The sequence below is a fragment of the Dendrobates tinctorius genome, unplaced genomic scaffold (genome assembly GCF_039654945.1).
Source record: "Dendrobates tinctorius isolate UK_male_01 unplaced genomic scaffold, ASM3965494v1 ptg000064l, whole genome shotgun sequence".
Taxonomy (NCBI): Eukaryota; Metazoa; Chordata; class Amphibia; order Anura; family Dendrobatidae; genus Dendrobates; species Dendrobates tinctorius.
The window spans coordinates 32,692,373-32,836,551 of NW_027361732.1; the positions used below are offsets into that span (position 1 = coordinate 32,692,373).

At 43.9% G+C, this 144,179-nt stretch overlaps 1 protein-coding gene and 1 long non-coding RNA gene across 2 annotated transcripts; one reads left to right on the forward strand and one right to left on the reverse strand.

Annotated features, from left to right (window-relative positions):
* Nucleotides 1–17,499: 17,499 nt before the first annotated feature.
* Nucleotides 17,500–22,429, reverse strand: PCDH20 (protocadherin 20). Its single transcript, XM_073580359.1, has 2 exons — nucleotides 21,988–22,429; nucleotides 17,500–21,469 (listed from the first exon to the last, which is right to left on the reverse strand). Exons 1-2 carry the CDS (start codon nucleotides 22,129–22,131, stop codon nucleotides 18,833–18,835), a joined length of 2,781 nt encoding a protein of 926 aa, XP_073436460.1. The 5' UTR covers nucleotides 22,132–22,429; the 3' UTR covers nucleotides 17,500–18,832.
* On the forward strand, nucleotides 22,158–112,293 carry LOC141094510 (uncharacterized). Its single transcript, XR_012233086.1, has 4 exons — nucleotides 22,158–22,298; nucleotides 27,168–27,255; nucleotides 109,369–109,422; nucleotides 111,798–112,293. It is a non-coding gene; the product is annotated as an uncharacterized lncRNA (long non-coding RNA).
* Nucleotides 112,294–144,179: the final 31,886 nt, after the last annotated feature.

A 144,179-nucleotide genomic window follows, 5' to 3' on the forward strand; every position in this document is an offset into this window, starting at 1 on the left:
AGCCTACTACCATCCTAGGTGAGGGGGTAGTTCTTTCTGCCATTTTGCCCGATTTGAAACGCGCCATGGAGGAATTTCAGGAGTATAAACCTGAGCGTTGCCCTATGGGAAAATTGTATGTTCCTGACCAGTGGAGAAAGAGAGTGATGTCTGAAATTCATTGCTCCGCATTGGCTAGTCATCCAGGTATTTTTGGTACCAGAGATTTGGTGAGTCGGTCTTTTTGGTTGTCTGCCTTATCTCGTGACATCAGGAATTTTGTACAGTCCTGTGGGACTTGTTCTCGGTCTAAATCCTGTTCTCATTCTAGTGGGTTGCTGATGCCCTTGCCGGTACCCAAGAGGCCATGGTCCCATATCTCAATGGATTTTATTTCTGATCTTCCGGTCTCTCAGAGAATGACTGTTATCTGGGTGATTTGTGATAGATTTTCGAAGATGGCCCATCTTGTACCACTCCCAAAGTTGCCATCTTCCGCTGAATTGGTGCCCTTGTTTTTACAACAGGTGGTTTGGTTACATGGGATTCCTGAGAACACTGTGTCCGACAGAGGAGTCCAGTTTGTTTCCGATTCTGGAAAGCCTTTTGCTCCAATCTAGGAATTCAGTTATCCTTCTCCTCTGCGTTTCATCCCCAGACCAATGGACAGTCTCAGAGAACAAACCAGACCTTGGAGTCTTATTTGAGATGTTTTATATCTGCTGATCAGGATGATTGGGTCTCATTTTTGCCCTTGGGCGAATTCGCACGGAACAATAGAGCTATTTCTGCCACTTTGATGTCACCCTTTTTCTGTAATTTTGGGTTACATCCTCGATTCTCTTCAGGGCAAGTGGAATCTTCATCCTGTCCAGGTGTGGACACTGTGGTTAAGAGAATGCAGCAGATATGGGACCAAGTGGTGGATAAGTTGTCACTCTCTCAGGAAAAGGCCCAGCAATTTTCCAACCGGCATAGGACCATTGGTCCCCGGTTTAAAGTGGGTGATATGGTTTGGTTGTCTTCAAAGAATATTCCTATGAAGGTTACATCTCCTAAATTTAAGCCAAGATTTATTGGACCTTATAAGATTTTGGAGATTCTTAATCCTGCTTTGTTTCGATTGGCTCTTCCAGTTACGTTCAAGATCCATAGCGTATTTCACAAATCTTTGTTGAAGAGGTTTGTTGAGCCAGTAGTTCCTATGGCAGCACCTCCTAACCCTGTGTTGGTTGAAGGCAATGTGGAATATGAGGTAGAGAAAATATTGGATTCTCGTTTGGTTAGACAGAGACTCCAGTATTTGGTCAAATGGAAGGGTTATGGTCAGGAGGATAATTCTTGGGTCTCTGCCTCTGATATTCATGCCAATTGATTGGTTCGTGCTTTTCACCGGGCCCATCGTGATCGGCCTGGTGGCGTGGATGAGGGTTCGGTGACCCCTCTTCAAGGGGGGGGTACTGTTGTGAGTTCATTCTCTGGTCCACCAGTTGTGAGTTCTCCTTCCAGGCTCCCTCTGGTGGTAACAGGAGGTAGTGAGGCTGATTTAATCAGTAGAGATCTGCCACCTGATAATGAGGATGACGATTGGACCTCAGGAATCTCAGACTGGATTTAAGACAGCCGACGCCCTATTCTGGTGCTGGTGATTCCTTCTGGCTTGTCAGGTCTTGGTTTTCAGCTCTGCTCCAGTCATCTAAAGCTAAGTTTTTCTGCTAATGTTCACACATGATTTTGTTGGTCTATTCATTTTTTTGTGTGGTCAGCCAGCCCCGGCTGGGGCTGCGCTGAATTTCCACTCTTATTTATCTGTATTTGCCAATTTGCTTTTTGTCCCTTACTAGATTGGCCTCTTTTTCCTCTGTCTCAGAATATTTCAGAGTGCTGATATAGTGGGAGAAGTCTAGTGACTTCAGGGTTAATTTTGCTATCAGAAGTGTTGGACATTATTTTTGTAGGGTTTTTTGCAGATTACAGACAGTGTCTTTCCTTTCCTTTCCTTTCTAGTTAGTTTGGGCCCCATTGTTTGCTCAGCCTATTTTCCTGCCTGTGCTTGTGCTTTCATCTTGTTTCACCGCCAATACATGTGTGGGGGCTGTCTTTCCTTTGAGGTCTGCTCTGGGGCAGTTAGTTTTCCCCTTTTCATGCTTCAGGTTTATTTAGCCCTCCGGCTGTGATGAAGCGTCTAGGAACATCGTAGGTACGCTCTACGGCTGCTGCTAGTTGTGTGGTTAGGATCAGGGATCTGCAATCTGCATAGTTACCAACCTCTCTGGTTTTCTGTGACTTAGCTTGTTTTGCTTTTTTCTCCTCGGTGACCCATTCATAACAATGGAATGGATGGATCCTCTTGGTCTGGCCTGCCCTGCCGGCCAGAGCTGAGCAGGACTGAGGGACTGGGACTGAGGCGCAGGCATGATTTTGGGGGGCTCCTGGGGTGCGGAAGAACTGAACATGGCAGGCATGATTTTGGGGGGGCTCTGTCCTGGGGGAGAACTGAAGGCATGGCTGCTCATGAATGGGGGGGCCCCTGGCCTGGGGAGAAGGGAAGCATGGCCTTGGCTGCTCATGAATGGGGGGCCCCTGGGGAGAAGCATGGCTGCCCATGAATGGGGGGCCCCTGGGGAGAAGCATGACTGCTCATGAATGGGGGGGCCCTGGGGGAGATGCTTGGCTGCTCATGAATGGGACGGCTCATGAGGGGGAGAAGAAACATGAATCGGGCGGCCCACATAGGGGGAGAAGCAGCATAAACTGGGGGGGCACATGGGGAGAAGCAGCATAAACTGGGGGGCCACATAGGGCATATGGGGGAGAGCATTATGAAACAAAGGGAAACAGGGGTGCCTATTTATATTACCTATCTATATGTTTACATAACTTCATTGCCCTATGAAGGACGGGGGGCTCCGAAAAATTTCTTGCACAGGGGCCCACTACAGTCTGTGTCCGCCCCTGATAAATGTAATGCCCAGCTCAAAGAAAGAGAGGTCACGCTCTTGCATGTATTGTCCTCAAGAGGGTAAAGCAGAGCAAAGCTGCCATACATGCAGTTCATGCCAGGAACTGACTGTCCTCTCACTTGTAGTTCATTTGCATAATAATACAACAGTAAATTTCTCTAAAATGTAAACCAGGATTTCTAAAATAAAAGTATAGATTTAATTACATTACAGTACCTTTAAATAGATGGCATCAGCTTGGTATTTTAAAACCTAATGACATGTTCCTTTTAAAATATTATGAGAATTCTCTTCTGCTTGTTATATACATATATATATATATATATATATATATTCACTTAAGGCTGGATTTACACAGGCAGATTTCTGCCCCATAACAACACAGGAACCATCAAAGATTAGGAAAAAGAAAGCAGAAACCTGAGTAAAATCCTATAAAAAAGGGATTGCATTCAGACCAATGTTATTCAATGAGGCAGTGCAGATCTGTGTTTTATTTGTTCAACTGTGTTCAGCATGAGAAAAAAAAGTCACAGCACAATGCGTTTTCTCTACGAAATCGAATGCATGTGTGGAAAAAATTAGATGCCATACGGACCATCGGAGTGGCATTCGATTTTTACAGTTGTATTTGCATTACATAGGAAACTGGTCCTGTAAAAGATTAATAAGTGCTGAGAAAAAAATCGTCTCACTTTTCTGTATGAAAATCGGACAAATTTTTTGCTATGTTTGTGTGACCTGAGCCTTGATCTGACTGTGAAGTACTACTGGAGCACTAAAAAACATTGAAAATGGGAATGGTAGTCTCACCCTGTAAACAATAATCCAAAGATTAAATTGAAACTGAGGTGTAATACCTGCAGAGTCCGAGTGACTGTGAATTGATTTTTCCATGTTAAACTGCAGTATAGAACCATAATAACTAGGGATGAGCAAATGTGCTTGGTGTTACTTAGATATCACTCTAGTATCTGGGTGCTTTGATGTGCTCAGCACTGGACGAGCATTGTCTGTTGTTTAGATGTTGTTAGGGGCTGGCGGAATGCACCAAATAATAAGAAGATTGTAGTAAGGTGCGTTCGCAGCCAGGGGTCCACCGTGCAGAGATGTTAACTGCTGCTCGGTAATGGCGGACATAAAATGGCAGTATCACACTGGACACATGTGGGTTAAACGCCACCCAGTGTGTAGTAGCAATGGGTTCTGTTGCTTCACAGAGCCACGGAACTGCAGAACACAGATGCCGTACCCTGTTGACTGTCACAGGGCACAGCTGAATCAGCGCTAGTGTACGGTCACAAGACTCTGCCCCAAGGATGCGGGGTAAGAGCCTCTCTAGACCCATTAAGCGCATGGTGTCACGTGTGCAAAAGCCACTAATAGATGCTGGCTACTGTGAAGTGCAGACCAAGTGCCCAGTGGCGTACAGGCAATGCCACTACTTGGCGCTGAAGCCAGTCCCTGACTCTGCTTCCTACCTGAACTATCAGCCTAGGCACTAACTGGCAAGGCTGAACAACACATGCGTAAAAAGTGTAGGGGTTTTATAATGTGTCATTCACTAGAGACATTCATACAGTGCCTTGCGAAGTGTTCGCCCCCTGGAACTTTTCAACCTTTTCCCACATATCATGCTTCAAACAAAAAGATACCAAATGTAAATTTCTGGTGAAGAATCAATAACAAGTGGGACACAATTGTAAAGTTTATTAGTTATTTCAAATTTTTGTGGAAATGCAAAAACTGAAAAGTGGGGCATGCAATATTATTCGGCCCCTTTACTTTCAGAGCAGCAAACTCACTCCAGAAGTTCATTGTGGATCTCTGAATGATCCAATGTTGTCCTAAATGACTAATGATGATAAATATAATCCACTTGTGTGTAATCAAGTCTCCGTATAAATGCACCTGCTCTGTGATAGTCTCAGGGTTCTGTTTGAAGCACAGAGAGCATAAAGACCAAGGTACACAACAGGCAGGTCCGTGATACTGTTGTGGAGAAGTTTAAAGCCGGATTTAGATACAAAATGATTTCCAAAACTTTAAACATCCCAAGGAGCACTGTGCAAGCGATCATATTGAAATGGAAGGAGTATCATACCACTGCAAATATACCAAGACTCAGCCGTCCCTCTAAATTTTCATCTCAAACAAGGAGAAGACAGATCAGAGATGCAGCCAAGAGGCCCATGATCACTCTGGATGAACTGCAGAGATCTACAGATGAGGTGGGACAGTCTGTCCATATGACAACAATCAGTCGTACATTGCACAAATCTGGCCTTTATGGAAGATAGCCATTTCTTAAAAATATCCATAAAAAGTGTCATTTAAAGTTTGCAACAAGCCACCTAGGAGACACACCAAACATGTGGAAGAAGGTGCTCTGGTCAGATGAAACCAAAATCGAACTTTTTGGCAACAATGCCAAACGATATGTTTGGAGTAAAGGCAACACAGCTCATCACCCTGAACACACCATCCCCACTGTCAAACACGGTGGTGGCAGCATCATGGTTTGGGCCTGCTTTCCTTCAGCAAGATGAATCCAAAGGGAGTTTGTAGCTATATTCCGCGCTGCCGCTTTAGACAAATTCCAGGAGAATGCTGTATGATTGCAGTGGTTTTATTCTACGCGTTTCAGGGGTCTCATGCCCCCTTCATCAGGAAATACCACAAATACATACAGGTATCACAGACATAAATAGGTTTGAAAGGATGCTGGATTTCAAAAAAATGAGTGCCAACAAGTCAGATGATGCAGTGTCAAAGTTCAATGACACCACATGAGTAACAGTTAACCTAAGATATATTACAAAAGAATACGTATTTTAAAAGATTTTTTTGATTAAATTTTCGTTTACAAAACAGATAATAAAGTCAAATTTACGATTTAAACAAAAAAAAAAAAAAAAAAGGGGAAGGGGAGAGTTTATTCCTGTTTAGAGGTGGATACCTTACAAGTGGACTATCGTATGGAAACAGCAAACCGCTTTTTTCATTGAAAGCATTGACCTGTTCCAGGACTTTGAAGGGATCTATATAGACAGGCACAAATTTAGTGGACTTAACTCGCAGCCTGATGTTATGGGCGGAGAGCCACACTAAGTCACTAGGAGCATAGGTCAGAGCGGCGTGCATCAGCTGAGGCCCTCATTCTCTCCTTGGAGGCCCGGATGGCATCCTGTGTGTGGTTCAAAATGTCATTTGCCTCCAACGCCTAGTTTGCCACCCTAGAGTCGGTGAACGACACGGCATGGGCACAGGGACACACAGATGCTGGCCGTAGTTAAGGAGGAATGGGGTCTGACCAGTAGAATCGGCTACGGCGTTGTTCAAAGCAAATTTCGCTCATGGTAGCAAGGATGCCCAGTCATTCTGCCTGGCCAAAACAAAATGTCACAGTTATGTGACCAGGGTCTCGTTGGCCAGCTCTACCATCCCATTCGTCTCAGGATGGTAAGCTGAAGAATGCTGAGTAGGCGACAAAGCTCTCTCTTGAACCGAGATGCAAACTGGGGACCTCGGTCACTGAAAATTCTTTCAGGCATACTGTGTAGGCGAAAGTCATGCTTAATGAACAACGCTGCCAAGGCCTGTGCAGAAGGTACCCACGGAAGAGGCACCAAGTGCACAATTTTGTAAAAATGGTTGGTGACTACCCAGATAACGGTGCAGCTACGAGACTTGGGTATACCCACCACAAATTCGATCCTGACCATTTCCCAGGGCCTGTGAGCCACCGACAGGTGGTAAAGTAGCCCAGCAGGCCATTGCCAAGGAGACCAATTCTTGGCGCAGGAGACACACACCCGAATATCGTCTCTGACGTCACGGGCCATATGTGGCCACCAGTATGTCCTCGCCAGAAGCTCAGATGTCCTCTTGGTCACAAAATGTCCACCCATGCACAAATCAGATGAAAAATCACTTTATAATTTTTAAATGGTATTCAAGTGCCTCGATAGCCACATTTTGAGGAATGGATACAGAGCTGTTACATCACAACTTAACCATGAGAAATCTTCGCTCCAGATGATGTCGGTAAATTGATCCAAGACTTCTGTGGAGTCTTTACAGAAACCCAGTGTTCTCAAACATAATAGTTGAAGAAGTGAGTCCAGCCATTCACTCAAGTGTTCAGTAATGGACCCAATCCCAGAGATTATCAGTCTCAATGGTGGTGGTGACACATTTTTGTGGACTTTTGGTAGTGCATGCATATGGGTCGCCCTCCCAGGGCTGTGGGGTACTCGGTACCGGGCCGGTCTCTCAGAGGGGAATGTCACAGCAGCGGTGACCCGGTCCGTGGCCGTGGGCGCCCATGTAAAAGGGGTTAAGTGATGGAATAAAGTTTATGAGTGAATGATTCGTGACGCCACCTGTGGTGTTCGGCAATGAAGATGTTAAGCCGATGCTGCAGACAGATCCTCTGGGACAGATGGTGTAGTGCAGCAATGATGTTGTGGCCCTCCACAGATAGGTCAGTAATCCCAGGGCAGTGAGGATAGGTGTTGAGGAAGAGGGTGTAGTGTCTGTCACAGAGATGTAGCAGTGCTGATGGGGTTGCGGAAGAAGGCAAGGACACAACAGGGTGCAGTTTCTTTAGCTTCTCAATCTCCCAGCTCTTCTCCTCACGTCCACACACATTACCCTCCTCACACGAACTCTCCAATCTTCTTTCCTGACCCCCAGAGAGTAGCTCCTCCCCCAGGTTTGGTTCAGAGCTCCCTCTGCTGACCTGGAATGGAAACTGTGTTGTGTGTTGTAGTTAACTGCCAGAGAGATCCCTTATTGCTTCCAAGCATGACATCACACTCCCTAGGAGGAAGGCAATGCCACTGTGGCGACCATACTCCTGGGGGCACCATACATACTAGGAAGCACCTGGTGATCAACAGGAAATCAACCTGTGCCTTGGAAAACACACCCAAAGAAAATCCCTCATCCACCAATTTATGCATCTCCACCTGAAATTTTTTGGTAGGATTAATAGAAAGTTTTCTATAAGTGGTTTCATCCTGCAAAAGAGAATTGATTTGACCTCTGTATGGGTCAGTGTCCATAACCACAATAAGACCAGCCTTGTCAGCCATTTTAATAGTTAATTCAGATATTTGCTTCAATTCTTGAACTGCTGCAGACTGTTAGGGATTTAAATTGCAATGCTGTCTGGTACTCTTAGTAATCACATCCAAATGTCTTAATTCCCTTTCCAAAATGATCCATACAGTCAACTCTAGAGTGGACAGGGTAAAAAAGGGGTTTTTGGTGGCCAAGTGTGAAGCTGTATTCACAGTCTTCTCCTTTGGTGAACTAATTGTATGTAAATCCTGAAGATCTCTCAGAGTAACTTCTTCTGAAAATTTTAATTTACGAAATTCATTATCAAGAACAGAGAAATTCTGAAATTCTAAACAGTTACCGTGCACTCAGTTGAAAAAAAATGTTTTTTAACTGGAAGATTCCTGATGAACTTACTCATGTGCAATAGTGTTTCAAAAATTAAATAGTTGATGCAGCACAAAATTCAAATCAAGGGATAATACTTTAATTTGTGTCATAGTCAGTGCATGATTAGATAGATTTAAAACATTAAGTGATGTCTCTGGTTTAAAAAATTCTTTCTTCGATGGGTGGCCATTCCTGTTCCATTTGGAATGCTTGCGGCCCTTGTGCCTTTTGCGTTTTTTGACAATATGCGAATTTTGCTTTAAAATAATATGAGACTTCAATTGGAGAGTCTTTAACATGAGCTTCAATAAGCCATAAGCCGCAACGTCTGTACCTGCACCAGTATCCGGCCTTGCCTGGGACTTTGAATCTGTACCAGCATCTCCGACTCTTGTTTCACCAACTACAGCTCCAGACACTAGACTGGGTTGGTACCTGGCACTACTTGCAGCTCAAACCTGACCTCACCATCAGAGGCTCCAGTGACAACCAGGTAGCTTCTTGTTAACGCCCCTACAGGGTAATCCTGGCCAAGGTGCAATGGGTCTACGATCCATGACACATTACCAGCACTGATTAGTATCTTTCTGTGACTGTCATTATACAATGTACACACAGAAAGCAGTTGTGCCAGATCAATCACAAGCGATCCATCTCTTTCATACAGGCCATAAATTCCGGTGCCTAACAGTAGCATAATGTGCACTTCTCATCTTCCTCATCACATCTGCATTGTGCATTACATATAGCCACCTTATCCAATGAACAGTGATGAGGTAATCATGTACATCAAAACTTGAAAAAAAAAAAGAAGACAGGACATTATAATTTAAGTGGCCCCTAAAAGTGATCTCCTGTATTTTTTAATAGATAATATTATTAAGCAAGACATTTAGGGATAGTTGTTCCTTGAGCCATACATACAGAAAGAAAAAGAGAACCTGTCAGCTTGTTGTTGCTGTCCAAAATACGGGCAGCATGAATGAGAGCCTAGCTGCATGATTGCAGCAAGGTAAAGTTTTCTGTTAAACGCTCTGGCATTTCACTATTTTAAGATTAGTCCAGTGGCTGGCTTTTCCCAGAGCCATTTCAGGCAACTGACAGGTCTCTTGCAATGTGAGAGACCTGTCAGACACCTCTAATAGCATGAGGAATGATTATCCTCAAACTATATTTTCTCTGAAACATCAGTGCAATGCAGAATGCACAGTACCTGGCTGCTTCGTGCAGCCATATTCTGATTCATCCCACCAGGAGTCTTGGCTGCCTGAATTAGCTGACAGGTTCCCTTTAAATATTTGAACTCACATCAACTTTGGTGTACAAGTAGGCATATGTTTTCTTTCTCCTTGATATACGTAACTTGCATTTAATTCAATACCAATCATGTACATGTAAAGTGTTTGTATTGGAATTCATAGTGGTCTCTGTCTGTTAGTCAGCTATCTCTTACAGCATATCGCTATACTTTAGTGCCTATTGCGTCCAAACAATTCCCTGCCTGTTTAAAATTGAGCAGCCATTAGCCTTCCCGTCATGTTTCGCCACACCGGTGTCATCAGGAGAAATCAGGCTACAATTTGATGGCTGGCAGATTGTCTGATCTTTTAAGGCCTTGGTTATGACATCACTGAAAAAGGTCATCCAATCCCTCCTTGTTTAACATATTTATCAATCAAAATGAATGAGACCGTGGGCATTGTTAGCGCACAAACAATTCTAAATAGTTTCACATACTACCTTTCAGCGTGCGTCATGGGGATGATGTTCTGACAGGTTTACTGGTAGACAGAGCTTTGTATGCACAAGCAGTTTCATGAATAAGTCCTATACTAGAAATACACTGAGAGAAGGTAAGGACTGTCATTAAGTGAAGCATACCCATACCTACAAATAGGAGTGATATGCTGAATGTTATTCCCTCTTGAGTATTATGTGTTTTTAAAAAAATTGGTCTATTTTCGTTAATAATTAGTTACTTTTTTAGGGTCTATAATAAGGGATCTTTAAATGCCTTAGGCATATTGAGTGGATCAATGGGTGGAATAGGCTGCCACGAGAGGTGGTGAGTTCTCCTTCAATAGAAGTCTTCAAACAGAGGCTGGACAGACATCTGTCTGTCCAGATTTAGTGAATCCTGCTTTGAGAAAGGGGTTGGACCAGATGGCCCAGGAGGTCCCTTCCAACTCTACAATTCTATGATTCTATGATATTGCACCCAATTAACTGTGCACTTTCTTCACTGGATCAGGTGGAAGAGAAGAAACTGGAGCCACTCTCAGCTATCCAATCTAACACCTTTTCAACATCTTGTGACCTTCACCATTTGTGCAGCTGTATTTGGGCCTAAGAAATGGCACATAACGTCCTGTTGCCTGCGTGCACCACATCCTCTCCCTATATCAGCTATACCACTACCTCCAATAGCAGCTATACGAGCACCACCATAGCCACGTCCATGTCCCTTATTTGATGCTCTCATTTTTGGAAATTGATTTTGTAAACAATACTCGCAAAGAGGTGGAGAAAGAGTAGATCAATTTATTTGCAACCATACTAGAAAAGCACAGCGGTCCTGAAAACGTATGTCTTTGGCTTAAAAATGGCAAGTAGATGTCTGATGCCATTTATTTCCAAGACTAATAAAAATCGTAGACACCAGCCCTGAAAAATTAGTTTTGAGGCATAGATATGACAACTAGGAGGCTGATGTTATTTATTGATTTGAAAAGCTACTAGAAAACAGACACCATGTTCGCTAATCTCGTCAGGGCAAAAGTCCAAAGCCCAGCAAGGCTTTGTTATACCACCAGGAAGCGAACACTCAGACGCAGTCTACTGAAAGGGCCTCTGAAAGGGTGCATAGACACACCAATAGTACATATAAATAATTATTGACATCAATGATCACAGGTATAACTAGGATGCAAGTGTGGGTATCTTAGACAAAACATCCTTTGAAATAAATCAACAAGTAATCCAGAGAAACTCACTTTTGTAAACCTTCTTCAATATAACGATTGATGTAATTAACACTGCATACAAAGTTCTTATATAATCATATATTGTTAGTACAATAGTTTTCTGAAGTTTATAGAGAAGACAATTAGGGTATGCATTTTTTTATTCAGATGCCTTAAAAAAGTCGAAATGTTGGCAATTTCTGTATTTTGAGGGTTGGATTGCAATAAATTATTTCATTAAGATTTACGCTTATGTGTGCTGAAGTATCTTTTAATATTGATGATACTGAAATTCTTCTGAGCACCAACTTATAATAGCAGAGAGTGAGTGTATTTATTCATGTATATTGATAAGATGCACCAAAGGATAACTATGCCCCTACAGTATATGTATAAGGAAATAAAGCAAAACTAAAGATGAAAAGTCCTTTTTCTATTTAGATATTTCTTTCAGGATTTTTTTACACCATACAGGAGTCTATTGAGAAATGTTTAAAAAAAAAATCATAGCTAGAACTGTTAACATGCTGCATTAAAAAAAAGAACTGAAAACACTAACGCGCATAAAAGCAGAAAAAAAAATCTAAATAAGGTCCCCCCCAAAAAAAATCAATCTTTGGACTTTCTGAAAAAATGCTGTAAGTCAAAATCACCTTTTATGTACAACTCAAATTTTATATATTTTTATGTAATGCAGCCCTATAAAAAACCTGTAGATGGATGGTGGTCTGGATCCTAAGACACCCACCGATCACCCAAATTAGTAAGCAGAAGTGCAAAGTCTACGGGCCTGTATACCATAGTGTGTGCGCTCCTACCTGAGCGACCAACAGTGATGTAAAGACCAAAAGACTTTATGTACATCAATGTGTATACACTCAAGCAGGACCTGAGCTCCACTGTACTGTGGACTGTTGGTGAACCCTGGCCCCCAGTGCATTTGATGGGTGATTCATGCTGCCAAAGTGACAGTAGCATGAATCGAAGCCAGACTGCATGATTGCAGCCTGATATATTAATCTCTGATATGCCAGTCCTGACTGGCTCTTCCTAACGTTGCTGCAAGCGATTCAAATGTTTCTTCCTATGTACACGTGAGGGAAACACTCATTAATCAGCTGCCACAATACTGGAAAGAGCTTGCAGTGGGTAGTGCAGGACTAGGCTAGTCTTCAGCCTTGGTCTTCGGCTAGATCTGCAAAGTATATAATTTCTCTTGCAAGAGCATTCCAGAAAATAGTATACCTAGGTGCAATTAATGCTGCCTGTAGTTTGGGCAGCATGTATTGCCTGACAGATTCCCTTTAAATGCAAAAATATAACAAATGTAGGAACAACATATTTATGAAGTCCTGTACCATATTTCCCCAATACATGTAAATGTACCACTTTTTCAAAAATAAAACTGGAGATGAGACACTAGCATACAAAGAAGGTGAGGACCACATTCAAAATAGAGTTTCCATTACTCTATATTTGCTTGCAATAGACATTCCATGCCCTTGCTGCAAAAGCCATATTATGAAGAATGCATTTGTGCAATAAAAGATGCAGTGAGCAAATTTACCTTTTGTGTTTCCATGGGTTTGGTTTTTTTCTCGTCTCTATGCTCTTTTCATGAGGTATGGTACAGTAGCTAGACATGCAGTACATTTGGTGAAGGAAACCACTCAGCAGCTGTAAGGGGATTACAGTAGCCATACTAAACCCCTAAGCACGTCCCCCAGTCTAAAGTGTAAATACTGTATATGTATAGTTATATTTCATTCCTCTGTATTGTAATTGTGTTGTAATATATGTATCATAAAGGGAAAGTGTACTATTAGTGTTAGTCCACTAGATGTAGATAGGGAGCATAATGCAGGCTTGATAAGGGTGTAAATAGTTTACTGTAGGAGGGGTCACTGTGGTTAGAGGACGGGAGCTTCCTGAATAGAGAGCAGAAGGGGACGGCACCCATAGAGCTCGGATGGGCTAATAACCCGGGCAACTTAGATATCCCATAACGTTGTGTTCAAGCAAGAGCCCAGACATCCAGAGCGAGTGGGACAGCATAGCCGCAGCTGTAGGAGCTACAAGTGTGGAAGCTACAGGAGAAGACACGGCAGGACAGACGGGCGGGTCACTCACCATGTGGTAAGTCATAGCATGGGCTTATGCCCTCAGATCCAGGGCAAAACAGCTGAGGGAAAACCAGGTGGCAATGAGTCTGGACGGGGAGAACGCCGAGAAAATGTGCAATATGGTAAGATCCGATCTTGAGCCATCTGACAGGGAGAAAAGTGAAGGGAAAGCTGAAGTGATGAGTAATATGGAACCTGCTGTGGATGCTGTATGGAATCTGAATGTGTTGCGAAGACATGAGAGCAAGGTTTTGCGTTTTGAGTTACAACTGGACTATGTCTCTGTTATTTCACAAGCGGCTAAATGTGACCTTAGAGTGCAAAGGAGGAACCCTGAGGGCACAAAGAACAGAGGCAAGTAAGCTGAAATTGAAATGTGACTTTTTTTGTGTAGAGGGAGGTCAGGACATGCAAAGCCCAATAAGCTCAGCCCTGACCAACCACTGCACAGCAATGGGAAAAAGAACAACTACAGATTGGTGTTTGATGGGCACAGGCCTACTTGCATTGTCATAGACTGACCCCAAAAAATGTACACTGCATCCTTGAAGTAACCTATAATAAGTAACATCCTACAAGCCCTCGCTGTGCATCGTGTTCACATGTACTGTGCATGTTCCATAGGAAAATAATACTGGGGCACATAATAAATAAGCCCCTTTTTTAAATAATAGCTTTATACATAGGGCATCCAATTTATGAAGCTTGCACAGTAAAAGTGTTTCTGTACTTCAAAACGCAAAGATTTTTAAAAAATGTTTTTTTAAATGTCAATTTTTCTTTATAAAATAGATCTCATGCATCTGCATGTAGTGCCATTTTTTTTAGTCTATAACACCTTACGACATTTGATGTACTATCCCGTCCATGTGACCCGGGTCTGTATGACCGTGGACAGGATAGTACATCTTCGTGATCAGCTGCGCTCACGAGGGAAGTGCAGATGATCGCGGCCAGGTGTCAGCTGATTAACACAGCTGACACCGGCACAATGTGCCAGGACCGGTCTCCGCACATTAACCGCTGGCAAACTGCGATCAAACATGATCGCAGTGTACCGGAGGCATAGCACAGGAAGGGGTCTCCCTGAGTGCTTCTCTGAGCCCCTCGGAAAAATGCGATGTGCTCGTGCTGTTCTGAGAGCTTCCTTCCTGCAGGCCCCCAGATCCAAGATGGCAGCGGGGGCCTTCCGGATTCTGCAGGAAGGTGGCCTCTCAGTGCCTGCTGAGAGCAGGTGATGAGAAGCCCGCCTGCAGTGCCTGTCAGATTGCTGATCTGACACAGTGCTATGTAAAGTGTCAGATCAGCAATCTGACACAATATAGTAATTTCCCCCCTGGGACAAAGTAATAAAGTAAAAAAAAAAACAAGTGTAAAAATAATTTAAAAAATTCCTAAATAAATTTAAAAAAAAATATTCCCTGATAAATTCTTTTTTAGTAAATAATAAAAAAATAAAAGTACACATAGTTACTATCGTCGCATCCGCAATGACCAGCCCTATAAAAATTTCCCACCAGTTAACCCCTTTAGTGAACCCCTTCAAAAAAAAAAAGAGGCAAAAAGCAATGCTTTATCATCATACTGCCGATCAAAAAGTGCAAAACATGCGAACAAAAAGATGGATATAAACATGGTACCACTGAAAATGTCATCTTGTCCCGCAAAAAAACGAGTCACCATGCAGCATCATCAGCGATAAAATAAAAAGTGCAGAATAAAGCGATGCAAAAGTAATTATTTTTTATATAAAATTGTATATTGTATAAAAACGCCAAACATAAAAAAATATAATTGAGGTATCACTGTAATTGTACTGACATGAAGAATAAAACCGCTTTATCAATTTTACCACACACGGAACGATGTAGACACCCCCCAAAAGAAATTCATAAAATGCTCGTTTTTATTCATTCTGTGTCCTAAAACTTAGAATAAATAGTGATCAAAATATGTCAAGTACCCGAAAATGGTACCAATAAAAACGCCAACTCGTCCCGCAAAAAATAAGATCTCATATGACTCTTTGGGTCAAAATATGGAAAAATTATAGCTCTCAAAATGTGGTGATGCAAAAACTATTTTTTGCAATAAAAAGCATTTTTTAAGCGTGTGACAGCTGCCAAACATAAAACCCAGCTATAAACAGTAAATCAAACCCCCCTTTATCAACCCTTAGTTAGGGAAAAATAATAAAATTTAAAAAAGTATTTATTTCCATTTTCCCATTATGGTTAGGTCTAGGGCTAGGGCTAAGGCTAGGATTGAGGTTAGGATTAGGGGTGTGTTGGGGTTAGGGTTGGAGTTAGAATTGGGGGGTTTCCACTGTTTAGGCACTTCAGGGGCTCTCCAAAACGCGACATGGTGTCCGATCTCAATTACAGCCAATTTGGTGTTGAAAAAGTAAAATGACGCTCCTTCCCTTCCGAGCTCTGCCATGCGCCAAAACAGTGGTTTACCCCCACATATGGGGTATCAGCGTACTCAGGACAAATTGCACAATAAATTTTTTGGTCCGGTTTCCCTTGGGAAAATAAAAACTGGGGGTGAAAAGATCATTTTTGTGGAAAAAATATGATTTTTTAACTGTATGGCTGTACGTTATAAACTTCTGTGAAGCCCTTGGGGGTTCAAAGTTCTCACCACACATCTAGATAGGTTCCTTGTGGGGTATAGTTTCCATAATGGGGTCACTTGTGGGGGGTTGGAGTTAGAATTGGGGGGTTTCCACTGTTTAGGCACATCAAGGGCTCTCCAAACACAACATGGCTTCCGATCTCAATTCCAGTCAATTTTGTGTTGAAAATGTCAAACGGCGCTCCTTCCCTTCCGAGCTCTGCCCTGTGCCGAAACAGTGATTCCCACCCACATGTCAGTTTTCAGCGTACTCAGGACAAATTGCACAATAACATTTGCAGACCAATTTCTCCTGCTGCCCTTGGTAAAATAAAAAAAAATTGGACCTGAAGTAATTTTTTGTGAAAAAAAGTTAAATGTTCATTTGTTTTTTAAATTCAAAAAATTCCTATGAAGCACCTGAAGGGTTAATAAACTTCTTGAATGTGGTTTTGAGCACTATGAGGGGTGCAGCTTTTAGAAAGGTATCACTTTTGGGTATTTTCTGTCATATAGACCCCTCAAATGTGATGTGATCCCTAAAACAAAAAATGGTGTTGTAAAACTGAGAAATCGCTGGTCATCTTTTAACCCTTATAACTTTCTAACAAAAAAATTGTTCCAAAATTGCGCTGATGTAAAGTAAACATGTGGGAAATGTTACGTATTAAGTTTTTTTCTGTGCCATATTTCTGTGATTTAAGGGCATAAAAATTCAAAGTTGGAAAATTGCGAAATTTTCAAAATTTTCACCAAATTTCCATTTTTTTTCCACAAATAAACGCAAATTAGATCAATGAAATTTTACCACTAACACGAAATACAATATGTCATGAGAAAAACAATGTCAGAATCACTGGGATCTATGGAAGCGTTCCAAAGTTATTACCTCATAAAGGGACAGTGGTCAGAATTATAAAAATTAGCCCTGTCATTAACATGCAAACCACCCTTGGGGGTAAAGGGGTTAACAGAAAGGACAAAATTGATTTCAGATTTCTGTCAAACAAGTTGGATTAAGTTTCCACCATCACTGCTTGCTGAGTTACCAGGTAATAATAGGCCACCTTCACATGCTCAGTATTTTTCTCAGCATATGTAAGCCAAAACCAGGAGTGGAATTATCAAAGGAATAGTATAAGGCCACATTCACACTTCAAGTATTTGGTTTGCATTTTACATCAATATTTGCAACCCAAAATGAGGAATGGAAAAGTCTAATGGAAACACGTCACCACTTCTGTATTTTTCACCCAATCCTGGTTTTGGCTTACGAATACTAAGGTAAAATACTGACCAAATACTGACCGTGTGAACGTGACCTTACAGACAATGAAGTATACAGATAGTAAACTCTTATGTGGCTCAACTTTAATATAAAAATACATGAAAATAACATGTTAGGAAAATATAGCTTTAATTTAAAGACATATAAACAGTTTTGGTACAGAACAGATGCTGTAAATCCATAGGTTTTTTTTCTTCTTATATTGTTTTTTTCCAAATAAAACATTAGCATTTTGCTTGCTATATACAATGAAATATCACATGGACATTCAGTGCTTATATTTGACGTCTTGAGAAGCAGACGGAGGCTGGTTATATGTTGTTAACTACAAAACTCAATAATCAGAAATTAAATTGATGAAATATGAGGCTAAAGATCCTAGCACAGCCTAGGGATCGTAATGCTTAATAATGCCGAGCAAAATAAATATTATACCACGCCATAAAGGGTATTGCTAAATCTGCTGCTGTGGAAAATCTGTCACTACGCTTAAAAGTTATGTTTTAATTCCATCCAACGAGGGCCAAGAAAATAAGAGATATATCTAAAGAGAATGAATAAATAAAGAATTTAACACTGTGCTACGTCTCCAACCTAAAACGTATATCAACCTAAACAGTGGGAGACCAATCTGGCTCTTCTAGACACTGAGAATGACATAGAAACCAAGCAATCCTTTGTTAATATAAAAGTGAAAATTCACAGAGACAAGCATTGTGTGTTATGATTGTCAAGTAAGTGCATATATCGTCCATAATAATTAAAAAAAGAAAAAATAATAAAAGATCCAAATACTGTGGATGATATATCACTCACACACACACACTAAATACAGCGAAGAATAAGAAACCTCTCCCAAATGCAACCAGTCATGGTTACATAACACCTTGCATCATGTGTAATGCTAATGAGTCTTTGCTTGTAAATGAATTGCACTTCTTGTTAATTCCTTTTTTAAATCTCTCCCTTACTGCTTGAGGTACGATTACATACATTCAGTGTATCAAATTTGTCTCTTTTTTTTGCATTTCAATAGAAATATAGAAAGGTTACATTTATTTTATGCAAATGGTATATGACAATAAAACATTAAAAATATATAATATATACTATTTTTGACAATAATTCTACCCCCCCCCCTGCTGGGTATCAACTAACCAACTTCTTATTTTGATGCATTTGGTTTTCACAGGTAAGGGACATAAGATGTACATGTGTACCAAACAGATAATGACTTCAGTAAATAGTAGTGCTATATGCAATATGTATAAAAAAAAACTTTACAAGTTTTGTTGCTTTAAGTAAAAAAGCTGTAAAGAGATATTTACATATATATTACTATATGGTATAAATTAGTGGTCCTTCATCATAACCATTACCAACACATTGTGTTATTTGTAATCTTCCATCCTCCAACATGTATTAATCAGGAAAAAGAATGTTTTAAATGTTAGAAATCTCAATTGGCTTTTTGTCAAGTATATGGAAGTCCATTTTGCCATTTAGTGGAATTTGAACTTCCAAGTTTTCATTTATTCTATGATCTTTCTTTCCTTTTCTCAAGCAAATATACATTGCCATCAGAGTGACAAGAATGACAGATCCCAAACAAAATATAGACAGAGTGACGAGCGTAGGGACACAGGAGTCTGCTTCAATCTTTTTATGAGTAGGTTCAATTGCTATTTGTGGTTCCTTCTCTTCTATATTGATATCAGGATCTTTCCTTAACAAGTTCTCAATATAGCTCTCATTGGTTACAGTATCATTGACAAACAAATTGACCATAACTGTGGAAAAAAGTGGTTCAGGATAACCATGGTCAGTTACTTTAACTAATAATCTATATAAGCCATAGTCATCCCTCATTAAGGCCTCCTCTAAGGTTATGTTTCCTGTTTTGGAGTCTATCCTAAAAGATTCAGGTCTAGGCCCCCTTCTTCCTATAATACTGTATGCTATGACTGCATTCATCCCTGTGTCCTTATCAACAGCATAGACTTCAGTAACAGGAGAACCAGGAAGAGTTGAAGGAAGGACCAGGAGATATGACATATTGGACTGTGGGAATAGGACCATTGGGGGGTTGTCATTAACATCCAGAAGTAATATGGTTATTTTAGCCGTAGAAGACAAAGTAGGGTCACCGCCATCAGATGCTTCGACCCAAAGAGTATAAGAACTCTGTTGTTCTCTATCCAGTGATACCTTTGCTCTCATGAGTCCTTTGCCAGTGTCGATGACAAAAATGTCACTTCCATTCACTATAGAAAGGGCTATCCAGCCATTCTGTCCAGAGTCAGCATCTGTGACGCTAATTACTCCAATTTCACCAAAGCCCGGAAAGTTCTCAGGAACAAAAAAACTGAAATCTTTGCTGATGAAACGAGGGCTGTTGTCGTTTTTGTCTAGAACTGTAATATGAACAGTGGCTATGGATTCTCTTGGAGGGTAGCCAGAATCTCTTGCTTTAACAGTGAACCTGTATTTCTCTTTTTCCTCACGATCTAGCATAGTTGTAACTGTAAGAATTCCAGTTTGCTTATCAAGAAGAAAATATGCAGGTGCATCAGGTCCCAAAAAGTAGGAAACTTGACCTCTTTCTCCACTGTCAGAATCAGTAGCATGTAACTTGGCTAAAAAAGCATTAGGTTGGTTGTTTTCTTCAATTGTAACTTCTATGGTGGGCTGTGTAAAAATAGGAGCATTGTCATTCTCATCAAGAATATATACTTGTATCGGTTTCCTAACTTTAGACCCATCCATACTAAGTGCAACGACTGAAATATTATATATTCGCTTTGTTTCATAATCTAAAGTATTTGCAGTCTCAAGCAAATATTCATTTGTATAGGTTTTGTATGCAGAAAGTCGGAATGGTCCTTCTCCTTCTAAATAACAATTTACCTTGTACTTGCCATCAGGATCTTTGATGGTAAAAAATGCAATAGGAAAATTAACAGGTTCTAACTCCTTTAAATAGACAATTCCATTTTCTTCATTTGCAATATAGCGAGGAACAACTTCGGGTGGTCGGAGTGCCACTTTAGTAATGGAAATGAATACGCTCATAACAGCTGGGATGCAGCCTGGACCATTGCCAAGTACAGTTAATTTATGTTGTTGAATGGTGTTGCCATCTACTTTTTTGAAAAGTTTTATTACTCCAGTATTTTCATCCAAATTGAAAAGTTCTTTTGATGACTGCGGAACACGTTCGCTGAAGGCATACGTTATTATTGCATTGCTACCTAGATCAATGTCCACAGCTTGTACCTTGGTTACTTTCATACCAACACTTGAGTTTCCAGGAATAGTCACGTTAATAGTAGATTCGTTGAACTGTGGACAATTATCATTGACATCACTAATGAGAATAGAAAGTGTAGCAGATCCTACAAGAGGCGGGTTGCCGCCATCTTCAGCAATAATTATAGTTTTGTACTCAGACTTGATCTCTCTGTCCAAGGTTCCCATTATTATTAGGTAAGGTGTCCTTTCCCCACTCTCATTCTCTTCCACATCTAATGTAAAAACACCGTAGTAGTCCACTAACCTGTAGGTCTGGACCCCATTCAGTCCTCCATCAGGGTCATAAGCAGGATGCTCTATAACCAGCCTGGTGTTAACAGGAGCATTCTCTGGGACTGTAATATAAATCTGTACTACTGGAAACACAGGAGCGTTATCATTCACATCAATGATGGCAATCTTTACTTTAATAAGCCTAAAATATTCCTGGGGCAAAATGATTATATCAAGAAGGAGGACACAGTCCTGAACGCCAGGGTTCTGTGGGCAAAGAGCTTCTCGGTCCAACTCCTCAGTTGATGTGTACAGCTCCCCTGTGCTGTTATCAAGCATCACATACTTCCCACTTAGACCTTTAGATGCCAGGCTGAATGAAAGAGGGGGGTCAGTTAATAGACCCAGCTGCAGATCACGCACAATGTTTCCAATGAGAATCCCCTTGGGTAATCCTTCCTGTAGCATGTAGAGCAATTCAGAAGCTGTGCTGTAACTTGATGAACTAATTGTGGGACCAGCCAAGGGAGCAATCAGACACAGGAACAAAAAGGGCTGAAATGAAAGACACACATGTATATAAATACAGACCCCCACGATGACGAGAAATAATAATAATAATAATAATAATAATAATAATAATAATAATAATAATAATAATATTACCTAGCATGCCTGATATTATATAGTAATAATACTATTACCTACCATTTTTCTCTGTATGATACCATATAGTAATAATAATAATAATAATAATAATATGCTTGCCTAGCATATTTTCTGTATTAAACCATATAATAATAATAATAATAATAATAATAATATATAAAATACAATCATAAATATTTTCAGTAATTTAAGCTAAAATTGATATCTTAGGTCTACAATAAATGTAATATTAATGTGATCTTTTTGCTATTCTTCTGTCATCACTGTGCTTTGTAAATGCCATTTGTCCCAGTATAACACAACATCCTTCACAATTCACACATCATGGTTAGAAATTAGGCAGAGCTATCCAAACATTGGTAAAACTACTAGTTGCACAGGATCTGTGCTGTCAGGTCACCTACCTGTACATGGCTTAGACTGGTCCTGGTTGGACTGGCTGGCTGCCCCATATCCAGGTTACAAGGCTTTAGAAGCCAGCTCAGTGCTGTGTGCTGTGTGATCCTTTCATTCCCTTGGTAGTTTAATCCCAATGAAACTGCAGTCATTTAGTTCCTGGTGTTAAAGACACAGACACTCCCTCTCTGCTCATGCAAATCTCTGGGCAGCCTTAGCCAATAGCCACAGATGCATCAATTAACAAAGCATTCAAAGGGATGGACGATGTCTGACCGGACCGCGAAAAGCGAGATTTGGCTTAAGAAGAAAGTGTGCTGTGAGTGACTTATAGAAAACTTAGAAATGCTTAGAAATTATAGTTCAAATGCAATACATAGATACAATATATATATATATACCACACAGATGTAGCAAAGGCATAATCATTTAACTGTTCCCATGAATCACCAAGCCTTGCTACATTATATGATAATTTGAAGTAAAATTATAGGTCAGAACAAGTATCAAAGAGCAGCTGTGTCTATCTATATATCAGATCTATATAAAATAGATATAAATCTGCATATATATGTCTATATCTATATATAGATATTCAAAAAAGCACAGAGCAGCGCTATAAAAAGACGATGAGTCCGGGTGGAAGACGAAGCCCCGTAGGCAAGTACCAGACCTTGTATCAAGAGATCCCAAAAAAAATAGGAGCAGCACACCGTATTGAGTGAAGTGGAGCTATTTTATTTTAGCCCATTATGGGTTAAAATAAAATAGCTCCCCTTCACTCAATACGGTGTGCCGCTCCTATTTTTTTTTTGGATCTCTGTATATAGAGATAGATAGATACATGTAAATCTCCATGGAATAAATGGCGCTATAATAATAAATAATATAGCTATATATCTTTGTGTCTGCATATATACATATAAATATAGGTATATAAATATGCAGAATGACACATATGATATTTGATACGTAGCAGACCTGAGTAGGTGATTGCCTTTGATTTTCTATAGTACTGCAGGCAGTCCTAATACAATAACTTAATTTGATAAATTACCACTCTGCAGCAATGAGGTAGGTACAAATTAGGCTCGGCTGGATCCATACGTGAAATCCAAATAGCTAGCTACATATGGATAACTACGTCTCACCTGCTGCTATCTGCTGTGCATCACAACCTGATTACAGAGCTGGAGTTGCTGCACAGCACAGACCTCCCTCCTCCTACTCACAGCATGCTGGCTCCTGTGGTCATTCCATGGTTTAATTCCTTTCTTGCTCTGCAATTGCTTTGGCTTGAAAGAAAGGCTCGCCATCCCCCGGATGCTGTTACTTGAAATGTTCAGTTCAGACATGAGAGCAGATTTATCACATTTTCGACTATGTGTGCTGGCTTGGAAGTGGAATCTGTGCACCAGGCAGCTGCAGCAGCCCAGTTAACTATTCAAATGCTAATGCATGAGGGATATTCCAGTTTGCAAAGCAAGACATATTAATTAAAATGTTAAATATTTATTCTGATGCACAAAATAATAAGAATCACAATCCTAAATATATTAAAAAAAAAGTTTTTTGAGAAAACCATCCCTTCAGGACAGATTTTCCATATGGTATACAGTGGATTTCTTTAAGAATATCACGCAGACCACTTTCTAGCAATTTGAGGTGGTCATCTCAATAAGGATTCACTAGAAGTATAGACATGCTGAATATCTGTGACAAAAATAACCCCTCAGTGCTCCCATAGCACAAGAGCTGAGCCTGCACCGTGCTCACGATGCGAAGATTCAAAAGTCTACAGTCACATAGAGATAACAGCAGGCTTGAGCACCTAGTCTGGGCACCCCTTTAAAGGGTCATGCACACAGTCAAATTTTATGTCCGAGTGCTTTCTCTTAAAAGAACAGATTGCTTTCAAACCAATGTTATTCAATGGGCACTGCAGATGAGCAATTTTCTTCACTGACTGAATACGTGTATGAAAGAAAATAGAAACATGCACAATTTTCCTCTGGAAATCGGATGAGACTCACCTATTCAAATCTGGGAGCGACAAAAAAGAATTGTATGCCATACAGAGCCACAGTATAAGCATATGATTTTTACAGATATATTGCAAATCTATAACATAATAAATTGTAAATGGTAAATGATAACTACTGCTGTAAAAAAACAGACTTCAGAAAGATAGAAAGTGAGAAAAAATGGCCAACTTTTATTAAAGGGAATCTGTCACCTATTTTTTCGACTATCAGCTGCCGGCACCGCCATCAGGGGCTTATCTACAGCATTCTGTAATGCTGTAGATAAGCCCCCAATGTAACCTGAAAGAGAAGAAAAACGAGTTAAATTATACTCACCCAGGGGCGGACCGGGTCCGGTTTTGGTCCGATGGGTGTCGCTGTCCGGTTCGGCGCCTCTTATCGTCTAACGATGATGTCCTCTTCTTTGCTTTCCATCGTGGCTCCTGCGCAGGTGCACTGCTCTGCCCTGTTGAGGGTAGAGCAGAGTCCTGCAGTGCACAGGCGCCAGACCTCTCTGACCTTTCCCGGCACCTGCGCACTGCAGGACTCTGCTCTGCCCTCAACAGGGCAGAGCAGTGTGCCTGCGCAGGAGCCATGATGGGAAGCAAAGAAAAGGACGTCATCGTTAGAAGATGGGAGGCGCCGGACCGGACCGCGACACCGATCGGATCAAATCCGGACCCACCATGCCCCTGAGTGAGTATAATATAACTTGTTTTTCTTCTCTTTCAGGTTATATCAGGGGCTTATCTACAGCATTACAGAATGCTGTAGATAAGCCCCTGATGGCGGTGCTGGCAGCTGACCATTGAAAAAATAGGTGATAGATTCCCTTTAATGAAATTCTGACTGATTTTTAATATGGTAAAGTGAACCTACCTTAATAGTGAGCTACAGGGTAAAGGCCCAGTCACACACAGTGATCTCGCTAGTGAGATTGCTGATTTTGTGACGCCACAGGGATCTCTCCAGCGAGATCGCTGTGTGTGACGGGGATCAGCGACCGGCCCCCCTGCAGGGTATTGCTGATTGTGCTCGATCATCCTGGGCCATTTTTTGATTGCTGGCCTCCGGCTGGCCAGCATGCATCGCTGTGTGTGGCAGCGAGAGACCAGAGATCAGCGACGCTGGTTTCTAATGTAAACATCGGGTATCCAGGAGCCGCGCGACTCTTAGATACCCGATGTTTACCTTGGAAACCAGCGTGTACGCCGGTTTCCAAGGTAAACAGCAGGTATCCAAGAGCCGCGGCTCCTGGATACCCGATCTTTACATTAGAAACCAGCTTGCTCGCTGGTCCTGTTTGCTGGAGGGGCTGTCTATGTGACAGCTTACCAGCGATCAGCCTAATGATGTCCCAGCGATCTCATCCATGTTGGATTGTTGGTGGGATCGCTGGGACATCGTTATGTGTAACGGGGCCTTAAGAGTTCTTGTACAGTAGCCCTCTACAGTTTCTGTCTGACACTGCTCAATTGTGGGTCATTTTGTGGACAGCAGCTCTCAATCAGTAGCACCAGAAAATAATCACTATTGTGAAATTAAACTGTTTTCCAGTGTACACATCAGGCAATAGATATTTGGAAGTTAAAGTATCTGGTTTTGAAAAAATGATTATTTCAAGTGAACCTGACAGCTGGTAGCATGTATCGGGCATGGACTGCATGATATCAGCCAGGTATGTTTGGCACTGAAACATTGTGTAGTGTTGAAGGAAAACATACTTTAAAAGCTGCCAAGGACTGAACTGCGCTTAAAACTAAATGGACAGACAGACCCCCGGCGGCTTCTTCCAGATCACTGCCCTGTATTAACAAGTCCCTACCTACCATGGACCATAGGATTTCTTCACCACTGTGATTTATGCTGCAGATAAACCGGTGACCAGACTTTGCAGTAGTTATTACCTCCCCCCTGAAGAACAAAGCTTCTTTAGGAAATGCATTGGGATATCCTCCGATTAGGGATTTAATCAAGAATCATTATCTCACTAGCATCAGACCATCCTCAGATCTTTCAGTTGGAGCTACTCAAGATGGTCTTCTCACGCATTGGTTAGGGTATGTTTCCACGGTCTGTAACGACAGCGCTTTGGACGCAGCTGCGTCCAAAGCGCTGCCGCCTTTTGTACCCACGGTGATTCCGCCGCACGTGTTCATTGAACCATGCAGAATCACAGCATCCTATACATAGACGGTGATATTTATCTTGCGGAGATTGAGCGTCACATATGCGTATATGCAGGGAAGCCGGAGGCATCCCTACATGCATAGTGGAGATGGGATTTCATCAAATCCCATCCACTACGCTGTACCATCTGGCCGCTACGGATAGGATGCTGCGGCTGTACGCAGCATCCAATCCACAGCGTTGACTGACCGTGGGAGCATACACTTATTGTTCTATGGCATTGTGTTTTTATATTCATAGGGCATTGATTTAAAGTTCAAAAAGTGCTTTTGAAATTGATGGCAGTAATGATTTGATGTTATTATAGCCCTAAATAGGGTGCTTTTAAAGTTATAATAAAAGTTATATTTTATATCTACTTTTTTGCTGGTTATATCTCTTTAAATGTGCCATTAGATTCTAGGTAAATAGATAGAATTGGCTGCCTCAGGGTCTAACCAAGCAGAAAGGTCTTTTTCTTCCAACATATCTGTACGCTACAGTAAATGGACTGAAATAAATGCCATGTAATGCTTCATTTTCCATGATGGTGGCGCTATAAGGGCACTGAATATTGATTTAGTTTTTTCATTCAACTTGCTGGTGCTTACTTTACATTTTTTGCTTTACATTAGTAATTACTTTCATTAGTAAGTTGGAATCCCTTTGTTTATATGTACAAGACCCCATTCGTAACTCTGCAAACCCATGTCATCAAAATGCCATCTGTAAGAACGCCAGACACAAATTGCTAGTAACTTATTTACTTTAAATATTATTTGAAGTTTCTGACATATATTCAAATTTACTGGAAGCATAATCTGTAATATCAGGCTAAATTCCCACAATGGATTTAGTGCGCTTTTTCTGCTGCTTACAGTATTTTTGACTGCTTTATAACATTAAGGAAATTGATCTGTGGTGTCTTGGAAATCCTCAACATGTCAATTTCTCTTGCACTAAATATGTCATTTATTTGTAATTTTCACCCATAGATTTGAAAGAGATGCAGAAAATCCACATATAAAAAATGCATATGCGTCTTCAGTTTGTTTCCGCAGCAGAAACGTAGTAAAAAAACATGTAAGTGCATGAATTATCTATAAAGTTTTATCAAAGCTAGGTGACTCAGCAAGGCAGGTCCAAATCTATGTTGTTATATTTAAATTTTGACATACTAAAAAGTGATAAACACGCATAAAAAGTCACTAAAAATGCAATAAAAAATGTAAATTGTTAATTAGTGTAGGAATGTTACAGAATATCTACAATATCATGAGTATTCATCATGGGAACTTAGCCTCATCATGTCTATGTAGATACACTCATGGCACTTGTAAATGTGTATAATTTTTACCTTTAGGGAGTTTTTTTTATTTTCTACAGGACATTCATTATGAAAACACTCAGTGATATTTACGTATCGCACTGTAAATACATGGTTTAGCAGCACCAGCTGCAGGCACGTTTAAGCTCAATATTTCAAAGCACCATCTAGTGGTAAAAAAAAAGGAGGAATACAGTGCGGAAGGATACCTACCTTCCGTCATTGGATTCCTGCAGCCCGTAGAGAACGGCAGCAACAGCTGATGCTGCAGTTCTCTACCCAAGATCGTCGTGGGACACACTCGTGGACTGCTTCGGATCGTGGGTGAGTATTTTTGTGGTTTGTTATGTTAATATTTATTCCGTAAAAGACAATGGCTTCGGGGAACAATGTGACAAGTATTGGTAAGTATGTTACTCTATGTTATATGTACTGTATGTCTATGTATGTATTGTATGAATGTATTGTATGTAGTATGTATGTAGTATATATGTGGTATGTATGTAGCATGTAGTATGCATGTAGTATGTATGTAGCATGCATGTAGCATGCAGTATGTATGTAGCATGCATGTAGTATATATGTAGTATGTATGTAGCATGTAGTATGTATGTAGCATGCATGTAGTATGTATGTAGTATGTATGTAGTATATATGTAGTATGTATGTAGCATGTAGTATGTATGTAGCATGCATGTAGTATATATGTAGTATGTATGTAGCATGTAGTATGTATGTAGCATGCATGTAGTATGTATGTAGTATGTATGTAGTATATATGTAGTATGTATGTAGCATGTAGTATGTATGTAGCATGCATGTAGTATATATGTAGTATGTATGTAGCATGTAGTATGTATGTAGTATGTATGTAGTATATATGTAGTATGTATGTAGCATGTAGTATGTATGTTGCATGCATGTAGTATATATGTAGTATGTATGTTGCATGTAGTATGTATGTAGTATGTATATTGCATGTAGTATATATGTAGTATGAATGTAGCATGTATGTAATATGCATGTAGTATGTATGTAGTATGTATGTAGTATATATGTAGTATGTATGCAGCATGTAGTATGTATGTAGCATGCATGTAGTATATATGTAGTATGTATGTAGCATGTAGTATGTATGTAGTATGTATGTAGTATATATGTAGTATGTATGTAGCATGTAGTATGTATGTAGCATGCATGTAGTATATATGTAGTATGTATGTAGCATGTAGTATGTATGTAGCATGCATGTAGTATGTATGTAGTATGTATGTAGCATGTAGTATGTATGTAGTATATATGTAGTATGTATGTAGTATGTATGTAGTATGTATGTAGTATATATGTGTTATGTATGTAGTATGTATGTAGTATATATGTGGTATGTATGTAGTATGTATGTAGTATGTATGTAGTATGTATGTAGCATGTAGTATGTATGTAGTATGTATGTAGTATTTTTTTTTTTTTTTTTTTTAACATTTAACACATTAGCCGGATGATGGGACTACTACTGTCCCATCATTGGCTAATGTGTCAATCACTGTCATGGTAGCAGGCATCGCCAGATGGGACTTGTAGTCCCATCGGACGATGCTTGCACAGACCCCCGGACATCAGCACAGCCCCCCGGCAGGCCGGCACAGCCCCCCGGCAGGCCGGTACAGACCCCCACAGGGTGCACAGACCACCAGCAGGCCGGCACAGCCCCCCGGCAGGCCGGTACAGACCCCGGGCAGTCCACACAGCCCCCCGGCAGGCCGGCACAGCCCCCCGGCAGGCCGGCAGAGACCCCCGGAAGGCCCGAAATGACGGCGCATCATGATGCGCACACACCGCGCATCATGATGACGTCAGGCTGTCAATCAACTTTGAACTTCCGATTCTGATGCCGACTTTTCGATATTGAAAAAATATCGGAAGTCGGTATCGGAATTCCGATACAGCAAGTATCGGCCGATACACGATACTTGCGGTATCGGAATGCTCAACACTACATATAAGTTCACTCCAAATTCAGCCATTTGTAGCGAATGTGGAAAATATTGTCCTCCATTTAAAATGGGCAAGTCACATGGCAAGGGATGGGGAACTGGACCTGATGATGATGATGTATGCAAAGGCCGTGGGCAGGCTGAAATTGTACCACAACAAACACCCACATATTCTCCCCCCGACCTTCCTGTCTCAATTACTAGGGGACGGCAGCAGCACACCACTATTGAACCCATAGCAGTGTCAAAGAGTTGTTGGTTGGATAGTGGATAATGTTTCCAGTAACTTTGCCACCATGACAACCTTGTCTTCGACATGGTCAAGTCTCAGTAGCCATGAGTCTGGACTGCATATTCCTCACCCTGATCCTCCTTCCTCCCATCATGCTGAGTGCCTGGAGACAACTGATCCCACACTTGGACACTCCAAAGAGCTGTTCACTTTTCCATTTATAGAATTGGGCCTTTCGCCTGGTCTACTTGAAGCGGGGCAAGAGGAGATCGCATGTAACAATGTCCAAATATTTGAGCAGCCACAGTCACATGAAGGCGATGGTGGGAAAGTGTCACAAGAGGTGGATGATGATGAGACACAATTACCAGTAAGTCAGGAGGAGGACCAGGGTGCGGAAGTGGAAGACGAGGTGGTGCATGAGATAGTAACTGATCCAAGCTGGTAGGAGGACATGCAGAGCAAGGATAGCAGGACACAGGTGTTGGGAGGTGTAGCACCCCAACAGGCAGGAAGAAGCAGTGAGGTAGCTGCAGACAGAAGGTCAACTGTTCCTCGTAACAGCAACATGATGGAAGTTGCCAGTCCAACTGTTAGGTCTTCCAGAGTCTCGTTGTTTTTTAAAGACTCTGCTCATAACCCCAAAAAGGCCATTTGCACCACCTGCCAGGCCAGTATCAGCAGGGGTAGCAAAACTACCAGCCTGACCACCACGAGCTTGATCTGGCACATGGTAGCAAAGCATCCGACTTTGTGGGCCGAAACTCAGGGTCCAGGAACAGTGTCTGTGGGTGAGACCACTGCTTCTTCCTCTGTTGTGTGTGCAAGCCAATCTCTTGTCCATAGTGCATGCAAAGATAACTCCTGCCCTGCACCTGTCGTTGCACACACAGAACTAGCACCATCATAAAGCATGTCCTTGTCCCAGCGCAGCATTCAGTTGTACATTCCCCAGTCCTTGGAATGCAAGCGCAAATGCGCAGCCAATGCCCCACAGGCCACACTACTAAATTCACACATTTCATGACTGTTTTAAACGGAAGCATTCAGCAACCTGATGGTGGCAGCCGTCACTCAGTATTAGAGTTGAGCGATACCGTCCGATACTTCAAAGTATCGGATCGGAATGGATCGGCCGATCTTTAAAAAAAGTATCGGTATCGCCGATTCCGATACCGGAAGTCCCATTCAAGTCTATGGGACTTCCGGTATCGGAATAAGAAAAACCCTGTTTTTGCCTTGTACAGCCTCTCTGGGGTCTGTACAGGCCTTTCGGGGGGCTGTGCCGGCCTGCCAGGGGGTCTGTGCAGGCTCCGGTGGTCTGTGCCGGCCTGCCGGGGGGCTGTGCCGGCCTGCCGGTGGTCTGTGCAGGCTCCGGTAGGCTGTGCCGGCCTGCCGGGGGGCTGTGCCGGCCTGCCGGTGGTCTGTGCAGGCTCCGGGGGGCTGTGCCGGCCTGCCGGGGGGCTGTGCCGGCCTGCCGGTGGTCTGTGCAGGCTTCGGGGGTCTGTGCAGGCATCGTCCGATGGGACTACAAGTCCCATCGGGCGATGCCTGCTACCATGACAGTGATTGACACATTAGCCAATGATGGGACAGTAGTAGTCCCATCATCCGGCTAATGTGTTGAATGTAAAAAAAAAAATAAAAAAAAATTACATGCTACATACATACAACATGCATACTACATACATGCTACATTCATACTACATACTACATACATGCTACATTCATACTACATATATACTACATGCAACATACATACTACATACATACTACATGCAACATACATACTACATATATACTACATGCATGCAACATGCATACTACATATATACTACATGCTACATACATACTACATATATACTACATGCATGCTACATACATACTACATACATACTACATATATGCTACATACATACTACATGCTACATACATACTACATATATACTACATGCATGCTACATACATGCTACATACATACTACATATATACTACATACATACTACATACATACTACATGCATGCTACATACATACTACATGCTACATACATACTACATATATACTACATGCATGCTACATACATACTACATGCTACATACATACTACATATATACTACATACATACTACATACATACTACATGCATGCTACATACATACTACATGCTACATACATACTACATATATACTACATGCATGCTACATACATACTACATGCTACATACATACTACATATATACTACATGCATGCTACATACATACTGCATGCTACATGCATGCTACATACATACTACATACATACTACATGCTACATACATACCACATATATACTACATACATACTACATACAATACATTCATACAATACATACATAGACATACAGTACATATAACATAGAGTAACATACTTACCAATACTTGTCACATTGTTCCCCGAAGCCATTGTCTTTTACGGAATAAATATTAACATAACAAACCACAAAAATACTCACCCACGGTCCGAAGCAGTCCACGAGTGTGTCCCACGACGATCTTGGGTAGAGAACTGCAGCATCAGCTGTTGCTGCCGTTCTCTACGGGCTGCAGGAATCCAATGACGGAAGGTAGGTATCCTTCCGCACTGTATTCCTCCGCCACTTAAAAAAAAAGTCCCTAGTCTCACTTTATGCCATTGCTGTGTGGGAAATTCCCACGCAGCAATGGCATAAAGTGAGACTAGGGACTTTTTTTTTTTATAAGTGGCGGAGGAATACAGTGCGGAAGGATACCTACCTTCCGTCATTGGATTCCTGCAGCCCGTAGAGAACGGCAGCAACAGCTGATGCTGCAGTTCTCTACCCAAGATCGTCGTGGGACACACTCGTGGACTGCTTCGGATCGTGGGTGAGTATTTTTGTGGTTTGTTATGTTAATATTTATTCCGTAAAAGACAATGGCTTCGGGGAACAATGTGACAAGTATTGGTAAGTATGTTACTCTATGTTATATGTACTGTATGTCTATGTATGTATTGTATGAATGTATTGTATGTAGTATGTATGTTGTATATATGTGGTATGTATGTAGCATGTAGTATGTATGTAGTATGTATGTAGCATGCATGTAGCATGCAGTATGTATGTAGCATGCATGTAGTATATATGTAGTATGTATGTAGCATGTAGTATGTATGTAGCATGCATGTAGTATGTATGTAGTATGTATGTAGTATATATGTAGTATGTATGTAGCATGTAGTATGTATGTAGCATGCATGTAGTATATATGTAGTATGTATGTAGCATGTAGTATGTATGTAGCATGCATGTAGTATGTATGTAGTATGTATGTAGTATATATGTAGTATGTATGTAGCATGTAGTATGTATGTAGCATGCATGTAGTATATATGTAGTATGTATGTAGCATGTAGTATGTATGTAGTATGTATGTAGTATATATGTAGTATTATGTAGCATGTAGTATGTATGTTGCATGCATGTAGTATATATGTAGTATGTATGTTGCATGTAGTATGTATGTAGTATGTATATTGCATGTAGTATATATGTAGTATGAATGTAGCATGTATGTAGTATGCATGTAGTATGTATGTAGTATGTATGTAGTATATATGTAGTATGTATGCAGCACGTAGTATGTATGTAGCATGCATGTAGTATATATGTAGTATGTATGTAGCATGTAGTATGTATGTAGTATGTATGTAGTATATATGTAGTATGTATGTAGCATGTAGTATGTATGTAGCATGCATGTAGTATATATGTAGTATGTATGTAGCATGTAGTATGTATGTAGCATGCATGTAGTATGTATGTAGTATGTATGTAGCATGTAGTATGTATGTAGTATATATGTAGTATGTATGTAGTATGTATGTAGTATGTATGTAGTATATATGTGTTATGTATGTAGTATGTATGTAGTATATATGTGGTATGTATGTAGTATGTATGTAGTATGTATGTAGTATGTATGTAGCATGTAGTATGTATGTAGCATGCATGTAGTATGTATGTAGTTTTTTTTTTTTTTTTTTTTTTTAACATTTAACACATTAGCCGGATGATGGGACTACTACTGTCCCATCATTGGCTAATGTGTCAATCACTGTCATGGTAGCAGGCATCGCCAGATGGGACTTGTAGTCCCATCGGACGATGCTTGCACAGACCCCCGGACATCAGCACAGCCCCACGGCAGGCTGGCACAGCCCCCCGGCAGGCCGGTACAGACCCCCACAGGGTGCACAGACCACCAGCAGGCCGGCACAGCCCCCCGGCAGGCCGGTACAGACCCCGGGCAGTCCACACAGCCCCCCGGCAGGCCGGCACAGCCCCCCGGCAGGCCGGCAGAGACCCCCGGAAGGCCCGAAATGACGGCGCATCATGATGCGCACACACCGCGCATCATGATGACGTCAGGCTGTCAATCAACTTTGAACTTCCGATTCTGATGCCGACTTTTCGATATTGAAAAAATATCGGAAGTCGGTATCGGAATTCCGATACAGCAAGTATCGGCCGATACCCGATACTTGCGGTATCGGAATGCTCAACACTACATATAAGTTCACTCCAAATTCAGCCATTTGTAGCGAATGTGGAAAATATTGTCCTCCATTTAAAATGGGCAAGTCACATGGCAAGGGATGGGGAACTGGACCTGATGATGATGATGTATGCAAAGGCCGTGGGCAAGCTGAAATTGTACCACAACAAACACCCACATATTCTCCCCCCGACCTTCCTGTCTCAATTACTAGGGGACGGCAGCAGCACACCACTATTGAACCCAGAGCAGTGTCAAAGAGTTGTTGGTTGGATAGTGGATAATGTTTCCAGTAACTTTGCCACCATGACAACCTTGTCTTCGACATGGTCAAGTCTCAGTAGCCATGAGTCTGGACTGCATATTCCTCACCCTGATCCTCCTTCCTCCCATCATGCTGAGTGCCTTGAGACAACTGATCCCACACTTGGACACTCCAAAGAGCTGTTCACTTTTCCATTTATAGAATTGGGCCTTTCGCCTGGTCTACTTGAAGCGGGGCAAGAGGAGATCGCATGTAACAATGTCCAAATATTTGAGCAGCCACAGTCACATGAAGGCGATGGTGGGAAAGTGTCACAAGAGGTGGATGATGATGAGACACAATTACCAGTAAGTCAGGAGGAGGACCAGGGTGCGGAAGTGGAAGACGAGGTGGTGCATGAGATAGTAACTGATCCAAGCTGGTAGGAGGACATGCAGAGCAAGGATAGCAGGACACAGGTGTTGGGAGGTGTAGCACCCCAACAGGCAGGAAGAAGCAGTGAGGTAGCTGCAGACAGAAGGTCAACTGTTCCTCGTAACAGCAACATGATGGAAGTTGCCAGTCCAACTGTTAGGTCTTCCAGAGTCTCGTTGTTTTTTAAAGACTCTGCTCATAACCCCAAAAAGGCCATTTGCACCACCTGCCAGGCCAGTATCAGCAGGGGTAGCAAAACTACCAGCCTGACCACCACGAGCTTGATCTGGCACATGGTAGCAAAGCATCCGACTTTGTGGGCCAAAACTCAGGGTCCAGGAACAGTGTCTGTGGGTGACACCACTGCTTCTTCCTCTGTTGTGTGTGCAAGCCAATCTCTTGTCCATAGTGCATGCAAAGATAACTCCTGCCCTGCACCTGTCGTTGCACACACAGAACTAGCACCATCATAAAGCATGTCCTTGTCCCAGCGCAGCATTCAGTTGTACATTCCCCAGTCCTTGGAATGCAAGCGCAAATGCGCAGCCAATGCCCCACAGGCCACACTACTAAATTCACACATTTCATGACTGTTTTAAACGGAAGCATTCAGCAACCTGATGGTGGCAGCCGTCACTCAGTATTAGAGTTGAGCGATACCGTCCGATACTTCAAAGTATCGGATCAGAATGGATCGGCCGATCTTTAAAAAAAGTATCGGTATCGCCGATTCCGATACCGGAAGTCCCATTCAAGTCTATGGGACTTCCGGTATCGGAATAAGAAAAACCCTGTTTTTGCCTTGTACAGCCTCTCTGGGGTCTGTACAGGCCTTTCGGGGGGCTGTGCCGGCCTGCCAGGGGGTCTGTGCAGGCTCCGGTGGTCTGTGCCGGCCTGCCGGGGGGCTGTGCCGGCCTGCCGGTGGTCTGTGCAGGCTCCGGTGGGCTGTGCCGGCCTGCCGGGGGGCTGTGCCGGCCTGCCGGTGGTCTGTGCAGGCTCCGGGGGGCTGTGCCGGCCTGCCGGGGGGCTGTGCCGGCCTGCCGGTGGTCTGTGCAGGCTTCGGGGGTCTGTGCAGGCATCGTCCGATGGGACTACAAGTCCCATCGGGCGATGCCTGCTACCATGACAGTGATTGACACATTAGCCAATGATGGGACAGTAGTAGTCCCATCATCCGGCTAATGTGTTAAATGTTAAAAAAAAAAAAAAAAAAAAAAATACTACATACATACTACATACATACTACATGCATGCTACATACATACTACATGCTACATACATACTACATGCATGCTACATACATACTACATGCTACATACATACTACATATATACTACATGCATGCTACATACATACTACATGCTACATACATACTACATATATACTACATACATGCTACATACATACTACATGCTACATACATACTACATATATACTACATACATATTACATACATGCTACATACATGCTACATACATACTGCATGCTACATACATACTACATACATACTACATGCATGCTACATACATACTACATACATACTACATACATACTACATGCATGCTACATGCATGCTACATACATACTACATACATACTACATGCATGCTACATACATACTACATGCATGCTACATGCATGCTACATACATACTACATGCTACATACATACCACATACATACTACATACATACTACATGCATGCTACATACATACTACATGCTACATACATACTACATGCATGCTACATACATACTACATGCTACATACATACTACATATATACTACATGCATGCTACATACATACTACATGCTACATACATACTACATATATACTACATACATACTACATACATGCTACATACATGCTACATACATACTGCATGCTACATACATACTACATACATACTACATGCATGCTACATGCATGCTACATACATACTGCATGCTACATACATACTACATACATACTACATACATACTACATGCATGCTACATGCATGCTACATACATACTACATACATACTACATGCATGCTACATACATACTACATGCATGCATGCTGCAGTTCTCTACCCAAGATCGTCGTGGGACACACTCGTGGACTACTTCGGATCGTGGGTGAGTATTTTTGTGGTTTGTTATGTTAATATTTATTCCGGAAAAGACAATGGCTTCGGGGAACAATGTGACAAGTATTGGTAAGTATGTTACTCTATGTTATATGTACTGTATGTCTATGTATGTATTGTATGAATGTATTGTATGTAGTATGTATGTAGTATATATGTGGTATGTATGTAGCATGTAGTATGTATGTAGTATGTATGTAACATGCATGTAGCATGCAGTATGTATGTAGTATGTATGTAGCATGCAGTATGTATGTAGGATGCATGTAGTATATATGTAGTATGTATGTAGCATGCATGTAGTATATATGTAGTATGTATGTAGCATGTAGCATGTATGTAGTATGTAGCATATATGTAGTATGTATGTAGCATGCATGTAGTATATATGTAGTATGTATGTAGCATGTAGTATGTATGTAGCATGTAGTATATATGTAGTATGTATGTAGCATGCATGTAGTATATATGTAGTATGTATGTAGCATGTAGCATGTATGTAGTATGTATGTGGTATGTATGTAGCATGTAGTATGTATGTAGCATGCATGTAGTATATATGTAGTATGTATGTAGCATGTAGTATGTATGTAGTATGTATGTAGTATGTATGTGGTATGTATGTAGCATGTAGTATGTATGTAGCATGCATGTAGCATGCATGTAGTATGTATGTAGCATGCATGTAGTATATATGTAGTATGTATGTAGCATGTAGTATGCATGTAGCATGCATGTAGTATGTATGTAGCATGCATGTAGTATGTATGTATGTAGTATGTATGTAGCATGCATGTAGTATGTATGTAGTATGTATGTAGTATGTATGTAGCATGCAGTATGTATGTAGCATGTATGTAGCATGTATGTAGTATATATGTAGTATGTATGTAGCATGTAGTATGTATGTAGCATGTAGTATGTATGTAGCATGCATGTAGTATATATGTAGTATGTATGTAGCATGTAGTATGTATGTAGCATGCATGTAGTATATATGTAGTATGTATGTAGCATGTAGTATGTATGTAGCATGCATGTAGTATGTATGTAGCATGCATGTAGTATGTATGTAGTATGTATGTAGTATTTTTTTTTTTTTTTTAACATTTAACACATTAGCCGGATGATGGGACTACTACTGTCCCATCATTGGCTAATGTGTCAATCACTGTCATGGTAGCAGGCATCGCCAGATGGGACTTGTAGTCCCATCAGACGATGCTTGCACAGACCCCCGGACATCAGCACAGCCCCCCGGCAGGCCGGCACAGCCCCCCGGCAGGCCGGTACAGACCCCCACAGGGTGCACAGACCACCGGCAGGCCGGCACAGCCCCCCGGCAGGCCGGTACAGACCCCCACAGGGTGCACAGACCACCGGCAGGCCGGCACAGCCCCCCGGCAGGCCGGTACAGACCCCCACAGGGTGCACAGACCACCGGCAGGCTGGCACAGCCCCCCGGCAGGCCGGTACAGACCCCGGGCAGTCCACACAGCCCCCCGGCAGGCTGGCAGAGACCCCCGGAAGGCCCGAAATGACGGCGCATCATGATGCGCACACACCGCGCATCATGATGACGTCAGGCTGTCAATCAACTTTGAACTTCCGATTCCGATGCCGAATTCCGATATTGAAAAAATATCGGAAGTCGGTATCGGAATTCCGATACAGCAAGTATCGGCCGATACCCGATACTTGCGGTATCGGAATGCTCAACACTACACAGTATCAATCCCCAGCTGCCACTTTTTCTCCCGGTGTGCCGTCCCTGCATTAATCATATGGAAACAAAGAAACAGGGGCACCACGATAAATGGATAATCGAGTGGGATCCAAACCTAGCTTATTTGAAACTGACTATAACATACACAAAAAGAAAACAGAATAAGCTATAGAATGGGGGATCACCACAGACAATGATTGGCATTTAGAAAAGCAGTTTTTATTGACATATAAAGACCACAAAAATGACTATAAAAACATTTAAAAAGTCACACATGTGACATAACAACAACAATCAACGGCTCATAATAGAGCCTACACCCTGTGTTTACACTCCACAAATGGTGGGTGACCAAATACCTACTCATATGAACAGCATACCATCTGATATCTAAATAGATTGTAGTAGATATTTCCAAAGGGATTTGGATGCAGGTAAGATAGAGTAACGACCCCTGTACCTGATAAGGACAACCCAGAAAAGGAATTAATATGAGTCGAAAATAAAACCTGTTATAGCAACTACATAGAAAATGTATGGATTATGCATAGGAACTGGTCACCCAAGCCAACAATGTCTGAAATAGAGATTATGCATAAACATGAAATGATGATGAATAAATACTGAGACCCAGCAACAAAGACATAGGCACACAACCTGAAATGTGAAGAGTCAGTCACCCATGCATTGTGGCCTGAAATGCTGGCGTCAGTTGGCAAAACCCAAATGGAGTGGAAACAGGGAGAAAAAATGCAGGTGGTGACACGCGTCGGGCATTTTTTCTCCCTGTTTCCATGGAAGTCTTCAAACAGAGGCTGGACAGACATCTGGCTTGGATGATTTAGTGCAGGGGTCCTCAAACTACGGCCTGCCTAGGACTTTTATCTGGCCCCCTGGGCCCGGCTGATATTAAATTTTGAATTTCACTGCAGTTCAATGTCAGCGGGCCCTGTAATTGTGGGCGGAACAATGGGGCGCCGAGGAAAGGCGTTGCGCAGCCCTCCGTATGCAGCGAGCACACACAGATAGAGTTGAGCGAAACGGGTCGAAAAAATTCAAAAGTCGCCGACTTTTGGCAAAGTCGGGTTTCATGAAACGAAACCCGACCCTAGGATGAGGTCGGCCACGAGGTCGGCGACTTACGTGCCAAAGTCGCGTTTCAAAAGTTTGTTTTGCGCTCTTTTTCAGCCAATCAGGATCCACGGACACTGTGGGCAACGTGATGACCTAGGCACGGGTCACCACCATCTTTCAGAAGGGCATGCAAGTGATTGGCTTGCTTTGGTGGGCGTCACAGGGGGTATAAAAGGGCGTGCACGCCGACCGCCATCTTACTTCTGCCGATCTTAGTATAGGGAGAGGTTGCTGCTGATTCTGTAGGGAGAGCATTAGGCAGGGAAGAAGACAAAAAAACTGCTTCTGCTGCTAGCGATTTGGCCTGCACAACACACAAGTCACTGTGTGTGTAGTGCAAGGGGAGGCTATATTGTGGTGTATCAGTGGTGTTGGTTGTTGGGCTGCCTTTTAAGGCTTCCTGACACGCTGGCATTGCTGTTTACCCACTGCTCCGCAAACTGCTTTTTTAAAAGCAATCCAATCTCCCTTATCCTCTAGTCACTTTTGTCACAGCTGTGCCATCGAGCCTGTCACATAGCGCTCAGATATCAGTGGGCCTCACACAATCCACAAGTGTCCAGTGTCCAAAAGTGTGCGCAGAGATTCAAAATCTCCATTATCCTCTCGTCACTTTGGTCACAGGCAGCTGTGCCATCGAGCGTGTCACATAGCGCTCAGATATCAGTGGGCCTCACACAATCCACAAGTGTCCAGTGTCCAAAAGTGTGCGCAGAGATTCAAAATCTCCATTATCCTCTCGTCACTTTGGTCACAGGCAGCTGTGCCATCGAGCGTGTCACATAGCGCTCAGATATCAGTGGGCCTCACACAATCCACAAGTGTCCAGTGTCCAAAAGTGTGCGCAGAGATTCAAAATCTCCATTATCCTCTCGTCACTTTGGTCACAGGCAGCTGTGCCATCGAGCGTGTCACATAGCGCTCAGATATCAGTGGGCCTCACACAATCCACAAGTGTCCAGTGTCCAAAAGTGTGCGCAGAGATTCAAAATCTCCATTATCCTCTCGTCACTTTGGTCACAGGCAGCTGTGCCATCGAGCGTGTCACATAGCGCTCAGATATCAGTGGGCCTCACACAATCCACAAGTGTCCAGTGTCCAAAAGTGTGCGCAGAGATTCAAAATCTCCATTATCCTCTCGTCACTTTGGTCACAGGCAGCTGTGCCATTGAGCGTGTCACATAGCGCTCAGATATCAGTGGGCCTCACACAATCCACAAGTGTCCAGTGTCCAAAAGTGTGCGCAGAGATTCAAAATCTCCATTATCCTCTCGTCACTTTGGTCACAGGCAGCTGTGCCATCGAGCGTGTCACATAGCGCTCAGATATCAATGGGCCTCACACAATCCACAAGTGTCCAGTGTCCAAAAGTGTGCGCAGAGATTCAAAATCTCCATTATCCTCTCGTCACTTTGGTCACAGGCAGCTGTGCCATCGAGCGTGTCACATAGCGCTCAGATATCAGTGGGCCTCACACAATCCACAAGTGTCCAGTGTCCAAAAGTGTGCGCAGAGATTCAAAATCTCCATTATCCTCTCGTCACTTTGGTCACAGGCAGCTGAGCCATCGAGCCTGTCACATAGCGCTCAGATATCAATGGGCCTCACACAATCCACAAGTGTCCAGTGTCCAAAAGTGTGCGCAGAGATTCAAAATCTCCATTATCCTCTCGTCACTTTGGTCACAGGCAGCTGTGCCATCGAGCGTGTCACATAGCGCTCAGATATCAGTGGGCCTCACACAATCCACAAGTGTCCAGTGTCCAAAAGTGTGCGCATAGATTCAAAATCTCCATTATTCTCTCGTCACTTTGGTCACAGGCAGCTGTGCCATCGAGCCTGTCACATAGCGCTCAGATATCAGTGGGCCTCACACAATCCACAAGTGTCCAGTGTCCAAAAGTGTGCGCAGAGATTCAAAATCTCCATTATCCTCTCGTCACTTTGGTCACAGGCAGCTGTGCCATCGAGCCTGTCACATAGCGCTCAGATATCAGTGGGCCTCACACAATCCAAAAGTGTCCACTGTCCACAAGTGTGTGCAGAAATTCTAAATCTCCCCTGTCCTATAGACACTTTGTACCTTGTTTTACATTACTATATAGTTTGTTGGATTTTGTCTACATTTCTACCAAAAATGAGGAAGGCTGGTGGAAGAGGCCGTGGAATTGGGCGGGGGTTGGCAGCTGGTAATGATGGTGTTGGTGGTGGATCTGATGGTAGTGGCAAGAGCAAAATAGGACCGAATGCAGGAGGTGCTGACCCTGCGTCATCGTCTGGCTACATAAGGCCTCGAACGCTTAGTTTTCTAGGAGTTGGCAAACCGCTTTTAAAGGCAGAGCATCAGGAAAAAGTTTTGTCTTACATTGCTGACTCAGCCTCCAGCTCTATCGCCTCCTCTTCTTCAGTTGTAAAAAGTAAAAGCACTGAGTTGTCTTTGGAGGCTCATGTTCATGAACCACACCTTTCCTTGTGTCCTTCACCCCAACCAAGATTGAAGGATGACGCAGGCCATACTACTGATTACTCCATGGAGCTGTTTTCACATACCATGCCTGGATTATCAAGTCAAATGGTGAATTACCCAGGCCAAGATGAATCTGACATGGAGTGCACTGATGCACAGCCGCTGATGGATGATTCTGCTGGTACATTCACTCAGAGCACTACATTGTCCTCGCAGTGTACAGAGCCAGATTTTGACCCTGATGAGACTCAGGTTCCCCTTCCCGCACACTATACCACCATACACGGTGACACAGAGAAAGGTGCACATGACATAGAAGAGGAGGTGATGGATGACCCAGTTGTTGACCCAGATTGGCATCCATTGGGGGAAGAGGGTGCTGCTTCCAATAGCTCAGATGAGGAGCATCCACAGCAGACATCGACATCGCAACAGCTGTTATCTGGCAGGCCCGGAGCACTCCAAAGACAGGTTCCAAACATCAAAAGAGTTGCTGGACAGCTTGTCCAGAGGGTCAAAAGATCACAGCGTGCTAGGCCGCAAAATGTCTGCCAAAGTAGGAAGAGTGCAGTGTGGCACTTTTTTGAACAAAATCCTCATGATCAGGCCAAGGTTATCTGTAAGAAGTGCGCAAAGACCTTTAGCCGAGGGAAAAATCTGAAAAATTTGAATACCAGTTGCATGCTTAGACATTTAACCAGCATGCACTTGCAAGCGTGGACACAACACCAAACCTCAAGTGCCACATGTGCAACTGATCACAACGAAGGTAGTCAGCAACGCTACATTGTTTCCCCCACTGTAAGCCCACCGGTTAGCACAGCAGCAAATGTTGAGGTGTCGTTGCAAAACCACAGCAGTCAGGGAATCCCACTGTTATATCAACGAAAGACTGATTCTAGGCCATCAGAAAGAACACCAACTCCATCACCATCATCAACCCTCTCTCAGTCCGCCCTGTCCACCGCTACTTCCACCATATGCAGCTCTCAAGTCCAGCTCACCCTCCCAGACACTATGAGTAGGTCAAGAAAGTACTCAGTCTCTCATCCGCGTACACTGGGTTTGAACGCCCACATTGCCAAACTAATCTCGTTTGAGATGATGCCCTTTCGGTTGGTGGAAAGCACAGCTTTCCGCGAACTCATGGCCTATGCAGTACCACGCTATGACCTACCCAGTCGCCACTTCTTCTCTCGCAAAGCCATCCCAGCCCTCCACCATCATGTGAAAGACCGCATTGTCCATGCACTCAAGCAGTCAGTGAGCGGAAAGGTGCACCTCACAACTGATGCATGGTCCAGTCGGCATGGCCAGGGCCGTTACGTGTCCATCACTGCACACTGGGTTAATGTGGTGGATGCAGGGTCTACAGGGGACAGCGGTGGTGGGACAGTGCTGCCTAGCCCACGGTATAGGAAACAGTTGGCTGTAGGCGTTCGACCCTCCTCCTCCTCCTCCTTCTCCTCCAGAAGCGAAAGCTCGTCCACAGAGCGCAGTCGTACGAGCACTCCATCTGCAGCTGCCACTGTTGCACACGATGTGTCCCCCTATCGAGCAGCTAGTGGAAAGCGTCAGCAGGCTGTGTTGCAGATGATGTGTTTGGGCGACAGACACACCGCTGAGGTGCTGGCCGAGTACTTGAAGCGACAAACTGAGTCATGGCTGGGCAGTGTACATCTTGAAGCAGGCAAGGTAGTTAGTGATAACGGCCGTAATTTTGTGGCAGCCATAGCCCTTTCAAAACTCAGCCACATACCTTGCTTGGCTCACACCTTGAACCTGGTGGTGCAGTGCTTCCTCAAAAATTATCCGGAGTTAACAGCCCTGCTCCAGAAGGTGCGAAGACTGTGCGCGCACATCCGCCGGTCGCCTGTACACTCCGTTCGTATGCAGAAGCTGCAGCGATTGCTCCACCTTCCCAACCACCGCCTCATTATCGACATTGCAACAAGGTGGAACTCCACCCTGCACATGGTGGAGTGGCTGTGCGAGCAGAGGCAGGCCATAATGCATTTGTGGGAGGATACACGGCCAGGCACTTTGAGAGCAGACATGGAGTTGACAGGCGTGCAGTGGTCGAAGCTGAAAGACCTTTGTAAAGTCCTTCAGTGTTTTGAGGAATGCACACGGCTGGTAAGCGCAGACGACGCCATCCTAAGCATGAGCATCCCACTTATGCGTCTGCTCATGCAAACTTTGACGCACCTTAAGGAGCAGGCGTCTGCAGCCAATGTTGATGAGGAGGAAGAGGAGGAGGGAATCCTTGATGACATTCAGCCATTGTCTGCTCAGGGACCTCTCCTGGACGAGGTGGAGGAAGAAGAGGAGGAGGAGCAGGATGATGGGGATGATTACTTAGGGGAGGAGGATGCATCTCGTGGGGCAAGTGAAAATGTTAGCGTGGCAAGGTCTGGTACAGGGTTTGTGCGTGACTGGAGGGATGTGGATTTGCCAGAAAGTGCTCCTCCACCCAGCACTCGCAGTGCATCATTGACACCGGGAACATTGGCCCACATGTCAGATTATGCCTTGCGAATCCTAAAAAGGGACCCCCGCATTGCCAAAATGATGAACGATGACGACTACTGGTTGGCCAGCATCCTGGATCCACGCTATAAAGGCAAATTACAAAACATCATGCCACAGGAGAACCTTGACCTAATATTGGCTAATAAACAAGCAACTCTGGTAAATCGGTTGCTTGAGGCATTCCCAGCACACAGCAGCGGTGATGGTTCTCACACGAGCCGTACGGGCCGGGGGCAGCTTGGCAGAGGTGTTCGTGGTGCACACAGCAGAAGTGGCGTTGGAGACAGGGGTTTCATGACAATGTTGTGGACTGATTTTTCAAATACCGCTCACACAACTGGTAATACTGCATCGATGGAAAGTGACAGGAGACAGCAGTTGTCAACTATGGTTACAAACTACTTTTCCTCCCATATCGATGTTCTCCCACACAGGTCATTCCCCTTTGACTATTGGGCCGCTAAACTGGACACCTGGCCTGAATTGGCCCAATATGCCTTACAGGAGCTCGCTTGCCCAGCTGCAAGTGTGCTATCGGAAAGAGTCTTCAGTGCAGCTGGATCAATCCTGACAGAAAAAAGGACCCGTCTGTCAACCCAAAATGTGGATGATCTAACCTTCATTAAAATGAACCACGCATGGGTTTCCAAGGATTTTGTCCCACCTTCCCCTGATGACACATAGGGTGACAGAAAAATGGCTTGCTTTGGTCCACCTCTTCCTGGTACTTCACCTATTTCGCCTTTTGCATCAGCTGAATGTCCAACATCAACATATGCCACTTTCTAAAACTCCCTAACTGTGCTGCCTCCCCCCCATGGCCGGGGTCACCACCTACCGCACGACACCGTGCGAGTGCTGTTGCCCTGGACAGGTGGGTAGGCCGACTCTTGGGCGCGGGCACTGGCACAGGGTCCCTCATAGTGCAATCAAGTGTCTCTGACGGTGGTGGTGCACACCCACCGTCAGACACACCGCTGTACTATGAGGGGCCCAGTGCCAGTACCGACGCCCACGAGTGGGCCCCCCTTGCTTGGGCAGGGCCCCAGCATTTGCAATCTTTACCTCTCCCTGCTCCTCCGCTGTGTAATCTGGGCCGTCAAATCCATACTGTGCCTGACACCGTCTGAGCCTGCCTCCTGAGACATATATTTTGAATGTGTACGCTATCCATACATGTTATCCGGGGATACGGTACCCTTTCTAACCTTTGTGCAATCACGTGCAATCCATACTGGGCCTAACACCGTCTGAGCCTGCCTCCTGAGACATATATTTTGAATGTGTACGCTATCCATACATGTTATCCGGGGATACGGTACCCTTTCTAACCTTTGTGCAATCACGTGCAATCCATACTGGGCCTAACACCGTCTGAGCCTGCCTCCTGAGACATATATTTTGAATGTGTACGCTATCCATACATGTTATCCGGGGATACGGTACCCTTTCTAACCTTTGTGCAATCACGTGCAATCCATACTGTGCCTGACACTATCTGAGCCTGCCTCCTGAGACATATATTTTGAATGTGTACGCTATCCATACATGTTATCCAGGGATACGGTACCCTTTCTAACCTTTGTGCAATCACGTGCAATCCATACTGGGCCTGACACTGTCTGAGCCTGCCTCCTGAGACATATATTTTGAATGTGTACGCTATCCATACATGTTATCCAGGGATACGGTACCCTTTCTAACCTTTGTGCAATCACGTGCAATCCATACTGGGCCTAACACCGTCTGAGCCTGCCTCCTGAGACATATATTTTGAATGTGTACGCTATCCATACATGTTATCCGGGGATACGGTACCCTTTCTAACCTTTGTGCAATCACGTGCAATCCATACTGGGCCTAACACCATCTGAGCCTGCCTCCTGAGACATATATTTTGAATGTGTACGCTATCCATACATGTTATCCGGGGATACGGTACCCTTTCTAATCTTTGTGCAATCACGTGCAATCCATACTGTGCCTGACACCGTCTGAGCCTGCCTCCTGAGACATATATTTTGAATGTGTACGCTATCCATACATGTTATCCGGGGATACGGTACCCTTTCTAACCTTTGTGCAAACACGTGCAATCCATACTGGGCCTAACACCGTCTGAGCCTGCCTCCTGAGACATATATTTTGAATGTGTACGCTATCCATACATGTTATCCGGGGATACGGTACCCTTTCTAACCTTTGTGCAATCACGTGCAATCCATACTGTGCCTGACACCGTCTGAGCCTGCCTCCTGAGACATATATTTTGAATGTGTACGCTATCCATACATGTTATCCAGGGATACGGTACCCTTTCTAACCTTTGTGCAATCACGTGCAATCCATACTGGGCCTAACACCGTCTGAGCCTGCCTCCTGAGACATATATTTTGAATGTGTACGCTATCCATACATGTTATCCAGGGATACGGTACCCTTTCTAACCTTTGTGCAATCACGTGCAATCCATACTGGGCGTGAGAACGGCTGGCGAGCTGTTAAGCAAGCTACAGCACCTGTCCAGACAAGTACAGGGATTCCATAGCGAGGAGACTTATTTGATTGTTTTCAATGTTGGAACAGCAATTTTTGGGGAGCACTATACTCTGGAGAATGATAGATGGGGCCCACCATACACTGGAGCATTCCAAAGGTGGACATCAGACACTGGAGCAGCATTTACAGGGCCCATTATACACTAGAGCATTAGAAATGGGGCCCATTATGTTTGGAGCATTATTTGGGCCCATAAGACAGTGGAGCTTCATCCATGGGGACCAACATATACTGTAGCATTATGTGGAGCTCATCATATACTGTTTCAAACATTATATGGGACCAATGATTCTGTATGGAGAAATAGATGGGCCTCGTCATGAGATGTAAAAAGTGAGGTATTTTTCATTGTACTATACCACTATTTATCTGCCGTATCGGAGCATGATGAGTTGTGGTATGTGTTAAAGGGGCGCTCTTTCGCCCAGGGCACATGAAAACCTGCAGCCAGCCCTCCCCCCCCACAACTTTAGCCAAATAAGCCCCATTTTTCAGTGCGTAACTTGTATTATGAAGTTAATTAAGGTTGACAAGCTTAAGTAAGAAGAATTGATGCTTTTGGCATTCAAATGGGCACTGTAGGTGTGTTTCCTGTCCTCCTCTCACTGCCGACTTTTATTCCCCATTGACTTACATTGGGTTTCGTGTTTCGGGACGACCCCGACTTTTCCCTATAATCGGACGATCTTGCTCGACCCGACTTTTGGAAAAGTCGGGTTTCACGAAACGAAACGCGACCCTAAAAAACCAAAAGTCGCTCAACTCTACACACAGATGATGTGATTGTCATTATGCCACCTGCACGACCTGAGTACGTCACGCCACCTGTGCCTGTGCTGGAAGAAGACGGAGATGATCAGACTCTTCTTCAGAGCAGGGGGGACATAGGTGAGTACTGTTTTTTTTATGCCGAGTCCTATTGAGGACATTTACCTGCCTATTGGGGACCGGTACTGCCTATTGGGGACATTTACCTGCCTATTGGAGAGCTGTGCTGCCTATTGAAGACATTTACCTGCCTACTGAGGACCTGTGCTGCCTATTGGGGACATTTACCTGCCTATTGGGGGACCTATGCTGCCTAGATAGGACCTATGCTGCCAATTGGGGACATTTACCTGCCTATTGGGAACCTGTGCTGCCTATTGGGGACATTTACCTGGCTATTGGAGATCTGTGCTACCTATTGGGGATTTGTGCTGCCTATTGGGGACATTTACCTGACTATTGGGGACCTCTGCTGCCAATTCAGGTCCTATGCTGCCTATTGAGGACCTATTCTGCATATAGGGAACATTTACCTGCCTATTGGGGACCTATGCTGCCTATTGGGACATTTACCTGACTACTGTGGACCTATGCTGCCTATTTAGGACCTATGTTGCCTATTGGGGACCTATGCTGTCTACTGGGGCCCTATGCTGCCTATTTAGGACCTATACTGCCTATTGGGGACCTATGCTGTCTATTGGGGTCCTATGCTGCTATGCTGCTTATTGAGGACATGTGTTGCCTATTGGAGACATTTACCTGCCTATTAGGAACTATGCTGCATATTGAGGACCAATGCTGCCTATTGGGGACATTTACCTGTCTATTGGGCACCAATGCTGCCTATTAGGACATTTACCTGCTTATTGGGGACCAATGATTGCCCATTGGGGACCTATGCTGCCAATTACGGACCTATGCTTCCTATTGAGGACCTATGCTGCCTATTGGGGACCTATGCTGCCTATTGGGGACATATGCTGCCTATTGGGGATATTTACCTGCCTACCAGGGACCAATGCTGCCTTACGGGGACCTATTTTGCCTATTGGGGACCTATGCTGCCTATTGGGACATTTACCTGCCTTTTGGTGACCAATGCTGCTTGTTAGGACATATACCTGCTTATTGGGGACCAATGCTGCCCATTGGGGAACTATGCTGCCTATTGGGGTCCTATGCTGCCTATTGAGGACCTATGCTGCCAATTGGGGACCTATGCTTCCTATTGAGGACCTACGCTGCCTATTGGGGTCCTATGCTGCATATTGGGGACATATGCTGCCTATTGGGACATTTACCTGCCTACCAGGGACCAATGCTGCCTATTGGGGACGTTTACCTGCCTATTGGGGACTCTCGCACCACACCAGTCTGAGCCTCAAGTTAAAGCTGAGTTCCACCAATATGGGCACTGGTAAGGCTGAAATGATATGGACTGGCAAGGCTGCATTGATGGGCACTGATCAGACTGTATTGATGGGCAGTGCAGTCTGTACGTCTCTGTGTGGGCAATTTTATTGCTGGTATATTGCTTTTTTACCGCTGCATATATATTGGTATTTTACTAATAGTAAATTGGAATTCCTAGGAAACAATGATATCAAGAAAGAGAAAAATTGCTTCACTTGTTACAACTAGTAGTGACAAATATGGAACCAAACATTGACCATCTCATTAGCCAAAAGCAGGCCCATAGTTCCCATTGAAACACCAATAGGTTTGTTGATTTACCTTTACTTGTTCTTTATTTTAAATATTTTGTTTGTTCCTGTTTTGTTTTTTAACTTCAAAAGAAGATATGTGTAGTGTACATAGGAATTTGTTTATCACTTTTTTAAAGCTATATTCCGGCCATCCAGTGGTCTGAGGGACCGTGAACTGGCCCCCTATTTAAAGAGGATCCCTGATTTAGTGAATCCTGCTTTGAGCAGGTGGTTGGACCAGATAACCCAGACGGTCCCTTCCAACTCTACCATACTATGATTCTATACAGCAAACTCACACACGCATCATGCCTTGCCCTTGTGCTTAACCTCGTGGTTCAGCAGTTTCTCAAAACCTACCCGGAGCTGCTGGATCTGCCTGTCAAAGTAGGCTGGCTGTGTGCACATTTTAGAAAGTCAGCTACAGCTTCTGCCTCCTTGCCGTGCTTCAGCAGCGTTTGCAGCTTCTGGCTCAGCGACTGATGTGTGATGTCCCCACTTGTTGGAATTCTACATTGTAGATGTTGGAAAGGACTTGTGAGCAGGAGAGGGCAGTTGTTGACTACCAGCATCAAGGCCGTCAGTATTCAGTACAGACTTCACACATAAGACCACAGAAGTGGATATGGATGTCAGACATATATACCATCTTCCAAAACTTTGAGGACTGTACCAAGATGGTGAGCGTCGATGACACCATAATTACCCTCACCATCCCAATTCTCTGTGTTCTGAAACGCTCTCTGCTCACAATCAAAGAGGATGCATTGCAGGTGGAGTATGATGAGATGGAACAAGGAACCATACGGGGTGATTACACACAGCCCAGCCTCATTTAATCCCAACATGGATTGGGTGACAATGAGGAAGTGGAGGAGGAGAAGGAGGAGGAAAAGGAGATATTTTCATGTGTTATAGACGGTACTATCTGCAAAACTCTCATACCGTCTGTTCAGCGTGGATGGCCGGAGGACAGGGCAGAGGAGGATGAGGAGAAGAAGAGCATGGTCAGTCATCCTCTTTGTGAGGACACTTGAGTCTTGCCTGTTAGCCGTCTGGCACGAATGGCTGAATTTATGTTACACTGCCTCTCCCGTGACCCTCGCGTTCAAATTTTGGGTGACCGTCATTACTGGTTGGTGACATTTCTAGACCCATGCTACAAGGAAAACTTTGTATCTCTTATTACAGAGGTGGACAGGTCTACTAAAAAAGGGCAGTACCAGAGGGCCCTTGTTGCAGATTTGTTAAAAAAATTCCCATCTGAAAACGCTGGTGGCAGAGGTCATAGTTCGTTAGACAACCAAGGAGTACAGGCGAGAGAGACACAACTCCAATCCAGCAGAAGCAGGAGAACACTGGTAAAGTTCTGGGATAGTTTTCTCAGACCATCCCATCGCACAAGCCCTGAGGCGTGGGGTATTTTCACAAAGAGTGCAAAGTTTTGTAAGATGCTGAGGTAGTACCTTACTTACATACCAATGTCCTCCGTGATTCCTCTGTGCCTTATAATTACTGGGTATCCAAGCTAGACACGTAGCATGAACTGGCTCTCTATGCATTTGAGGTCCTGGCCAGTCCTGCCGTTAGCGTTTTGTCAGAGCAGGTTTTTAGTGCTGCTGGTGGATTTATAACTGATAAGCCACATTAAAATGCTGACAGGCTGACTTGAAAATGAACAAGGACTGGATTGGGCCAGAATTCTCAACAACACCGAATGATATCTTCTTAACATAAACTCAAATCCAGTGTCTTTTTTTAGGAGGTCTATTCCCATGCACCTCTTCACACCCACACATGGGTATATGCTTCCTGATTTTGGCTATTTGCTGTTGTCCTCCTCCTTCTCCTCATCCTCAACCTCCTCCACCATATCACCAGGGTGACTGTGGTCCATGTTGCAACACCCACATAATTTTTTAAAACAGTGATTATGATGCCTGTACTTCAAAAAATGTTTATACAGTATGTTCAGGTATATCCCCCAGGAGTAAATGTTTGTCAGCCCATACACTTAGTGCATGGGCGTTACAAGTATAGGAGAACTGCTCCTTTCTAATGGGAACCTTTTTTGTGAGGCCTTCCTCCACATCTCTTCCAAGAGGCATTGGAGTGCCAGCAAATTTTTGGCAGCCCTTGCATTCACTGCTTTGGCAAACAGTATGGGAGACCCACTTCCTAATAATGGGAACATTGTTTTCAGGAGACCCTGCTGTATGTCTCTTCAAAGGGGCATTATGGTGAGTCCAAATTTTTGGTAGCTCTTGTATTCACTGCATAGGTAAATAGTGTAGGATACCCACTTCCTAATAATGTGAACATTGTTTTATGAGGCCCTCCTCCACGTTTCTTCCAAGGGGTATTGGGGTGCATCCAAATTTGTGGCAGCTCTTGCATTCACTGCATATGCAAACAGTATTGGGCGCCCTACCCCCTTTTGGGCCTCCTCATCCTGTTGGCACCTCCAGAATGGAGTGGGCTGCTTTTCCATGGAACCTTCCATCCCCTGTTATCTCTCGACCAGTCCGACCAGGCAATCCAGTGATCTCCCAGTCTGTATGGGTCTTGGCAGGGAGTGCATAAGCCAGTCCATCACCACCCATTCTACCATCTGCGCAGGCATAGAGGACTATGGCTGCATCCACTTTTGGACCAGGTGCAACAGGTCAAACATTTGGGAGCGCGGTGGTTTGACCCGGTGATACACCCAACAGTGAACCCGCTGTGCCCTGAGAGTCATTGTTACCCCCAAGTGTGCAAGAATCTTCATTTTTACCTTGCCATACTCTTTAGCATCCTGAAATGCTAAATCATAGTATGCTTTCTGGGTTTCCCCCATCAAGTATGGTGCCAGTACCTCTGCACATTACTCTGGTGGGAGTTTCTCCCCCTTGGAGACCCTTTCAATCACTGTCAGGAAAGCCTCAACATTGCAATTCTCCATTGTAGGTTCTCCAGCCTCAACAATACAGTGCTCCTCTGCAGGTTCTTCAGCCTCAACACTGCAATTTAATGCAGTTTCTTCAGCTTCATTATTGCAATTCTCTACTGCAGGTTCTTCAGCCTCAACACTGCAATTCTCCACTGCAGGTTCTTTAGCCTCAACACTGCAATTCACTGTAGGTTCTTCAGCTTCAATATTGCAATTCTCTACTGCAGGTTCTTCAGCCTCAACATAATCCCTGGGAGTTATTTTCTGAAAAGCATGTCTTACTGCCTTCCAGTCGATGGCATCATCAGTCGGACCTGGGGTTGGGGCACTCGTCTTGCCCTGGATGGCTGTCGCCAGAAGCTGCATCTGCAGCCACTGCACCTGCTGGCTCTGTTGGATCTGTTGTAACAACAGCCTGTTGGTTTCTTACTGCTGCTGCTGCCATTGGACCAGGTGTTTCAACAGATCCTTCATTTTGTCTGGTGATGCTTACTGGCTTGCGAAAGACTTGACCCAGGACATGCAGTCCTTCCGGTAGCTGTCTCACGTCTCTGCTGGGAACACTACCCGCATTCTCCACCAATTATAGGGGTTGTACTCTCTCAGGTGCGATGGGAGGAAAGTAGGAGGCATGTTCCTTTAAAAGTTCATGTGGATTTAATTCTTCATAAACCCAAGATGCACAAACATAAAATAAATAGACTTTAGCTCAAGTAAAACAAAGTATAAATGTCTATAGCAGGGCTCTGCTCCTCCAGACCTGTGGGCACACAGGCTGGGATAATGTCCAGTACTTCAGGCTCGGTCTGGAGCATCACACACAGGAGGCATTCTCTGTCCCAACACACAGACCATGTGCCAAACAACAGCCTCCATTATATAGGCTGTAAACACACACAGATTTGAGGTATGTGGGTAGACAGACCTGCCTATCTCTTATAGCTACCCATAGTCCACACACAGGTGCAACAAAGAAACCTCTTAGCTTTCATGCACGAGAGAAACACTCCAGGCTACATCACAGAGACAAACCATCTTTGTGACACATACCTCTCATTGACTATGCAACACTTAGCCACGCTGAAGAATATTGTTTTATGAGGCCCTCCTCTAGGTCTCTTCCAGGGGGTATTAGGGTGCGTCCCAATTTTTGGCAGCCTTTGTATTCACTGCATAGGCAAACAGTATGGGAGTACCACTTCTTAATAATGGAAACAATGCTTTCAGGAGGCTCTGCTGTACGTCTCTTTCAAGGGGTATTGGGGTGCAACCCAATTTTTGGCAGCCTTTGCATCCACTGCATATGCAAACAGTATGGGAGAGCCACTTCCTAATAATAGGAAAATTGTTTTCAGGATGCCCTCTTGTAGGTCTCTTCAAAGAGGTTTTGAGGTGAGTCTAAATTTTGGCCAGATTTTGCATTGAGTGATTTGCCAAACGTTATGGGAGAACCAATTCCTAATAATGGGAACATTGTTTTCAGGAGGCCCTGCTGTATGTCTCTTCTAAAGGGTATTGGGGTGTGTCTAAATTTTGACCAGGCCTTGCATTCACTGCTTTGGCAAACAGTATGGGAGAACCATTTCCTAATAATGGGAACATTGTTTTCAGGAGGCCCTCATGTATGTCTCTTCAAAGGGGTATTGTTGTGCGTCCAAATTTTTGGTAGCCCTGCCACTCACTGCATAGGCACTAACAGTATAGGAGACCCACTGTTTTAATAATGGGAACAACAAAGCATAGCCAGCTGAAGGATCTATAAAAATAGTAAAGGTCGCCTGATGGCCCTATAAAAATAGGATTTCTTACTTTCAGAGTCCCTCCTTCATAAATGAAACAGGATATGTATGATGATGCGGCACACACAGCATGGCCAGATAAGGTTGTAAAATGTTAAATAACATTTCCCTGTGAATGCACTTGTCTTGGTTTAAAGCAATGTTAAAGTTGAAAAACGCATATGCTTTACATGTTTCACAGGAAAATCCATTTTGGTTTCATTTTTGTATGTTTTATTGTGAGTCTGTAAAAGTGGCGTAAGACTCTGACATCATTTTTCACAGCAGCAGTGACTTGGGAGTCAGAAATGCTTCCAAGGGTCTTCCCCATGCTGTTCCCATGTCATTTGAGCACTGTTCCCCTCGATTTTTGCAATTTCTAGTCCCTCTAAAGACCGCTGGGGGGCCGCAATAAAAATGCTCGAGTTTCCCATAGACTTACATTGGGCTCGTTGCTAGGGTCGAGCACCAGAGCATTCCAATTTGCTCAACCCGAGCAATGAGCACCCAAGCATTTTAGTGCTCGTCCGTCACTATTACATTATTATTTTTTACAAAAAAAGTTTTACATAATCATATTTTGAGAGCTATCAATTTTTTATTTTTCTGTCGAAAAAATAATGCGAGGGTTCTTTTTTCAAAGGACGACTTGAAGTTTTTATTGATACTATTTTAGGATACATAAAATGTTTTAATCACTTTCTATTTTGATTTTTAGGAAGCAGAATGAACAAGAATTAGCAGATCAGATGTTGTTTTTTTTAACTGTTCATTTTTAAATGCTCTCAATAGAAGGATGTGCCCAAACTAAGTTTTGATATGGAGGCCTTATGATTTCTATATTAGTTTTATCTATTTGACATCCATTTCACACAGTGTATATCTTAAATGTTAAGCCATTGTATATGAATGTAAAGCCATATCTAAATATTTCTCTTATGGTTTTGCACTTTTACAAAATATTGCTTACGAAATATTGTCTCAACAAAAATAATTGCAAGATGTTTAAATGTAGCTTAGTTGGCTTACCCATTCACCTTATTTAGTGAATAAACATAATATACATCCAAAGATGTTCTGTACACATATATAAAATGATGGGAAATGTTTGGTAAATTCATTTAACCTTGCCTGCCACCTACAGGGAAATAGAGAAATGTATCTGCCTACTGATTTTACAGAATTTCATATCATCTTAGCGGTAGCTTTTTTTTCCCCAAGATTAAAATTGTTAGTGACCTTTTCTATTGCATGTATAACAACATTATGAATGGCATTAAATGTCCCAGAATATATGTCATTACTCATTATATTCTATGAGTCTTATTAAGATGAAAAGCACTTAAAGCTGCAGACAGAATAAAACAATAAAATGCTATTACCCTGCTCAGGAGGCCAAGTTTTGCTCTTTTTCAATGCAGATAGAAGACAAATATTAGGTATATAATTTACATTATTCTCTATACTGTACAGACGGAACTTTCAAAATCCTCTATCCACATAAAGATTGTAAACTTGTTGCCAAAAAGTCAACACAATTTTTCACCCCTTATAACACAAACAATTTTTTTCCCAAAATGATATATGTTATTTTATATGCAATATTAAGAAAGTATCAGCACTGGAATGTGAACTAATCCACTGCATGATTTACTCACAATGCCCCCTGCTTTGCAAAACAACTACTTTGACATCACAACTACAGTCAATTACAACCAAACATTGTGCTGCCAAGGTAGCCGACAACAAACTACAACATTCAAACAAAGACAGGGCAGTAGCAGAGATACAGTGCTGGAGCAGTGGTGGGAGAGTATAGCTGAGTTTCCTATTTTTAACCTCTGCAAGCTTAAAGAATTAAAAAAAACTATATATACTATATAAGTAGCTGCAGCATTTACTCTAATCATTGACACCAATCATTGGACTGATGATGGCTGGCAGCATTTTCATTAGACTGTTGACAGGCTGCAGCATTTCCACTAGATGGTGGATTTACCAATGGGAGCATTTGCACTACACTAACCATGAAGCAAATGCAACAGCTAAAGAAGATTATGAACTAACTGCTGCTTATATTAGACTATGTAATACACAACTGCAGAATTTATACTAGACTGAGTGACTTCATTGTATACATTATACTGTGGACTGATCTTATGTAGACATTAGAGATAGTTCGCTAGGCTCAAGACTAAACAACTGCATAGTTTACACTAGACTGTGAAGAAGAGACAACAATGTTTAGAATAGTCTGTGGAATGCCCAACTGCAGCATTTACACCAGACTGTGAACTAATTGAATGAAAAAACACTTTTAGGCCTGCTTCACAGATCGTGTCAGTTTTTATGAATGTGCCCTCCGTGGGGCATCTGTATGCCATCCATGGGCACCATCCATGTGACCCGTGATGGAGTAGAATGCAGAATAGAAATGACAGATGTTTAGATGTTAAAGATATTCAAAGATATAGATAGATAGTGTGGTAGCTTGACTCACTTGGCTGCACAAAGAAGTTGTCACCTGAAAACTTTCCGTTCAACTTTTCAACTGGTTTATTAAAAAGGTGTTGCATAAACCAGTCCAAAATTAGATAAACAAACACGGCCCTATGGGAAAAACAAAATAGCATATAATACAGTTTGTGTAGCTGCGGGAATCCACTGTCATGATCTCAGTGTGGGTTTGACTCGCACACGTGGGGTTAATGTCTGGAACCAGTGCTGATGACTGGCATTTCTGGGGTTAAAGGTTGTGATCCCGGTGCAGGCATACCTGTACACCTGGGGCTATGATTGTGGCCTCTCCCTGGTTCTGGGAGAGGTTTCTTATAGCCTCAGGATGCTCCCATACCTGTCAGTTATACTCTTGCCCTTGGCATAGTGTGGTGACCCCTGAGTGTGTTTTTGCTGTGTTCTGGTTGCTTGATAATCTGTGTATGACTCGGTCTGTTCTCTGGATATTGCTTTGGATTCTGCTTGGTACCTTCTATGTCTGTTGGGTTTTGACTGCTGCTTGGCCCTGACTATCCGCTCTGTCTCATTCTTGGTACGTTACGGCTATCTCTGTGTATGAACCCTGTTTTGCCTGACTCTGAGTAATTCTGTATAGTGTCTTTCCATCTCACTAAGCAGGACGCTAAGTCCCGCCCCCTTGCAGTCACATGACCATAGGTCCCGTGTCTGTTTGCTAAACTTCAGCATCCACAGGTCCTGTGCATCGGTACTTTCTGGCTGTACCTGACCCTGGTACCCCTACATTGCGGGTGATTCCCTGCTCAGCAGAGGCTGCACGCCGGCGCTGACAGGATCCTGACACTCAGGACACGCGATACAAGCTGAGTGCTCACCCTGGTATTTCAGCCATATGTCTGGTGGTGGCTAGGATCTTTTGGTGGCCTACCCTTGGTTCGGACATAAAAAAATTAATTACTGGTTGTGGGGTCTGCGCTCGTTCTAAAAGCTCTCATAGCCGGCCAGCAGGGGAGCTGATGCCCTTGGCAGTGCCCGAAAGACCATGGACTCACTTATCCATGGATTTTGTTACCAATCTCCCTCCATCTAAGGGTAATACAGTGGTATGGGTAGTGGTGGACAGGTTTTCTAAGCAGGCTCATTTTGTACCCCTGTCCGCACTATCGTCAGCTGAGACGTTGTCCAGGTTGTTTGTGCAGCATGTGATTCGGTTGCATGGGGTACCCCTGAATGTGGTGTCTGATCATGGTGTGCAGTTTGTGGCTAAGTTTTGGCGTGCTTTCTGCAAAAAATGAGGGATGTCTCTGTCCTTTTTGTCTGCATACCATCCTGAGAGCAATGGTCAGACGGAGCGCACTAACCAGTCCCTGGAACAGATCCTCAGGTGTCTAACCTCTGCTAGACAGAATGACTGGTGCGATGCACTGCCATTGGCTGAATTTGCCTTCAATAGTGGGGTGAGTCAATCCACAGGTATGACTCCTTTTTTGATCAATTATGGATTCAGTCCTCATTTTGGTGAGTTTTCTCGTCTGGACTCGGGGTGTCCCGGGGCTGAGGGCTCTGTTCAGCGATTACAGAATATGTGGGCAGAAGTTCAGCGGAGTATATCTAGGTCTCAGGGCAGGTATAAGTTTTTCGCGGACAGGAAACGAACACTAGGGCCCACGTTTCAGGTTGGAGACAAGGTTTGGCTCTCCACGCGAAACATTACGTTGAAGGTTCCTTCAGCCAAGTTGGGGCCCAAATTCATTGGCCCATACAAGATTGTGGAAAAAATCAATCCAGTGGCGTATAGGCTGTGCCTTCCACCCTCTTTCAAGATCCCTAACATCTTCCACAAATCTCTACTGAAACCTTTTGAAGCAGTCCGGGGAGACTCCGAGTCTGCTGCTTCTCCTGTTTTGGTCGAGGGGCAGGTGGAGTATGAGGTTGGTCATATCGTAGATTCCAGGTTGGTATGGTGGTCGGTACAGTACCTGGTTCATTGGAAGGGGTATGGACAGGAAGACAGGTCTTGGGTACCGGCCCGGTTGATGCATGCTGATCACCTGGTGTGGGCTTTCATGCTAAGTTCCTGGGCAAGCCTGGTGGTCCAGAGGCCCCCCGTTGAGAGGGGGGTACTGTCATGATCTCAGTGCGGGTTTGACTCGCACACGTGGGGTTAATGTCTGGAACCAGTGCTGATGACTGGCATTTCTGGAGTTAAAGGTTGTGATCCCAGTGCAGGCTTACCTGCACACCTGGGGCTATGATTGTGGCCTCTCCCTGGTTCTGGGAGAGGCTTCTTATAGAATCAGGATGCTCCCATCCTAGTCAGCTATACTCTTGCCCTTGGCATAGTGTGGTGACCCCTGAGTGTGTTTTTGTTGTGTTCTGGTTGCTTGATAATCTGTGTATGACTCGGTCTGTTCTCTGGATATTGCTTTGGATTCTGCTTGGTACCATCTATGTCTGTTTGGTTTTGACTGCTGCTTGGCCCTGACTATCCGCTCTGTCTCATCCTTGGTACGTTACGGCTATCTCTGTGTATGAACCCCGTTTTGCCCGACTCTGAGTAATTCTGTATAGTGTCTTTCCATCTCACTAAGCAGGATGCTAAGCCCCGCCCCCTTGCAGTCACAAGACCGTAGGTCCCGTGTCTGCTTGCTAAACTTCAGCATCCACAGGTCCTGTGCATCGGTACTTTCTGGCTGTACTTGACCCGGTACCCCTACAGTGCGGGTGAGTCCCTGCTCTGCAGAGGCTGCACGCCGGCACTGACAAGATCCTGACACTCAGGACACGCGCACTGGCTCAGTGAGCAAGTACAGTGCGGTGTTCCTGACATCCACCTGTTCAAAAAACAAAACAAAACAAGATTTAGCTCTCTTTAATATGAGTACAGCTCTGGAGATCTCATCTCCAGACACACCGAACACTGAATGAGTCCAAAGACTCCATATTTACCTTCTGGACCACACCCAAGGGTGGAGATATGGTGAAAAATATATCACCCACTCTTCACGTGTCCACAAAAACCCAGCTTTTAATATGGCTGATTAATCCCTCTCAGCACAAACTGTACTGCAGTATTTTTCCAGGTTGATATCACTGAGGCTAACATACTCAGTGACACATATATCCCCTACAGTATATTACCAATATACCCCTCTCATATATCCCCTTCCCCTGCACAATGCCGGGTGTTCTGGCACCTGCAGACACTAAACAGGGAAGCCTAGACAGGGCATCTGCTGTGTAGTTTCTTGGGCCACTGCTCCACATGTAAGATGAAGTCCTGGAGCGCTAGAAAAAAACTATATGCAAATTGCCTCTTCAGAGAAAAAGAGGACTTGAACTCTATAGCGCCACCTGTTGGTAGTAGCGATCCTACAAGTCACAATCAACCCTTTAATGAGTCTTGTAATAAAACATAGGATAAAAGCCAAATCAGAATCTCCATTTGCAGACACGGTGCTTCGAGCTATTAGCTCTCGTCAGTGCAAAGTATGAGAACTGATTTGGCTAGGTGAGAGGCTCTGGACTGAGGTCTAAGGGGTAAGGTTTCTCCTTGTGGAGAGTGACATGCCAGCTCAGGTGTTATGAATGGGTCACCGAGGAGAAAAAAACAAAACAAGCTAAGTCACAGAAAACCAGAGAGGTTGGTAACTATGCAAATTGCAGATCCCTGATCCTAACCACACGACTAGCAGCAGCCGTGGAGCGTACCTGGTCCTAGACGCTTCATCACAGCCGGAGGACTAAATAAGCCTGAAGCAAGAAAAGGGGAAAACTAACTGCCCCAGAGCAGACCCCAAAGGAAAGACAGCCCCCACACATGTATTGACAGTGAAACAAGATAAAAGCACAAACACAGGCAGGAAAATAGGCTGAGCAAATGATGGAGCCCAAACTAACTAGAAAGGATAGGAAAGGAAAGACACTGTCTGCAATCTGCAAAAAACCCTGCAAAAATAAAGTCCAACACTTCTGATAGCAAAATTAACCCTAAAGTCACTAGACTTCTCCCACTATATCAGCACTCTGAAATATTCTGAGACAGAGCAAAAAGAGGCCAATATAATAAGGGACAAAAAGCAAATTGGCAAATACAGATAAATAAGAGTGGAAATTTAGTGCAGCCCCAGCCGGGGCTGGCTGACCACACAAAAGACTGAATAGACCAACAAAATCAAGTGTGAACATTAGCAGAAAAAACTTAGCTTTAGATGACTGGAACAGAGCTGAAATCAAAGACCTGACAAGCCAGAAGGAATCATCAGCACCAGACTAGGGCGTCGGCTGTCTTAAATCCAGTCTGAGACTCCTGAGGCCCAATCGTCATCCTCATTAACAGGTGAGAGATTTCTACTGATTAAATCAGCCTCACTACCTCCAGTTACCACCAGAGGGAGCCTGGAAGGAGAACTCACAACTGGTGGACCGGAAAATGAACTCACAACATCTGGCTTGTCAAGGTAAGGAGGCTTATACGCCGTGCAGTGCTCCTCTGGGAAAATAATATGCAAATTGCCTCTTCAGAGAAAAAGAGGACTTGAACTCTATAGCGCCACCTGTTGGTAGTAGCGATCCTACAAGTCACAATCAACCCTTTAACAAGTCTTGTAATATGACTTAGGATAAAAGCCAAATCAGAATCTCAATTTGCAGACACAGTGTTTTATTATTTTCCCAGAGGAGCATTGCTCTGCAAATAAGCCTCCTTACCTTGACAAGCCAGAGCTGGCATGTCACTCTCCACAAGGAGAAACCTTACCCCTTAGACCTCAGTCCAGAGCCTCTCACCTAGCCAAATCAGTTCTCATACTTTGCACTGACGAGAGCCAATAGCTCGAAACACCGTGTCTGCAAATTGAGATTCTGATTTGGCTTTTATCCTAAGTCATATTACAAGACTTGTTTAAGGGTTGATTGTGACTTGCAGGATCGCTACTACAAACAGGTGGCGCTATAGAGTTCAAGTCCTCTTTTTCTCTGAATAGTCAATTTGCATATTATTTTCCCAGAGGAGCATTGCACGGCAAATAAGCCTCCTTACCTTGACAAGCCAGAGCTGGCATGTCACTCTCCACAAAGAGAAACCTTACTCCTTAGACCTCAGAAAAAAACTAGTCATCTGGGCATCCTTCCCCCTCCTTTCCCTCATCCATCTCAGGGGTGTATGGTCTGACACTAGCTTAAACTTCGGCCTAGCAGGTAGTACCTCAGAGTGTCCCCATGCCCCATTATAGCCGATCAATCTTTTTTCCACTATAACATCATTTTTTTCCAGGAGGAAAGTTTTCTACTTAGATATAGGATTGGATGTTCCTCACCATTTATTTCCTGGGACAACACAGCTCCCAACCCTACCTCTGAGGCGTCTGTCTGGACCACAAACTCGTTATTGAAGTCAGATGCGACCAGGACTGGCCGTTTAAACAGGATGAGTTTCAACTCTTGGAACACCATTTCCGTTTTGGAAGACCACTTGGCCATCGACGTATTAAGGTGGTCGGTCAGGCTTGCGGCTATCATGGATAAATTTGGAATAAAAAGCCTATAGCATCCAAAAATTCCCAGATATGCCCTAACCTGATTCTTGGAGACTGGTTGTGGTCATTTTTGGATTGCCTCTACTTTGTTCACTTGTGACTTTATTTCGCTCCTCTCAATGTAATAGTCTAAGTATTTTACCACCTTCTTTTCCATGTCGCACCTTTGGGTTTATGGTAAATCCCACCTTCCTCCGCTCATCTAGTACTGCCTTGACCTTAGGTAAATGATTTCTCCAATCCGGGCTGAAGATCACACTGTTGTCCAAGTAAGATATGGCATACTTCTTATGAACAGACACCCACACACTCTCTGACTCTATTCTGCCACTGGCATCCATATCCTCTCTCCACGACACAGACACTGCCACTGCTTTCTACAATGCCACTCTTAAATCAGCTATTGACACGGTTGCCTCTCTCGTTCATGGCAGAATGTGACATATCAACAGACAACCCTGGCACAATAACACCACTAAAAAGCTCCAGCAAGTGTCCAGGATTGCAGAGCGGCGCTGGAAGAAAACAAATTTGCAAGACGACTTCACCACATTCAAACAGGCAACACTTGCTTTCAGATCTGCCCTCACCTCTGCTAAACAGGCCTACTTCACAACCCTTGTATCTTCCTTATCTTACAACCCCAAACAGTTATTCAAAAATTTTAACTTCCTCCTCCGCCCACCACTGCCCCTCCAACCTCCCTCATCTCTGTCATGGACTTTGCCACACACTTCAAAAATAAGATTGACCAAACAAGGCAAGTCTTCATCGTTCAACCACCACAACCCCTTTGTATACCAGACCAATGCCCAAACCCCATAACCTCACTCTCCAACATCACTGAAGGGGAGTTTAATTGTCTCTTCTCCAAATTGCATCTCACAACCTGTGCACTTGACCCCATTCCATCCCACCTCCTCCCCAACCTCACCACCACACTTATCCCATCCCTAACCCACCTCTCCAACCTATCACTAATGTCCGGTACCTTCCCTTCTGCTTTCAAACTTGCCACAATCACGCCTATCCTTAAAAAGCCAACGCTTGACCCAACTGCTATGTCCAGCTATTGCCCAATATCGTTGCTCCCATTCGCTTCCAAACTACTGGAGCAGCACGTCCACGATGAACTTTCCTCCCACCTATCATCTAACTTGCTCTTTGACAATCTACAATCTGGTTTCCGCCCCATCACTCCACTGAGACAGTCCTAACCAAAATTATTAATGACCTACTTACAGCCAAATCAAATAGATAATAATCTATACTCTTGCTTCTTGACCTGTCCTCTGCATTCGACACAGTTGACCACTGCCTCCTACTACAGATCCTCTCCTCCTTCGGCATCAAAGACCTCACCCTATCCTGGATCTCCTCATACCTTTCTAACCGCACATTGAGCGTCTCCCACTCCCACACCACCTCCTCATCCCCCCCTCTCTCTGTTGGAGTCCCCCAAGGCTCTGTTTTAGGACCCCTACTCTTCTCAATCTATACACTTGTTCTGAGGCAACTCATAAAGTCCCACAGATTCCAGTACCACCTTTATGCTGATGACACTCAGATCTACCTCTCTGGCCCAGACGTCACCTCTCTGCTGTCCAGAATCCCAGAGTGTCTATCAGCCATATCCTCCTTCTTCTCCTCTTGCTTCCTCAAGCTCAATGTGGACAAATCTGAACTCATCATCTTTCCTCCATCTCACAGATCTTCCTTACCCGACCTAGCTATAACAATTAATGACATCATGCTTTCCCCAGTACCCGAAGTCCGCTGCCTTGGAGTAACCTTTGACTTTGCCCTGTCCTTCAAACCGCATATCCAAGCTCTTTCTTCCTTCTGTCGCCTCCAGCTCAAAAATATTTCCAGAATCCGTCCTTTCCTCAACCCTCACTCTACTAAAATGCTTGTGCATGCCCTCATCATCTCCCGCCTCGACTACTGCAACAACCTTTTCTGTGGTCTCCCTGCTAACACCCTCGCACCTCTCCAGGCCATCCTTAACTATGCTGCCCGACTAATTAATCTCTCTCCTTGCTACTCCTCTGCTTCTCCCCTCTGCAAATCTCTTCACTGGCTCCCATTTCCTCAACGTATCCAGTTCAAATTATTAATATTGACCTACAAGGCCACCTATAACCTGTCTCCCCCATATGTCTCTGAACTAATCTCCCGATACCTTCCCTCACGTAATCTCTGGTCCTCCCAAGACCTCCTTTTCTCATCCACACTTATTCGCTCCTCATCCAACCACCTCCAAGACTTCTCCTGAATTGCCCCTGTCCTCTGGAATTCTTTGCCTCAACAAGTCCGACTATCAACCACATTTGGATCCTTCAGATGGAACCTGAATACCCACCTCTTCAAGAAAGCCTACAGCCTGCAATGACCCCATAACTCCTTCTCTCTCACCACTACCGGAGATATCACCTCAACCAACACCGGAACTGCTGCAACCCATGAACCTACTGTTTCCTTCCCCATCATGCTGTGGCATGTAAGCCCGAAAGGGCAGAGTCCTTTCCCCTCTGTTTCAGTCTGCCATTGTTAGTTTGTTTACTGTAAGTGATATCTGTAATTTGTATGTAACCCCTTCTCATGTACAGCACCATGGAATCAATGGTGCTATAGAAATAAATAATAATAATGGTGGGCTAGGATTCGGTCCATGGTCCTCTGGAAGGTGGCTTGGGCTCTCTCCAACGTGAAAGACATTCTATTGTATTGGAAGCAACTGTCAGGTGTAGAGAAGGACATCTTCTTCTTGGCACTTTTGGACATTGGAATTTGCCAGTGCCCTTTCATTAGGTCACGGGCAATGGAGTTGCATCAAATTTGGACACCTCGTTTAACTTCTTATAATTGTCAAAACCACCATTCTACATAGGGCTTTGGCACAAGGACAGTAAGGCTGGACTAGCCACTCTTTGACTCCTCAATGATCCCCAGGCTCAAAATTCTCCTTGCCTTCTTTTAAATTATTTCATGGTGTGCTTCAGGAATTTGATAAGCTTTAGATTTCCGCACATGCGGTTCCATCAAAATTTTGTGCTCAGTGACAGCGTACATCCTGGCAACTCTGAAAACATGTCTCAATTTCGCTGAAGCAGTTCTCGGCACTGTTGTTTTTGGGCCAGTGGTACTGTTTCTGCCACTGTGATATCCTTGATCTTAGCTTCATGATTGGCCCCCAGGCACATAGCTTTCACCGATTTTCCATCTTGCCACGGTTGAGCAGGTTGATGTGGTACATCTGGTAGGGATTTCTTCTCCCTGGCTGTTGGACCTTGTAGTTGACATTGCTCAGTCTTTTGACCACTTTGTTTGGCTCCTGCCACTTGGCCAGAAATATACTTTTAACAGTGGGAGTCAGAGCTAACAACCAATTTCCAGGGCTAAACTGTCTCAGCCTTGCTGACCGATTATAAACCCTGGCCTGGGACTCCTGCACCTGAAGGAGGCTCTCTCTGACAATAGGTATCACCTCCACAATCCTTTCCTGCATCCAGGCAACATGCTCGATGATGCTCTGGTGGAGTTTACCCTCCACTTCCCAAGTCTTCTTTGCAATATTCAGAAGTCCCCGAGAGTGTCTGCTGTATAACAACTCGAATGGAGAAAACCCTGTAAAGGCCTCTAGAATTTCCCTGATGAAAAACAGCACATATGGGAGTAGGCAATCCCAGTCTCAGCCATCCTTCTCCATAACCTTCTGAATATAGCCTTACGGATTTTATTGAACATCTCCACAAGGCCGTCTGCCTGCGGTATGGTAAACCAATGTTCAGTGTTGCGTAATCTGAAGGACGTGACACAACTCCCACATCCCTTCAATAATATGGACTAGCTATTCTTGGGCTATACTCCTGGTGGAGGAGTTTCTCAGTGGTACCGGTTACAGGGACTGTGTTGCATAGTCCAAGATCACCAGGATATATTGGTGCCTCTCTGGCGGACTTAACTGGGGGTCTCGCTTAATTAATATCAATGAGGTCAAATGGGATCTCTATTATTGGTAATGACTAGTGATGAGTGAGCAGGCTCTGTAATGCTTGTTACTCGCCCGAGTATCGCTGTGCTCGCAGTACTCGGCGAGCGCTGAGCATTTCCGAGATTATTAAACAGGAGCTCGGGTCTCCGCCCTGCAAGTTTTCAGAGCACAAGGTAACATGCAGGGATTGTCTGCCATGCATTATAATGCAGTAGTCTTCTTTGTTGTGGTATTACAGTGATTGGCTGGCCGCGCAGTGTCATCAGGTCTATAAGAGACCTGCCACCGCCCTGCTCGCCACAATCACGTCCGGAATCAGGCAGCATCTACATCATCACTAGAGATGTACGAACCTTTCAATGTACGGTTCGGGTTCGCCAAACGGTTCGACGAATGTACCCAAACCCCTTTAGATTCAATGGAAGGCAAAACCAAATGCATAGACAACACATCAAGGGGTAACAAAAAGCTTTAAAAACAGCTAAAATTAGGGTCAGACACCACGTGGCATCAATTTACCCACAGTAGATATTTGCAAATGGCACAGAAGCAGTCAGACATGGGCCATACATGAGTTATCAGGGCCTAGCCCAGAATTTACAGCGTTGAATTGAAGTTTTAAATAAGATGAGGTGGGTGAGGGACTGGGGTAAACCTGCTGTTTTGGAAGCCCAGATCCCTCATGCAATATCTTAAACATGATTTTTGATCAGCCACATTCAAGTGGCACAAATAACAGCTTGGCATACCACAAATGTTATAAAAATGCAAGGATAGTAACACAGCTAGTTGACTGAAAGTAATTACAGGCCTGCCATCTGGGAACCCTATTGCTACAGGCAACATACAGCTCTGGCAAAAATTAAGAGACCACCACATCAAAACTGTGTTATGGGCAGCCCATTCTCCAGACCTGAAACCCATTGAAAACCTCTGGAATGTAATCAAGAGGATGATGAATAGTCACAAGCCATCAAACAAAGAACTGATTAAATTTTTGCACCAGAAGCAGTTTGAAAGGCTGGGTGAAAGCATGCCAAGATGCATGAAAGCTGTGATTAAAAATCATGGCTATTCCACAAAATATTGATTTCTGGACTCTTCCTGAGTTAAAACATTAATATTGTTGTTTCTAAATGATTATGAACTTGTTTTCTTTGCATTATTTAAGGTCTGAAAGCACTGTTTTTTTAATTTTGACCATTTCTCCTTTTCAGAAAAAAACAAAGAAAAATTTATTGCTTGGGAATTCGGAGACATGTTGTCAGAAGTTTGTAGACTAAAAGAACAATTTACATTTTGCTCAAAAATACATGACAAACTGAACATTTGAAAGTGGTCTCTTAATTTTTGCCAGAGCTGTATAAGAATGTGACCCAACTTAGAGGACAAACATTTCCCAAAATTATTGACACACACCACTAAAGAGTTTACACTTCAATTTTACAGGGCACACTGCTCTGCCTTGTTGAGGGTAGAGCAGAATACTGCAGCGCGCAGGTGCCAGACCTCTCCCGGCACCTGCGCACTGCAGGACTCTGTTCTGCCCTCAACAGGGCAGAGCAGTGCGCCTGCGCCAGAGCTACTACAGGAAGGGAAGAAGAGGACGGCATCGCATGAAGATGGGAGGAGCCGGACCGCGACACCTATCGGACTAGTGAGTATAATCTAACGTCTTTTTCTTATCTTTCAGGTTACATTGGGGGCTTATCTACAGCATTAGAGAATGCTGTAGATAAACCCCTGATGTCGGTGCCGGCAGCTGATAGGGCAAAAAAAGGGTGACAGATTCCCTTTAATAGCTGTTTGCAATTATCTGAAGGGCTGTCACATTGTAGAAGGATCATCTTTATTCTCATTTGCAAAAGGAAATCCTTGAAACAATGGGATGAAACTGAAGGAGGAGGAGACAAATTAGATATTAAAAAAACCTTTTTGACAACGGGATCAATGAGTGGAATAGGCTGCCACGAGAGGTGATGAGTTCTCCTTCAATAGAAATCTTCAAACAGAGGCTTGACAGACATCTGTCTGGGATGATTTAGTGAATCCTGCTTTCAGTTGGACCAGATGGCCCCTGAGGTCCCTCCCAACTCTACTATTCTATGATTCTATGATATGAGAGATGAGAAGTAGGTTTGTTTTGCTGCAGTGACAAATTACACAGCATTTTGACAAGTTCTGGTACTAGACAAGCTACTCAACTCATGGGTATGCCTTGTAGATGAGTGACAGAATGTGCTCCAGTGGATGGCAAGCTCTGCATAAAATGACGTCTCCACCTTAACATCACCTTAACATCACAGACTGTTTTTGGAGATGGAAATTTAATTCTCCAGTAGAACTTAGCACCTGTCCACACTGCCAAAAGTACCAATACCTTGTTTAAAAACAACAGTATCACTGTGCATGATTTGCCAAAAATTTGCCTGACCTTAGCCCCGGGAGAATCTACTGGCTATTGCCAAGAGCAAGATGAGAGACACCAGACTCAACAATGCAAAAGGCTGAAGGATGCTATCAAAGCAACCTGGGCTTCCATATCAACCTCAGCAGTTCCCCAGGCTGATCTCCTCCATGCCACACCGCATTGATGCAGTAATTGATGTAAAAGGAGCTCCGATCAAGCATTGAGTGCATTTACTGAACATACATTTCAGTAGGCTAACATTTCAAATTTTAAAATCATTTTTCAAGCAGGTGTTATAAAGTATTCTAATTTACTGAGATAATGACTTTTGTTTTTTCATCGGCTGTAAGCCATAATCATCAACATTAGCAGAAATAAACATTTGAAATAGATTACTCTGTTTGTATTGACTCTATATTATATATGAGTTTCACTTTTTTTATTGAAGAGCTGAAATAAATTAACTTTTTCATGATATTCTAATTTTTTGAGAAGCACCTGTATGTTGGAAACTCTCCAAAACTGATACCACTTTGAAATCTGCACCCCTTAAACACTTCAAAACTGTTGTTAGAAAATGACTTAACCATTTAAGTGCTACACAGGTACTAATGGAAAATGGAATGTAAAAATAATAATTTCAATTTTACCTCTAAAATCTTACTTTAGCCCCATATTTCTCACTTTTCAAGAGGTAACACCAAAAAGTGGAACACACAGTTTGTTACCCACTTTCTTATGAGCTTGACGATACCCGACATATAGTCATAAAGTTATGTTTGGACAAATGGCAGGGCTTGGAGTGGAAGCAATATTTGAATTTTGAAACACAAATTTGGCACCATGTCACATTTGCAAGGCACCTATGGTGCCTAAACAGAAGAAATTATAGAAAAAGTTCATTTTTTTCACAAAAATCTTGCTTTAGCCCCAGATATATTACTTTTGCAAGAGGTAACACCAAAAAGTTGGCCTCACATTCTTATGAGAGCAGCGATACCCCAAAATGTAGCCAAAATGTTCTGTTTGAACAAGCAGTAGGACTCAGAACAGAATGGACACAATTTTAATTTTGTAACACAAATTGGCTCCATTTGGAATAGATTCTCATATTTGCGGAGCCCGTGTGGTTGAAGAACAAAAGTAAACTCCCATAAATGTATTTTATTTATATAGCACAAACATATTCCTCAGATCATTACAAGTCAGCAGTTCATCTAAAACAGTTATAAGATGCAAAGTTACAGTAATCAAACAATTAAATTAAAGGAAAATTAGTGATGACCCTGCTCTTTAGAGCTTAAAATCTACAATGAGCTGTGGGTGACACAAAGTACAGGTGCTTATTTACAATGATGGTCCAACCATCTTGAGGAAATGGGGGGAAAATAAAGGCTGCATGATGCTTTTGGGTACAGTTGAGTTTGATAGTGAATTATGTCCAAAGAAGTAGAGAATAGGCTATATATCAAAAGGACTTTGATTACGGAACGTGAGAGGCCGCCTTAAGCAAATGTGATTTTAAGGAGCTTCTAAAAATGTGTATTTTGTGGTTAGTCCTAATTTAATGGGGTAGAACGTGTAAGAGGTGAGTTATCTATGTAAGAGATTGAACAGAGCCGGACAAAGACCAGATCAGGGGTCTTACCATCTTTGTGTGTCTCAGAGGTTGAAAGTTGTGAGAGGCCACAAGAAGTGGGCAGAGATAGAAGCTGGGATGCAGTTGGGGAGGTGGGGCTGTTAAAGTCCCCAGGATAAGGGTTGCAATTCTGAGGACAAGAAGAGTGGCAGCAAGCCATAAAAGTGGTCAAGGAAGTGGGTGGGTGAGAATAGGGGACACTATATGACCGCTACTATGAGAGAGTGGGGATGGAAGACCCTGTTTGTGTCAACCGCAAAAGAAGAATTGTGTCCAATCAGCCTGCATTATTCATTTGTTTAAAAACAGAATTGGTGGTGACAGCGAGGTGTGTGGGGTTATCGTGGAGATAGCAGTGATCGCACAGCGGTACATGCACATATTCCATACGTTATAATCCGGAGATGTATATACTGTCTGCTCACTATTAATTTTCTGATAACTAATTATTGTGAAGAGCATGTGGTCTCCTTGGTTGATCATCATTCAATCGGGTAATTTTCCGGATAATAGGGGCCAACTGAGAGCTCTTTTGCTTCAAAGATCACAGCGGGTGTTTCTGCGTGACTCCCAGCCTGTTGGCCACGGAAATGAAGCCTTTCTGACTTGTGGATACAAACGGTTTCCGAAAGTTGATGGCCATTGCACTCCCCCCATACCAGTTGCCCAGTCACCATTACTCGTCTAAGAAAGATGTGCCTGCAATACAACAGCATGTCGCAGACATCACCCATTTCCTGAAAAAATGGATGTGTGACAGGGTGCATTTCAACACTGACACCTGGACAAGTAAGCATGGAAAGGGCATTACATCTCACTGGGTCACTTTGGTGGCTGTGGGGGCAGGCAGAGAAGGGGCTGCTCCATAAGTCTTGGAATCTCCAAGGCTCGCAGGGCACTTGGAGATGGAGAACTAAACCAGTACACACCATAAGGAGAACTAAACTACTAGACAACAGAGCTTGGTGAAATAAACTGCGAAATACCTAAAGTTGGATAACTAAACCACAATACACCAGAACATGGAGAATTAAACTACTAGACAAAAGGGCTTGGAGAAATAAACTACTAAACACCTAGTTTTGGAGAACTAAACCACTACACACCAAGGGATGTTAAACTAAAACTCTAGACACTAAGGTGTCACTTGACATCAAATCTTGGAATCCCCAAGGCTTGTGGGACCAGCCTCTGTATGTAACCCTTCCTCGAATGCTTCTGCCTCCTCCACTTCCTCTAGGTACTCCACCTGTGCCCTCAGCCTCTCCCTTAATGAGACAAACTTTCCAACAGTGCCGAGAATACCCCCAACCACCGTACTGCGCAGCCAGGGAAAACTGCTATCGGACAGAGTTTAAATTCATATGCCTTGGAGAATGCAGTCACACAGCTCATGCATTGAGGACAGCTATGCAGACCAAGTTAGTGCAATGGCAGTCTCCACTGAACCTGGAGTCAGTGAAGGCCGTGTGCGATAACGATGTAATCCTGGTGGCTTACCTATGCTGGGAAACCTCACACACATGCCTTGCATGGCTAAACTTAGTGGTACAGCAATTTCTACATCACTATCCCAGCCTGGATAAACTACTACAGAAAGCCCAGCCGCTGTGTGCTCATTTCTGGAGTCTACACCACTCGTGGTCATTGACTTAGATTGCTACAGAGGTCTTTTGGACTACCAGTTAATCAGATGATATGCGCTGTGCCGACACCATGGAATTACACTGTGCACATGTTGTAGAGACTGTGGCAGCAGCAATGAACCCTGGTAAAGTATGACATTTTCCATAGTCTGTCTCAACGCATTACGAAAGTGTAATACCCCTGAGGAATTTCGCTTGAGAACGGTCTATTTCCTCCAGCTTTTCCAGCTGTATATGTTCAAAAGAAAAATCTCTCTAAAAAGTAAATTTAAACAAAATCAGACAGACATTCTACACTGTGGCCATAGTGTTGCAAAGATTAGAGTTGAGCGAATCGGGTCGGTCATATTCAAAAGTCGGTGACTTTCGCTGAAGTCGGGTTTCATGAAACGAAACCCGACCATAGCGTGAGGTCGGCCACGAGGTCGGCGACCAGAGCACCAAAGTCGTGTTTCAAAAGATGCTTCCAGCGCCCTTTTTCAGTCAATGATGGAGGACGCACACTGTGGGCAACGCGATGACGTAGGCATCGGTCACCTCCATTTTTGAGAAGGGCATGCAAGTGATTGGCTGGCTTTGTGTGGCATCACAGGGGCTATAAAAGGGCGCACACGGACCACCATCTTACTTCTGCCGATCTTAGCATTAGGGAGAGGTTGCAGCTGCTGATTCAGAATAAGGGAGAGTGTTAGGCAGGGAAGAAGAACCAAAAAACTGCTTCTGCTGTTAGCGATTTCCACTTACAACACAACACTTTGTGTGCAGTGACAGCAGAGGCTCTATTTTTGTGCATCAGCTCTGTTGGTTATTAGGCTGCCTTATAAGGCTCCCTGATAGCTGCATTGCTGTTTGCACACTGCTGTGCAAACTGCTTTTTTAAAAGCAAAAATACTTTTCTTCCTCTTTTCTGCACAGTTACCAAGCGTTCATTTTTCCACCCTTTTATGTGTGCAGCAGTCCTGCTTATTAGGCTGCCTGTCCATACTTTGACTGAGAGCACTATTGTCAGAGTCCTCAAATCTCTAGTGAAATTCAAATTCTCACCAATCCTATAGACACCCTCCACCTTGTCATACACCATCCAATTTCAGCCTGTTACATTGAGGTGTAATCTCTACTGGGCCTGAGACAATATTTCTGTGTCCTCAAATCTATAGTGAAATTCAAATTCTCACCAATAATAGATACACCTTCTACCTTGTTTTACAGTACCATATAGCTGGTGGTATTTTGGGTACATTTTCACAAAAATGAGGAAGTATGGTAGAAGACACCATGGAAGTGGGCGGGGGTTGCCAGCTGGTCCCGATGGTGGTGGTGGTGGTGTTGCATCTGTTGGTAGTTGCAAAAGCACAATAGCACCTAAGGCAGAAGGTGTTGAGCCTGCGTCATCGTCTGGCTCCACAAGGCCTCGAAGGCTCTCTTTTCTGGGAGTGGATAAACCACTTTTAAAACCGGAGCTTCAGTAACAAGTTTTGGCTTACATTGCTGACACAGCCTCCAGCTCTCTCGTCTCCTCTTCTGAAGTTTCAAAAAATAAAAGCACAGAGTCATCAGTGGAGGATCCTGGTCAGGAACAACACCTTTCCTTGTGTCCTTCACCCCTACCAAAAGTGAAGGATGTGGCAGGCCACACTACCGATTACTCCATGGAGCTCTTTTCACATACCATGCTTGGGTTAGCAAGTCAAATCATGAATTCCCCAATCCAAGATGAATCTGACATGGAGTGTACTGATGCAAAGCCACTGCTAGATTTTTCTGCTGGTACATTCACTCAGAGCACTACATCGTCCTCGCAGTGTACTGAGGCAGAATCAGATCCTGATGAAACTCAGGTGCCCCTTCCCGCATACTCTTCCACCTTACACAGTGACACAGAGGAAAGTGCACATGAAATTGAAGAGGAGGTGATGGATGACCCAGTTGTTGACCCAGATTGGCATCCATTGGGGGAAGAGGGTGCCGCTGCCAATAGCTCAGAAGACGAGGAGGAGGATCCGCAGCAGGCAACGACATCGCAACAGCTGTTATCTGGCATGACCGTAGCAGTCCAAAAACGTGTTACAAAAATCAAAAGAGTTGCAGGACAGCTTGGCCAGATGGATCAAATTAGCACAGCGTGCAAGGTCTCAAAATGTCTTCCATAGTAGGAAGAGTGCAGTGTGGCACTTTTTTTAACAAAATCCTAATGATCAGGCAAAAGTTATCTGTAAGAAGAGCGCAAAGATCTTTAGCCGAGGGAAAAATCTTCGAAATTTGAATACCAGTTGCAAGCTTAGACATTTAACCACCATGCACTTGCAAGCGTGGATGGACTACCAAACCTCACGTACCACATGTGCACCTGCTCCGAATGAAGGTAGTCAACAACGCTCCATCGCTTCCCCCACTGTAAGCCCACCAGTTAGCACACCACCAGCAGCAAATGTCGAGGTGTCATCGCAAGGGCAAAGCAGTCATGGAATCACAATGCTATTGCTACGAAAGACTGAATCTAGGCCATCAGCAACACCACCAACACCATCACCATCACCAACCCTCTCTCAGTCTGCCATGTCTAACGCTAGTTCCACCATATGCAGGTCTCAAGTCCACCTCACCCTACCAGAGACTCTGAGTAGGACAAGAAAGTACTCATCCTCTCATCCGCGTACACTGGCTTTGAACGCCCACATGGCCAAACTAATCTCGTTAGAGATGATGCCCTACCGGTTGGTTGAAAGCAAAGCTTTCCGTGAGCTCATGGCCTACGCAGTACCATTCTATGACCAGCCCATTCGGCACTTCTTTTCGCAAAAAGCCATCCCAGCCCTCCACGTGCATGTGAAAGACCACATTGTCCATGCACTCAAGCAATCTGTGAGTGGAAAGGTGCACCTCACAACAGATGCATGGTCCAGTAGACATGGCCAGGGCCGTTACATGTCCATCACTGCACACTGGGTTAATGTGGTGGATGCAGGGTCCACAGGGGACAGCGGCGGTGGGACAGTGCTGCCCTGCCACAGTATAGGAAACAGTTGGCTGTAGGCGTTCGACCCTCCTCCTCCTCCTCCAGAAGCGAAAGCTCATCCACAGAGCGCAGTCGCACGAGCACTCCATCCGCAGCTGCCAGTGTTGCACACAAGGTGTTCCACTGTCGAACAGCTAGTGGTAAGCGTCAGCAGGCTGTGTTGAAGATGATGTGTTTGGGCGACAACAGATACACCGCGGAGGTACTGGCCGACTACTTGCAGCGACAAGACATGGCTGGGCAGTCTACTTCTTGAGGCAGGCAAGGTATTCAGTGATAACGACCGGTTTTTTGTGGCAGCCATAGCCCTTTCAAAACTCAGACACATACCTTGCCTGGCTCACACCTTGAACCTGGTGGTGCAGTGCTTCCTTAATAATTATCCGGAGTTAACACCCCTGCTCCATAAGGTGCGAAGACTGTGCTCGCACATCCGCCGGTGGCCCATACATTCCAGTCATATGCAGAAGCTGCAGCGATAGCTCCACCTTCCCAAGCACTGCCTAATTATCGACGTTGCAACAAGGTGGAACTCCACCCTGCACATGGTTCAGAGGTTGTGCAAACAGAGGCAGGCTGTAATTCATTTGTGGGAGGATACATGGGCTGGCAGTTTGGAGGCAGACATGGAGTTGTCTGGTGTGCAGTGGTCGAAGCTGAAAGACCTCTGTAAAGTTCTTCAGAGTTTTGAGGAATGTACACAGCTGGTAAGCGCAGACAATGCCATCATAAGCATGAGCATCCCACTTATGCGTTTGCTCATGCAAACTTTGACGCACATTCAGGGTGTGTGCATACACTGCGGATTCTGCTGCAGATCAGCAGCGGTTTTGGCCTTGCGGAATCGCAGCAGTTTCTGCTGTGGTGTACAGTAGCATTATAACCTATGGAAAACGAAAACCTCAGTGGAGACGGTGCAGATTTTTCCGTGCGGTTTTGCTGCTGTTTTCAATCCGCAGTAAGAAATGACATGTCAATTCTTTCTGCGGATTCTGCTGCGGTTTGCCATGTGCTCCATTGTAGAGATGATAAACCGCTGTGCAAAACCACAGGGTAATCCACAGATAAACCGCAGGTCTTCTGACCTGCGGATTTACCTGCAGATTTTACTAAATCCGTGCGGACAAATCCGCAGAGCATTCCGCAACTTGTGCACACACCCTAAGGATCAGGTGTCTGCAGCAGAGGAGGAGGAAGAGGAGGATGGAAGCCTTGATGACAGTCAGCCATTGTCAGCGAGAGCAATTGACCTGGATGAGGTGGAGGAAGAAGAGGAAGAGGAGGAGGAGGTTGAGGGGGATGATTATTTTGGGGATGAGGATGCTTCTCAGGGGGCAAGAGAAAATGTTGGCATGCCACGGTCACGTACAGGGTTTGTGCGTGACTGGAGGGATGTGGATTTGCCAGAAAATGCTCCTCCACCCACCACTGGCAATGCATCATTTGCGCCTGGAACATTGGCCCACATGTGTGATTATGCCTTGCGGATCCTAAAAATGGACCCCCGGATTGCCAAAATGATGAAGGATGATGACTACTGGTTGGCCAGAATCCTCGATCCACGCTATAAAGGCAAATTACAGAACATCATGCCACAGGAGAACCTAGAGATAATTGTCAAGATCCTGTCAGCGCCGGCGTGCAGCCTCCGCTGAGCAGGGATTCACCCGCACTGTAAGGGTACCGGGGTCAGGTACAGCCAGAAAGTACCGATACACAGGACCTGTGGACGCTGAAGTTTAGCAAGCAGACACAGGACCTACCATCATGTGACTGCAAGGGGTCGGGGCTTAGCATCCTGCTTAGTGAGATGGAAAGACACTATACAGAATTACTCAGAGTCAGGCAAAACGGGGTTCATACACAGAGATAGCAGTAACGTACCAGGGATGAGACAGAAAGGATAGTCAGGGCCAAGCAGAAGTCAAAAACAAACAGACATAGAAGGTACCAAGCAGAATCCAAAGCAATATCCAGAGAACAGACTGAGTCGTACACAGAGAACAAAGCAATCAGAACACAGCACAAACACACTCAGGGGTCACCACACTATGCCAAGGGCCAAAGTACAACTGACGGGGGATGTGAGCTTCCTGAGGCTATAAGAAGCTTTCCCAGAACCAATGAGAGGCCACCATAATAGGTCCCAGGTGTGCAGGTAAGAGTCTGCACTGAGATCAAAAAATTAAACTCAGAAGTGCCGGTCAGCCAGCACTGGTATCATGACAATAATATTGGCTAACAAACAAGCAACTCTGGTAAACCATTTGTTTGAGGCATTCCCAGCACACAGCATCGGTGCTGGTTCTCCCACAATCCGTAGAGAGCAAAATGGAAGAGGTGTTTGTGGTGCACACAGCTGAAGTGGCGTTGGAGACAGGGGTTTCATGACCATGTTGTGGAGTGATTTCTCAAGTACCGCTCACACGACTGGTAATAATGAATCGATTGCAAGTGACAGGAGACAGCAGTTGTCAACTATGGTTACAAACTACTTCTCCTCCCTTATCGATGTTCTCCCTCACAGGTCATTCCTCTTTGACTATTGGGCCTGTAAACTGGACACCTGGCCTGAATTGGCACAATATGCCTTACAGGAGCTCGCTTGCCCTACTGGTAGGGTGCTATCTGAAAGAGTCTTCAGTGCTGCTGGATCAATCCTGACAGAAAAAAGGACCGTCAATATAGGCTTTACCTAGTCATTAGCCAGAGGTAAGTGTTCACACTAGGCAGTTAGATTAGGGACCCATTCAATTTTGAGATTACCTTGACGTTGGTGAATGGGCTCACAATTTTTGGCCAAATTTTGTGCTAAGTATCTCATGTGTCTTTTCTAAATTTCCAAAGCCATTATGCTATTCACACTTCATGGATTTCATATTGACATGTCTTAATGCAATTGAGTGCAAACATTTTTCTCATTTTGATATATAAGCTGTTTTTGGTATGCACCTATTCAGACTAGTTCTTGATGTGCCATCAGTTTTTCTGTTATTTAGAAAAAAGGACCTGTCTGTCGACCCAAAATGTTTATGATCTAACCTTCATTAAAATGAACCATGCATGGGTTTCAAAGGATTTTGTCCCACCTTCCCCTGATGACACATAGGTTGACAGAAAAATGGCTCGCTTTTGTCCTCCTCTTCCTCGTACTTCTCCAATTCCTCCATACTTCTCCAATTTGCAGCTGTTGAATGTCCAGCCTACACATCAACATATACCATTTTTTCAACCTCCCTAACTGGGCTACCCACCACCGGGCTGGGGTCACCACCTGGCACACCCGGGAAAGTGCCGTTGCCCTGAACAGGTGGGTGGGCCCCCTCTTAGTCGACGGCACTGGCAAAGGGCCCCTCATAGTACAATAAAGTGTCTCTGATGGTGGGGGAGCCCACTCGCTGTCAGACACACCGGCGTACTATGAGGGGCCCTGTGCCAGTACCAGCGCCCACGAGTGGGCCCCCCCTGCTTGCTCAGGGCCCCAGCACTTGCAATACTTACCTCTCCCTGCTCCACCGCTGTGTAGTCTAGGTAGTTAAATCCTTCACAGGGACGGCCACTACAAATTTGGTGAACTGATCAATGATGGTTAAGACGTAGCTATGGCCTGTCCTGCTGGGCTCTACCTTCAGATGATCAATGGCTAGCATTTGTAATGGACATCAACTCACAATCGGATGCAGTGGTGCTTTATGATCAGCTTTCACAGATTTCCTAGTCACAGACGTGTGACATTCCTGCCACCATTTTTCAGTGTCTCCTCTCATGCCAATCCAATAGATTCGCCTACGGCCTGTGGCTTCTGTCTTTTGCACTCCAAAGTGACCAGACAGATCATGATAGGCAGTAAGGACCATGTCTACATCTCTCCCTGTGATCACAATTTGATGGAGACGAGTAACGGTGATGGGATCCACACTACTGCAATACAGCAAACCTTTCTTCACAAAGAACCGTTTTCACTGTCTCCACAAAGTAATTGAGGGTCAGCATCGCCTCTGCAAATTCTCCCGGGAGGTTTTCCTGTGATTAGTAATTCCCAAATTTCTGCAATCACTCGACTTTGCATCTGTACTTGTATCCATCTGGTTTCCTGTAGTGGAGAGTCTGGACTGGCTTACTGAGACTGAAATATATACGAAGATTTAAAAGTACCCCAACACTGTATACTGGTGTACACTTCGAATACATTTCCCTTTTTCTACTTTTTATATTCTGGTGTAATCCATACTGAGCCTGTGAGAGTTTGTGTCTGACTCAGGTAAAATATAAGGAGATTTAAAATGACCCCAACACTGTGTGCAGCTGTACGCTTGTAATGCATTATCCTTTTTTGACTTTTTATATTCTCGTCTAATCCATACTGAGCTTGTGAGTGTCTTTGTCTGACTCCGGAAATATAGATGGAGATTTACAATTATCCCTAGACTAATAATAATAATAATCTTTATTTTTATATAGCGCTAACATATTCCGCAGTACTTTACAGTTTCGCACACATTATCATCGCTGTCCCCGATGGGGCTCACAATCTAAATTCCCTATTAGTATGTCTTTAGACTGGATAAACCTGGTATCTGCTGATATAGTACCGTTTTTCAACATTTTGGATTAAATCCTTACTGACTGAGTGAGCGTCTGAGGGTGACTCCTGAAATACAGGGGTTGGACAAAATAATGGAAACACCTGGAAACATCAACAAAAGTTAGTTTAATATGGTGTAGGTCCACATTCTGCGGCGATTACAGCCTCAATTATCTGAGGTATGGATTCATACAAGGTGTGAATTGTTTCCAAAGGAATTGTAGCCCATTCTTCAGTTAAAACACCCTCCAGTTCTTTGAGCGACGATGGCGGCGGAAATCGACGTCTAACTTGAATCTCTAAAATCAGCCATAAATGCTCAACAATGTTGAGTTCTGGGGATTGTGGGGGCCAGATGAGATGCTGAACTTCATTACAATGTTCCTCGTGCCATGCTTAAATGATTCTAGTTGTATGTATTGGTGCATTATCATCCTGAAAGATGACGTTCCCCTCCGGGAACAGTGCTTGAACCATAGGATGCACTTGGTCACCCAAAATGCCTAAATAATCACGGCTGTAAATTCTTCCATGAAGGGATATCATTGGCCCGGTGGATCTCCACAAAATAGAGCCCCAGATCATCACAGAACCTCCGCCATGTTTTATGGTTGGGAGATGGCAGTCTGGATAGAATGCTTCTTTCGGCTGTCTCCAAACGTACACTCGGCCGGAGGTCAGAAATAGGGTAAACGATGATTCGTCTGAGAATATCATGTTTCTGCTGCTTGAGGGACCTATTCTGGAGGTTTCTACACCACTCTAAACGCTTGGAAACATTTATCATTGATAGCAGCGGTTTTCAAATTGCAGCTCTTCCGTGGAATCCAGATTTGTGCAGCTCACGATGAACATTTTTTGTGGAAACTGGGTTCTGTAGGTGTTCATTGAGCTCAGCAGTGATTTTCGGAGCCGTGGTCTTGCGATCCTCTCTCACAATTCGCTTTAGAGTTCGACGTCTCTCTCAGTCAACTTCAACTTTCGGCCGGACCTGTGCTTTGCTGCGGACGTTTTTCCTTCTCTTTCAAACGCAGTCATTACTTTGGAGACAGTACCTCTTGACACGCCATGCATTCGGGCACTTTCTGTTACACTAGCGCCTGCCATACGAGCATCAAGAATTTGGCCTCTTTGAAAATCAGAGAGGTCTGCCATTGGTATCAGGTTTTCATCAATGTTCTTACAATTCTGCAAAACAGTTAATTTACATACACATATCACATAACACAAATAATCAACTACAAAACATTACAATATGTCACGGTTTGCATGTTTATAAAATATTTCGAAGATTATGATGCCAAAATGTTAGGTGTTTCCATTATTTGGTCCAACCCCTGTATATTCGTAGTATGTATAAAAGCCGTTGCCGCAGGCCGCCATTTTTCTTCTGCCCATCTTTACAGTAGGGAGAGGTTGCTGACGCTGTTTATCATTAGGGAGACACTTAGGCCTGTAAACAGAAGTTCTTATGTGCTTCCACTAAACGCAATTGTTGTGTACAGCTAGTGTGCAGTGACAGGGAAGGATTTTCTTGTGTGCAGCAGCGCCAGTTATTAGGCTGCCTTATAGCAGCATTGCTGTGTGTACACTGCTGTGCAGACTGCTTTTTACACAGCACTCCTACTTTTATCCTTTTTTTCTGCACAGTGAACGAATGTTCATTATTTCCCACACTGTATAGAGCTGTACGCTCTTCACACACTATCGTGTACCGGCTAGTATCACGGAGAAATACATGCTGACTATTTGTATGTGACTCCGGAAATATATAGGGAGATTTATATTTTCACTTATACTATATACACCTGGTATCTGCTGATACAGTACATTTGTTCTAAATTTTTTATTACAGTATAATCCATACTGAGTGAGCATGTGTGGTTTACTCTTTTAATATATACGGAGATAAAAATTTTACCCTATACTATATACACCTCCTTTCTTGTGATACAGTACCTTTGTTCAACATTTTTTATTACGGTCAAATCCATACTGACTGAGCGTCTGAGGGTGACTACGGAAATATATACGGAGATTTAAATTGTACCCTACAATATATATACAGTACTTGCTATCGTGTTATCCAGTAGCATTTTTCAACATTTTGTATTATGGTTAAATCCAGACTGAGTGAGTGTCTGAGGGTGACTACGGAAATATATACCAAGATTTAAAATTAGCCCAACACTGTATACAGCTTTACGCTTCTGATACAGTACATTTTTTGTTATTTAGATACTGGTGTAATCCATACTGAGCCTGTGAATGTCTGTCTGTTACTCCGGAAATATATTTGGAGATTTACGATTACCCCAACACTGTATACAGCTGTACGCTTGTAATACATTACCCATTTACTGCTTTTTATATTCTGGTCTAATCCATACTGAGCCAGTGAGAGTCTGTTTCTGACTCTGGAAATATATACAGAGATTTACAATGACCCCTACACTCTATACAGCCGTACGCTTCTGATCCATTACCCTTTTACTGCTTTTTATATTGTGGTGTAATCCATACCTAGCGTGAGAGCATCTGTGTCTGCCTTCTGAAATATATATGGAGATTTAGAATGTTTAAACTATACTATATATACCTGGTATCTGGTGATACTGTACCCTTTTTCAACTTTTTCTATTCTTGTCTAATACATACTAGGCCTGAGAGCGTCTGTGTCTGCCTCCTGAAATATATACGGAGATTTTGAATGTTTAAACTATACTATACATACCTTGTATCTGATGATACTGTACCCTTTTCAACTTTCTATATTCTTGTCGAATCCATACTGGGCCTGAGAGAGTCTGTGTCTGCCTCCTGAAATATATACGGAGATGTAGAATGTTTAAACTATACTATATATACCTGGTATCTGGTGATACTGTACCCTTTTTCTACTTTTTATATTCTTGTGTAATCCATACTGGGCCTGAGAGAGTCTGTGTCTGCCTCCTGAAATATATACGGAGATTTAGAATGTTTAAACTATACTATATATACCTGGTATCTGATGTTACTCTACCCTTTCTCAATTTTCTATATTCTTGTCGAATCCATAATGGGTCTGAGAGCGTCTGTGTCTACCTCATGAAATATATACAGAGATTTAGAATTTTTAAACTAAACTATATATGTACCTGGTATCTGTTGATACTGTACCCTTTTTCAACTTTTTATATTATTGTCTTAACCATACTGAGCCTGTGAGCGTCTGTGTCTGACTGATATGAAATATATACGGAGATTTACAATTATCCCTAGACTGTATACAGCTGTATGTTTCTGATACAGTACCATATATCTGCTGGTATTTTGGGTCCATTTTCACAAAAATTAGGAAGTATGGTGGAAGAGGCCATGGACGTGGGCGTGGGGGGACAGCTGGTTCAGATAGTGGTGGTGGTGCATCTGCTGGTAGTGCCAAAAGCACAATAGCAGCTAAGGCAGTAGGTGTTGAGCCTGCGTCATGGTCTGGCTTCGGAAGGCCTGTAAGGCTCCCTTTTCTGGGAGTAGGTAAACCGCTTTTAAAGCTGGAGCATCAGGAACTGGTTTTGGCTTACATTGCCGAAACAGCCTCCAGCTCTATCGCCTCCTCTTCTGAAGTTTCAAAAAATGAGCAGTGCAGGCTTCTGGTCAGGAGCAAACCCTTTCCTTGTGCCCTTCACCCCCACCAAAAGTGAAGGCTGTGGCAGGCCACTCTTCAGATTACTCCATGGAGCTCTTTTCACATACCATGCCTTGGTTATCAAGTCAAATCCTGAATTCCCCAGTCCAACATGAATCAGAGATGGAGTGCACTGATGCACAGCCACTGCTAGATGAATCTGCTGGTACATTCACCCACAGCACTACATTCCCCTCGCACTCTACAGAGCAAGAATCTGACCCTGATGAAACTCAGGTGCCCCTTCCCGCATACTATACCACCTTACACAGTGACACAGAGAAAGGTGCAGATGAAAGTGCTGGTTCCCTGAGCAGGTGGGGGGGCATACTGGTGGGCGACAGCACAGGCACAGGGCCCCTCATAGTATGCAAAAGTGTCTCTGCCGGTGGGAGGGTCCACTCACCGTCAGACACACCGGCGTACTATGAGGGGCCCTGTGCCAGTGCTGTCGCCCACGAGTGGGCTCCCCTACTTGCTCAGGGCCACAGCACTTGCAATAGTTACCTCTCCCTGCTCCACCGCCGTGACGTCTTCCGCGTTTCCTGACAGTGACATTCAGGTCAGAGAGTGCGATGACATCATGTCTGTATGCCCTCTGCCTAAACAGTCGAAGTGCAGAGTGCTGGAAGATGGCGACACTGAGAAGTCCAGAGTAGAGCAGTGCCCAGCGAGGAGAGGTATTTAATTTTTTTAAAGGTTGGGAGCAATTTTTGGGGAGCACTATACACTGGAGAATGATATATGGGGCCCATCATACACTGGAGCATCATCCATGAGGCCCATGATATACTGGAGCATCCCAAATGGGGGACATCAGACACTGGAGCAGCATTTACGGGGCCCATTATACACTGGAGCATTAGAAATGGGGCTCACTATATATGGAGCATTATTTGGGCCCATAAGACACTGGAGCATGATCCATGGGTCCCATCATATACTGGAGCATTCTAAATGGGGCAGATCAGACACTGGAGCAGCATCTATGGGGCCCATTATGCACTGGAGCATTAGAAATGGGGCCCATTATATATGGAGCATTATTTGGGCACATAAGACACTGGAGCATCATCCATGGGGCCCATCATATACTGGAGCATTCTAAATGGGGGACATCAGACACTGGAGCAGCATTTACGGGGCCCATTATACACTGGAGCATCATCCATGAGGCCCATCATATACTGGAGCATCCCAAATGGGGGACATCAGACACTGAAGCAGCATTTACGGGGCCCATTATACACTGGAGCATTAGAAATGGGGCCCACTATATATGGAGCATTATTTGGGCCCATAAGACACTGGAGCATGATCCATGGGGCCCATCATATACTGGAGCATTCTAAATGGGGCAGATCAGACACTGGAGCAGCATCTAAGGGGCCCAGTATGCACTGGAGCATTAGAAATGAGAAATGGGGCCCATTATATATGGAGCATTATTTGGACACATAAGACACTGGAGCATCATTCATGGGGCCCATCATATACTGGAGCATTCTAAATTGGGCAGATTGTATATGGAGCATTATTTGGGCCCATCATACACTGTAGCATCATCCATGAGGCCCATCATATACTGGAGCATTCCAAATGGGGGACATCAGACACTGGAGCAGCATTTACGGGGCCCATTATATACTGGAGCATTAGAAATGGGGCCCATTATATATGGAGCATTATTTGGGCCCATAAGACACTGGAGCAACATCCATGGGGACCATCATATACTGTAGCATTATGTGGAGCTCATCAAATACTGTATGGAACATTATATGGGACTAGAGATGAGCGACTTTGCCTTTTTTCTAAAAAGTCGGGTCATACGAAATCGGTCCACTATAGGGAAAAGTCGGGGCCTGACTGAAACACGAAACCCAATGCAAGTCAATGGGGAAGCAAAGTCAGCAGGGAGTGGAGGACAGTAAACACACCTACAGTGCCCATTTCAATGCCAGCAACAATTCTTATTACTTAAGCTTGGCAACCTTAATTTACTTTTTAATAATAGTTACGCATTGAAAACTGGGGGTTATTTGGCTAAAGTTGTTGTGGTGTAGGGCTGGCGCCAGGTTTTCCTGTGCCCTGGGCCAAAGAGTGTCAGTGCGCCCTTTTAACACATACCACAATTCATAATGCTCCGATACGGCACAGAAATATAGGTATAGTACAATGAAAAATACTTCACTGCTTACATGATATGACTGATATCTATTTTAAATTCTACAATAGCTCAAAAAATGGACAGTATATTACTCCATACAGTATTATGGCCACCACCTAGTGCGCCTTACAGAAAAATGAGCCCCATATATTTCTCCATAGAGATAATTGGTCCCATATAATGTTCCATACAGTATATGATGAGCTCCACATAATGCTACAGTATACAGTATGTTGGTCCCCATGGATGATGCTCCACTGTCTTATGGGCCCAAATAATGCTCCATAGAGTCCATATATAATGGGCCCCATTTCTAATGCTCCAGTGTATAATGGGCCCCGTAAATGCTGCTCCAGTGTCTGAAGTCCCCCATTTGGAACGCTCCAGTATATGTTGGTCTCCATGGATGATGTTCCAGTGTGTTATGGGCCCAAATTATGCTCCATATATAATGGGCCCCATTTCTAATCATCCAGTGTATAATGGGCCCCATAAATGCTGCTCCAGTGTCTGATGTCCCCCATTTTGAATGCTCCAAAATATGATGGGCCAAATGGATGATGCTCCAGTGTATGATGGGCCCCATATATCATTCTCCAGTGTATATTGCTCCCCAAAAAATGCTCCCAAAATTTTAAAAAATTAAATACCTCTCGTCGCTGGGCACTGCTCTACTCTGGACTCCTCAGCATTGCCATTCTAAAGCTCTGTGCACTTGTACTGTTTAGGCAGAGGGCATACAGACGTGATGTCATCGCGCTCTGTAACCTGAATGTCATTGTCAGGAAAGGCGGAAGACGTCACGGTGGTGGAGCAGGGAGAGGTAAGTATTGCAAGTGCTGTGGCCCTGAGCAAGCATTGGGGGCCCACACGTGGGCGACGGCACTGGCGCAGGTCCCCTCATAGTGCGAAGGTATGTCTGACGGCGGGTGGGTCCTCCCATCGGCAGAGACACTTTTGCATACTATGAGGGGCCCTGTGCCACTGCCATCGCCCACGAGTAGGACCCCCCACCTGCTCAGGAAACTGGCACTTTCATCTGCACCTTCCTCTGTGTCATCGTGTAAGGTGGTATAGTATGCGGGAAGGGGCACCTGAGTTTCATCAGTGTCACATTCTGGCTCTATACAGTGCGAGAGGAATGTAGTGCTGTGGGTGAATGTACCAGCGGAATCATCTAGCAGTGGCTGTGCATCAGTGCACTCCATCTCCAATTCATGTTGGACTGGGGAATTCAGAATTTCACTTGATAACACAGGCATGGCCTGTGAAAATAGCTCCATGGAGTAATCATAAGTGTGGGCTGCTGCATCCTTCACTTTTAGTGGGCGTGAAAGAGACAAGGAAAGGGGTGGTTTCTGACCAGAAGCACATCACAGAAAATAGCCTCACCAAACCTTGTCTAATGACTAATGCACTAGCGGGATGCATGGGCTCCCAAAGACAAAGTTTGGTGAGGCTATTTTCTGTGATGTGTTTTTGCTAAAATTTGCAGGATTTTTAAGTCCTTTTTTCTCTGTGAGCTTTGAATTGATGTTTAGTTAGGTACTCGCAAAAAAATGAGGATCCTTGATGTTGGATTGCGAGCTTATCTGTTTTGGCCAAAATAGTAACCAATACCTCATTGAATGCATTTATTATATGCATTTTTTTGTATCTTTTTATTGCACTTTTTATCATTTTTTGAAGGATGCAGAAGGGCTCCTTTTGATGGCTGTTTTTTTTCTGTGTGGTGCATATATAGTGCTGTACAGCCCGCTTTCCATTTTAGGCGTTTTTAAATAGGCTGTCATTCAGACACTATGCATTGCACTTTCCTATGTGACTTATGCAAGCTCCATCTGTGTGCTTTTTTCCACTAGGCAGCTAACACCTTCATCATCACTGCTATAGTGATAGGGTGGCTGCTCTCATCAGTTTTGGGCACCTGCGCTGCTCCAGCCTTTATCTTTGGGAGCCCCCTGTATCCTGCTAGTGCATTAGTCATTAGACAAGGTTTGGTGAGGCTATTTTCTGTGATGTGTTTTTGCTAAAATTTACAGGATTTTTAAGTCCTTTTTATCTCTGTCTGTGAGCTTTCCTGACCAGAAGCCAGCACTGACAACTCTGTGCTTGCAGTTTTTGTAACTTCAGAAGTGGAGGCAATAGAGCTGGTGGCTGTTTCGGCAATGTAAGCCTAAACCTGTTCCTGATGCTCCGGCTTTAAAAGCAGTTTACCTACTCCCAGAAAAGGGAGCCTTAAAGGCCTTCTTGTGCCAGCTGATGACGCAGGCTTAACACCTCCTGCCTTAGCTGCTATTGTGCTTTTGCTAATACCAGCAGATGCACCACCACCACGATCAGTACCAGATGGCCCCCCCACACCCACGTCCGTGGCCTCTTCCACCATACATAATATTTTTTGTGAAAATTGACTAAAAATACCAGCAGATATATGGTACTGTTTCAGAAGCGGACAGCTCTATACAGTCTAGGGATAATTGCAAATCTCCGTATATATTTCTTGAGTCAGACACAGATGGTCAAAGGCTCAGTATGAAATAGACAATAATCTAAAAATCTGCAAAAGGGTACAGTATCACTAGATACAAGGTATATATAGTAAAGTTTAAACATGCTGAATCTCCGTATACATTTCAGGAGGCAAACACAGATGCTCTCAGGCCCAGTATCGATCTGACAACAATATCGAAAGTTGAGAAAGGGTACTATGGCACCCCTGAGAGTAAGCTTGCCACAGAGGTACTGCACCTCATCCAAAGGTGTTGTATCCCCCCTCAGGTAAGGAAGGATCACCACTCAGTACTCATAACCCTACACTCAACACACACTAGTTAGTCAGTGCTTTCTGGGAGTACCCGGCGGGAGGATGGCCTCATCCCAGACTGACTAGGAAAGGGTGTTGGGGTTAGTGTGGAAGGTAGGTACAATGGGAGGAGCTTAGGTAGTGGAGTGATTGTGGGCATCCAATCAGAGAGAGCAAGCTGACAGTTGATGGGTGGAGCTAGTCTGAGGTAAATTGATCTTTCTAGAGAGTTGTCAGTCGTTGACAGGACAGAGTAAGAGCAGGATTGCTGTCAGAGAAGAGAGAAAAATCTTGTCCAAGCTCATAGACTGGAAGGAAGGGGTCCTTGAGGCACGGGAAGTGCAATAAGCCACCTATGAAGCCTGTTTCTGGAGAAGGAAGGACCAGGCCTCGTTGGGGAAGGTGGCTCCTGAAGGTAGTGGAGAAATACAGGGCTCAGCTAGAAAGATGGAGGCTGAGGTAACTTTAGGTGCCTCAGTCGCAGCCGCATTCAATACTCAAAAAGGCAGCAGTTGGAATAAAGGACCCCAGACGCTGACCCATGTCGCCTGGTGTGATCTGTGGCTGCCGGCTTGGGACACTGTTTGCGAAGGCGCACAGCAGGAAGGAAGGGAGAGATCAGCACAGAGACACGGCCTAGAAAGAATACACAAGGAGGAGTCTTGAACAGGTGTTCCTGATCTAGCTTGGAGATTGCCAGACCCCTCCCTCGGATGACACAGTACCAATCGGGTCATCTTGTGCACAAAACTTTAGAGGAAAAACTCAGAAACTGCACCCAACTGTGTCCTTGGTGGCTTTTACAACTCGCCTGCTACACACGCTACACTCACCATCACCATCAATGGCTCACAAACACCATCTCAACTGCCCTGGGATACAGCTCTGCCCGTGGAGAGCTTCATCATCTTGGCTGCTTTAACACCGGCCCAGAGGATCTGCATTGCAGCGTCGGCTACCCTTGCCGAGTACCACGGTTGGCGTCACGATCCACTTTTCCAAATTAATTATCATACCATCTTCCCCCTCATCAGAACTGTCATCTTCTTTATTGGACACCCAGGGCCACGGACCGGGTCCCAATCACCACCGTGACATACTTCCCCCTTAAAAGAGCCTGAAAGGCCCGTACTGAGTAGCGAGCCTTTTCTTCTGGCAACCTATGTGTTATGAGGGGAGGGTGGGGCAAAATCTTTTGAAACCCATGCATGCTTCATTTTAATGAAGGTTAGATCATCAACATTTTGGGTCGACAGATGGGTCCTTTTTTCTGTCAGGATTGATCCAGCAGCACTGAAGACTCTTTCAGATAGCACACTACCAGCAGGGCAAGCGAGCTCCTGTAAGGCATATTGTGCCAATTCAGACCATATGTCCAGTTTTGAGGCCCAATAATCAAAGGGGAATGACTTGTGAGGGAGAACCTTGATATGGGAGGCTAAGTAGTTTGTAACCATAGTTGACAACTGCTGTCTCCTATCACTTGCAATCGATTCTGTATTAGCTGTCGTGTGAGCGGGACTTGAGAAATCAGACCACAACATGGTCAGGAAACCCCTGTCTCCAACGCCAGTTCCGCTGTGTGCACCACGAACACCTCTTCCATTTTGCCCACTACGGCTTGTGGGAGAACCAGCTCCGCTGCTGTGTGCTGGGAATGCCTCAAACAACCTGTTTACCAGAGTTGCTTGTTTGTTAGCCAATATTAGCTCTAGGTTCACCTGTGGCATGATGTTGTGTAATTTGCCTTTATAGCGTGGATCGAGGATGATGGCCAACCACTAGTCGTCATCCCTCATCATTTTGGCAATGCGGGGGGCCCTTTTTAGGATCCGCAAGGCATAGTCACACATGTGGGCCAATGTTCCAGGTGTCAATGCTGCACTGCCCGTGGTGGGGGGAGGAGCACTTTCTGGCAAATCCACATCCCTCCAGTCACGCACAAACCCTGTACCTGACCTTGGCACGCCCACATGTTCTCTTGCCCCCTGAGAAGTATCCTCCTCCCCAAAATAATCATCCCCTTCATCCTCCTCCTCATCTTCCTCTTCTTCCTCCACCTCATCCACTGCCAGTTCCCTGACCAGATAATGGCTGACTGTTATCAAGTCTTCCCTCCTCCTCTTGCTCCTCAGCTGCAGATGCCTGATCCTTGATGTGCGTCAAAGTTTGCATGAGCAGACGCATAAGTGGTATGCTAATGCTTATGATGGCATCGTCTGCGCTTACCAGCCGTGTGCATTCCTCAAAACACTGAAGGACTTTACAGAGGTCTTTCAGCTTTGACCACTGCACACCCGACAATTCCATGTCTGCCCTCAAACTGCCTGCCCGTGTATCCTCCCACAAATGCATTACAGCCTGCCTCTGTTCTCACAGCCTCTCAACCCTTTGCATGGTGGAGTTCAATCTTGTAGCAATGTCTATGATTAGGTGGTGCTTGGGGAGGTTGAGTGATCGCTGCAGCTTCTGCATGCGACTGGAGTGGACGTTTAAGAGAACGGATGTGCGAGCACAGTTTTGGCACTTTATGGAGCAGGACTGTTAAATCCAGATAATTATTTAGAAAGCACTGCACCACCAGATTCAAGGTGTGAGCCAGGCAAGGTATGTGTGTGAGTTTTGAAAGGGCTATGGCTGCCACAAAATTCCACCCATTATCACTGACTACCTTGCCTTGTTCAAGATTTAGACTGCCCAGCCTTGACTCAGTTTGTCGTTGCAAGAAGTTGGCCAGTACCTCCGCGGTGTGTCTACTGTCGCCCAAAGACATCATTTTTAAAACAGCATGCTGCCGCTTACCACTAGCTGTTCGAAAGTGGGACACCTCGTGTGCAACACTGACAGATGTGGATGGAGTGCTTGTGCGACTGCGCTCTGTCGACCAGCTTTTGCTTCTGGAGGAGGAGGAGGAGGGTCGAACACCTACAGCCAACTGTTTCCTATACCATGGGCTAGGCAGCACTGTTCCACCGCCGCTGTCCCCTGTGGAGCCTGCATCCACCACATTAACCCAGTGCGCAGTGATGGACACGTAACGGCCCTGGCCACGCCTACTGGCCCATTCATCTGTTGTGAGGTGCACCTTTCCACTAACTGATTGTTTTAGTGCATGGACAATGCGGTTTTTCACATGGTGGTAGAGGGCAGGGATGGCTTTTCGAAAAAAGAAGTGCCGACTGGGTAGGTCACAGCATGGGACAGCGTAGGCCATGAGCTCTCGGAAAGTTTCACTTTCTACCAAACGGAAGGGCATCATCTCTACTGAGATCATTTTGGCAATGTAGGTGTTCAAAGCCAGTGTACGTGGATGAGAGGATGAGTGCTTTCTTGTTCTACTCAGTGTCTGGTAGGGTGAGGTAGACTTGAGAGCTGCATATGGGGGAACTAGCATTGGACATGACGGACTGAGAAGGGGTTGGTGATGGTGAGGGTGTTGATGGCCTAGATTCAGTGTTTCCTCGCAAAAATATTGTGATTGCCTGACTGGTTTGGCCTAGTGACGACACCTCAACATTTCTTGATGCTGGTGTGCTTAGCGGTGGCCTTACAGTGGGGGAAGCGATGGAGCGTTGCTGGCTAACTTCAGTCGGAGCAGGTGCACATGTGCTACCTGAGCTTTTGTAGTCCGTCCACGCTTGCAAGTGCATGTTGGTTAAATGTCTAAGCATGCAACTGGTATTCAAATTTCTTAGATATTTCCCTCTGCTAAAGGTCCTTCGGCACTTCTTACAGATAACCTTTGCATCATCAATAGGATTTTGTTAAAAAAAGTGCCACACTGCACTCTTCCTACTATGGTACAAATTTTCAGGGCTTGCACGCTGTGCTAATTTGACCGTCTAGCCAAGTTGTCCTGCAACTCTTTTAGTTTTCTTGCCAAGTTTTTTGAGAGCTACGGGCCTGCCGGATAACCGCTTCTGCGATGACGATGCCTGCTGCGGATCCTTCTCCTGTTCTGACCTATTGTCACCAGCACCCTCTTCCCCCAATGGATGCCAATCCGGATCAACAACTGCGTCATCCATGACCTCGTCTTTAATGTCATCTGCCCCTTCCTCTGTATAACTCTGTGTCACCGTGTAAGGTGGTATAGTATGCGGTAAAGCATGCGGTATAGTGTAAGGTATATGTAAAAAGTGAAAAGTTTCATCATGGTCTGATTCGGGCTCAGTAGACTGGGAGGGCAATGTAGTGCTGTGGGTGAATGTACCAGCAGATTCATCGAGCAGTGGCTGTGCATCAGTGCATTCCATGTCAGATTCATCTTGGACTGAGGAATTCAGGATTTGACTTGATAACCCAGGAATGGTATGTGAAAAGAGCTCCATGGAGTAATCTGAAGTGTGTGCTGCAGCATCCTTCACTTTTGATGTGGGTGAAGGATACAACGAAAGGTGTTGTTCCTGACCAGAGGCCTGCACTGATGGCTCTGTGCTTGCAGTTTTTTTAACTTCAGAAGAGGAGGCAATAGAGCTGGAGGCTGTTTCGGCAATGTAAGCCAAAACCTGTTCCTGATGCTTCGGCTTTAAAAGCAGTTTACCTACTCCCAGAAAAGGGAACCTTAAAGGCCTTCTTGTGCCAGACGATGATGCAGGCTCAACACTTCCTGACTTAGCTGCTATTGTGCTTTTTGCAGAGCCAGCTGATGCAACACCACCACCACCATCAGTACCCTGTGCTCCCCCACCCATGTCCGCGGCCTCTTCCACCAGACTTCCTCATGTTTGGGAAAATGTACCAAAAAGACCAGCAGAGAAATGGTACTGTATGAGGAGCGTACAGCTGTGTAAGGTGTATGTAAAAAGTGAAATCTCCATATATATTTTGGGAGTCACAGACGCTCACCCAGTATGTATTTGACCGTAATCCAACAAGCAGATATACGGTACTGTATCAGAAGTGTATAGCTGTATATGTTGTTGGTGAAAATGTCAATCTCCGTATATGTATTTACGGAGTGTCACACACACGCTGACTCTGTGGAGATGTGACCGTAATAACTAAGAACAACTGATATCCGATACTGTTTGATAATCGGACAGCAGTCAATACGGTGTATGGAGAAATGGAAATGTCCGTATATGTATTTATGGAGTGTCACACACACGCTGACTCTGGGGAGATGTGACCGTAATAACTAAGAACACTACATATCCGATACTGTTTGAGAATCAGACAGCAGTCAATACAGTGTATGGAGAAATGGAAATGTCCGTATATGTATTTAGGGAGTGTCACACACACACACTGACTCTGTGGAGATGTGACCGTAATAACTAAGAACACCAGATATCTGATACTATTTGATAATCGGACAGCAGTCAATACGGTGTATGGAGAAATGGAAAAGTCCATATATGTATTTACGGAGTGTCACACACACGCTGACTCTGGGGAGATGTGACCGTAATAACTAAGAACACTACATATCCGATACTGTTTGAGAATCAGACAGCAGTCAATACAGTGTATGGAGAAATGGAAATGTCCGTATATGTATTTAGGGAGTGTCACACACACACACTGACTCTGTGGAGATGTGACCGTAATAACTAAGAACACCAGATATCTGATACTATTTGATAATCGGACAGCAGTCAATATGGTGTATGGAGAAATGGAAAAGTCCGTATATGTATTTACGGAGTGTCACACACACGCTGACTCTGGGGAGATGTGACCGTAATAACTAAGAACACTACATATCCGATACTGTTTGAGAATCAGACAGCAGTCAATACAGTGTATGGAGAAATGGAAATGTCCGTATATGTATTTAGGGAGTGTCACACACACACACTGACTCTGTGGAGATGTGACCGTAATAACTAAGAACACCAGATATCTGATACTATTTGATAATCGGACAGCAGTCAATACGGTGTATGGAGAAATGGAAATGTCTGTATATGTATTTATGGAGTGTCACACACACACGCTGACTCTGTGGGGAAGTGACCCTAATAACTAAGAACACCAGATATCCGATACTGTTTGAGAATCGGACAGCAGTCAATACGGTGTATGGAGAAATGAAAATGTCCGTATACGTATTTACGGAGTATCACACACACACACGCTGACTCTGTGGAGATGTGACCGTAATAAAAACACCAGATATCCGATACTGTTTGAGAAGCGGACACCTCTATACAGTGTATGTATGGAAAAATGTTAATCTCCATGTATTTTTTTATGAAGTCACACACATATAGCATGTATTTGTCCGTGATACCAGCAGGTACACGGTAGTGTGTGAGGAGCGTACACCTCTCTATGGTGTGTGAAAAAATTTACGCTCAGTATCTACTGTGCAGAAAAAAAGGAATAAAAGGATTTTTGCTTTTAAAAAAGCAGTCTGCACAGCAGTGTGCAAACAGCAATGCAGCTATCAGGGAGCCTTATAAGGCAGCCTAATAACCAACAGAGCTGCTGCACAAAAAAGTGTGAAAAAATCAACGCTTGCTAACTGTGCAGAGAAAAGGAAAAAAAAGTTTGCTTTTAAAAAAGCACTCTGCACAGCAGTGTGCAAACAGCAATGCAGCTATCAGGGAGCCTTATAAGGCAGCCTAATAACCAACAGAGCTGCTGCACACAAATACAGTATATCATCCCCTGTCACTGCACACTATACAGTTGTGTTTTGCAGTGACATTCGCTCTCACAAGCTATTTTTTATATTTTGTCCTTGCCTAAATACTCTCCCTATTGAGAACGATCAACAGCAACCTCTCCCTATGCTAAGATTGGCAGAAGTAAGATGGCGGTCGGCGGTCACAGCCTTTTATAGGCACTGTGAAGCCACACAAATCCAGCCAATCACTTGCATGCCCTTCTCTAACATGGTGGGGGCCGCTGCTGACGTAATCGCGTTGCCCACAGTCTGCGTCCTTCACGATTGGATGAGAAAAGGCGCTGGAAGGATTGTGGGAAACGCGACTTTGGCGCTCAAGTCGGCGACCTCATAGCCGACCTCACGCTATGGTCGGGTTTCGATCGGCAAAATCCGACTTTAGCAAAAGTCGGCGGATTCTGAATTTGGCCGACCCGTTTCGCTCCATTCTATATGGGACCAATTATTCTCTATAGAGAAATATATGGGGCTCATTATTCTGTATGACGCACAATGTGGTGGCCATAATACTGTATGGAGTAATATACTGTCCGTTTTTTGAGTTATTGTAGAATTTAAAATAGATATCAGTCATGTCATGTAAGAAGTGAAGTACTTTTCAATGTACTATACCTACATTTCTGTGCCGTATCGGAGCATTATGAATTGTGGTATATGATAAAAGGGCGCACGGACACTCTTTGGCCCGGGGCACACGAAAACCTGGAGCCAGCCCTACCCCCCCACAACTTTAGCCAAATAACCCCCAGTTTTCAATGCGTAACTATTATTATAAAGTAAATTAAGGTTGACAAGCTTAAGTAATAAGAATTGATGTTGTTGGCATTGAAATGGGCACTGTAGGTGTGTTTACTGTCCTTCACTCCCTGTCGACTTTGCTTCCCCACTGACTTGCATTGGGTTTCGTGTTTCAGTTGGACCTACAACTTTTCCCTATAGTCGGCTGATTTCGTTCGACTCAACATTTGATAAAATCAGGTTTCATAAAACCCGACTCGACCCTAAAAAAGGCAAAGTCGCTCATCTCTATGATTCAGCTGTCGACTTTGCCCTCTCTCTGCCTTCCTGGGCCTTTTAAAACTCTTAACTGTGACATAGTAAATCAAATCCCCCTTTGTCACCCGCTTAGTTAGATAAAAATTGTTAACTTTTTTTCCACTGTTTGCAGTTAGGGTTAGGTTTGGGGCAGGGTTTATGGTTACATTAGGACAAGGAGAGTAGTAGACGTTTTTGAAAAAAAACTTCTTAATATTGCTAAAGGCATCCGCCGAAACGCATAATTTTATGGGGGTGAATACATCATAACACACTGCGGGGCGGGATCTGCAACACGCAATAGCCTGATGTCGGTTCTCGGGCATGCCCGAGAACTCTTGTCACAGCACAGGCGCCAGCATTCAAAACAGGAGGAGGCAGCGACGCACAGTGGCATGATGATGGATGGATGGTAGGCGGTGCCCAGACACAGGACAGAGGCATGATTGACAGATGATAGGCGGCTGGTACAGGGGGACACACCATACCTATGGGACACATTACAGGTATGAGGAATGTGAGGTAGCACTGTCATTCACATAGGGGATTCTCACTTCGCCGCCACAAAACCAAATCCAGCACAGGTTTTCCATAAAACCAGTATAGTCCATGTGGTTTATTATGCAGCATAACCCAAAGCAAGCAACACGGAGTTCATATCAGCATAGCGTCCTTGACAGAGCTTCTCTTTGTCCTCCTTGTGATCCCACAGGTTGGCATACACAGGCTCTTCAGCCTCATCATTATCTCACCCATGTCAGGGTTTCCTCATGGCTGTTTCTCCACGCTGCAGACATCCACTCTCTCCTCTGGGACTCTCAGATGCTGGCAGCCATTGCACACAGCCACTCCACAGGCTGTTAGCCAGGAGACACTTCTCCCAGCGGGACCTTCCACACTGGACCAACAAGGTCCCTGCATTCACCACATGTGACCTACCCTGGCCACATTATATGGTCCATAGTCATGCCCACCGGGTTACAAGGCTATGACCTCATCACAGGTCCTTCACACACACATACACACTCTAACATAGTGTTCTAAACACACCCCCTGGGTACGTTTGTAGGTAACTAGGCTCGCCCATCTCCCTAGTTACCTGGAGACTTCTCCCTAACACATTGAACCAGCACCTCAGCAATATCACTGCTGATCCATACACGCACAAGCCTCCATCTCAAGGCCACCCACCTTGAGATACATAATGGTCTTTCCGTATTCTGCCACTCATCCTCTCTCTGGCAACATCCACACAGCACCCCCTAGCGGACACAGTGGTCATTACACCTTAGGAGTTATTTATAAAAGTCAATATTTCAGCATTATTAGGGGTCAGAAAAAGAAGAGCCACCTTCACAGAATGCAGCCTTAGTGCTGCTGAAGGTGGCTCTTTAACTGAAAAACGCCCTGGAGGGTGACGGGTTCCCTTTAAGGACAAAATTGGCTTGGTCATTGAGGGGTTGAAGACATAAAAATTCAAAGTTTGAAAACTGCTAAAATTTCACTTTTTGTCTAATTTTTTATTTTTATAAATAAGCACAAACCATATCAGCCTAAATTTATCACTCGTGAGAAAAAAATCTCAGGATCACTGAGATATGTTGAAGAATTCCAGAGTTATTACTTCATAAAGTGACACCAGTCAAAACTGAAAAATATAGCCTGATTTGGAAGGTGAAAACAGACTTCAGCAGTAAAGTGTTAAAAAAGCCCACCAAAAGTGTTAGGTTCCTGCATGTATGTCACTGAATTGTAGCTTATACTGTATTTGGTGTTTAACTATGGGAAAACAGAGGAACTTTTTAAATTGTTTTAAGGGGAGCAGATCACTACAATGGATGAAACATGATTACGCCCAAAATGAGCATCACTCAGAGAAAATAGTGAAAAACTGATGTCAACTGTTTAGTTTATCAGTTTTGATCCATTGAATTTGGTTCGACTATAAAAGTGAGCCTGATGCAACTGAGATCCGTGCCTGTAGCCATGGTGATGTTTAGAGACTTTTAATAATGTTTTTTTCATTATTTTTACATATGAAGGAGAATCGTTGTCAGATTTGTTTCTTTATTATCAAGCAATAGAAGAGTCACAAATCAACACTAATGAACCTTGTTTCATTAAGATTCAGCTTATTTAAATGGAGCGATGGAGAATGAGTTGCACCATTTATTAATAGGCCAGAACCACTTAATGATTTAGACACATCTTACAAGTGACTTGCACCTCCATGTGCCTCACCAGAAATCTTACTCCAGAGTTACACTTCTGTCATAGTGTTTGCCATGTCTTGTCACGAACTAGATAGGCCAGCGTTGCCACACCCTAGTGCTGCACCAGCTTTTGCACAAGGATCGTACTGTGTGTGATGTTAAGTTTTAACAAGCAGGAAATTCAGTAAAGAATTACAAAATTTTGTTTTTATAGTGCGCATCTAAAACCATGGCTGACTAATTGTCATCTCTTTTTGGCGAAAACAATACACCTTTCTTACAGCAAGCATTTAAGCATATAATTTGCCAGCCGTGCCTCTGACTGAAAGCCTGGGGCTTCCGGGAGGAATATAGTTAATTTTCTCCCAGTTTAGTTCGGTAGCTGCATTAATCTCTTTTCTGTAGGTTAATAGAGTTTTTTTAACATGACAGGTTATTTTTAATGTGCTGATAAAGAGTTGTATTTTGTAGTCTACGAAAGCCTGAACACCCACAGCTTATTGTCCTACTGCAGAGACTGGAGACTGTCAAAGATTTTTCTAGCTGCAGCCTGTCAAAGAACTCTTACTGCCAAGATGTCAACAAACATGACTTGCCAGCATCACAAGCAGATCTTTTAGACACTGATTAACCTCCTTTTATAGCAATACTTGTGGCTTCACCTGCCTCAGAGCTGACTGTAGAAGTACTAGATTTTGACTTAGAAGCATTTTTAGCCACACATTACCTCCACTGTGTATTGTCAAGGCTAACACTCTCTCCCCTGCTGACATCTCATCAGAACTCCTGTCTAGTTCACATGTCTTGTAGACTGTCATCATCATTGTTGTCATCTCTGACTCAGCTGACAGTTGCCTCTGTGTGGAAAATATCCTAAGCTCCTTGCTACATTATCCTTTCACCGATTCCCACCTTGAGATTTCATTTAGCTCCGAATGGTACTTCCACTATAGGTGCCCCTACCATCATGGTTTTACCAGCCAGCAACACAGCTAGCACATTATTAAGTACAAAGACTGTTAATTTTTTCCAATACGCAAACTTTAAAAATTTGTTCTGATGTAGCATCTTCTTAGCCTCTGGGTTGCTGTGGGTTAAGCGACTAAGGGGCAGAACAGATACAGGTGTTATTAATGTAATTAAAATTTCACTATTTAAATTAAGTGTTATGGTGAATAAAGAAGTAAATTGAGCAGATCACTGACTGACACTGATGGTGTCACTGTAAGAAGATGAGCCGAGACAGAGTCAGCGGTTTCCGGTGCTCTTTAATGCTGGAACTATGGGGACTGTCACCACTGTTGCCGTGGGAGGCGTCTTCTGGGAGGGAAGGACCTTCACGCTGGACAGCAGTGGGCGTGGGGAATATAAGTAGGCCTGAGCGCGGGAACGGGTCAGACTTGGTGGGAAAGTGACAGGAGAAAGTTGACTCCCTCTCCGCTGCTCTGGCTGACAACTCCACGCTATTCTTCCTTCAGTGTACTGACTCTAAGATTGACTTTGAGTCAGTGATAAGCGATCATAATGGAGCGCTTAGGAAGCAACCCAGGGGCAGACAAAGATGTCAGTTCTCCGCAGCTCCAACTGAAAACCTACAATGGAGGATAGTAGCAATGAGAAAATGGAAAACGGTCTTAGGAGCGCAGGAAAGAGACTCAGACAAGAGATGGGTTTAAACCACAACGCGTTTCGACGGAGGATCTATCTTCATCAGGTGGAAGTTTATTAATGACATATGGGATGGGGTATTTAAATGGGAAGCAGCCAATCACAACAGTCAAAACAGTCACATGTTATGATAGTCACATGTTACGACAAGATGATATCATATATTACAAAAAAAGGGAGATGAAAACAACCTATATAAAACGTGAGATAAAACAACATGAGTTAAACAAGTTTTAAATGTATAAAATGTGCAAAAAGGAGCAATAAAATAATATAGATAAAAATGAATAAAATTATTAACAGGTTAGTAGACCAGTAAAAAGACCAATAAAAAAGCGAGAACCCATATTAATAATAAAAGCATGTAAACAATAGCATCTAAGTAAAATGCACTGATGATAAAAAGGCATATAAAGTTATCTGGTCACTTTATCAATAATTAAATTCAGACCTTCAGGGGCAAGTGTGCCAAGCTTGAATATCCAAAAGCTTTCTCTATTGATTAAACTGTAGAAGCGATCAGCCACGGTAACAGGTATGTGGTCAATAATCGTTAGTTTCAAAGTTTTTGGATTATTTTGATACACAGTTAAAAAATGTTTAGAAAGGCTGTGCAGGAGAAAGCCGTTTCGGATATTCTGTCGATGCTTGTTCAATCTAGCATGAATCGTTTGTATGGTTCGACCTACGTACAGTAGGTCGCAACCACATTCAATCAAGTATACCACAAAAATGGATTGACAGTTAACATGAAAATTAATTTTATATGAGGTACCTGTAGTGTTGGATTTAAATTCATGTACCCCATTTAGAATGGAGGTGCAGCAAAGACATTTGGGGGCTCTACATGCATAGCAACCAGGGTTCCGAGAAATTGGTAGAGAATATAGGGAGCCTGAACTCAAGGTTATGTTGCTTGGTGCAACAAGGTTCTGTAACGTGCAGATTCTGCGGAATACCGTTCTAGGTCGAGGGGGAATATGCTTGGACAGCGGTATCCCCTCTGGCTGACATGATGGGTATGTTACAACCTCTCTTATGATCGTTGTACTGGGCAAATGTGTAATATGAGGCTAGTTTTGTTCTCTCTGTTCTATTTATTCTACTATTGTTCAGGAGTTTTTTTTCTCTAGATGACTACACTTACTGAAGGCTAGAGAGTTTTTTTCTTTTCTCAGCACATACCTTTTCTTGCCAGTACTACCAATAAGATATTTATGTGGAAATCTACCCCGTTGTGCCAGTGGTCATACTGCCTGAAAGGGGGTTTTTTTTGTATCCGGCTAGTAATGACACTGGTCCTTGTACATCTGATTTTAATCAATTGTCTTTAATGCTGTTGCTCCCTGTTTTCCATATTTTTTAATAATAAAGATCTCGAAAATTCGGATGTAGATTTGGACTCTGGTTCTCCTTTTCTCTACTGAACCAGTACTTGGTAAGGAGCTTCTCAATCAACCCATAGGATTGGTTGAAAGTGGTAACGAAACTCCATCTACCTAGATCAGTATCAGAAGAACAAGTGGTTTTATTACTCATAATCTTGCTTATACAGTCTTTCTGTGTGAAAGTTTTTGCTCTCAGGAATGCATCTTGGACCAATTTTTTAGGGTACCCTTTCTGCTGAAACCGCTGTTTCAAAACTTTTGCCTCCTCAATAAAATCAGTATCCTCTGTGCAATTTTTTCGTATACGCCAATATTGCCCGTATGGAATGTTCTGAATCCACTTGGGTAAATGGCCACTGCTGAAACTAAGGTAGCTGTTCACATCTACTTCTTTAAAGTGTGTGGTGGTGAAAAACCATCACAATTTGTCAACATGTACTAAAAGGTCCAGGAATTGGATGGACGTAGTGGAGGTATTAGCTGTGAATAGGAGGCCCCAGGCATTCAAATTTAGATTGCGGATGAATTCAAGAGCTTCCTCCTCTGTGCCAGTCCAGATAATGAACAGATCATCTATAAAGCGTTGATAAAAGGCTATTTTGCCCAATGCCAGGTCAGACTGCATGATGAAGAGAGATTCAAATACCCCCATGAAGAGATTTGCATAACTGGGGGTGAATCTCGTCCCCTTCGCGCAGCCCTTGACCTGGTGAAAGAAGGAATGTTCAAAAGAAAATACATTATTATTAAGTACAAAACGAATAGCATTTTTTAGAAATTCCCTTTGAAGAGGGGGCAATAAAGCATCAGTGGAAAGGAATTGGTCTACAGCCTCTATGCCTCGACCATGAGATATATTCGTATAGAGTGCTTGAACATCCATTGTGACAAGAAGGCAATTCGGAATAGGTGGTATTCTTTGAAGGGAATCAATGAGGTGGGAGGAATCTTTAAGATACGAGTCTAAACCCATAACATACTTCTGAAGGAAGAGATCTACATAATGGGATAGATTACTCGTAACTGAGCCAATGCCGGAAATGATAGGGCGTCCAGGAGGGTTAAGCGGGTTCTTATGAATTTTTGGTAGAAAGTAAAAATATGGAGTTTTGAAATGGGGAATGTTGAGGAATTTAAATTCTTTTTTATTCATGATACCTGAAGAGTGGGCTTCCTTAATGAATGCAGTGTATTCAAGAAAAATATTGATAGAGGTATCATGGTCCAGCCTAGAATAGAAACCCAGATCATTTAGTAATCTGAACCCTTCCTGGATATTGGATCCCCTATTCATTATAACCACCCCGCCCCCTTTATCAGCATTTTTAATGATAATATTGCTGTTCTCACGAAGGTACTTGATGGCTGCCTTTTCACCAGTGCTAAGGTTAGTAATTAACTTCTTGCCAGGGGATAGCGAGCGAACTTCTTTAAAGATGAGCTGTTGGAATGTTTCTATATGTGACCCTTTGTGGTGAAGAGGATAGAACTGACAATGGGCGTTTCTTGGAGCCACATGCAAAAATAGATCTGTTTGGGTGGAGGGAATATCTGCTGCAGAACCATTGTCAACCTTATTGCTTTCAATTAAAAAGTGACGTTGTATAGTAAGTTTCTGAATGAAATCATTCAGATCAAGAAAGAGGTTAAAAACATTCGACGGTGAATCTGGACAAAATGATAGGCCCTGTTCTAAAAATGACCTTTCATCATCATTAAGATTATAGTCCGACAAATTGAAGATGCTGGAACGTGCATCTAAATTGTCAGGGCTGTTGCTGGTTCCCTCACTGGAGGGCCCGCAGGTTGCCCAAAGGCTTTTTTTTGTATTTGCCTTTGATCAATTTGGTTTTCCTGTCCTTCAAAAATGTATTTGCCTTTTTCCTAATTAAATCTTCTTCAAATGTATTTAATTAATGTAATTGACTGTTGTGATTGGCTACTTCCCATTTAAATACCCCATCCCCTATGTCATTAATATGCTTCCACCTGATGAAGACGGATCCTCCGTCGAAACGCGGAATGGTTTAAACCCATCTCTTGTCTGAGTCTCTTTCTTGCGCTCCTAAGACCGTTTTCCATTTTCTAAGATTGACTTTGACACTACTGAGTTATCGTTTGACCCTGCTTTTTTGGACATCTCTGTCCTAACTGTAGTTACATATAAGCTGACCTGCTCCGTTCCTAGAGACTACTCCAGAAGACTGCCCGCTGCCATGGTCTGTGAGCGTGCGCATGGTTCTTGTCTGGCACCATTCCTATGGAATCTACACCAAGGACTGTTTCCATGTTCCAGCGCACTAAAGCCAAGCCAAACCAGATACATCAGCTCCGTCGGGAAACAGTGCTTCTCGTTCCTCCATAATAGAGCCAGAGACTTTGTCCACGATTTGCGACGCCGTCGGGAGATTTTCCAGCCTTTCCCCTGCAAGAACTGCAAGTGATAAGTTACCTTGCTTTTGTATATCTTTCTCTTGTGCATTGTGTTTGTGTACAATTCCCGTCATTGCTGTTACTAGCCTTGCCTCCCTGCGTTCCAATGTGAAACGTGTCCTGACAAACCTGGACTGTGTTTGAATGAATGCTTCAGAATTCATCACACGTCCATGGACTAAACACATCCAGACATTCCACGACAGAACTCGCCCACACTAGGCTGACATACACAATACCACACACACCAACCTGACGTACACTAAACCACACACGCCAACCTGACATACACTACACCACACACACCAAGCTGACGTAGTGTGTCAGGTTGGTGTGTGTGGTGTAGTGTACATCAGGTTGGTGTGTGGCCTAGTGTACGTCAGGTTGGTGAGTATGTGTGCTGTACACTACACCACACACACCAACCTGACGTACATTACACCACACACCAACCTGACGTACACTACACCACACACACCAACCTGACATAGTGTGTCAGGTTGGTGTGTGTGGTGTAGTGTACATCAGGTTGATGTGTGCGGTCTAGTGTACGTCAGGTTGGTGAGTATGTGTGCTGTACACTACACCACACACACACCAACCTGATGTACACTACACCACACACACCAACCTGACATAGTGTGTCAGGTTGGTGTGTGTGGCCTAGTGTACGTCAGGTTGGTGAGTATGTGTGCTGTACACTACAACACACACACACCAACCTGACGTACACTACACCACACACACCAACCTGACATAGTGTGTCAGGTTGGTGTGTGTGGCCTAGTGCACATCAGGTTGGTGAGTATGTGTGCTGTACACTACACCACACACACCAACCTGACGTACACTACACCACACACCAACCTGACGTACACTACACCACACACACCAATCTGACATAGTGTGTCAGGTTGGTGTGTGTGGTGTAGTGTACATCAGGTTGGTGTTTGTGGCCTAGTGTACGTCAGGTTGGTGAGTATGTGTGCTGTACACTACACCATACACACCAACCTGACGCACACTACACCACACACCAACGTGACGTACACTACACCACACACACCAACCTGACGTAGTGTTTCAGGTTGGTGTGTGTGTGGTGTAGTGTACATCAGGTTGGTGTGTGTGGCCTAGTATACGTCAGGTTGGTGAGTATGTGTGCTGTACACTACACCACACACACCAACCTGACGTACACTACACCACACACCAACCTGACGTACACTACACCACACACACCAACCTGACGTAGTGTCATGTTGGTGTGTGTGGCGTAGTGAACGTCAGGTTGGTGTGTGGTGCAATATGGTGTACATCATGTTGTTGTCGTGTGTGTGGGTGGTGTATCTTACACCACACACCAACCTGACATACACTACATACTTTTCATAAGCGACATGGTGTCCGCTAACGATTGGAGCTAATTTTCCATTCAAAAAGTCAAATGGCGCTCCTTCCCTTCTGAGCCCTGCCGTGCGCCCAAACAGTGGTTCCTCCCCACATATGAGGTATCAGTGTACTCAGGAGAAATTTCCCAACAAATTTTAGGATCCATTTTATCCTGTTGCCCATTTGAAAATGAAAAAATTGAGGCTAAAAGAACATTTTTGTGAAAAAAAAGGACTTTTTCATATTTACGGCTCAATTTGTGAAGCACCTGGGGGTTCGGAGTGCTCACTATGCATGTAGATAGGTTCCTTGGGTGGTCTAGTTTCCAAAATGGGGTCACTTGTGGGGGTGCTCCAATGTTTCGACACACAGGGACTCTCCAAACGCGACATGGCAACCGCTAAATATTCCAGCATATTTTCCATTCAAAAAGTCAAATGGCACTCCTTCCCTTCTGAGCCCTGCTGTGCACCCAAACAGTGGTTTATGACCACATATGAGGTATTGGTGTAGTCAGGAGAAATTTCCCAACAAATTTTAGGATCCACTTTATCCTGTTGCCCATGTGAAAATGAAAAAATTGAGGCTAAAAGAAAATTTTTGTGAAAAAAAAGGTACTTTTTCATATTTATGGCTCAATTTATGAAGCACCTGGGGGATCGGAGTGCTCACTATGCATCTAGATAAGTTCCTTGGGGGGTCTAGTTTCCAAAATGGGGTCACTTGTGGGGGTGCTCCAATGCTTAGGCACACAGGGACTCTCCAAACGCGACATGGTGAACGCTGAGGATTGGAGCTAATTTTCCAGTCAAAAAGTCAAATGGCGCTCCTTCCCTTCTGAGCCCTGCTGTGCGCCCAAACAGTGGTTTATGACCACATATGAGGTATTGTTGTACTCAGGAGAAATTTCCCAACAAATTTTACGATCCATTTTATCCTGTTGCCCATTTGAAAATGAAAAAATTGAGGCTAAAAGAACATTTTTGTGAAAAAAAAAGTACTTTTTCATATTTACAGCTCAATTTGTGAAGCACTTGGGGGTTCGGAGTGCTCACTATGCATCTAGAAAGGTTACTTGGGGGGTCTAGTTTCCAAAATGGGGTCACTTGTGGGGGTGCTCCAATGTTTCGGCACACAGGGACTCTCCAAACGCAACATGGCACCCGCTAAATATTCCAGCATATTTTCCATTCAAAAAGTCAAATGGCGCTCCTTCCCTTCTGAGCCTTGCTGTGCACCCAACCAGTGGTTTATGACCACATATGAGGTATTGCTGTACTCCGGAGAAATTCCCCAACAAATTTTAGGATCCACTTTATCCTGTTACCCATGTGACAATGAAAATATTGAAGATAAAACAAAATTTTTGTTGGAAAAATTAAAATGTCCATTTTTTTCTTCCATGTTGCTTTAGTTCCTGTGAAGCACCTGAAGGGTTAATAAACTTCTTGAATGTGGTTTTGAGTAGCTTGAGGGGTGCAGTTTTTGGAATGGTGTTACTTTTGGGTATTTTCTGCCATATAGACCCCTCAAAATGACTTCAAATGTGAGGTGGTCCCTAAAAAAAAATGGTTTTGTAAATTTTGTTGTGAAAGTGAGAAATCACTGGTCAAATTTTAACCCTTATAACGTCCTAACGAAAAAAAAATTTAATTCCAAAATTGTGCTGATGTAAAGTAGACATGTGGGAAATGTTATTTATTAACTATATTGTGTCAAATAACTCTCTGGTTTAACAGAATAAAAATTCAAATTTTGAAAATTGTGAAATTTTCAAAATTTTCACTAAATTTCCATTTTTTTCACAGATAAATGCAAAAATTATCGACCTATATTTACCACTAACATGAAGCCCAATATGTCCCAAAAAAACAATCTCAGAATCGCTAGGATCCGTTGAAGCGTTCCTGAGTTATTACCTCATAAAGGGACACTGGTCAGAATTGCAAAAAATGGCCAGGTCATTAAGGTCAAAATAGGCTGGGTCATGAAGGGGTTAATATACATTTTGAACACAGCTATACCATTTACAAAATAAATTATTCACATTTATCCTACCATGGAAATCTGTGGAGTCATCAAGAAATTTTATGTAGGGTACACATGAGGGCCAGTGTGGCTAATGCAACAACAGATTGCCTATAGCATTAGTTTGGAATGTACTGTATGTGTCTCCAATTTATTTTCAGCAAGAATGCCAAAACAAACCTGTATGGTAAATTACTAAATTTAACCACTTCAAGACCTTGGACTTATTCAGTACATCATGGTTGGGAATGACCTACTGGTGATTTTGTGTGATCACCTCCAGGTGTTCAGCTAAATTCATAGCTGACACATGGTTCTCACTGCCTCCTAAACCTCCTAAATACTGCCATCATTATCGATCACAGCATTTAGAAGGAAGGCAGAGGAAGTGGGCTCATGCTGAAAAACAAAATACAGATGCCTACTCTTGTCTCAAGTAAAGAAAAAGCACAAAAGAGACCCTCCTAATATTTACAACAACATTCATTATATAATATTTAAAAGGGGTCTTTGTCAAACAGTGGTAGGTCACACAAATGAACATTGGGCATTCTGGCCCTACTTTTGGCCTGATGGTTTTCCTTTTTTCACTTGGAGATTGGCACATTCAGGAACGATATGGCACCCCCACTCAACGTTGGCTCACCCTCAATGTTATACCCTGAACAAAAGTAGCACCAATGTTCATAAAACAATCAAGTATACATGACCAAAAAAGGTTATCCTAAATAATAATCTTTAACGGATTATGGCAATATATAGAAAAGGAAAATAATTGTCATCAAGACACTAAATATATCAGTAGTTCTCATTGGGTAGTGAAATGTGCGTCACATGCATATACCTCATCAGATAGGCAGTTAAACTTGTAAGCGATATTAATATAACCAGACCAGAGTGCTGCCTGGACCATGCTGAGTATAGAAGTAAACTGTAGCACTACTGGATGAGGTGCTCAGGTACGGTCCCAAACCGTGTTATAAACCAGGCATTCAAATAGATGCTCTGAAAATAATTTTAATGCAGTCCACAATAGTACAAAAACAACAGACGTTTCAGTCGATAAGACCTTCATCAGTGTACCCTCAGCTTTAAGACCTTCATCAGTGTACCCTCAGCTTTAAGTTGTGTTAGAGAAGTTTAGGGAATATAAGGACACAGTGTCCTTTTCAGTGGAATCCAAGCTAGGGAGAAAGACTGGAGCTTTAGTGGCTATGTAGTGTCCTCCGCTGTTTAAAGGTAGAACCGTATGTCTAATATCGGCGCTGTGCCATGAGACTTTTTCTCATGCAAACAATGATCTCACTGCTACTTTTTAAAAAAGGTGTGGGTATCCCTCTATTCTTAATAACCAGCCATGTTAAAGCTGACAGCTGGGAGATGCAGCTCGCAGCTGTCAATTTTGCCATGCTGGTTATAAAAAAAAGACAGAGGAGCCTACATCATTGTTGAAAATGTATTTATTTACTTTTACTGACATGACAACTTCTCCTGCCAGGAGTCATCTGCCAACATTACAGCAAACACACATCAGACTTCTCACATTTCAGGCACTGTCCCCCTCTATTCCCAGCCATCACAAATTCCTTATCCTGCTAATACCCCAGTATTGAGCCACTGCTTCCATTTGTGTCCCTATTACTGCACCTACTGTGTGGTACTCTGTACCCTCTATATGGTAAAACAAACCTCTACAATATATTAATTGTACTAGAAACCTGTTCAGTCCAGATTACTACATTCCATGATTAAGGCTCTTAGCTGAAATGCGTTGGTTGTTCATCCCAGGTTGTGGTGACCAGGATCCATGGCTTTATTAATGTACTATTGTACTGAATAAAAGTTTTTCACTTTTTTGCAAAAAGATTACTTTCATTTTTTTATTTAATCACTGGAGGTTCTCTTCCCTCACCCTTTTCTATTTGCTGACATCCAAGACTGAGAAGGCTCTGGGCGATGTTACTTCATCCAGCAAGGTGCTGCAACAGATGGTGAGTTGAGATTTTTCCCCATTATTTTCCCTCTATTGTTTTCTCACAATATATTAATATCCTATGAAAGTGCACTCGAAAACAGTGCCCACATTTTACCCCCTAGAAAGTAATAATGCCCTTTGTCTACACCTTTGACAGTCACAATAACCAGCATGTTCTATAACAATAAGTGCCCACTTATCATTTAATAATGTTCTGAGTCTCCAACTGCACAGCTCCCCTCTACAAAGTATGATGCTCCCCTAACCACAGTTTTATGAACACACACAGTATACTGACCCCTTATTAGCCCCAAACTGTTTTATGGATTCAACACTGTATGATGTACCCCACACTGTACAAAGACCACACATTAGCTCCCACATTGTATGATGGCCCCCTCACTGTAGTCCCCACACTGTATGATGGCCCCCTGTCATGCCCGCCATGTCCGTTATGCCTGTCATGTCGGTCATGCCCACCATGTCTGTTATGCCGCATGACCCCTGGATCAGTGTGCACGTGCACCGAACTATCATGCCCGCCATGTCTGGTATGCCGCATGACTCCTGGAGCGGTGTGCACGTGTACTGAATTCTCATGCCCGTTATGTCTCGTGCTGCAAGATGCCTGGAGCGGTGTGCACACGCGCCTTACCTCATGGCTGCACGCCGTTGCTAGGTAACCATCCGTCTCTGCTCTGATTCTGCAATCCTCTGTATTCCTGGAGCCCTGATCATGTGACCTTTCCTATGTTCCAACGCTGTCTGATTCTGCAATCCTCTCTGTATTCCTGGATCCCCTAATCATGTGACCTTTCCTATGTTCCAGCACTGTCTGATTCTGCAATCCTCTATGTATTCCTGGAGCTCTGATCATGTGATCTTCTCTATGATTCAGCCCAGTCTGATCTAGCAACGCTCTCAATGATCCTGGAGGTTCTGAACCGGAAGTCTTTCCCTGATCCTCACCCGGAAGTGCAGGGTGCTATGGTGCTATATCAGACCACCCCTTCCTATGGTCGGGGCCTGAGTATCGTGTTGCTTCCCTGCATGGCTGCTTGGTCTGCTCAGTCGCTCCCTGTATTCTCTGCCCCTGCACTCTGCTCTGTAGTGCATCTCTGCACATGCTCTGTGCTTGTACTCTGTCTCTTGTCTCATGCCATGTCTTGTGCTGTCTCTCGTGCCATGGTTGTCCTTGCCTTGCTTTGCCTTGTGGTACTTCCTCTGTTCTCTGCCTTAGCCTGTTTTGCTATGTCTCTCCTTAGCTATTCTTTGATTTGTAGTCCTTCCTCTGTTCTCTGCCTTGCCTGTTTCGCCATGTCTGGCCTTTGCTATTCTGAGCCTTGTGGTACTTTCACTGTTCTCTGCCTTGCCTGTTTCGCCATGTCTTGCCTTTGCTATTCTGAGCCTTGTGGTACTTCCGCTGTTCTCTGCCTTAGCCTATTTTGCTATGTCTTGCCTAAGTTCTTCCTTGCTCTTACCTATGGTGCTCTGTTGTGCCTCCTCGCACATGCACCATTCCGCCTCTCTTACCTATGGTGCTCTGTAGTGCCTCCTGGCACACGCACCATTCCTTCTCTCTTACCTTTTGTGCTCTCTTGCACATTTCTACACTAGTCTCAAGGTTCTCCCTTGACTCGGCTCTGGGCTTCAGCCTACGCTCCGCTTCTAGCTCTGTTCTCGCTCTGACCTGGCTCTGTGTTTCTGCCTACGTTCCGCTCATTGTTCCGTACCCTGCCTAGCTTTGCCTTGTTTCTTGCTTTACCTTGCCTTGTTTCTTCGTGTGCCCTTTGCATGCGCCTGGCCTTCCTAGCCTCCTGCTTGTGCCTCATTCGTGCCCGCCCTAGCCGTGCCCGCATGCTTGTGCCTCAGCCGTGCTTGTCGGTCAGTGACAGCTGTGTCGCCTGCTATGCCCCAGCTGGGTTTGCTGGAGTCTTGCCCGCCTGTTTGTGCTGCAGCCCGTCCAGCTAGCCAGTGCCCCAGCCGTGCTCTCTGTGCTTCCTTGCCCCTATGCTGTCTCTGCACTGTGCTCTCCTGCTTCTCTTAGCATGCGCAGGCCCTCGCCTGCCTCGTGGCATACCTCCCCGTGCTTCTGTAAAAGTACGCACAAGTCTAGCCATGTACCCTGTCGTGCCCTTTCACATGCACAGGTCCTAGCCTGAACTCTGTCCCTGGCATGCCCTCTGCACGTGCAGGACTCTGCTTTTAACAACGACCTGGCATGCCCTCTGCACGCGCAGGACTCTGCCTTGAACCCTGACCCTGGAGTGCCGCTCTGCATGTGCAGGATTCTGTCTTGAACTATGACCTTGGTGTGCCCTCTGCACGCGCAGGACTCTGCCTTGTCCCTTGTGCCTTGGCGTGTCTCTATACATGTACCCTGTCTTGTAGGTTGAACTTTGAACCCTGGCATGTCCCCTACACATGCACTGTGTTTCGCACTCTGAATCTGGCGTGTCCCCTACACATGCACCTTGCCATGCACCTTGCCCTGGACCCTGGTGCCCCTAGCACGCACCCTGCCTGGAATCTTGCCTTGGACCTCGGTGTGTTCCCTAACACGCACCATGCCTGGAGATCTGTCGTGCCTCCTTGCCTGAACCCTGGTTTGCCTGCCGGATGTCCGGAACCTGCCGATCGCTGCCAGAGTTTGTAAGCCTGATGACTGCGGCCTGATGTCCAGAGCTGATGTCCGCATCCTGATACCCTGATCCTGTCGATCGTTGTCAGTTGTCCAGAGTCCGATGCCATTGAGCCCTTGCCTGTACCCAGGCATGCCACCATGGACCTTGGTGTGCCATGCACGCACCTTGCCGTGTTTGCTTGTTATCACGTTTTTGCACTGAATGTTATCCTGAATTTGCCTTAATGAAGAACCTTGAACTTACGTCTTGTCTTGTCTTGTTTCCTGCTCTCGTATCTAGTGCCTACTTGATCCAGCAGTCTGGTGCCAGCTGTCGTGGTGGCTCACCCCTTTGGTCTTGCCCCTGACACTCCCTGTATCAGGGGTGGTTCCTCACAAGGTCAGCTCGCCCTAGGTGGGTGGGTGCCATGACCCAGTGGGTCCACTCTAAAGAAAAAGTCGACTCAGCATAAGCTGACCTCGTCACACCCCCTCCCTGTATGATGGCCCCTTAAAATCACCTATTTATAGTATAATGCACCCTATAGTACTGTACTCCGTAGTATACTGTACTCCTCATAGGCCTCTATATAGTATAATACACTCCTCATAGGACACCATGTAGTATTATGCACTTCCCATAGGCTTCCATATTGTGTAATGCAATTCCCATAGGCCTCCATGCAATATAAAGCACTTCACATAGGTCTCTATATAGTATAATGCACTCACCATAGGCCTTTATACAGTATAATGAACTTCCCATATGCCTCTATACAGTGTAATGCACTCCCCATAGGCCTCTATATAGTATAATGCATTCCACATAGCTATCCATACAGCATAATGCACTCCCCCTAAGCATCCATATAATATAATGCACTCCCCATAGGCCTTCATATAGTATAATGCACTCCCCATAGGCCTCGCTATACTGTATAAGGCACTCACAATTGGCCTCTATATAGTGTAATGCTTCCCCCATAGGCCTCGCTATAGTATAATGCACTGCTCATAGGCCTCGCTATATTATATGTGCAGCATAAGACGATGAAAAAGATAAATAAAGTCCTTTATTCCTTATTTCAGAAGATGGACAAGTGTATGCAGGGAAGCAAAGGAATGTGGGGAGCTAGCAGGATGACGGCCGTTTCGCATTAATCCAACACTTCTATGGGTTCAGGTGCACAATTAAAAAGGGTAGCTCCCTTCTATAGGCAATCAGTCCAACATATGATAATACAAAATAACACACATAAGGGAATTTGCAGAGAGTCATATTTCAGAGGGATACTGATAGATCTAATCTATCATTTAAGCCAAGGGATCCTTGCAAATTGGTATCCATTATCAATTTTGTCTCTTGTCTCGATAATAATTATGATGGTCACCTCCTTGAGATGGATAGTTATCCACTTCGAGGCCTGCAAAGCGTAGTGTTTCTGGATCTGAATTGTGTTTTCTTGCAGAAGTTTTATAAGTCTTAATGAACCATTTCCTGATGTAATAAAGCGGTAATGCTCTCAGAACCTTGTTTTAAGAGGTCTTATGGTTTTGCCTATATAGTAAAACCAACATGGGCAAAGTATAATAGAGACAACAAATTTTGTTCTACAGGGTATGTTTTTTGGCTGAGCACCCCAAGCTTTTCGATATACTGCATAGCTCTGGACACTGGTTTTCTGTGTGATTAGTACATCATCTACAGTTCCCTGGTACCGATATACTTGTTCCGCTCGCTATATTGTATAATGCACTTCCCATAGGCCTCTGTATAGTATGATGCATTCCCCATAGACCTCCATACAATATAATGCATTCCCCATAGGCTTCCATATAGCATAATGCATTCCCCTTAGGCCTCCATATAGTATAAAGCATTCCCCATAGGCCTCCATATAGTATAATGCACTCCAAAAAGACTTCTATATAGTATAATGCACTCCTCATCCCACAATACAGTATAATGTATTCACCATAGGCCTCCATATAGTATAATCCAATCCCCATAGACCTCCATACAATATAATACATTCACCATAGGCCTCCATATAATATAATCCATTCCCCATAGGTATCCATACAGTATAGTGCATTCACCATAGGCCTCCATATAACATAATATATTCCCCATACCCCTCCATATAGTATAATGCATTCCCCATAGGCCTCCATATAGTATAATGCACTCCCAAAAGGCCTCTATATAGCATACTGCACTCCCCATAGGCCTCCTTATAGTATAATGCATTCCTCATAGGCCTCCATATGGTATAATGCACTCCCAAAAGGCCTCTCTATAGTATAATGCACTCCTCATCTCACAGTATAATGTATTCATCATATGCCATATAGTATAATCCAATCCCCATAGGCCTCCATACAGTATAATGCATTCCCCATAGGCCTTCTTATAGTGTAATGCAATTTTCATAGGCCTCCATAAAATATAATGCACTCCCCATAAGCCTCCATATAGTATAATGCACTCCCACAAGGCCTCTATATAGTGTAATGTGCTGATCATAGGCCTCCATACAGTATAATGCACTCCCCATTTTAAAAATACAATTCTCACCTCTCCACTTCATTCTCCCGCTGCTCCGAGTGCCTACACATCTCATAACAGCATGCGCCATGTACTGACGTCATCACGCCAGCTGTTAGTGTCTGCGTCATTGACGTCAGATGCAGACGGGAGAGGTAGCCCTGTCTAATCATTGCTTCTAACTGTAAAGGCATTTAGGCGATCAACACATTTAAACTTGCAATGATGGGTGGGGGTCTCCCTCCTGTTCATGGACCCCATAGCGGCCAAGTGGCAGTGCTGGGGGATTGAGTCTAACTTTATAGGAGCGCTGTGCACGCCGATACAGTTACAGTAGCGTAGTTCGGAGTGGGTCTTTCATAGCGCCCTCTGTCCTCCCAGGCTACTGATGGGACCCATTGAAGCGTTCCATAGTTATTACCACATAAAGTGACACAGGTCAGAATTGCAAAATTTGGTCTGATCATGAAGGTGAAAATAGGCTTGTGGGTAAAGGGGTTAATGTTGTAATTAATTTTTTAGATTTTTTTTGTTAAGCACATTTATTCTCCATTCCCAAAAAGTATGATGTAAAAGCAAATGCATAAGTACACAGTTCTCAAATGGAGAAACAGTTCACAATGTTGGGGTGGGGTGTGTGGTTGCCATATTGGACAAATAAAACAGGTATGCAAAAAATTAACCATGTGTATAATTTTAACAATTGTTTTCAGATTCTAACGCTTTTCTTGTGCCACACTTACAAAAATATCTAACCTGGAATGTGATGTTCTTTGATAGTGCAGATTTTGTAACAGCCAGCATTATTGTTGTGATAGGTACCGTTGTTATTTTAGACTAGTAAAACAGGTAGGCAAAACTTTGAGCTTTTTAAATTTACTTTATATTTCCACCTTCTTGACAAAAAAAGGTGCTGCAACCCAAAAAGCCAGAATGATAAGAAAGTAATTTCCAAGAAAATAAAATGCGCCAAGAATATGCAGTATTTAAAAAAAAATGAGAAAGTTTATCATTTTCTAATTATTTTTTGTCATTTATTTTTGTTTTAAATTTCTCACTCCTGACCCATTTGACAAAAATGCATTACACATTGCTAGATAAGTAAAGGCCCAGAAAGGAACACAAGGCAGCAGCATTCATTATTGTTGTATGGTGTATAGTTGCTAAATTAACCGCTAAAACTGATATGCAAAAAGTTAAATAAGTAAAATTTGTCTTTTTGATTTAAAAGATAAAAAAACCCCATTACCAAAATGCTCACAGCACAGAAAGAAAAGTAGATACACATTCAAAAATCTATGACCCTGAGCAAGCCACTGTATTTGTGTAACATATATGGGACAATCAAAAAGTGTGCAAACATTTTGAAACACAGTTCCATATGTTCCTTATGGTTTGTCCCTCTAATAACCAGGAAAAACACTTTATCAGATAGATTAGCCCTGGTTTCATTGTTTATTTTCATTACAAAACTTAGTACTAAGGGAATTTAAACTTTCTTGCTTGTAGTAAATCAAAAATAAAAAAAGCTGTTAAAAGCTGTAATGAACTAGATGATGGATCAATTACTTCTCTGTCACACACTCTATCATTTGAATCTTTCAATTTGTATTCACAGACTCATGCTGTATTTATTCAAAAACAGAGACTACCAAACCCGTTTTTACTATCTTTAATGCCAGTGCTGCACTAGTACATCACATTTTTCTATCCCTATCTGCAATGATGAACTGTACATGCTGATCTCCTAGCCATATACTGTAAAACCCATAAATAGCCACTGATTTCTAGGCTCGCATCTTTTAGTGTCTGTGACAGTCTTCCCCTTATTGGCTGGGCTAGAACATGTGACATACTAGCTGCAAGACTAGTTGATTCAATCTTTGGCAATATTGAAAATTATGTCATACATTTTTTTTAATGATGTACACAAATCAAATTGCAAATTGTATAAATTTGCCAGGACATGACAGTTTATAATATCGTCTTGTCCCCAATTTCTAGCAGATAAATTTTATCATCTCTACTATTAACTGAATGTTTGTTGACTTAGGCCTCTTTCACACTTCAGTTTTTTGTGTCAGTTAAAATCCGCCAAAAAGGCGGAAAAGCGGATCCGTTCCTAACTGATGTGAACGGATGGCAGAGGATCCGTTTTTTGACAGATCCGCCGAATGAAGAATTTTAAAGGAACCGCTGGCCGGGAAAAGAGAGAGAGAGAGAGAGAGAGAGATTTTTTCCGTCCGCCAGAAAGGATTTCAGGGTTAAATTTCCGGCTGACTTCCTTTCTCCGGGCATCCTACAGCAAATAAACATTGCAGGGTCCGCCCTGGCATGCCGGCGGACGCAAAATATTTGGCGGATCCGCAAAAAAACGGATCCGACGGATGGCCATCCGTCAAGATCCGCCGGTAATGCAACTCAATGGGGAAAAAAACGGATCCGCCAAAAAAAATGGCGGATTCGTTTTTTTCAAAAACTGGCGGATTTTGACTGATGGTCAAAAACGGAAGTGTGAAAGAGGCCTTAAGAGTTTTGGCTTGAGTGGAGGGGACTATCTACTGACACTGAAAGAATGTGTCTCGTGTAGACAATTAGGCACCCTTGTATTGAATATACTTTGACTTCTATAAGCAGTTAATGTTGCTTCTCTTTACACATCTCAATACTCTCTTTGTTTAAAGACTTTCCTACTTCTAGCTTTGAGAAATAGACTTTAATAGAATATTAGGGGCAAAGCTACTTCAATAGTCTGTACTGTACTTGTGGTGTTGAGATCATATATAAAGCCATCACTATAGTCATTCAATATAAAATTTGAAAGCCCTTTGAATGTTTAAAAATGGCTTATTAGGTTACAATTGCTGCATCTATTTGAATGTATTACATTTTTACAGATGGCTTCTTAATAATAATGTGCGGTAATCGAACCGTTTCATAGACATTTTTTGTCGGTTAAATCAGAATTCATGAAGAAGATGAATAAAAAAATACTTATTTTCTACTTGAAAGCACTTCCCCTCTAGGTGAGCCTTGCTCTGTTCTATGTATAAGCATCTGTCTGAATCACAAATAGTCAAGCAGCCCGCTGAGGAGATTCAACAGCGATCATACGCAATGTATTAGGTAAAAAGCAAACAAGCCCATATTTGTGTTATTAAAGCTGTAATTCCAACAAGCTGACTTATAGATACTGGATAATAAAAAAAGATTTACAAAAAAGACTGATGCTGCAGTTACGTGCCAAGCATGGAAAAAACAACTTTATTTATTAATCACTCATTAATCCCTGTACTTTAATTTAAATATATTTTAATCATCATGAAATTATTCAATAATTTAATTTAGTACATTAACCCATTACTGACATCCACCAAACATGTATTGAGCAAGTCAGTAGTGACCATATGTAGTGGGTCCATCGGGTGAGGTTACCCCAAACCTGCAAGGAAATGGTTGTGTGTCAGGTCTCCTTCAGACTTTCTGCTGATTTTAGTCCTGGAAAAACAGTACTGGTGAGATCTGTGGTCCGTGTCCGTGTCCGTGTGCCATCCGTGTGCTGTCAACGTGGCACGTATGGAATGAAATGCAGTATAGAATTTTAAGAGTGTTATATATTAAAGATGTTCAAACATAGAGATAGTGATGGGAAACATGGACATAGATAGATAGATAGATAGATAGATAGATAGAAAGAAATATGCCTGTGTGCTATGTAATCATTGCTGTATGTGCTTTTTCTGCATTTTTTTTTATCCTTAAATAAATAAAATAATTACAAAAATGGAGTGGACTCCCACATAATTTTCATAACAAGCAGTGGTAAAGCTGAGTGCTGGGGGCTGCTATTAATAATCTGGGAAAGGGGCCATGAACCCTAAGTATTCCAAGGCTATTAATATTAGCTCACAGCTTTTTAATAATAATTTTTATTTTTATATAGCGCTAACATATTCCACAGCGCTTTACAGTTTGCACACATTATCATCGCTGTCCCCGATGAGGCTCACAATCTAAATTCCCTATCAGTATGTCTTTGGAATGTGGAGGAAACTGGAGTACCCAGAGGAAACCCACGCAAACACGGGGAGAACATACAAACTCCTTGCAGATGTTGTCCTTGGTGGGATTTGAACCCAGGACTCCAGCGCTGCAATGATAACCACTGAGCCACCATTCTGCCTTTATGCTTAACTTTTATTCGATAACTTCCAGGGGGACCCCAGAAAAAAATGACATAGGGTCCCCTATAAATTGTATCCAGCAAAGGCTAGACAGACAGCTGTGGAAGGGGTCATGCATATTGGCCCCCCACTTAGGCTGCCAACATCAGCGCTCAGCCGCCAAAGAAATGGCACTTTCATAAGATGCGCTAAATCTGGCACTTAGCCAAGCTCTTCCCATTTGCTCTGGTGCAGTGACAAGTGGGGTAATAGTGTTGGAGTTGATGTGAGCTGTTTAATGGCTGCAGACATCAAGCCCAGGAGTTAGTAACGGAGAGTCGCCTATAAGACACCCCCATTAGTAGCTCCATAGTCATATTATAAAAAATACATAGCCAGAATAAAGTCAATTAATTGAAAGAAAGACACAGACTCCATTATTATTTGAAATAAACACTCTCCACCCTCTTTTACCTATTTATTTTTCGCAAAATTAAACATTAAAAAAACTCCAAATTCCAACGATAATCCTTTTGTCCCATGCCGTAATCTTTCTCTGCTTCATCTGGATGCCTTGCTGAATGGTGGCATGATGCTATTGTTCAGCCTGGCATCCAGAAGATGCTGAGCTGAGCATGAGAGCACAGCTTCAGTGACCTGCAGTGACTTCATTGACGCTACCGCAGGTCACTGAAGCTGCAGTTCCTACTGTTAGCCCATAATGAGCAGCCCGATGAACTGCGGTGACCTCAATGAGATCACCCCTAGCATCCTCAGAATTTCTCACAGTGCTAGTGGTGACGTAATGCAGGTTACCGCCATTCACTGTGAACTAAGCATGGGAATGGTTGTCAGTGACTGGCGATAGCCTCAATGATGTCACTGGAGGTCACTGAAGCTGCATTGTGATGCTCAGCTCACTGTCTCCTGGATGCCAGACTGTTGCATCATGCCATTCTGCAAGCAATCCTGATGAAGCAGAGAAGCAGAGATGAATTATGGCATGGAACAAATGAATTATTGTCCTACAGGTGAGGAATATGATTTTTTATTATTTTCATTTTTACAGTAAAAAATGTGAAAATGACGGGTGGGCTGTGCTTATTTCAATTAACCCCTTCTCAACACAGGACATATCCATATGTCACAATTGGATGATAATGAATGACCTTTGATGTATGGATATAGATATGTCATACCTTTAATGTGCCATCGCCATGTGGGACCAAGGCACAATATTCACACTTCCGGGGGATGACAACGCCCCGCTGCAAATACGATTGCTGTGATTGACTGTTCAGTTCTGAAAAGCCAATTGCAGCGTTTCTAAGTGTTTCAGGCAATCAGATTGCCTGAAATGCTTATGTCCAGCCTATGATCGGTGCTTTAAGAGCACCGATCATAGGCTAGATCATAGCAACACCAGTTTCACCAGGGCCTGCTCTGATTGGTGCGATTGACTATGACATTGATTGCACCAATCAGAGAGCACAGACATTGTGTGACCTGGTATTGACCATCCTGTACTTCCTCATTCTATCTGCAGGTATGTATAGGGCAGTCTCTGCGCACCATGCTAGGCCTTTGGTGCCACAAAAGTTTATGACATCACAACTCTTCCTGCTCCTGCCTGTGCTCTTGCTCCTGCTGCTGAAGAAAAAAGAAGACTTCCTGATCCTTCCTTGACCTTGCCTGATCTTTTTGAATCCACCCCAAGCTTCCTCTACCCCTTTTTCCACCTCTCCCACCCTACTCACCCCCCTTTCTGCTGCCGAGCGCTGATCAGTACTTCATCGCTAATCAGCACTTGATCTCTTGATATTTGGCTTTTTTTTCTCATTTTTGTGAGACTGCCGAGCATAGATCAGTGATGAAATCTTCTGTACTCACTGTTTTCAGGTTTTTTTTGCTCCTGTCCATTTTTCTCCTTCCAGTGCACCACCTCTGTGCGTGCGTCCTGCAATCACCGAGCATAAATAAGTGATGTAAATCACTGATCCACACAAGTGCTCGCTGTTTTCCACAACTTTTTTTCACTATTTTTTCTCACATTCCGCTCTCAAGTTATTTTTTTTGATGAATAAAGAATCGAGTAAAATTTAGATTATTTGATAGGATTAGATTAGGGACAATAATAAAATACTGTGGTAATCGTTGTCTACTGCAGTACATTTTGCTGAATTGAGTTAATATCAGATTGTAAAGACTAAAAAAAAAGAATTTACATTATTTGATAGGACTACATTCAGGACAGTAAAATATACCAAAGTAATCATCGTCTACTATAGTATTTTTTACCGAATTGAGTTAGAGTCATCGCTGAAAAAAAAAATCTTTGCGTCCGTCCTACTGTACAGCCATCGAGCGCTACTCACTGAAGCACATCAGTGATCATCCTCTGGTTGTTTTTTGCTTTGTGAAAACAGAATTAAAAAAGAATTTAGATTAGGGACAGTAAAATATACTGTAGTAGTCATCGTCTACTACAATATATTTTAATGGATTGAGTTAGGGTCAGCAAGGAAATAAAAATCATCTGTGCATCCGTCCTACAGCCATCGAGGGCTGATTATTGGCCCACATCAGAGATTAACTTTCTGTCCTTCGGGTTTTTTGTGAAAAGTTAATAAAAAAATTTGGTTTGAGACAGTAAAATGTATTGTAGTAATCATCGTATACTACAGTATTTTTTACAGCATTGAGTTAGTGTCACTGTGGAAAAAAAGAATCACATCCATGCATGCTTGCTACGTCTGTTCTAAATAGAAAAAAGTTTACACCAAGAACTCACACACACAACTAAATAAAATTTGGTACAGATGCAAACACCGCATACATGAGTAGTTCCGCTCATCCTAAACAGGGCGTTCAGCGGTGTATGTTTTCCTTACCTCCAACACTGACAGTGAGGAAGAGGATCCTTTATTTTTCATCTTCCTCAAGTGACGCTGAACCATCACACAGACGCCCCAGTGCAGAAACCGAACAGGCACCTACTGGTACTGACCTGGTATGTACTTCTCTTCCCTAAGATTAAGAGCTACTGATTCCTGATTTTTGGCTGCAATCAGGAATCCAATTTGAAACCACTGTCCTCAAAGAAATGGACTTTTTCAAAGCCCTGTTCTCTGAGGATTTTGTAATCCTCATGGTAGGTCAACAAATTTGTATGTCCAGCAATTTTTGGCACAAAACCGCCCTTCATCCATTTATTAATGGACCCCTGTATATGCAGCAGAAAGGATAACATTTTGGGACCTGGTTTTTACTTGCAGATAGTGAAGAAGCCAGAGCTTTGGCAATATTCGAGTCTTGACATTTTGTATAGCACTCCAGTGTTCTGCATGGCTGTGACCAGTAAAGTAATTGAGGCAATCCACAAGTTTTTTCTTTACAATGATAATGCACAATGTTTTGCCAAGAAGACTCCAAATTTGACAGACTTCTCAAAGTTAGGCCGGTCACTGATCACTTAAGTAACAAATTTGCTGATGTGTTCGTGTTCCAAAGGAACATTTGCATGGATAAGCCCCTAATCCATTTCAATGGGAAGCTCAAATTCCAGCAATACCTTCACATTAAGAGGGCCAGGAGTGGAATTAACTGTGTGAGAGTACCTCAGGGTACACACACAAGTGTAGGGTTTATGAAGGGAAGATCACCCGAACTGAACCTCTGTCCTGGTAGTGAGTGGAAAAATTGTGATTTGGTGCACTCACTGCTGGATCACTTTAATCACATCTATGAAGATAACTTTTATAAATTCATCCTGCTATTCCAAGTCCCTCTATCAAATGTTTATTTTCTCTTGTTAACCTTGTAAAAATAAAACAAATTTGGGTCTAAAAGATCATTTTTGTGGAAAAAAAATGTTTTTTTTTTATTTTCACAACTCAACATTATAATTTTCTGTGAGAGGCCTGGGGTTTCACAGTGCTCACCACATATCTAAATAAATTCCTTGGGGGGATCTAGTTTCCAAAACGGGGACACGTGTGGGGGGTTTACACTGTTTAGGAGAAGGAGGAAATGATTTCCAGCATGAAGACTTGGGTAAAATTCCAATTTATTTATAACACATAAATAAATTTATTTATAAGGTTTTTGGACGAATAGGGTTTTAAGGATGTCATATCCCACCATAGTCTGGTTTCTTTGCTTTTGCGACTTTCCAATTGTCTGTATGTCTTCTAAAAGTACCGTATCGGAAGCCCCACCTTTAGTAGCAGTATCATTATCAACATGATTAAAAATAGATGCAAAATTATTCAAACAATTTCTGTCCAAGTCTGAAACTCCAGCTGAGTTTAGTTCCATAATAGTAAAGTAGGATCAGAAAATAAGGAGCTCAAAAATGATCAGTCAATAAAAATAGGGAAAGAGGGAAAGGGAAAGAATCAGCTCACCACTCTCAATAGAAGTCCAAAACATGCAGTACTTGCAAGATGCCGGTCTCAGCTAGAATGCAGTAATGAGACACGCACAGAGAAGCCTTTAGCAGAGGTGTTGTCCACAACAGAAAAAGGAGAAGGAGGAAATGATCTCCAGCATGAAGACTTGGGTAAAATTCCAATTTATTTATAACATAGTCAAAATTCATGATAGAACATCATATGGATAGGGTCCCAGGTACAAACAGCAACCAAAATGTTTCGACCTGTGAGGGTCTTAATCATGGAAAGCTGTGTGCTGAAATATGGGAAACATATATACCGGAACACAGTTTAGATGACAGGTGTGCAAATTAGACAACATAATATTTTCCAATTGTCTGTTTGACTTTTTTATTCATATTATTTTGTGTTTTTTGTATTTAGCTGTTTGATTTAGGATTGGATGCTGTCTATTTTGCACACCTGTCATCTAAATTGTCTTCTGGTATATATGTTTCCCATGTTTCAGCACACAGCATTCCATGATGAGAAGTGACTTATCTCTGGAGTCAGGAAATCCATCTCTACAATATGCTACTCTCAGATGAGGTGGCAAAACCCTGGTGACATATTCCCTTTAAATTCTCAGAATTTTATTTTCCTTGTAGATTTAAAACACCAGGGCTTCACAAAGAGCAAGGTGAAAATATCAAATTGCAACTTGAATACTAAGTATGAACCTTAAATAAGAAAGTCAATATGATACTTAATTAAAATTGCTTCCATGATTATGCTACAACATAATTCCCAAAGATCATAGCAGTTATACACTGGGTGCACATTTATTCGGCAATTTGAATTTATTGAACAATAGAGCTGTCAGCCAATCTAAAAGGATAATAAACCTGAAACTTGAATATTTCAGAAAGTAGAAGTGAGGTTTTGTTTTTCTTAGAGGAATATCTACATGCGCAGAATTATTGGCCAATATTAGTGTGCAGACTTATTATGCAACTAAATTGAAAATGTAAATTTTCCCACATCATTTGTTGATTTTCATCTTTTAAGCTGAGAATAACAAAACAACTCAAAACGTACAAAAACACATTTTTGACATTTTAAGAAAAATGTTATTGACCAATATAGCCATCATTCTTTATAATAACAGTCATAAACCTACCAAAACCTTTGATGGTTCTCTGATTAAATTCCAATATCTTAACAATTTGAAGAGTGATGTATCCTTCTGGAAGACTTTAAACAATATTTGACTCTTAAGATTCAGTTAAATCTTTTTTGACCTATTTTGCCTCAAGAAAACAAGCTGTCTAATAATTTTGCATACCTTGAGTAAGGATATTGATATTCTTGGGCCACACCCTTCCTCATTAAACAAATGCACATTATCTGATATACCATATACCGTGGGGAAAAAAAGTATTTAGTCAGTCAGCAATAGTGCAAGTTCCACCACTTAAAAAGATGAGAGGCGTCTGTAATTTACATCATAGGTAGACCTCAACTATGGGAGACAAACTGAGAAAAAAAAATCCAGAAAATCACATTGTCTGTTTTTTTTTTCATTTTATTTGCATATTATGGTGGAAAATAAGTATTTGGTCAGAAACAAGCAATCAAGATTTCTGGCTCTCACAGACCTGTAACTTCTTCATTAAGAGTCTCCTCTTTCCTCCACTCATTACCTGTAGTAATGGCACCTATTTAAACTTGTTATCAGTATAAAAAGACACCTGTGCACACCCTCAAACAGTCTGACTCCAAACTCCACTATGGTGAAGACCAAAGAGCTGTCAAAGGACACCAGAAACAAAATTGTAGCCCTGCACCAGGCTGGGAAGACTGAATCTGCAATAGCCAACCAGCTTGGAGTGAAGAAATCAACTGTGGGAGCAATAATTAGAAAATGGAAGACATACAAGACCACTGATAATCTCCCTCGATCTGGTGCTCCACGCAAAATCCCACCCCGTGGGGTCAGAATGATCACAAGAACGGTGAGCAAAAATCCCAGAACCACGCGGGGGGACCTAGTGAATGAACTGCAGAGAGCTGGGACCAATGTAACAAGGCCTACCATAAGTAACACACTACGCCACCATGGACTCAGATCCTGCAGTGCCAGACGTGTCCCACTGCTTAAGCCTGTACATGTCCGGGCCCGTCTGAAGTTTGCTAGAGAGCATTTGGATGATCCAGAGGAGTTTTGGGAGAATGTCCTATGGTCTGATGAAACCAAACTGGAACTGTTTGGTAGAAACACAACTTGTCGTGTTTGGAGGAAAAAGAATACTGAGTTGCATCCATCAAACACCATACCTACTGTAAAGCATGGTCGTGGTAACATCATGCTTTGGGGCTGTTTCTCTGCAAAGGGGCCAGGACGACTGATCCGGGTACATGAAAGAATGAATGGGGCCATGTATCGTGAGATTTTGAGTGCAAACCTCCTTCCATCAGCAAGGGCATTGAAGATGAAACGTGGCTGGGTCTTTCAACATGACAATGATCCAAAGCACACCGCCAGGGCAACGAAGGAGTGGCTTCGTAAGAAGCATTTCAAGGTCCTGGAGTGGCCTAGCCAGTCTCCAGATCTCAACCCTATAGAAAACCTTTGGAGGGAGTTGAAAGTCCGTGTTGCCAAGCGAAAAGCCAAAAACATCACTGCTCTAGAGGAGATCTGCATGGAGGAATGGGCCAGCATACCAACTACAGTGTGTGGCAACCTTGTGAAGACTTACAGAAAACGTTTGACCTCTGTCATTGCCAACAAAGGATATATCACAAAGTATTGAGATGAAATTTTGTTTCTGACCAAATACTTATTTTCCACCATAATATGCAAATAAAATGAAAAAAAAACAGACAATGTGATTTTCTGGATTTTTTTTTCTCAGTTTGTCTCCCATAGTTGAGGTCTACCTATGATGTAAATTACAGACGCCTCTCATCTTTTTAAGTGGTGGAACTTGCACTATTGCTGACTGACTAAATACTTTTTTTCCCCACTGTATACTCGTGTATAACCGAGATTTTCAGCCCATTTTTTTGGGCTGAAAGTCCCCCTCTCGGCTTATACACGAGTCGTATACCTGGGGGTCGGCGGTGGAGGGGGAGTGAGGGTGTCAGAGATCATGCTTACCTCCCCTGGCATGGTCTCTGCAGCTCCCCCGCTTCTCCACGGTCTCCCTTCCTGCCTTCAGCAGTCACATGGTAGCGCTCATTAAACTCATGAATATGTGCATATTCATGAGTGTAATGAGCGGTACCACGTGACTGCTGAAGGCAGGAAGGGAGATGGTGGAGAAGCGATGCTGCCACTGCAGAGACCGTGTCAGGGGAGGTAAGTATAGCGATATTCTCCTGTCCCCCCGGTCCATCGCTGCTCACTGCTGTCTGCTGCATCCTCTGTCTGTGATGTTTAGGCAGCAGGGGGCGCAGTGATGTGGTTAATGTGTGCCGTGCCCTCTGCTGCCTGAACATCACTGACAGATGACATGGCAAACAGTGATGAGCAGCGACGGCCCCCAGACAGGTGAGGTCCTGAGCAGGAGAGGTGAGTATGGCTTTTTTGCAGCAGCAGCATATGGGGACATAATATATGGAGCATTTTATGGGGACAGCATATGGGGGCATATTCTATGGAGCAGCATATGGGGGCATATCCTATGGAGCAGCATATGGGGGCATATCCTATGGAGCAGCATATGGGGCATATCCTATGGGGCAGCATATGAGGGCATATTCTATGGAGCAGCATATGGGGGCATATCCTATGGGGCAGCATATGGAGGCATAGTCTATGAAGCAGCATATGGGGGCATAGTCTATGGGGCAGCATATGGGGGCATATTCTATGGAGCAGCATATGGGGGGCATATTTTACGGGGCAGCATATGGGAGCATATTCTATGGGGCAGCATATGGGAGCATATTCTATGGGGCAGCATATGGGGGCATATTCTATGGAGCAGCATATGTGCGCATAGTCTATGGAGCATCTTATGGGGCATAATCTGTCAGAGAAAGGATTTCTATGTCTCCTCAGGTAGAGCTCAGGCGGAGCTTTTGCGTAGGTACCTAGTATTGGGAGAAATAAAACGAGCATTTTATGGTGGAATAATCTATGGAGCATCTTATGGGGCATAATCTATGGAGCATTTTATGGGGGAATAATCTATGGAGCATCTTATGAAGCACCTTATGGGGGCATAATCTATGGAGCATCTTATGGAGCCATAACCTTTATGGAGTATTATATGGGGCATATTATTCTATGGAGCATCTTGTGGGGGCATTATTTACCTTTGTGCAGCATTATATGGGGTGTATTTTCTATGGAGCATCTTATGGGGCCCATCATGAACTGTATGGAGCATTATATGGGACTCCTGATTAAATATGGATATTCAAAAACATTTAACTAACTGATGTCTCAATTAATTTTACTTTTATTGGTATCTATTTTTATCTTTGAAATTTACCAGTAGCTGCTGCATTTTGCACCCTAGGCTTATACGCGAGTCAATAAGTTTTCCCAGTTTTTTGTGGCAAAATTAGGAGGGGTCGGCTTATACACGGGTCAGCTTATACACGTCTATATACGGTACTTCAAACCAATAACAATTAAAGATCCTTCTTTATAATAACAGTCATAAACCTACCAAAACCTTTGATGTTCTCTGATTGAATTCCAATATCTTATCAATTTCAAATTCTGTACCATGGGTCTGCCCCAGATGAAGTCTGCTAAATCTCATTCAAATTACAGATTTCAAATTACAGATTTCTAATTACACTACTCTGAATTAGACTAGAATTCTAGAATGCATTTGGCCACTAATCACTCCCACAGTATTGTCATCATGAGCATCTGACCGAGATGTTCTTCTGTTCCCACAGGTATGCACTGCTGAATTTCCACCACTTTCCCATGTTCCTGAATACCCCATGTGAATTGCATTGTTTCTCTGGCATGCACTGCTGAATTTCCACCTCTTTCCCATGTTCCTGAATGCCCCATGTGAATATTACTGTTTCTCTGGTATGCACTGCTGAATTTCCACTGCATTCCCTTGTTCCTGAATGCCCCATGTGAATTGCATTGTTTCTCTGGTATGCACTGCTGAATTTCCACAGCTTTCCCACGTTCCTGAATGCGTGATGTGAATTGCATTGTTTCTCTGGTATGCACTGCTGAATTTCCACCGCTTTCCCATGTTCCTGAATGCCCCATGTCAAATTTACTGTTTCTCTGGTATGCACTGCTGAATTTCCACCGCTTTCCCTTGTTCCTGAATGTCCCATGTGAATTGCATTGCTTCTCTGGTATGCACTGCTAAATTTCCACTGCTTTCCCATGTTCCTGAATGCCCCATGTGAATTGCACTGTTTCTCTGGTATAATTTGCTTACCCATCTTGTATCCATAATTGTACTCCATTCTTCTTATCTTTACCACACATCTGAGTGGTCTGTGTAACCCCTTCCCCCTTTATGACCTTAGCTTAACTCTGTGCATTTGGCCTGGGCAGTCACACCCCACTTTCACTCACACCTGATTGTCCTAGGCTGAACATATATTCAGTACCATGGGTCTGCCCCAAGCGAAGTCTGCTCCATCACTTTCAAATTCCATATTTCAAATTCCAGATTTCTAATTACTCTACTCTGAATTAGACTAGAATTGGACTGGAATTTGACTGTAAGGTAGCGTAATATACCACCACTACAATGTTTCAACTTCTTTTTACTTTAACCCCCATACTACTCTGTTTTTCCCTAACTCCTGTAATCCCCCCACCTAGTAAGGAACTAGTCATTTCCCCCTCCATCCTCCCCAGCCATCTCACCTCTTCCTCTGAACTGATTATCCACACACAATCCTTATTCTCCAGACACACATGTCCTATCCTGCTCCCACCTTCTATCGCTCTGTCTGCTACTCCTCATTGCTGGTGATGTATCCCCAAATCCTGGCCCTCCTCAACACATCCCCACACTCATTTCTAACACCCTGCCATGATCCTCTACATGTTTTTGCAACCATGACATCCTCATACCTATTCATCCAGCCCCCACTCCCCCGGTCCCCATACCTGGAGCTCTATGGAACAAACGCTCTGTCTGCAACAAGCTGTCATTTCTCCATGACCTCTTTATCACCAACAAACTCCTTCCTTGCCATCACTGAATCCTGTCTCACTCCCTCTGACACAGCCTCTCCATCTGCACTTTCCTATGGTGGATTCCATCTCTCTCACACCCCTCGCCCCAGCAACAAATGTGGTTGAGGAGTTGGCTTGCTCCTGTCTGATACATGCTCCTTTACCCCTATTCCACTCCCACCCTCTGCTACTCTTCCCTCGTTCGAGGTGCACTCCGTCCACATCTATTCCCCCTTCAACCTACAATTGGCTGTCATCTACAGCCCCCCAGAACTAGCCATCTCCACCTTTCTCGACCACTTCACCACCTGGCTACTCCATTTCCTCTCTGCTGACATCCCCACCATCATCATGGGTGATTTCAACATCCCCATTGACGCTTCCACCCCGGCTGCCTCTAAGCTTTTATCGCTCACAGCTTCCCTTGGCTTCACTCAAGGGTCCTCTGCGGCCACTCACAAAGATGGTAACACGCTGGACCTTATCTTCACCCATCTCTGTTCCCTCACTAATCTCACTAACCCACCCCTACCCCTGTTTGACCACAACCGACTGACATTCTCTTCCCTCTCCACTCCTACAGTGCAACCCCCACTCCACAAACTCACTCACCCTCACAAGAGTCTTAAACACCTCAATTTACAATCACTCTCTGAGTCCCTTCTCCCTCTTACAGACATAGCTTCCCTTCATGACACAGACACTGCTGCCACTTTTTATAACACCACAATAACAGTAACACTTGATTCAGCCACCAGCTCACACAGAGCAAAACTTGTAAAATCAACAGGCGGCCCTGGCTGACCAGCCTGGCCAAAGAACTGAGACGGGTTTCCAGGGCCACTGAGCGGAGATGGAAGAGAACCCATTCTACCGAGCACTTCAACGCATACAAGCAGCCTCTTGCCAGCTTCAAGTCCACGCTCTCTGCTGCAAAACAAACTTACTTCGCGTCTCTCATATCCTCCCTGTCTCACAACCCTAAACAGCTCTTCAACACTTTCAATTCTCTACTCAGTCTCACAGCACCTCCTCTCTCTCCTCATATTTCTGTTGAAGACTTTGCCTCTTTTTTAAGCAGAAGATCGATACGATCAGAGAAAGCTTTGGCCCGTAGCCCCCAATGCCCCTCTTAGCCACTCAGCCCTGTTCTTCCTGAGCCAGCTTCTCCACCATGACAGAAGACCGGCTCTCCACCCTCCTGTCAAGATCACACCTTACCACTTGCGCGCTTGACCTGCTCCCATCCCACCTCATTCCTTCTTTGACCGGTTACAATCTGGCTTCCGACCGCATCACTCAACTGAAACTGCCCTAACTAAAGTCACTAGCGACCTATTACCCGCCAAGAGCAAGCGACACTACTCTGTCCTCCTTCTCCTGGACCTGTCTTCTGCCTATGACACCGTGGACCATTCCCTCCTGCTACAGATTGTCTCATCTCTTGGCATCACAGACTTGATCCTGGATCTCATCATACCTAGCAGACCGAAGATTTAGTGTCTCCCTCTCACACACCACCTCCTCTCCTCTCCCCCTGTCTGTCGGTGTTCCTCAAGGCTCAGTCCTAGGACCCCTACTCTTCTCCATCTACACCTTCGGCCTGCGACAGCTCATAGAATCACATGGTTTGCAGTATCACCTCTATGCCGATGACACACAGATCTACCTATCTGGACCTGACCTCACCTCCCTACTGACCAAAATCTCACAATGTCATCTCAGCCTTCTTTTCTGCTCATTTTCTCAAACTGAACATGGACAGAATTCATCATCTTTCCCACATTTCACTCTACCCCTCCACCAGACCTATCCATCAATGTCAAGGGCTGCTTGCTTTCTCCAGTCCCGCACACTCGGTGCCTTGGGGTGATCCTCGACTCTGCCCTCTCTTTCAAACACATATCCAAGCATTTGCCTGTTCCTGTCGCCTCAAATTCAAAAATAATTCCTGGATCCGCGCATTCCTCAACCATGAAACCACAAAAACACTAGTGCACACCCTTATCATCTCCCACCTCGACTACTGCAACTTCCTACTCTCTGGTCTCCCCTCTAGCACTCTGGCACTACTCCAGTCTGGCACCACTCCAGTCACTACACTCTGCTGCCCGACTAATCCACCTGTCTCCCCACTATTCCCCAGCCTCCCCCGGCTTTCTATTACCCAGAGGCTCCAGTTCAAAACCCTAACCATGACATACAAAGCCATCCACAACCTGTCTCCTCCATACATCTGTGACATGGTCTCCTGGTACCTATCCACATGCAACCTTTGATCCTCTCAAGATCTCCTTCTCTACTCCCCCTTATCTCTTCTTCCCACAACCACATACAAGACTTCTCCTGCGCTCACCCCTATACTCTGGTACTCTCTACCCCAACACATCAGGCTCTCACCAGCAATGGAAATCTTCAAGAAGAACTTGAAGACCCACCTGTTCCGACAAGCCTACAGCCTGCAATGATCCTCAGTCTACTGATCCACCGCACAACCAGCTCTACCCTCTCCTAGTGTATCCTCACCCATCCCTGTAGACAGTGAGCCCTCGCAGGCAGGGTCCTCTCTCCTTCTGTACTTGTGTGTCCCTTGTCTTACACATGTTTATTGTACCTGTCTATATTTCCGCTTTTCACATGTAAAGCGCCATGGAATACATGGCGCTATATAAAGGTATAATAATAATAATAATTTGAAGAGTGACGTATCCTTCTGGAAGACTTTAAACAATATTTGACTCTTCAGATTCAGTTAAATCTCTTTTTTCGATCTATTTTGCCTAAAGAAAACAAGCTGTCTAATAATTCTGCATACCTTGAGAAAGGATATTGATATACTTGGGCCACACCCTTCCTCATTAAACAAATGCACATCATCTGATATGCTTCAAACCAATAACAATTAAAGATTATACATCTAGGAGTTAGAAAATGTGCCTTAAAATGATAAGGTCAAAATTTTCATTTGTCTGCACACAGTGTAGATGAATGTCATTAAGTAAAACTCCTGTTTGTTATCTTCTGCCTTGGTGTTTGTCCCTCCAGTTTACATAGATGGTATCATCTAAACAAATTCCTGTTTATTTCTGCAATGTACATTTATTCCCTAGCTCACACAACTTTTGTTTTAAAGAGGACGTGGTCAAAAGTGGCTATTTCTAATTGTAATACATCTGTTTCTTGAGTATTTTGTGTAAAAAGGCTCATATTTCAGAAACCATATGGTGGAACGAAAAGAAAATGAAGGTAAAAAAACAAAAGACTATCACTAAGGGAACAGTTAAAGAAGTTAAAGATGAAAGGATGAAATGATCTCTAAACGAGCTAAAGTTAAAGATGACATTGTCTTTGTATTTTAGCCCTCCCCAAGAAATTGTCATTTTTTACATTTAAAAAATTACATAAAGGACAATGGGCTGATGCAAAAGTTTGGGCATAGTGCAAGGTTAGTAGAAATAGCGAACCTTCCAAGATTCGGTTCGGTTAGTCCCTATGTTTGCCCAACAGATCAATGAACGTGCCTGAACCCCATTAAATTTAATGGGAGACAAAACCAAACATATACACACCCTAAAGAGTGATAAAAAGCTTCCCAAACAGCTAAAATTAGGGGCAGACATCATGAAAAGTGGCATAATTTGACCCACAGCAGAGATTTGCTAATGGCACAGCAGCAGTCAGCCATAGTCCATGCATGAGGTATCAGGGTCTGGGCCATTTAGATATTTGAACTGAGGTTTCAATGAAGACCTGGTGGGTAAGGAAGCAGTGTAAGCCCTCTTTGCTGGAAGCCATGATACCTCATGTGACAGCTCTTTTTTTTTTTCCCAGACGCACTCAAGTGGCACAAACATTAATTTCATAGAGTAGTACTGGTAGGAAAATGTAAGGACTGTAAGACAGGTAGTTGACTAATCAACTAACAAACAGTAGAACATTTTATATTGGCACAGAAGCAGCCAGTCATGGGCCATGCACGAGGTATGAGGGTATGGGCCAGCACTTAGAGATTTGAATTGAAGTTTCAATTAAAATCTAGTGGTTAAGGGAGCAGTGTAAGCTTTCTTTGCTGGGAGCCCGGATACCCTATGCAACATTTATTTTCCCAGCCACAATCAGGTGGCACAATCATCAGTTTCATAGAGTTTTATTGGTAGAAAAATGTAAGGAAAATAACACAGGTCGTTCAATGAAATTAAGTGCAGGTCTGCCAGTCTAGGACCCCTACTGCTACAGACAACACACATTAAGGAAACCCAACTTGAATTCTCCTCATTTCAAAAAATTACTACACACACCACTAAAGAGGCATCAATTTCCACAGAAAAGAAACAGTATAATAGGCCTCTAGCACACCTTCCACTACATGCAGTCCACCAGATGGAGACACAACTTTGAGTCTCCACATTTCAAAAAATTGTTTGTAACTTGAGCTGAGCAAATATGTTCAGAAAACATTTGCCAATCTCAAATTCATCTCGAAAGTAGCATATTCAAATTAACTTTCTCTTTCACATACAATGTTACTTAATGTAAAAAGAAAAGATCCAACCAGCTCACCTGTTGCAGCTTGTGGTGTGTGGGAGCACGGGAACACGTAGTCCGGCGTGTGTTCAATCAAGAGAAAAAAAAGGAAGAAATTCCCAGCTTCCAAAAGATCCATGATTTATTGTGTAAAAACAAAGTTGACAGAGTTCACATGAATGTCAGAGCGACTCGTTTCAAAAGCTAGACCTGTGTTCTTTTTTCAAAAAGAACACAGGTCTAGTGTTCGAAACGCGTTGCTCTGACATTCATGTGAGCTCTGTCAACTTTGTTTTTACACAGTAAACTATGGATCTTTTGGAAGCTGGGAATTTCTCCCTTTTTTTTCTCTTGAATTTTACTTAATGACAGCAAAAATCGGTCACAGCTAGGTAACTAATCGCGTTTCCACTACTGTTTTTGTTAATACTTTGGCTATGATAGTTTTGCTGTCTAATGAGCGGGGGAGGGTAGAGGACGAGTTTGATGAGGGGGGAGGTGTGTCAAGGTCAGAGGAGATGTAGAGAGGATACATTAGTGGCACGTTCTTTTTTTCATTCCTTAACTGCAACCAGAGTGCAGAAACCATCCACAATGTCATGACATAAGGTATTTTGTGATTAGTTGCTGAAGTCACATGTCCCTGGTCATATAAAAAGCAGGCATCTTGTTTTGCTGTGACCATTTGTTCAGTGTCACAGTGCAGAGAGGTCACTCCTGCGCTAGTGCTGTTGCTGAAAGTGAACTTTGTTATGAATGAGTCACCGTAGGAGGCAAAAACAGAAATACTAGCTAAGTCCAGAAAACCAGAGAAGTTGGCAGCTATCGGATTGCAGACCCCTGAACCTATCAACAACAACTAGCAGTAGCCGTGGGGGGTTCCTACGGTGCCCTAGACCCCTCGATCACAGCCGGAGAACTACATAACCTAAAGACAGAAAGGGAAATCTAAACTTCCCCAGAGCAGACCCCAAAGCAATAGGCAGCCCCCAACATATAATGACGGTGAAGCAAGATGAAAAAACACTAACACAGATAGAAAGATAGCTTGGGCCCCATCATTTGCTCAGCCTAACTAAATAGGACAGGATAGAAAAGCTGCTGTCTGCAATCCGCCAAAACCCTATCAAAACAAGAGCCAACAGACTGATAGGAAAAAAAGCCCTGAAGACGCTAGGCTTCAAAAAGACTATATGAGTGCTCAGGTATTTTCTGAAGACAGAGCAAAAAGGAATTCAGCTCACCCCAGCAGGGAATGGCAGAAATCCAGAAAAACAAGGCAAAACAAAACCAAAACACAAATGCAAAAAGCAGAGCAGAAAACAGCTTTTGAGGAGCAGGAATCAGACTGGTCTCCTAGAATCCCTCTGAGAAATCACCAGCAAGGCAGAAGGGCATCAGCTGCCTTATATCCAGTCAGCAATTCCTGTCACCCAGTCATCATCATCCTGCTCAGGTGCTTGGTAATCAGCCTCACTACCTTCCTTCACCAGAAGAGGGAGTTCATCAGACCTCAATGGTGAAGGGGAAAATGAACTCACAACAGAACTTATCCTGTGTGAAATCGATCTTCCAGCATCGAAGTATATGTGCAAAAACTGTGTGGCAGTCTATGTAAGCCCCATTACCTACTCCGAATCATTTGTGATAGCACTGTGTTTCAGTGGCAAATCAGAAGGCTATATTTCCACTTAAAAATCGTTTGGCCTCATATAGTTTTGCAGACTGGAGGGCCTATTAGCTACTCCAAATCAATTGTGCTAAAATTGCGTTTCAGTTGCAAATCAGAATGTCAGATTTCCACTTAAAAATAGTTAGGCCTACTATTGTTGTGCAGCCAAGATGCCCAATTAGCTACTCCAAATCGTTTGTGCTAAACTGTGTTTCAGTTGCCAATCAGAAGGCCAGAATTCCACTGAAAAATTGTTAGGCCTAATATCGGGGTGTTGCCATGAGGCCCAATTAGCTACTTCAAATCGTTTGTGCTAAAACTGTGTTTCAGTGGCAAATCAGAAGGCTGGTTTTCCACTTAAAAATTGTTAGGACTAATAAATTGGTGCAGCTACTAGGCAAAATTAGCTACTCCAAATCATTTGTGCTAAAACTGTATTTCAATGGCAAATGAGAAGGCTATATTTCCACTTATAAATCTTTAGGCAGTGTTGTTCAGGCACACTATAAAAAAATAAATAGTGATTGTTCATTTAATGACAGGTGACTGACAGGAGTGGGCCTAAGATTGTGAAACTGCAGGGTGCAAGAGAGAAAGGCTACTTACAACATGAGTGGGAAAAAGTTAGGCTGTGGTGAAAGGGGAATAGGCTTGGCGTTCAACGTGTAAGTGGGTTAGGTGTTTAGAAAAAGAGTAAAAACAGTTTAGAAAAAGAATAGGTGGCTTCCAAAGGTGACTAAAATAAAAAAAAATGACTTGGCTAGTAAAAATATGTCAGTCAGTGGTAAAAGGTAACCAGACATGCTTAAGGTGCAGCAAGACAAACTTTCTTTTTAAGGTCTCACCTCACTCCTTTCTCTGCACTGCTCCTGATGACTCTGGACACGTCACAATGAGAGCACTCAGCACAACTGAACAAACTGCATCTCGTCCTATCCAAAGACCATTGACAATATCTGTTACTTGCCAGCCTACCCGACTTTATTTCTTTGGCAGCTGCACAGCAGTACGTTTTGTAGATAAGACTCAGAAAAAGCATGTGCTACAGTGGATGGCAAGCACTGCATCACGTGGCCTCTCCCCCTTTTTCTCCACCTTAACATCATGGACAGTATAATCCTCAGAGGTGGCACCCAAATCACCCTTGTTTCGCCCCTGCGTCAAAAATTTCCAAATGCCCAACTGACTGTGGGGAGCCTCAGATCGGCCATTCTGAATAGCTGTTCACACATTGTTTTCAATGGGCATCATAGGTCTGCTCTAAAGAATCACAGAATCCAGAAGAGGAAAGCATCTGGACTGATGCCCAAAATTTTTTCACGTTGGATCCAGGTGCAGGTGAGATAGTGTCCGAGCAGAATCCAGACCCTTGTAACCCCACGTTAACCACCAATGGTGGAGTTGATCCTGATGAGACTCAGATACCAGAGGTGCACACAGATGGTACTGTGGTGTCAGTGCAGGAAGAGGGGGAGGATGACTCTAAGGGTTAGGAGTGTGAGAACAGAGTGGATGATGATGAGATTGTAGATCACACTTGATGTGAACCCATGCAGCTGAGTAGCTCAGTGGAGGAGGTAGAGGAGGAGGAAGATGAGGAGGTTACATTGTGGCTTCCCATACAGACACAATATAACACAACCACGACAAGCACTGCATCCTCAGCCCCAGCTCTGCCTGTGGCGATTGTGCTGTTCACAGAGGCGGAAATAGTTGACTAGCCTGGGTGTTTTTTTAGATTGCAAAGTATGACCCAACACAAGTTATCTGTCAAATTTGCAAAAATAACCTCAGTAGAGGCAAAAACTGCAGTAGTTTGACAATTACTTGCATGAACCAGCACATGCAAAATCAACATGCCTTAGTGTGGGAATCTCACTGAGCTAAAATGCGGACTAGGGGCCCTCGCCAAACACCGGCTGTCCCATCAACCCCATCTGCTGCTTCTTCCTCCTCTGTTCCCATTCCAAGTGTTCACACACAGGTCTTGGGCCACAGAAACTACAACTGTTTACCCACCACAGTCAGGGTGATTGAGAGCTAAACAGCTGTTACAGAATTAGGCATGACTGCTGCTTTTGTGTCAACTACCACAACACATCTTTCTCATTTCACCATAAAATCTCCGCCTGCACCTTACTCATAATACAGCAGTTTGTCCTGTTCTCTGTACTCCGCCTTCTCTCAGCACAGCAGCCAGCCCACAGTTGTGGTAACATAAAATAATGTTTCCTCCTGCATATGGCAAAGCTAAGAGCTTTAACTACACTATCTACAATCTGTTGGCTATGGAAATGCTGCCTTTTTGCCTGGTGGATACAGATGTTTTCCAAAAGTTGAAGGTTATCGAAGTCCACCAGTGCTAGTTGATCAATCACCATTACTTCTCAAAGAAAGCTGTGCCTGCACTACACCAGCATGTTGCCAACAACATCACCTGTTCCCTGAAAATATCTGTGTCTGCCAGGGTACATTTCACCACTAACACCTGGACGAGCAAACATGGGCAGAGGCGCTAGATCTTGCTGACTGGGCAATGGGTGACTGTTGGCTGTGGGGTCAGGCAGTCAAGGGGCTGCTACACAAATATTTGAATTCCTAAGGCTCTGTATGTAACAGTTCCTCCACTGCTTTGACCTCCTCTAGGGCCTCCACCTGAGACCTCAATCTCTACCTTAATCAGATACGCATTCCAGTTAAGATAAACTCTCCCCCATCTCCATAATGCACAGCCATGGCTCACCACAATCATTGCAGTCTGTGACACCTTTGTTGTGGCTTCTGTGCCTGCAGTGGAGACAGCCATTGTTCTAACTCTGCCTGAATAGCTGTCCAAAACACTTGAGCTGTGTGACTGCAATCTTCAAGACATATTATTTTAAACACAGTCTGCTTGTAGTGAGCCCTGGCTGTGCAGTTTGGAGATAGGGTGGATTTTCTCTGCACTGTTGCAATGCATGTCAAATTAAGGAAGAGCTTGAAGGCACAGGTGGAGGAGGCAGATGCAGTGTAAAAATTGATAGATACAGAGCTTTGTCCCGCAAGCCTTGGGGATTTCAAGACTTATGGAGCAGCCCCTTGCTTGTCTCCCTGTACAGCCACCAGCATCACCCAGTGCCCAGTCAGTGAGATGGAATGCCCCTGCCCATGTTTACTTCTCCAGGTCTCAGTGGTGAAATGCAGCCTAACAGATCATAGATTTTTTTTTCAAGAAATGTGTGATGTTGTCTCAAACATGCTGGTCACAGCTTTCTTAGAGAAGTAGTGGTGACTGAGCAACAGGTACTGGGGGAATGCGATGACCATCAACTTTCAGAAGCCATCTGTATCCACCAGGTGGAAAGGCAGCAGTTCTGTGGCCAACAGATTAGAGATGTTGGAGTACAAGCTCTTAGATTTATCAGGTGTAGAAGGAAACATTCTTTTATGTGACCACAACTGCAAGACCGAGAGCTGACTGCTGTGCTGAGAGAGGGTAGAGTAGGGTTAACATGATAAACTGCTGGATTGTGAATGAGGTGAAACAAAAGCAGCAGGCATATCCTCTTCTGTAACAGCTTAAGGGCTTTCACTCACCCCAACTTTAGGGGGTAAACAAGTGGAGGTTCTGTGGCAGGAGATCTGTGTGAGAAAATTTGCCACAGGGACAGGGGTGGAAGAAGCATCAGATGCGGTTGATGGGACGTTAGGTATTTGGCAAGGCCCACTAGTTCATATTTTAGTGCGGTATGATTCCCAGACTAAGTGGTCAAATTATTGCAATTTTTGTCTCTGCTGAATCAGTTTTTACAAAGTTGGCAGATAATATGAGTTGGGTCATCTTTGTAATCTCAAAAAAAGGCCCAGTCAAGGAAATCCATGCTACCACGACAAACTGCTGACTCACAACCGGTCTTGGCCACAGCCACAGCTGTGGCTGAGAATTCAGTGCTAGTTATGGTTGCTTCACTCCAATTCCATGCGAGAAGCTGCAACTTAACTTCATTGTCTTCCTCCTCCTTCTCCACCACCTTTGCTGAGCTATTCAGCTGCATGCCTCTGGGTTCACATCAAGTGGGATCTACAACCTCATCTTCATCCTCTCTGCTCTCCCACTCCTCACCCTTTGAGTTACCCTCCTCCTCTTACTGCCCTGACAGCATAGTACAGTTTGTATGCACCTCTGGTATCTGTGTCTCATCAGTATCACCCTCACAATCCAGGGGTTAACATCTGGTGATGAGGGTCTGGATTCTTCTTGGATCATACTTTGTCCTATCCAGGATTCAACAGGAAATAATTTTGAGCAGGTGCTTTCATTCTCTGGATTCTGTGAATCTTTGGAGCAGACCTCTGATACCATTGGAATAGATTGTGTGAACAGCTCTGCAGACTCACCCATATCTGGTTCCCCACAGTCAGTTGGGTGATTGGTAATTTGTGATGTGGGGGGAAACAAGGGTGACTAGGTTTCCATCTCTTATGATTTTTGTCATGATCCATGCTGGATCAGGACTGATAAAAAGCACAGGTAACCTTTTTTTTCTTAAGCTGTGCTTAAGTTTGGTGTTTGCCCCCAGTGGCCATTAGGATTATTGCACTGTGGTGTCTTTTGTTCTAAGTTTGCCCCCGGTGGTGTTGAGCGTCATTGCACTCTGGTTTCTTTAGTTCAGTGCACATGTTTATAATGCAGGTGTGATTGCTGGCTCTGCTATAAAAGAGTCACAGGTGTTGCAATCAGTGTTGGTGATAGTGTTCATTTCAACCATCCTTGGTGGAGGAAGGAGCTGGAGAGCGTTCCTTGCAGCACTGTCTTAGCCCTGGTGTGGAAGGAGTCATAGGGGATTTCCTTGTAGCCCTGACAGAGCTTGGTGGCAGCGATTCAGGAGGAGAGCTGCATTCTGGTGGTGGACTCTGTTGCCAGGAGCAAGTGCAACAGAGTAAAGCTAAGTGGTGTTTCCCTGTTTGTGTTTTTCCTTAGTGTGTATTAGTACAGCGGTGGGGCCAGTGCCTGCGCCACCCAGCTCCCTAGCAAGGGATAGGTGTAGGGAGTGCTAGGGTGACAGGTTCCTGATCGGCGCCCGGTGCGGAACCGGCATAGGGAACGTTAGGAGCGTTAGGGACACTGACTCAGGGGAGTGCAGGAGGTCTCCACGTCCCCTTTCCCTATCGCAGGCCCCACCGTTGTAACTGTTTCCCCTTTCCCCATGTCTTGTTGCTTTAGTTACCGGCCTGTGGGCCGTGTCACACAGGACAGTATCACATTCTGCGTCTTGTTGTTTTAGTTACCGGCCCGCGGGTCGCTTCACACAGGACGGGTCACCGTGACATTATCACCAACCAATAACTTTTTTTCTGCTGAGCCATGGACCCAGTTCAGCCCTTTGCCCAAATGCTGCAGATCCTTACTAATGAGATTAGGGGGCTGTGCGGAGGGTTGGTGCGGCAGCTGCGGCTGTTGGTGGGCTCTGGGGGCTTGGTTCAGGAATAGGCTCAGCCAGAACACAAGATATCCCTCCCTGAAAGATTTTCTGGAGGGAGAGATCAATTCTTGGTGTTTTAAGAAGCCTGTAAATTGTATTTCAGACTGCGCCCTTGTTCATCAGGGAGTGAAGAGCAACGGGTGGTAATCATTATGTCCCTTCTTAAAGGGGATCCCCAATCCTGGACCTTCTCCCTACCGGAGGATTCTCCATCATTGGTGTCTGTGGACAAGTTTTTTGCGGCTTTGGCGCTTGTGTATGGGATCCTGATGGCGTCGCCCTGGCGGAATCCCGAATCCATAGGTGTAAACAGGGAGCCTGGGTTGCTGAGGAGTACTGCTCTGAGTTTAGGAGATGGGCCACTAACACTCAGTGGAATGACCCTGCTCTTAGGAGTCAATTTGTGCAGGGTTTGTCTCCTTTGTCTCCAAAGCTGCAGGATACTCTGGTGCAGTACACCGCCCCCAAGTCGCTGCAGGCTACCATGTCCCTTGCCATCCGGGTGGATAGATGCCTTAGGGAAAGACATATACAAAAAGTGCCCCGTGATGTCCTCGCAAGGGAGGAAGATCCACCAGTGCGGACGAAGGAACCCAGACAGCCTGATGTTGTTGATACAAAAAAAGGGGGTCTGTGGCTCGTCGTAGTGGGGGGGTATGCTTTTCCTGTGGGAAGCCTGGCCATTTTATGAGAGCCTGCCCAGTTCATGCCAAGTCTCCTGACGAACCTATGCAAGTAGGAGGAGCTAGTTTGTATTCGGAGCTGCCTACGGTTCAGGGAGTGGTGTCGGCATGTTTGTACTGTGGGCAGACTGGTCATGTCCTGAAGGTTTGCCCATTGCGTACCAAATTATCTGTGCCATCTGAGAAGCTTCATTCCCCTGGTCGCTTGGAGGGAGGCGACCAGGGAGTATACATTTCCTCCATTTTGCCCTCCCAAGGTCCCAAGGTACCATGTCAGCAGAGGTCTTGGCTGGCGGGGTACCGGAGGTGATACTGGTGCTTGTGGACAGCGGAAAAGGAGTCAGTCTGGTGGATGCTCTCTTTGTCCAGATTCATGGTCTGAGGTGTAGGATGCTAGCCCAACCTATAAGCGTCCAGGCCATAAACTCTGTTCCACTGAGCCAGGGGAGCTTGACCCAAGTCGTAGAGAACATCCATCTGCGTAAAGGACATCATGAGGAGTCCTTGTCATGCTACGTCTTGGAGGGAATGCCAGTACCTATTGTTTTAGGCCTCCCTTGGCTGAAAAGACACAACCTGTAATAGATTGGAGGGCGAGGGAAGTGGTCATCTGGGGGCACTCGTGTGAGGGCTGCTGCCTAAGAACTACTGTCTCTGCCGTCTCTCTTCAACGGACCCATTCCTCTCCGGTGAGAGCAGCAGATGTTCTGCAGGAGAGTAGGGGCAAGTCTCAACCTTCGCCATTGGCCAACCCTGGGAGGCGCAGACCTTGTGGTGGAAGGGGTTGGAGGGGGGTGTACCCCTTGGTGAAGTGCAGGGGTGTGAGTGTGGTGACACAGGGGGACGCCTCTGTTGTCAATCCCAGAAAGAGTTCTCCAAATGGTGACAAACGAGCGAGTGGCAATAAACGTTTAGGTCTGGACCTGTGTGTGAACGAGCGTGTATGGGTGGCCACCAAAAAACATCCAATGGAAGTGTGTTGTGGAGTGTTACCAGATCATACCAAACATACACATACACAACTCGTTCCCCAGGTCAGCGCTTCGGAGATGTGTGGTAACTCCAGAAACGTTGCCAATATCAGCGGGCTTGTTTGCTATCAACCTGATGTGCAGATAGTTGCTGGGGTGAACTCTGGGTCTGGGCATCCCCGCTGTAGGTGGTTTCCTGATGAGGAGCGGTCTTGAGGGTCCAGAGGCCCCTCATTAAGGGGAGGGTACTGTCATGATCCATGCTGGATCAGGACTGATAAAAAGCACAGGTAACCTTTTTTTTTCTTTACCCGGTGGCCATTAGGATTATTGCACTGTGGTGTCTTTTGTTCTAAGTTTGCCACCAGTGGTGGTGAGCGTCATTGCACTCTGGTTCCTTTAGTTAAGTGCACATGTTTATAATGCAGGTGTGATTGCAGGCTCTGCTACAAAGGAGTCATAGGTGTTGCAATCAGTGTTGGTGATATTGTTCATTTCAACCATCATTGGTGGAGGAAGGAGCTGGAGAGCGTTCCTTGGAGCACTGCCTTAGCCCTGATGTGGAATGAGTCATAGGGGATTTCCTTGTAGCCCTGACAGAGCTTGGTGGCAGCGATTCAGGAGGAGAGCTGCATTCTGGTGGTGAACACTGTTGCCAGGAGCAAGTGCAACAGAGTAAAGCTAAGTGGTGCTTCCTTGTTTGTGTTTTTCCTTAGTGTGCATTAGTACAGCGGTGGGGCCAGTGCCTGTGCCACCCAGCTCCCTAGCAAGGGATAGGTGTAGGGTGTGCTAGGGCGACAGGTTCCTGATCGGCGCCCAGTGCAGAACTGGCATAGGGAACGTTAGGAGCGTTAGGGACACTGACTCAGGGGAGTGCAGGAGGTCTCCACGTCCCCTTTCCCTATCACAGGGCCCACCATGGTAACTGTTTCCCCATTTCCCCGTGTCTTGTTGTTTTAGTTACCGGACTGCAGACCGTGTCACACAGGACAGTATCACGTGCCTCGTCTTGTTGTTTTAGTTACTGGCCTTCGGGTCGCGTCATACAGGACAGGTCACCATGACAATTTTACTGTGTGTGATGTTATGTGTAGGAAGAGGTGGAGAGTCTACTTTATGCAGAGCTTGCGATCCACTGGAGCGCATGCTCTTCCTGAACTTCATCTACAAGGTGTTCTGCTGTGCATCTGCCAAAAAAAGGGAGTAGCCCATCCACCAACAGCTGTTGCCAGACAGCAAAGACAGCAGACAAAGCATTTCAACAACACTTTTGTCACCCACCTGGTTACCCTAGCAAGTGCTAACCGACCAAGGCCCAGCGTTCCAGGAGTTCTGTAACCTGTACGGCTGCAAGCAAATAAGAACCATGCAATATCATCCCCAGATCAACGGGTTATGTGAGAACATGAACCAGGTAGTATTAGACCTGTTGAAGACTCTGCTCCTGGAAGAGCATAGCCTGTGGCCAGAAAAGTTACCAGATTTGGTAGACTTATATAACCACATCCTGGTGAACTCCACCAACTGTACACCCACCTACCTGATGACGGTGAGACTTGCACATGGGAGT

Excerpts from the sequence above, each read along its gene's own strand:
- PCDH20 (XM_073580359.1), bottom strand. The coding sequence starts at position 22,131 with ATGACTGCAGTTTCATTGGGATTAAACTACCAAGGGAATGAAAGGATC. Across the intron at positions 21,470-21,987 it reads CCAGTCTAAGCCATGTACAG|CCCTTTTTGTTCCTGTGTCT; the intron begins GTAGGTGACCTG and ends CTTTCATTTCAG.